Source organism: Cetorhinus maximus, chromosome 4 (assembly GCF_964194155.1).
Source record: "Cetorhinus maximus chromosome 4, sCetMax3.hap1.1, whole genome shotgun sequence".
Lineage (NCBI taxonomy): Eukaryota > Metazoa > Chordata > Chondrichthyes > Lamniformes > Cetorhinidae > Cetorhinus > Cetorhinus maximus.
This window is the reverse complement of record NC_135882.1, coordinates 135879940-136024118: the sequence shown is the minus strand read 5'-3', so window position 1 is coordinate 136024118 and position 144179 is coordinate 135879940.

Sequence of the window (144179 nt, the reverse complement as noted above, 5' to 3'; positions counted from 1 at the left end):
TGCGGGTAAGAACCTGGTCATCAGGTGTGAGGCACTCTCGCTGTTGCTGTACGTGATGCAGGTCTGGCCCATTCCACACTCCTGCGTGGTGGCGATCACTCGAGCCATCTTCCGCTTTATCTGGAGGTCAAAAATGGATCGTGTCTGCAGGGACGCGATGTACAAGCCTCTAGATAAAGGGGGAAAAAACGTGCCCAACATCGCCCTCATACTGATGGCCACCTTTGTGTGTGGCTGCATCAAGCGGTGCGTAGACCCTCAGTACGCAAACACCAAGTGTCACTACGTGCTGAGGTTCTACCTGTCCCCGGTGTTGCGAAGGATGGGTCTGGCCGCGGAAGACCAACAAGTTTCGGGCAGACGCGGAACGCTCCAAGTAGTTGGACCGGGCCGTACCACCTGTCCCTCGTGGAAAAATTTATGCAGAAAAACACCTTTGACCACAAGTCCATCAGGCAGTGGTCAGCACGTAATGTCTTAGAGGCCCTGAGGGAAAAGGAGAGGGTGGATCCTGTGGGATGGTTCCCCGAGCAGACTGTCAAAGTCATTTGGCAGAATGCCTCATCGCCAGAACTTCCCAACAAGCACCAAGACGTGGCTTGGCTGGTGGTGAGAAAGGCCCTCCCCGTCAGATCCTTCCTACACGCCAGGAGTCTCACCCCCTCGGCACATTGCCCTCGAGGTGGCTGTGGTGGGGAAGAGACCGTTGTTCACCTCTTTGTGGATTGTGCCTTTGCAAAGAAGGTCTGGAGAGAGATGCAGTGGTTGCTGTCGAGGTTCATCCCGAGCAGTTCTGTGACACAGGACTCTGTGCTCTACGGGCTGTTCCCAGGGACACACACCGAGACAAACATCAACTGCAGCTGGAGGTCATCAACTCGGTGAAAGACGCGCTTTGGTCTGCCCGAAACTTGTTGGTCTTCCAGCACAAAGAGTTGTCCCCGACCGAGTGTTGCAGACTGGCACATTCCAAAGTCCAGGACTACGTGCTGAGACGCACTAAAGCTTGGGGCAGCCGCCGCAAAGGCGCAATGGGGAAGGGTCGCTGTCTAAGACCTTTCTGCCACAGTGCACCGAGGGACTGGGAACTGTTTAAATGCCCTCGGGCTGTACAGCTCAAAATGAAAGGCTTTAAATGATTGTAATATTGTTTGTACTGATGCACCTGGTGATACATTTTGTAAAAGTTGAACCTGATTGTACCCTTGTGATGGTGTTTTTGAAATGGTTTGGAATGTGGTTGAAGATATTTTATGAATAAAGTATATTTTTGCAAAAAAAAAAGCTGGTCCAAGCCAGCAGGGCCGACAGCAGACTGGATGCCACGTCCAGACTCCTGGTGGAAACAGTAAAGGATGCTAAGCTGCACGATGTCTTCAGCAACCCTGCAGATGGAGTGCAGCGTAGATATACCTGGTCACAGCCAGACGGGTCCAGCCATTTCAGAATAGACTTCTTGTTTGTGTCCCGTGCATTTACAGTCAGATTCACTGATGTCAAGCCAGTATCCTTCTCTGACCACTGCCTCCTACTGGCTGACTGTCACTTATAGGAAGACCAGAGGGTTGGCAGGGGACAGGGAAGCTGAACGTGCAACTGCTGACCCCAGAGAACATTGAGGAACTCAAGAGGCATTACAAAGGTTGGAGAACCGTAAAACCCCTCTTTGAGTTGCTGACACACTGGTGGGAAGTGATCAAGGAGAACATCAAGAGGTATTTCATCCTCAAAGGTGTCCAGAAAGCTAGAAAGGAACAGAGGGAAATGTCCCAACTCCATAAAAACATGCAGAACCTGCTCCAGCTGCAATCGATGGGATTTGAGGTCAAGGAGAACCTCCAAGAGGTGAAGAGCCAGCAAGCCTCACCCCTTGCCTCGGAGGTCTCCAAGATCATCTTCCGTTCCAGACTCCGCTCCGTGAAGCAGGATGAGATGTGCTCATGTTTCTTCTTCCAAAAGGTACACAGAGAGAGCTCTGTGATCAGCAGCCTGAAGGAAGAAGACGGCTCAGTAAAGTCATCGCAGTCCGACATTTTGAGGATCAGCAAATCCTTTTATGCCGGATTGTATGATGTGAAGCCCACGGACAGCACGGCCTCCCAGTCCTTCCTGTCCTCTATCACGGAGGTCTTAGATGACAGTACTCGGGAGAGTCTGAACAAACTGCTAACTCCTGACGAACTGACTAAGGCCATTGAGTCCTTCAAGAAGAGTAAAACTCCCAGAAGTAATGGATTGCCAGCTGAGTTGTATTCGGCTCTGTGGGACGGGATCGGCCCAGACCTGCTAGAAGTGTACGAGAGTATGCTTCTGGCCGGCAGCTTGTCAGAATCCATGAGGAAAGGCATCATCACCCTTATCTACAAGCGGAAGGGGGGAAGGGAGGAAATCAGAAATTGGCGACCCATCTCACTGTTGAATGTGGACTATAAGAGTCTGTCCAAGGTCATCGCCAGTCGGATCAGGTCTGCTCTGGAGTTGGCGATCCACCCTGACCAGACCTGCACTGTGCCGGGCAGGAAGATCTCTGACAGTGTCGCGCTACTCAGGGATACAATTGCCTATGTGCAGGACAGGGGTGTGGATACCTGCCTCATCAGCCTGGACCAAGAGAAGGCCTTTGACAGGGTATCGCACACCTACATGGTAGATGTGGTCTCCAAAATGGGGTTTGGGGAGGTAATCCGTATCTGGATCCAACTGCTCTACACAAACATCTGTAGTACAGCTTCAATCAATGGGTGGGAATCAGAAAGCCTTCCAATTAAATCTGGAGTCAGGTAGGGCTGCCCTCTCTCCACTTTCCTGTTTGTGTATTGCATAGAACCCTTTGCTGAGTCCATCAGGAAGGATCCGGGCATAAGAGGAGTGACGATCCCAGGCAGTGGAGGCACTCAGGTCAAAGCCTCCCTGTACATGGACGATGTCACCGTCTTCTGCTTGGATCTACTGTCGATGCGCAGACTGATCCACATCTGCGACCAGTTCGAACTGGCCTCGGGGCCAAGGTAAATCATGGCAAGAGAGAGACCATGTTCTTTGGGAACTGGGCTGACTGATCCTTTGCCCCCTTCTCCATCAGGTCAGACAGCCTGAAGGTGCTGGGGATATGGTTCAGAGGGACCAGGGCAAGCGTTAGAAACTGGAAGAAGCGAGTGGCTATGGTGGAAAGAAAACTGGGCATGTGGGAATGATGCTCCCTCTCCATTGCGGGTAAGAACCTAGTCATCAGGCATGAGGCACTCTCAGTGTTGCAGGTCTGGCCCATTCCTCACTCCTGCGCGATGGCAATCACCCGAGCCATCTTTCACTTAATCTGGAGGTCAAAAATGGATCGTGTTCACAGGTACACAATGTACAAGCCCCTAGATAAAAGGGGAAAAAAACATGCCCAACATCGCCCTCATACTGATGGCCACCTTCATGTGCAGCTGCATCAAGCTGTGCGTAGACCTTCGGTACGCAAACACCAACAAGTGTCACTACGTGCTGAGGTTCTACCTGTCCCCGGTGTTGCGAAGGATGGGTCTGGCCACGCTGCCGCGGAACGCTCCAAGTAGTTGGACCGTGCCGTACCACCTGTCCCTTGTGGGAAAATTTATGCAGAGAAACACCTTTGACCACAAGTCCATCAGGCAGTGGTCGGCATGTAACGTCCTAGAGGCCCTGAGAGAAAAGGAGATGGTGGATCCAGTCGAATGGTTCCCCAAGCAGACTGTCAAAGTCATTTGGCAGAATGCTTCACCGCCAGGTGAGAAAGGCCCTTCCCGTCAGATCATTCTTACACGCCAGGAGTCTCACCCCCTCGGCACATTGCCCTCAAGGTGGTTGTGGTGGGGAAGGGACGTTGTTCACTTCCTTGTGGAATGTGCCTTTGCAAAGAAGGTCTGGAGAGAGATGCAGTGGTTTTTGTCGAGGTTCATCCCAAGCAGTTCCGTGACACAGGACTCTGTGCTCTACAGGCTGTTCCCAAGGACACACACCGAGACAAACATCAACTGCAGCTGGAGGATCATCGACTCCATGAAAGATGCTCTTTGGTCTGCCTGAAACTTGTTGGTCTTCCAGTGCAAAGCGTTGTCCCTGACCGAGTGTTGCAGACTGGCACATTCCAAAGTCGAGGACTACGTGCTGAGGGACACACTAAAGCTTGAGGCAGCCACCACAAAGGCGCAATGGGGAAAGGTCGCTGTCTAAGGCCTTTGTGCCATAGTGCACCAAGGGGCTGGGAATTGTATAGACCCCTCGGGCTATACGACTCACAATGAATGTATGCATTGAATACTAAATGTATCATAATTGTATTGCAGCACCTCAGAGTGCAACACGATGTATGTCGATAACTCCAATCCCATTGCACTGTCTGACTGTCTGTAATGACCATACTGAAATGACTGTAATATTCATTGATTGTATTGAAGCACCTCGTGACCCATATGGAAAAGTCGAAGATGATTGCACTTTTTGTGATGGCCATTTTGAAATGTTTTGTAATGTTCTTTCAGATATTTTATGAATAAAGTATATTTTTCCAAAAAAAAAGAAGGTTGCTGGTCCAAGTCCCAATCCAAAGGCACAAAATCAAGATTGGCACTCCATTGCAATACTGAGGGAGTGCTGCACTGTCAGAGGCATCTTACTTTAGATGAGATGTTAAATCGAAGCCTCGTCTGCTCTCTCAGGTGGATGTAAAAGATCCAATGGCACTATTGCAGGACTTTGCTTGCATCAATTGCTGCGTTTCCTACGTTACAGCTGTAAGTAAACTTCAAATAATTATTTGTAAAAGGCTTTGGGACACCTTGAAGTTGTGAAAGACTCTATATAAGGATTTCCCTTGTTTGCTTGTGGATGACACAACGCCTAAGCCTAACCTGATCATGGGAACATTGGGACAGGAGGAGCTATTCAGCTTCTCGAGCCTATTCCATCATTCTATTGGACACTGACTAATTTGTACTCCAACTCTGTTTGAAAACAAGGATGAGCATTTAAGACAAAATTTTTTTTTAAATCCTTAGCATGATTTAAGAGAAGCAGAGGAGTTAGCCTGGTGTTCTGAGCCACATTATCCCCAACAAACACAAGCAATGAACTGGGTTTTCACCTCATTGTAGCTTGTAGAATCAAACGATATACATAAAGTTTGCCACATTTGCCTAAATAGCAGCAATTGCCGCAAATAATTAATTTAATGTGAATGCTTTGATATGTTTCTAAGAGATATGATCAATTCCTATATTAATCATAGGATCATGGAATGGTCCAGTCTGTGCTGGTGGATTTTTCCACATGAGCCAACTACTTTAATCTCACTCTCTTGCTCACTCTGCATACCCTTTAATGTTCTACCTAGTCTAATGCTCCTGTTCTAATCATAGAACATTGGAGCATAGGACTTAGGGGCCCCTAGAGCCTGCTCCACCATTTGATAAGATCATGCTGGTCTGGTTGTGGTCTGAACTCCACTTTCTTGCCTGCCCTACATAACTCTTGGTTCCCTTGTCTATCTATTTAGCTGAACCTTGAATAAATTCAATATCCCAACCTCCAATGCCTTCTGCAGTGTAGAATTCTATAGACTCATGACCCTCTGAGAGAAAAAAATTCTCTTCATTTCTGTCTTAAAAGAGAGACCGCTTATTCTTAAACTATGCCCCCTGGTTCTAGTTTCTCCCACAAGAGGAAACATTCTCCCATTATCCACCCTATCAAGTCCCCTCAGCTCTAATATGTTTCAAAAATATCACCCCTCATTCGTCTAAACTCAAAAGGATATAGGCCCAACCTGTTCAACATTTCTTCATAAAATAATCCAACTATTGGCCACGTAAGGGCCGTTTCCCACCCAGCCTCAAATGTTAGGCTGGCGGGAGGATTGAACTGGCTTGGGGGAAGGCCAAAAATCTACAGAGTTACATCTTGGGCGGGAAGGGAGCAGGGTGGGGTGGGTGCGCCTCCATCGGAAGCCCCCTTCTGACTGGAGGCCAGCAGCTCTCTCAGGCAGGACTTCATCCCGAGTGAGGGGCGGAGATCCTGCCTGCAGCCATTGATGCCCTCAGCCAGAAGCCCCCTTCTGACTGGGGGTGTCTCCTTAGGGTCTGGTGGCCTCCGGACCTCTCCCCTACCCTCTGGCCTCTCTCCCGAGACCCCGACCACCTCCTTCATGCTATCCACAGGCCTTCCCGACCCTCCCCACCCTGGGATCCCTTGAACTCTGCTCTCCAGACTTAGGCTCCAACATCCTCCTGAACTTCCTCTTCTGTCCACTGCAGCGCTGTTGCTACAGGAACTGGCGAGCTGCCGGCCAATCAGATTGCCAAAAAGCTCTCTAAGGCAGGTCTTCCTCCCAAGTGAGGGGCGGAAGTCCCACCTGCAGCCACTTAACACTTATTCGAGCATGAAATGGCTGTGGGGCGCTTGGTGTTGGTGGGGTTGTGTTCCCCGCTGACTCTTCGGATGGTGGGAAGCGAGACCCTGCCAACCAAAAAATTCAGACCATGGGAACACCACCACCTGCAAGTTCCCCTCCAAACCACCCACCACCCTGACTTGGAAATATATTGCTGTTCCTTCACTGTCGCTGGGTCAAAATCCTGGAATTCTCTCCCTAACAGCACTGTGGGTGCACCTACACCACATGGACTGCAGCGGTTCAAAAAGGCAGCTCACTACCACCTTCTCAAGGGCAATTAGTGATGGGCAATAAATGCTGGCCTAGCCAGCGACGCCCACATCCCATGGATGAATAAAAAAAATTACATGTGCACATAGAATTATACCCCAGTGTGTGCTGATGCCTTCAGGAAATTTAAAAAAGTGTTAGGAGGGAGAAAATACTTATAGGTGTCTATTGAAACCAGAAAAGCATTGTTAATGTTCTCACAGTGCAGGGGAGCTCCCCACTGAGACAGCATCAAAAATAATTAAGAAGTGGGAAGAAGGAATGTTTCCATACATGTCTGTTCTGCAGATGCATGAGTTGTTCTCAGACAAGATTGGGTTCTATTTGCTTTGGCTTTGAAATTCGACTATTAGATCTTATATGATTCTAGACAACTGGTGAGAAAAAGAACATGTAAAGCCTTATTATCAAATTGAAGTCCTAATTTTGTATTTTTAAAACTTCTTACTGAACGTATTAATCCAGAGGCCTGGGCTAATAATCCCCAGGATGTGTTCAAAATCTGCTTTGGCAGTATGCGCGTTTGAATTCAGTAAAAAAAAAAATCTGGAAATATGTTTTAAAAATTGCCAGATTGTTGTAAATGCCCAACTGGTTCACTAATGTTATTTAGAGAAGGAAACCTGCCATCATTATCCACTCTGGCCTAGAGGTGACTCCTGTCTCTTGTCAATATAACTGATTCGCAATTACCCTCTGAAGTGCCCTAGCCAGCCGCTCAGGTGTAGCAGTTCAAGAAGAACCACCACCACTTTCTCAGGTCACCCATGGCTGAGCAATTACTGCTGGGCTTGCCAGTGACGACCATCTCCCCAGGATGATGATGAAAAAAATAATCTTCCCAACACATCATGAAGGAAGGTCTCAACTCGTGCCCCTCACCCTGAAATGTGGAAAGCTCCACATAATAATGTTAGATAATAACTGGTAGAAAGTCCATGTCCTGCCACTTCCTAGCACCTGAAAACCAATTTTTGATTTATAAAATCTACTTTTAGTGCCTGGCTCTCTGACAGTAATTCTTGTTTTTGGTGATTGTTCATGGCGGGGGGGGGGGTGGGGGTGAGGGGTTTGGGGTGCGAGCAGGGTTGAATGGAACAAATTTCAGTTTCTCTCTCTCTGGGATAAATGAAAGCCCTGAGTCTAATATTGAAATACAAAAATAAAAAATGATAAATAGCATGGGATGCTGTCCAGTAAGTGTTCCACAATATGTTACTATTCCTGAGTCAGTTGTTATTTGCATTGAAACTTTGACATACTATCTTTAGTTCCAAGCCAAAGCCCATTCCTAAAACGACTGAAAAATTGAAGGACGAAGGTACAGCTCATTGCCAAGGTTGAAAAGAGTGAGAGGCAAGGGGAGACTGATCACAGAGCAATGACTGATTACTCAACAAGCTTGGCTTTTAAAGACCTTCAGATTGTAAGAAGGAGGAAAGACTAAGGGATACAGAGAGTCACGTAGTTCTGAGGTGCTGAGAAAGGAGGCAGCCTTGAACTTTCACGGTCCTCATTCAGAATAACATAATCAGATTAATCCCCACCGCAGGACCCCTCAATAATGAGGCCACTCAGCCCATTAGGCCTATGCTGGCACTTCACCTTCAACTGGACCATCTACTCTAATCCTACATAGGAATATAGGACTTAGGAGCAGAAGTAAGCTATTTGGCCGTCCAAGCTTTCTCCACCATTCAATAAGGTCATGGCTGATCTGATTATGTTCTCAGCTCCACTTTCGTGTCTGAGCCCCCCATAACCTTTTACTCCCTTGTTTATCAAAACTCTATCTAACTCTGCCTTGAATAAATTCAATGTCCCAGCCTCCACTGCTTTCTGAGGGAGAGGATTCCACATTCTACACACTCTCTGAGAGAAAAAAAATTCTCCTCATCTCTGTCTTAAAAGAGAGACTTCTGATTCTTAAACTGTGTCTCCTAGTTCAAGTCTCCCCCACAAGAGGAAACATCCTCCCAATATCCACCATATCAAGTGCCCTCAGGATCTTATATGTTTCAATAAGTCACCTCTCATTCTTCTCAATCCCAATGGGTATAGGCCCAACTTGTTCAACCGTTCTTCAAGAGATAAGCTCTTCATCCTAGGAATGAGTTGAGTGAACCTTCTCTGAACTGCTTCTAATGCAATTATAGCTTTCTTTTCAAATGGGGAGAGCAAATCGGTGCACAAAACTCTGCAGAATGGTCTCATCAAGGACCTGTACAGCTGTAGTAAAACTTCCCTACTTTTATATTCCATTCTACTTGCAATAAATGGCAACATTGCTTTCCTAATCACTAGCTGTTACTGCATACTAACTTTTTATGATTCATGTACCAGGACAGCCAGGTCCCTCTATTTACTGAGTTCTGCAATCTCTATCTATTTATAGTATACTGCTTTTTAACTCTTTCTACCAAAGTGGGCAAGTTCACATTTTCCCATATATATTCCATCTGCCAAATTTTTGCCCACTCACTTAACCTGCCTTTGTCCCTTTGCAGACTCTACCTCCTCTTGACAACTTACTTTCTGACCTATCTTGGCATCATCGGCAAATTTAACTACCATACATTTGGTTCCTTCATCCAAGTCACTGATATAGATTGTAAATGGTTGGGCCCCAGCACCGATCCCTGTGGCACTCCTCTAGTTACAGCTTGCCAACCTGAAAGCACCCTTTTATCCTTACTCTCTGTTACATGTTAGCTAACCAATTCTTTATCCATGCTAATACATTACCCCAATATCATGTACTCTTATCTTGTAATAACCTTTAATGTGGCAGCTCATCAAACCCCTTTTGGAAATCCAGTACACCACAGGTTTCACTTTGTCCACCTTGCTTTATACTTCCTCAAAAGCTCTATAAAGATTAGCCAAACATGATTTCCCTTTCACAGAGTCATGTTGAACCTGTCTGATCCCATTATGGTTTTGTAAGTATCCTGCTATGACCTCCTTAACAATGGATTCTAGCAATTTCCTTATGACAGATGTTAGGCTAACTGGCCTGTAGTTTCCAGCTTTCTGCCTCCCTCCTTTCTTGAATAAAACTGTTACATTAGCTACTTTCCAATCCATTGGGGCCCTTCCAGAATCTAGGGAATTTTGTAAGATTATAGCCAATACATTTACCATCTCTGCAGGCACTTTGTCTAAGACTCTAGGATGCAGGTCTCCAGGTCCTGGGAGCTTATCAGCTTTTAAGTCTAATAGTTTTCCCTACACCTTTTCCCTGGTGATGGTGATTGTTTCAAGTTCCTCCCTCTCTTTCATCTCTTAGTTTTGAAGTATCTTTGGGAAGTTTTCTAAGTCTTCTACAGTGAAGACAGACTCAAAATATCTGTTCAACGCCTGCACCATTTCCTTTTTATTCCAATATCAATTCCCCAGACTCTCTCTATAGAGGGCCAACACTAGCTTTAGCTACTCTTATCCTATTTAAATACTGGGAGAAACTAGCTAGCTTTCTCCCATACATTATTGCCTGTCTCTTTATTTCTTTTAGTCATTCCTTGCTGGTTCTCAAAATCTTACAATCTCCTAACCTACCACTAATCTTTGCAGATTTGTAAAGTGTTTCTTTCAATTTGATATTATCCTTAACTTCCTTATTTCTCACGGATAATGCATCCTTCTCAAGGAGTCTTTCTTTCTCATTGGGATAAATCTTTGCTGAGAGTTATTAAAAATCTCCTTAAAAATCTGCCACTGCATCTCTACTGTCTTACCTTTTAACCTAGCTTCCCAGCTCACTTTAGCCAGCTCTGCCTTCATACTTTTATACTTACCTTTATCCAGCTTTATAACACTAGTGTTAGACCCACACTTCTCCCTTTCAAACTGAACATGAAATTCTATTATATTATGATCGCTGTCAGCCAGAGGCTCCTTTACAATGAGGCTTTGATTAATCCTGTCTCATTGCCCATTACCAGATCTGGAACAGCCTGCTCCCTGGTTGGCTCTAGAATGTATTGCCCTAAGAAATTGTCCCAAATACATCAAAGGGCGGGATTTTCCCCCCATCAGGGGTGAAGTTGAAGGCCAGGCACGCACAGGCACGCTTCCAACCGGCACCATTTTATGTGGGTACGCCAATTAAGGCCCACCCAGCGCGACGTCCAGACAGAAGCGCTATGTGATTCTGTGCTCCGTGTGCGGGCAGGGGGGGAATCCCAAAATCGAGATTGCGCTCTTTCACACATGCACACAAAAGAGCGTACTCATCCCCCTGAGGCTAAGTGCAGCCTCAGGGAGATCGGCTGTTCTGTGACAAATATTAAAAATAGGAAAAGTAAATTCTTGGCATGTCCCCTCATGTGACAATGTCACATGAGTTGGGACATGTTCAAATTTTTACAAAAACTTTATTAAAATTTTTTAAAACCTATATGAAACGTCATCCCGCCCATGGATGAGGTTTCATGCTTTTTCTAATTCCCGCTGGGGCTCCTGGCCTGCCCGCCAGCCTTAAGCTTGGATGGGCAGGTCCATTAATTAGTTTAATGACTCTGTCAATGTCCTCAATTGGCCATTGACAGGTCGGCGGGCACACAGCTGATTTTGCTGCGCCCCTGCCTACCGGAAAATTTAAATGGGGCGCGGTGATGTCGGGAGTTCCACCCAACGTCACCACGTGTCATTTTACACGTTGGCGGGCATGGGCCCTGCCCCCCCCCCCCGCTTGCCTAATGGGAAAATCCTGCCCTAAGAACTCATTTTCCAAGCTACCTTTGCCAATCTGATTTGCCCAATCTACATGATTAAAATCACCCATGATTTTTAAGGCACCTTTCTTACACTCCCCCTTTATTCCTTCCTTTATAATCTGTCATACAGTGTAACTATTATTAGGTTACTGTTTACTATTCCCTGACTTTCTGCAGTATTCTTTTATGTTCTTTTACAATGTCATTTTGAATGATGTTGTAATCGTGACCTCAATAGCTAATTATGCTAAAGCATTCAATAATCTGGTAACCACTAGTTTTGGTCCTGAAAAGTGCCCAGTCTACCTCAGATTACTTTGGAAGGGTAAGGTACCTTAAAAATTTGAGCAATGGGTGAAGCTGGCCATTTCATGCTGCTACTAAGTAGAAGCAACATAAGTGGTATTTTCCACTAACAGTCTAGTTCAATTTCCAGTCAATAGTGACCCCCAGGATGTTGATAGTGGGGATTCAGTGATGATAATGCCATTGAATGTCAAAGGGTGATGATTAGATTCTCCCTTGTTAGAGATGGTCATTGCCTGGCACTTATGGGCTACAATGTAACATTCACGCCACACAGGTGTCAGGTAATGACCATCTCCAACAAGAGAGAATCTAACCATGCCCCTTAACATTCAATGGCACTACCATTACTGAATCCCCCACTATCAACATCCTGGGGGTTACCATTGACCAGAAACTGAACTGGGCTAGCCATATAAATATTGTGGCTACAAGAGCAGGTCAGAGGCTAGGAATCCTTCAGCGAGTAACTCACCTCCTGACTCCCCAAAGCCTGCCCACCATCTACAGGGCACAAGTCAAGAGTTTGATGGAATATCCTCCACTTTCCTGGATGAGTGCAATTCCAACAACACTGAAGAAGCTTGACACCATCCAGGACAAAGCAGCCCGCCTGATTGGCACCACATCCACCAACATTCACTCCCTCCACCATCGCTGAACAGTGGCAGCAGTGTGTACCATCTACAGGATGCACTGCATAAACTCAGCAAGTCTCCTTAGGCAGAGCCTTCCAAACCCACGATTGCTAACATCTAGAAGGACAAGGGCAGCAGAGAACACCACCACCTGGAAATTCCCCTCCAAGCCACTCACCATTCTGACTTGGAAATATATCTCTGTTCCCTCACTGTCGCTGGGTCAAAATCCTGGAACTCCCTTCCTAACAGCACTGTGGGTGTACCTACACAATATGGACCACAGAGGTTCAAGAAGGCAGCTCACCACCACCTTCTCAGGAGCAATTAGGGATGGGCCATAAATGATGGCCTAGCCAGAAATGGCCATATCCCGTGAACGAAAAAAAAGGATGTTGCCATCAAGCCAAAAAGACGTTCTGCCTATCATGGAAATGAGTAATGTGATAAATGAATTTCAGTGCTAGTGTGATGCCAGGCATGTGGACCATAAGTCCCAATGACTGGCAGATCATATCCATCAGCATGTCTCTCGTGCTTTCAAAACTCTAAAGCAGAATGTTTCCCTCATCGGGCGGGCGTGGTGGGCGGGCCCGGAAGCGGCTTCGAAACTGACCACTGCCCGTGATCGTGCCCCAACCGTAATTTCATGCTGATGGGCCAATTAAGGCCTGTCCATCGTGAAACGCAGTTCTGCGCTGGCCGGGAATCATAAAATCACAAGCAAGGTAAAATCACAGGAAAATTCAGTAATGGTCAATTTGACTGATAAGGGCCTTAAGTGGCCTGTTAATTAATGGCAGGCGCCGCTCTAGCACTCACACATGCCCACTGAGCAAAACATCGCACAAGTGTGCGATGATGTCGGGACGCTCACCCGATGTCATCGCGCACAATTTCACTCCCATTTGGGTCGGCACCTGCGTGATGAGGGAAAAATTCCGCCCATATTGCCCATTATTCAAAGTGTGATTCCACAATTGGACAGCACTTGCTAAACAACCCTGACTGTGCTAAGAATTATACTGACAACCAATTTAAGATCATCAGTTGGGCTCGCATTGAGGCTCACCTATGCATGCTAGAAACTGCATATATTTACACACAGGGCCCTAAACAAAGCTTGGGGACAGCCATTCCCTGGTTCATTCCCCATAGCAATGCCTTAACTAATCAGAGTCGACCTGCCTGATTTGAATTTAAACAAAAGCTTGGCAGTTAACTGTTCCCTGGCGCATTCTCCATGGCAACACCTCTACCAAGTCCACTTGCCAACAAATCAGCACTCTCTCCTCATGCAGTATAAATTGTTGTTTCCTTTACAATTGTTATTCTTGTGAGTCTGTCCTGATGAGTGCAAGATGAAAAATTTCGACTGTATGTCTCTTTTTCAGCAATACTCAAGTTCTGTGCTACCAAATCTCTATTCTGGTAACCCTTTGGATGAGAAACAACTTCTGACTGTCTGCTGAGGTAGACATAAAAGAATTCATGCCACTTTTTAAGGGGAGCAGGGAGTTCTTTTGGTGTTCTGGCGAACAATTTTCTCTCAACCAAGACCACCAAAAATTTCCAGATGAACTGGATTGCTGCTCATGAGACTGTGGTGTGCTCAAGTGGTTGTTATATTTGTTTACAAAACAAGTGAATGCAATTCAAAGGCAATGTATTGGCTGTGATGTGCTTTTGAGATATTCTGGGGAATCACAGAATCACAGAATCACACAGTGTAGAAGAGGTCCTTCGGCCCATCGAGTCTGCACTGACACGTGAGACACGTGAGAATGTGACAATGTGTATTTAAATGCAAGTTCTTTCACTCTTCTGTCCAGCTGTGTGCCCTACATTCCCCTAATGGCAATTCCAAATTTACATTCCCTAGGTGTGAATTTGCCAACGGCTCCAGAATGACCCTGAATTTCCTGCAAGGCCAAACACCATGGGTCCGATTTTAACTCAATGTAACTATCTGGGTTTTGAGTGAGTTAAAATTCACCCTTGCAAGTTTGATTGCCATGCACCCCGGTTCCCAGTGGCGAGTTTATGCCAATATTTCCTGGTTTTCTAAGCAAGCATAATGATGAATCAGAAATCTTGCAGCCACTGGCTACAAAATCTTATATCGTGATCCCCTCTCGAATTTGATTTGTTTTCTTTTTAAAATCAATTATTACAAAGTTAAGAACAATGATAGGGTTTGTATCGTAATGTCATTTTCTCATTGGAAGCCTTGAAAGTATGATGGTAAAGTGATTATGCTAATATATGGACTATTGCGATATGTAACTTTATACAGCATGGTTTTAAAAAAGGCATTTTATCTTCTGGTGCAGGTTTTCATGTGTTGCCATATCCTGCTGGGAGTGCAAGTACCACTTATATTACAGGACCCTCATAGTTTCAAAACTGTTCTGGAAATATCCGTGAAATATTTGGAATTATAATGATACTAATCAAAACATTTTAGTGAGTAAGTGGCCAATCTAAGGAAACAAGGTCACTGAAAAGATGGTGGAAGCATTAGTATTGATCCATTCAAATGAAAACCATGTAGATTTCTGTTATAAAATAACATTTTGGGCTAAAGTGTATGAGTAATCCAAGATTTGAAAAAGCTCCTTTTTCCCACAGGGATTAAATTGAAAGAATGGGGAAGGTGATCAATAATCTGGAGGAGTTATTACCGCTTGCCTAATTAACTATCATCTCCTATTGACTCTCTAAATGTGATGAAATGCAATCTACCCTCTACCCCTAAGCAAAGCTACCTCTGTCAGTTCCCAAACTGAACTGCTTCCTTCTGTCGGCAAATATTCAGGTAACACTCAACAGAACCTTCTAACCAAGGCTCCACCCTGAATCACTATCTCTATGACAATGTGGCATGCTTTGGGATGGTTCAAACAGAAGTGCAAATTACCCTCCACGCTACTCTTTGATTCTGCAACCTATTTGAATAATTTATATATTGATAATGGAGACTTAATGTCCTTTCTCTAGATTCCTTCGGTTCATGAAGAAACCCCATGTTTACAAAGCTGATTTCAACTTCCTTTCATCTGGAAACTGCATCCATAATTTAAATATTTTATTGAAGTAGGTGGAGACCCTCTGGCTCTACCACAAGCTTAATGATAGGTCGTCTATTGGTCAAGTGTTCCCACTGTCATCCCCGACCTTGTTGAATAAACAAAGGCTCCTTTTAAATGTAATAAACCCAGGTTTGTTTGAGTTGCTTTTACATCAGAGTTGTTTTTGCTATTTTCTCAACCAGATGCCCCCATTTATCTACAGTCAAAATTTTAGTTCACAAAATTAAAAGCTATGTTCTAAAACATATGAATTGTGAACTCTATTTTTGCAACAATGGAGAGGTAAAGCCTTCAATAATGAGGAAGCAGTAAAGTTTCTCTTTGATGCCCAGAGGCTATCAAGTAAAAAACGGTGAGGGTGGAATTTTCTGTGCCTGCTGGCATCAGGCATCATAGCGGGTGTGAGCAGACATTATGGCGGGAAGGCCAAAAATCAGTTTCATGACGTTGTGAAACGAGCTTGCGATCATCCACTCCGCCCGTCAATGGCAGTCCGTGTTTCCTGCCGCTGCACGTTGGGAACTTCATTGTAATACGTCTGTATATCATTATAAGCCCTGCTCACTGGAATCACCTCCCAATGTCAAACTTACCACCCAAGTCAGCAGGAAAACACGCCGGTGCAGAACACATCTTGACAAGTGTGACATGCAGAGATCGGGACTTACCGTTAGGGCCTTACTCACATTGCAGACATCCAAGGAGCAGAAGATGCTGGAACTCTACATCAACCGGTCCCTAGAGGAACATGTGCATCGCATGGTGGGTGGATTCTCATGGACATGGTCCTGCCACAAAGAAGCTCACGGAAGGTGGAAGGTCACAGTTGAAGGTCTGCTCCCAGACATCAGTGTCTTGGCCATGGTCTGCTACGGATGATTGTCAAGGCAGTGGAGAGGAAGGTGTACCGGGAAGGAGTGAGCTTGGGGTGGGGGCCGGGGGGGGAAGATGTCAGGGGCAAGGCGGCTGAGGTTGGGAGGGACTATGGAGGGAGGAGGTGTAACTGCAGAGATTATGACAACTGGTGATATAGGTGTAAGTGGGGAGGAAGGTGCAAAGGAAAGAGTTTGGAGGGAGGAAGGAGTTCAGACGGGGAAGGACTTTGGATGGAGGAAGGAGTCCGGAGGGGGGAAGAAGTCCAGGGGGAGGAAGGAGTTTTCAGGGGGAAAAGAATCTGGGCAGAGGAAGGAGTAAGGGTGGAGGAAGGAGTAAGGGGGGCGGTATGTCCAGATGAGTTTGCAAGGGACTGTGGAATCGATGATTGCCTCCTGGGGAGCGAAATGAAATGGACGTGGTAGGAGAGAATGGTGAGTATGAGAAGGTGCAGAGAGAGAGCTGGAAGGGTGGGAGGAGAAGGGTGTAACTATAGCGGTAGAAGGTACGGCAAGGGTGGTTGGTGGGGTCTTGGAGGCAGACACAGACCATAGAGGTGGGCAGGAGGAGGTTAATTTGGATGGGGGTGGGATTCTCGGGGAGATAGGAACATGCACGATACCTGGACAGCCCTAAAAGAAGCAGGGGGAGGAATCCTGAAACTTGTAAATGAAGCTGAAAGACACCATTACACATTATTCCATGTAAGTCAATATAATGTCAGATTATAAAGTGATAAAATGTGTTCACGTGTGCAACCACTTGTGATCAGAAATTCTTAACTTTTCTAGGCCTAACACGTCTAGGTTCTGCCTTGATACCTGCAGCAGGGGTGGAGACAGCCTGTGCAATGGTTGGCCCTGTTGCCTCTGATGATTTTGGTGTGTGTCCTCTGGAGAACCAAGGCTTTTAGAGCCCCAGCTTGCTTTGGTTGTCCTCCTGTGGGCCAGCTACTCCCTCTGCAGTGACAGAGGTCAAGGTTGAGGAGGTTACAGGCAAAGGGGATTCAAAGGGAGAGGACAGCCTTTGAGATTCCTGAGTGGATGACCCAGGGGTGTCCAGCTGCCATTCCTCCTCCCTTCGGGTGCCTAAGGGCCCCAGCCTGACATCTTGAGGAGAAGGAGCACCAGGAGTGATGTCGAGGTGCCCCATTTCCTTCTCGTGTTGCCACTGCAGGAACTCACCCATGGCTACCGCGGTGGAGAACAGACCTGTGCACATCTCCATGTTCTGCTGGACCAGGATCTCAATGGCATCCACCATCCTTCCCATGGAGAACCCCATACACACACATGTGGGCACCACTTCATCAGAGAGCAGGCGGATAAACTTCTCCAACTCGCGTGCCACTCTGTTGAGGGCTTTCAACAGCTCTGCGTGATGTTCCCCTGCCCTTTGCTGACGCTCCAGGATGAGTTGGAAGGCCAAACACAGAGGCTTGTCATCTGACTCAGCCCTCACAGGTGTCTCTTCCTCAGCTTCCTCCAAGTGCCGAGGATCTCGGCTGAATGTGCCTCCTTCTGCTGCGGACACATGTCCGCATTGTGAATCCAAGCCTGCTCTAGATCTTGGTCCCACCGAGGTGTGTGTCACTGTGTTGGTGGTTTTTTTTTTAATTCATTCATGGGATGTGGGCATCACTGGCTAGACCAGCATTTATTGCTCATCCCTCATTAACCTTGAGAAGGTGGTGGTGAGCTGCCTTCTTGAACCGCTGCACTCCATGTGGTGTAGGTACACCCACAATGCAATTAGGAAGGGAGCTCCAGGATTTTGACCCAGCGAGAGTGAAGGAACAGTGATATATTGCCAAGTCAAGATGGTGAGTGACTTGGAGGGAAACTTCCAGCTGGTGGTGTTCCCATCTATTTTCTGCCCTTGTACTTCTAAATGGTAATGGCCATGGGTTTGGAAGGTGCTATCAAAGGAGCCTTGGTGAATTCCTGCAGTGCATCTTGTAGATGGTACACACTGCTGCTACTGTGTGTCGGTGGTGGAGGGAGTGAATGTTTGTGGATGTGGTGCCAATCAAGTGGGCTGCTTTCTCTTGGACAGTGTCAAGGTTCTTGAGTGTTGTGGGAGCTGCACTCATCCAGGCAAGTGGGGAATATTCCATCACACTCCTGACTTGTGCCTTGTAGATGGTGGACAGGCTTTGGGGAGTCAGGAGGTGAGTTGCTCGTCACACGATTCCTAGCCTCTGGCCTGCTCTTGTAGCCACAGTATTTATATGGCTCATCCAGTTCAGCTTCTGGTCAATGATAACCCCCAGGGCATTGATAATGGGGGATTCAGTGATGGTAATGCCATTGAACATCAAGGGGTGATGGTTGGATTCTCTCTTGTTGGAGATGGTCATTGCCTGACACTTGTGTGGCACGAATGTTACTTGCCACTTGTCAGCCCAAGCCTGGGTATTGTCCAGGTCTTTCTGCATTTGGGCATGGACTGCTTCAGTATCTGAGGAATCACACATGGTGCTGAACATTGTGCAATAATCAGCAAACATCCCACTTCTGACCTTATGATGGAAGGAAGGTAATTGATGAAGCAGCTGAAGGTGGTTAGGCCAAGGACACTACCCTGAGGATGTGTGTAAGTGCTGTGACTGGTCTCCCAGGCTGCTTATTTCCAGCTCTTCAACGGAGGAGGTGTCCTCTTGGTTTGAGGTGAGGATGTGGATGGAGCTGAGGGACAGGCTGGCTGAGAGTGTCGGTCGCTTCACAGAGATCCCTGTGAACCAAAGTAGAGATAATTAGTGTATGGCCTACACAAACGACAGCCTTCCTCTCTGGCCCCAATGGAGCAGGATACCATTGTGTCCTTTGGAATAAATAAAGAACATGGATTTATAGAGTAACTTATCATTACCTCAAGACTTCCAAAGTACTTTGCAGCCAGAAATTTATTTTGTAAGTAAACATGGCAGCCAATTTACACTCAACAAAATCGCTAAAACATTTAAATAGTTCAATAAGGTAAATCATTGAGAATTTTGGCCAATACAGCTCCTTCCTCTTGTTCCAGTAGTGTCACAGGATATTTTTGGACCCACTTGAGAAGACATCCAGGGTCTCAATTTAACATCTCATCTAAAATACAATACCTTTAATAAGCAGTTTGTGCTCAGTGAAGCAGTAGTCTCAAATCTCTGCTCAAGACCTTGAGGATAAATTTAATTTTCGGTGATGGCACAAATTGGCCAGTATCAAGTTTACAGGCCATTTACAACCAGCCCAATTTCCCTCTCCATTAAAATCATACAATAAGATCATGGATGGTCTGTATCTCAACTCCATTTATTTAACTTTGTCAAAAATCCATTGATAATGTTACCCAATAAAAGTCTATTAAAGTCAGTATTGAAAACTTTGCTTGACCGTCTGGAGTGAGGTTTGAACTTCACAACGTTCTGAGTCAGAGGGATAAGTGCTGCCTGCTGTATATTTGATTGGTTCATTAAATCTCTGGTTTCAAAGTCTCCAATTCTGTTCTCAGATGCTTATCTATCTGCTTTTTGAAGGGGGTCATGGCATTTTATAGAATGCTTGATTATCTTCCTGCCCCTCTGAAGTCTTTACTGGGCTGCAGACCAAGTCTGGAATTGTCCTGCAGAGATATATCAGAATAATGGCAATGATGAAGGACTTCAGTTCTGTGGAGAGAATGGAGAACCTGTGATTGATTTCATTAAAGCAGAGAAGGTTAAGGGAATAATTGATAGAGGTATTCAAGATTATGAAGGGTTTTGCAGAGTAGGTAGGCAGCAGAGTCAGTAACCAGAAGTCAGAGGTTTAATATAATTGCCAAAAGAAGCAGAGGGGAGATGAAGAGAAATATTTTTATGTAGCAAGTTGTTCTGATCTAAAATGTACTGCCTGAAGGACTGGTGAAAGCAAGTTCAAATGTAACTTTCAAATGGGAATTGAATACATACATGGAAATAAAATATTTTCAAGATTATTGGGAATTAACACAAGAATAGGATAATTGGATACTGAAAGCAAATTATTGACCCGTTTAGAGAATTGACTGAGTGGAAGGAGACAGAGAGTAGGGATAATGAGTTGGTACTTGAATTGGCAGGATGAGATTAGTGATGTCCTGCAAGGATCTGTGTTAAGGCCACTATTCATTGTATTTATTAATGACTTAGATGATCGGATAGAAAGCCACATATCCAAATTTGTCAATTACACAAAAATAGAATCACAGAATTGTTGCGGTGCAGAAAGGAGGCCATTCGGCCCATTGTGGCTGCATCGGTTCTCTGAGCATTTTAACTTAGTGCCAGTCTCCTACCTATTCCCCGTAACCCTGCACATTGTTTCTATTTAAATAATCATTAATGCCCTCTTGAATGCCTCAATTGAACCTGCTTCCGCCACACTTCCAGGCAGTGCATTCCAAAGCCTAACTACTCGCTGTGTGAAAAAGTTTTTCTCTCCTTGCATTTGCTTCTTTTGCAAAACACTTTAAAACTGTGCCCTCTGGTTCTCGATCTGTTTAGAAGGTGGGGGCAGTTTCTCCCTATCTACTCTGTCCAGACCCCTCATAATTTTGAAAACTTCTATCAAGTCTCCTCTTAGGCTTCTCCTCTCCAAGGAGAACAGTCCCAACTTCTCCAATTTTTCCTCATGACTGAATTGTCTCATCACTGGAACCATTCTTGTAAACTTCGTCTGCACTGTCTCCAATGTGTTCACATCCTTCCTATAATGTGGCGCCCAGAGCTGTACACAATGCTCCAGCTGAGGCCTAATCAGGTTCCTATATAAGTTCATCATAACCTCCCTGCTCTTATACTCTATGCCCCTATTAATGAAGGCTAGAATACTGTATGCTTTAGAAACAGCTCTCTCTACCTGTCCTGCCACCTTTAATGACTTATGTACATATACACCCAGGTCTCTCTACTCCTGCCACACCCTTTGGAATAGTATCCTTTATTTTGTACTGTCTCTCCATGTTCTTTGTACCGAAGCATATCACCTCACACTTCTCCACATTGAACCTCATCTGCCACCCATCTGCCCATTCACCAATGTGTCAATGTCCTTTTAAAGTTCTACACTGTCCTCTTCACAGTTTACAATTCTCCCAAGTTTTGTGTGTTCCGCAAACTTTAAAATTGTTCCCTGCACACCAAGATCTAGATCATTTATATGTATCAGGAAAAGTAAGTGTTCCAATACCAATCCCTGGGGCACTCCACTGCAAACCTTCTTCCAACTCGAAAAATACCCATTAACCATTACTCTCTGTTTTCTATCCCTCAGCCAATTTTATATCCATGTTGCTACTGTCTCTTTTATTCCATGACCTATAACTTTCCTCACAAGTCTGTTGTGTGGCATTGTATCGAACGCTTTTTGGAAGTCCATATACACCACATCAACGGCCTTGCCCTCATCAACTATCACTGTTACCACTTCAAAAAACTCCAGCAAGTTAGTTAGACATGATTTTTCTTTAACAAATCCATGCTGACTTTTCCGAATCATTCCATATTTTTCCATGTGACTTAATTCTATCCCGGATAATTGTTTCTGGAAGTTTCCCCACCACCGAAGGTAAACTGACTGGTCTGTAATTGCCGGGTAGATCTATACAACCTTTTTTGAACAAGGGAGTAATGTTTGCAATTCTCCAGTCCTCTGGCACCTCCCCTGAATCCAGGGAACATTGAAAGATTATTGCCAATGCCTCTGCAATTTCCACTCTCATTTCCTTCAATATTCTTGGATGCATCTGTTCCGGTCCCGGTGCCTTATCAACTTTAAGTACCGACAACTTATCCAATACCTCCTTTTTATCAATTTTAAACCCTTCTAGTGACTGAGTTTCCTCCTCTGTCACCATGGCCTGGGCAGCATCTACCTCATAGGTAAGGATACAAAGTATTCATTTAACACCTCAGCCATGCCTCTTACCTCTATGTGTAAATCCCCTTTTTGGTCCCTAATCGGTCCTACTCCTCCTTTTACCACCCCTTTACTATTGATGCGCTTATAGAATACTTTGGGATTTCCTTTTATGTTAGCTGCCAGTCTTTCTTCATGAGCCCTCTTTGCATCTCGTATTCGCTTTATCACATCCTTTCTGAACCTTCTGTATTCATCTTGGTTCTCAATTGTATTTGCTACCTGACACCTATCCTAAGCACACTTTTCTTCTTTAGCTTAATTTCTATCTCCTTTGGCATCCAGGGAGCTCTGGATTTCTTTGTCCTACCCTTCACTTCTGAAGGAACATACCTTGACTGTGCCCAAACCATCTCCTCTTTGAAGGTAGCCCAACTAGTTCAGCTACTGGTTTTCCCACCAACCTTTGGTTCCAGGCTATCTGGCCCAGTTCTGTTCTTGCCCCATTGAAGTCTGCTCTCTGCCAGTTGATTATTCTTACTCTGGATTGACCAATATCCTTTTTCACCGTCATCCTAAACCTTATAATACAATGATCACTGTCCCCTAAATGTTCCTCCACTGTCACTTGATCTACTTGGCCCACCTCATTCCCAAGAACCAGGTCTAGCAGTGCCTCCTTTCTTGTTGGACTGGACACATAATGCTGTAAGAAATTCTCCTGAATATAATTTAGGAACGCTTGTCCCTCACTGCCTCTTACACTACCACTATCCCTGTCTATATACGGGTAATTAAAGTCCCCCATTATTGCTACTCTACGCTGTTTACACCTCTCTGTAATTTCCTTGCAGATTTGTTCCTCTATACCCTTCCTACTAGCTTGTGGTCTATATATTATACCATGCAATTGTAATTGCACCCTTCTTATTCCTTAGCTCTAGCCAAATCGATTCTGTCCTTGAACCCTCTAACACATCCTCTTTCTCTCCATGCTCTCCTTAACCAAAAACACCATCCCTCTTCCTCTTTTCCCTTTCCTAGCTTTTCTGAACACTTAGTAACCAGGAATATTTAGCACCCAGATCTGCCCTTCCTTAAGCCAGGTCTCCGTTATTGCCACAACACCATAATCCCAAAAGGCAATCTTTTTTTTTATTCATTCATGGGATGTGCGCTTCGCTGGCTGGGCCAACATTTATTGCCCATCCCTAATTCCCCTTGAGAAGGTGGTGGTGAGCTGCCTTCTTGAACCGCTGCAGTTCATGAGGTGTAGGTACACCCACAGTGCTGTTAAGAAGGAAGTTCCAGGATATTGACCCAGCAACAGTGAAGGAACGGCAATATATTTCCAAGTCAGGATGGTGAGTGACTTGGAGGGGAACTTGCAGGTGGTGGTGTTCCCATCTATCTGCTGCCCTTGTTCTTCTAGATGGTAGTTGCTGTGAGTTTGGAAGGTGCTGTCGAAGGAGACTTGGTGAATTCCTGTAGTGCATCTTGTAGATGGTACACACTGCTGCTATTGTGCGTCGGTGGTGGAGGGAGTCAATGTTTGTGGATGGGGTGACGATCAAGCGGGCTACTTTGTCCTGGACGGTGTCAAAATTCTTGAGTGTTGTGGGAGCTGCACTCATCCAGGCAAGTGGGGAATATTCCATCACACTCCTGACTTGTGCATTGTAGATGGTGGTCAGGCTTTGGGGAGTCAGGAGGTGAGTTACTCGTCACACGATTCCTAGCCTCCCACCAGCTCTTGTAGCCACAGTATTTATATGGCTAGTCCAGTTCAGTTTCTGGTCAATGGTAACCCCCAGGATTTCGATGGTGGGAGATTCAGTGATGGTAATACCATTGAACATCAAGGGGCAATGGGTGGATTCCTTCTGGTTGCAGATGTTCATTGCCTGACACTTGTGCAACGCGAATGTTACTTGCCACTTGTCAGCCTAAGCCTGGATATTGTCCAGGTCTTGCTGCATTTGGACATGGACTGCTTCAGTATCGGAGGAGTCATGAATGGTGCTGAACATTGTGCAATCATCAGCGGACATCCGCACCTCTGACCTTATGATGGAAGGAAGGTCATTGATGAAGCATCTGAAGATGGTTGGGCTTAGGATACTATCCTGAAAAATTCCTGCAGTAATGCCCTGGAGCTGAGATAGTTGATCTCCAACAACCACAAACACCCTCCTTTGTGCTAGGCATGACTCCAACCAGTGAAGAGTTTTCCCCCTGATTCCTATTGAATCCAGTTTTGCTAGGGCTCCTCAGTGGGAAGAATGTTTCCTACAGCGGGCGGGCTGGGCCGGAGCAGGTGGGAGTGGGTGCGAAGCTGATCGACGCCCGCAATCGGCTGCACGCTGCCATTTTATGCGGGTGGGCCAATTAAGGCCTGCCCAGCTTAATGTGCGGCCGGTAGCACTCAACGCTACTTGTGCAGGTGAGGGGGAGGAGGGAGAGTTGGCACGGAGCTGCCTTAGGGAGATTGAACAGCTTTTTAATAAATGAAGTAAAAATTTATTTCAACATGTCCCCATGAGTTGGAACATGTTGGTGAAGTTTGGAAAATGCATTTATTTTTTTTTTCAAAACTTCAGGAAACCTCATCCCACCCGTGGATGAGGTTTCCTGAAAAACATGAAGGCCGCTTGGATTCTTCACCTGCCCACCAACCTTAAGGTTGGATGGGCGACGTTCTTAACTAGTTCAATTACTTTCTTAATGGCCTTAATAGGCCGTTGACATTTCGGCGGGCGCGCAGCTGCCTCCTGCACGTGCCTGCTGAATGAAATATCAAGATGACGTGCGATGACGTCAGGATGCACACCCGACATCATAGTGCGTCATTTTATGAGTTGGCATGTCGGGCCCGCCCCCGCACGCCAACCGGAAAATTCAGCCCAGTATCTGAGCAGTCGCGAATGGTGCTGAACATTGTGCACCATCAGCGAACATCCCCACTATTGACCTTATGGAAGGAAGGTCACTGATGAAGCAGCTGAAGATAGCTGGGCCTGTAACTCCCCAATTTTATTAACTATGCTCCCTGCATTCACATACTTGCAGTATAATCCTGATTTGGACTTCATTACTTGCTCCCTTATTCCGAATCAATCTATTAACTTACTATTCTCTATTTTAGGGCGATCTGCCTCTCCCAACATTCCGTGCAGCCTGGTATTACTTTCTCATATCCTGGTTCCCACACCCCTGCTGAGTTAGATAAGGCAACATTGAAAACAGTGTCATTAAAAGCATTAATTTACAAAGAGGTATTGATAGATTGAATGACTCAGTATAAAAGTGGCAAATAGATTTCAATGTAGATAAATGTGAGGTCATTCAGTTTGACTAAAAAGGATAGCAATGACTACTTTCTAAATGGTGTAAAGCTAGAAGCAGTGGAGATCCAAAGAGACATGGGGGCCCAGAAACACAGATTATTAAAATGTTATAAAGAGGTGCAGAAAATAATCAAAAAGGCTAATGGAATGCTGGTCTTTATACCCAGAATGTAGACTAGAAATAGGGGCTAGAAATATAACCCTGGTCAGACAACATTTGGAACAGTTCTGTGCACCACACCTCAGGAAGGATATATTGCCCCTGGAGGGAGTGCAGTACAAATTTACTAGAAGATACCTGCACTCCAAGGGTTAAATTACCAGGAGAGAATACACACTCGCTCGGGGCTGGATTTAATGGAGGCAATGGGGGTCTCTCCCGCAAGCTGTAGAGCTGGTGGGAGCCCTGCTTCCTCTTTCAGGGAAGGCCTGCCGAATTAAGTGCCACTCAGTCTCTTAACTGACAGCAGCAGGGTTTCCCTGGGATTAGGGACCCCAGGGCTGGCATCCCATCCGCCTAAAGCTGCTGGTCAATCAGGGGCTGGCAGCTCTCTTGAGTGGCAATGCCACCATGGAGGAGGTAGCTGCTGCTGATAGGACACCTACCTGAGGCCTCGATTTGTCATCAAATCTCAGGCCACAGGTAAGTGAAGGCAAGAGGGTGGTCCTTGGGTGAGGGAAACGGGTGGGGATGGGGGTGCAGGGCGATCGGCAACAATTATACAATGCCTTGGTGAGACCACACCTGGAATATTGTGGGCAGTTTTGGTCTCCTTATTTGAGGAAGGATGTTCTTGCTATAGAGGGAGTGCAGCGAAGGTTTATCAGCATGATTGCTGGGATGGCAGGACTGACATATGAGGAGAGATTGAGTCGGTTATGATTATATTTGCTGGAGTTCAGAAGAATGAGGGGGGATCTCATAGAAACCTATAAAATTCTAACAGGACTAGACAGGGTAGATGCTGGAAGGATGTTCCCGATGGTGGGGGAGTTCAGAACCAGGGGTCACAGTCTGAGGATACGGGATAGACTATTTAGGACTGAGATGAGGAGAAATTTCTTCACTTGAACCTGTGGAATTCGCTACCACAGAAAGTAGTTGAGGCCAAAACATTGTATGTTTTCAAGAAGGAGTTAGATATAACTCTTGGGGGTGAAAGGGATCAAAGGATATGGGGAGAAAGCGGGAGCAGGCTATTGAGTTGGATGATCAGCCATGATCATAATGAATGGTGGAGCAGGCCCGAAGGGCTGAATGGCCTACTCCTGCTCCTATTTTCTATGTTTCTAAAGGTGGTGGATGGGTGATGTTCAGTGAGCCACTGAATGCCTTTGAATGAGCGACCCTCCGAGAGCCTGCAAACAACGTCATATGAGTTTGCTTGTCATGCACCCCGTAAGGTGAGCGCCCACCTGCTGCTGGGCTAATACCTGTAGCAGCAGGTGATGCCCTTAAGTGGGCATTATTTGGCAGCAGGGTGAGGATTGGAGGAAGGTTCATGGGTGTTCCCACCAAGGACTTAATGGGGGAGAGTGTTAAATTCTTAATGTCCCCACCTGCCACCAAACTCACTACTGGGAAGGACATTAAATTCTGCCCTATGGTTGTATTCCCTGGAATTTAGAAGATTAAGGGGAGAACCGATCAGAGTTTTCAAGGTATGAAGGGTAACATATAGAGTAGACAGAGAGAAACAATTTCCATATTGGGGAGTCTAGGACTAGGGGACATAACCTAAAACTTAGAGCTAGACATGATATTTCAGGAGTGAAAACAGGAAACACTCCTAACACATAGAACATGGTAAATTTTGGAATTCTCTTCCATAAATGGAAATTGATGCTAGATCAATTATTAATTTTAAAACTGAGATTGATAAACTTTTGTTAACAAAAACATTAAGGGATTATGGGGCAAAGGCCCACATGGAGTTAGGTCACAGCTCATTGAATGGTGGAATAGCTTGAGGGGTTAAATGGCCTACTCCTGATCCTATGTTCTTTAGGATAGATCTTTTAAAGAGCCAGGACAATGGTGATAGGCCTAATGGCCTCCTTCTATGCTATAAGAATCGACCATTCCATAATAAGTTTGTATGGGCAACCTTTTCAGGTTACTCATTGAGCCAGTTACCAGCTTATATTTCACCCCTTTCCTAATTTTACTTAGTTCTGTTGAAGGGTCATGAGGACTCGAAACGTCAACTGTACTCTTCTCCGCCGATGCTGCCAGACCTGCTGAGTTTTTCCAGGTATTTCTGTTTCTGTTTTTGTTCTGAGTCAACACATGGCTGGATCACTCTTGAATTCATTTTATTTCTTTGTGCAGAATTTTCTTTGTACCTTCAGCCAAAGTACTGTTGCAAACAGCTGGTTAGATAAAGCTCCTTTGACTATAAATGGACTTCAAAATAGCCTGAGAGACTTCATGGGTGGATGGGGAAATCAGATGCCAGCAGCAGCTGAGCAGAAGAGCATAGTGACTATAGGCGTAGTTGAAGAGACTTTGAACAAGTTTCGATGTTGGGAAAGGAGGTTAATAAGAAGAACAGATTAAGGAAGGGGATCATAGGATGTAAGTATTGATGGAAAGGTCTGCTCCAGGTGCTGGAGCAGAGGGCAAGTACAGTACGGGTGGATATCTGGAGATTGCATGATAGACCAGAGGGGCTTTTGGAAATATGATTTGACATCACATTTGCTTAAGCCTTGTGAAGTTATCCGTTTAATAGAAAGTAATCACAAGTGGAGTAATTCCATAATCCTGAAATGCCGTCACAGGGTTAGAGGTAGGGTAAGAACATTGAAGCCCCAAATTGCTGATTTCTGCTCGTTATCTATGCAACTCCCCACTGGGAGCATTGGATCTCAGAATCATTCCAAAGATTATAAGATAAAATGGAAGAGAAAGGCCATTTGCCTCATCTTCCTTCATCCAGCTAGAAAAACACTCAGATCCTCCCATCAGAGCACCCAGCTGTCTCCCAAACGACTCCAAAGTATTTTGTCTCCCCTTCCCTGTCCAGAGATTCATTCCAAGTGTTAATCGCTCTGTATGAACTTCCTTACATCAGTGCAGAATTTGCCAAAATTAAATTAATTGTTTTAAGTCGTTTAGAAAAATAATATATTTCCTTTATATCCAAAAATGCCTCAGAGATTCCATCATAGTAAATGCTAATTCACCCCAGTACTGGAAAAATGGTAACAAATTACTATGTGGCACAGAATATATGGGATATCAGCGACTAATCATTAAACTGACTTCAAATGTGCCTTTTAACCTACATAGAATGTGCAAACACCAGCTCTGCTTATTTTAACCAAGTCTGTGCTTAATTAATGGCTTAATTGCTCTTTTACCCATTGTCCGATAATCTGTTACAGCTGGATTTGATTCAATTTGGAAAAATGCGGTCTGGCGCAAATGTCGTGGAGGTGGTATTAAAGAGCAAGCAGCTGTGCTGCTAAATGTACGATTACAATTTTACATTCAGGATGTTTCAGCTTAACACAGGGCAGAGCCAGCAAAGTGGCCTTATAGTCAAGATACAGGGAACAATCTGGAGAGCACAAGGCTTAAATATCTGCCATAGAAGAGAACTGGTCAAGGATACAAATGTCTGGACAGGAAAAGACCCCTTGGACTATTCAGCATGTTCCACAAAACTATGATACCTTGTGCATCACAATATGCACACATCCTCCCACCCCCATCCTTCGCAGCACCCCCATCCCCCTCTCCCACCAATCCCAAAAGTTATGTAATCTCCTGGAAGAGAGAAAATACAGATTAAAACGCAGGCCAATTAGGGAGGAAGGAATCTGTAAAATTCTTCTTTGACTCCTCAATTGAAACTTGGCCAGGAGGCTACTTTGGCCTTAATGAATATCCTACAGTCCCTATCTTTTGTACAAGACTATCTCCATCTCAGTCAGAGAACTAAATCCAAATTCTCAAACTGTCATGGTGGAATTTGAAAATCCACATTCTCTGTGATTATTAGTCCAGGTATCTGAGTTACTGGTTACTAAACAAACATTACACTACACTACACTGACATACCCCTAGCCTCTATATTATAATGTGGGTGTGCAGCTCTGAGTTCCCTACTCTAACACTCACAGAGCAGTCAGAGATTGCCACCCAAGAGGTCCATTTTTTACTTACCTCATTAGGGAGAAAGGAGGATGTACCAAGTGGCACGAGAATGCTGAATTCAGAGATGTGGTGGTATTCCCCTGTCAAAGAGGAGTAAGGGGCATTAGGTTGTGTATACAAATTGCTGTTAGGGAAGGTGGGGAGTAATACTATAAAATCTACAGCAACTTCCCAGAATGCATTGTGAAGGGTTATTTGTACAACTGTTACTATTATTGAATGGATTATGCTGGCTTCCAGGATGACCAAGGAAGAAAAAGGGGAATAGCCCTTGTATTAACTTGCCTACCATAGTCAGATCATTGAACTTTTTGCACCACTGCTCTACCAACATGGGGGCGAGAGAGTCGGCACTCAGTGCCAGAGCAACCTACCTCCACTTGAGATGAATGATCTGTTCTGGCAGGTTTCTTGATGCAGATGCTCAGTGCTCTCTTTTCACTCTGTTCCATTACATCCATCAGGGATTACAGGTCAGAATCACTGAAACTATTGCATTTTCTTCTCAGTTTGTTTCAGTCATGTTCCCTTATTTGGCTACCTCTGTAAGGTTTTCCTGTGTTAGACATCATCGGAATGTGCACAAACATTTTATGAGACATTCAGTTAGGCTCCTTACCTATACTATATCAGCCATGACTTAATTGGTAGCACTATTGCCTGAGTCACAGGTTTTGGGTCCAAGTTGCACCCCAGGACTTGAACACAAAAATTAAGGCTGACATTCTGATGCAGTACTGAGGAAGAGCTGCACTGTAGGAGGCATTTATTTTTGAATGAGATGTTAAACCAAGGCCTTATCTTCCTGCTCAGATGGACTTAAAAGTTCCTATGGCATTGGAAGAATAGCAGAGGAGTTATCTCTGGCGCTCTAGCCATTGTTTATCATTCAATCAGTATCACAAAAACAGATTGTCTGGTCATTGCTGCTTGTGCGAGCTTACTTTGGGCAAATTGGCTGCTACATTTCCTACATTACAACCGAGACTACACTTCAAAAGTACTTCTTTGGCTGTAAAGTATTTTGAGACATCTAGTGGTCTTGAAAAGTGCTATATAAATACAAATTTTTATTTGTTTTTAGTGGTTGCTCCCTCAACCTGTTACTGCTATTTTCGGCCAGAACCGTATTTTTAAAGGGTGCTTTCTAATTCCTAAGAATTCCTATATATTTGAGACTTGGTGCTCTTCTAATCTTTGGTCAGACTGACCTATGGTGCCAATACCTAATAAACCTAGATGGACAAGATTCTTCTCTGACATACTGCTCTTGTATGTATTGACCTGGGCAGCTTCATTTGAAGGCAGAGCTGTTGGTCACCACACTCCCACGACACTCTCACCATATTCTCAGCACTGGGATTTCTGCCCTTTACACTCTGGCCCCCTGACTGTTCTATTAGTGTCTCTCAACTGCCAGCTGTGGTGCAGTATCTCTGAGTCAGAAGGTTGGATGTTCACGCCGAATTCTAAAAACCTGAGCACAAAATTCTAGGCTGAAAAGAAAGGTGGTAATATCTTTTGGATGAGGGATAAAACAGCAGTCCATCCTCCCCGCTGCATGTAAGAAATCCCAGGGCATGATTTTGAAGAAGAGTAGAGATCTCCCTGCTGTCCAGACCAATATTTATCCTCAATCAACATCACCAGACTAAATTGTCCTGTCATTTATTTCAGTACTGTTTTTCTGACTTCACTGTGTGCAAATTGACTGCCACATTTTGTACATTACAGCAGTGACTTGAAGAGTGCTTCATCTGCTTTGAAACACTTTGTGGAGTCCTGAGGGTGTGAAAGGTGCAATATAAATACAAGTTCTTCCTTTCTCTGGAGCTTCTATACAGGCGCAGACAACACAAATATGTCGAAATAATGAGACAAAGTCAAGGGAGCACTCGAATTCTTTCAGACATCACCTGATGCAAAAACATACTGTGGTTAAACATAAGAGGTCAAGTTGACTTTTAAAACATATTATTAAAAAATAATTGGCTCACGCACACACATGCATTTATTTGAAACACGCATCGCTGGAAGGGCGCATTCCCGCCTGAGAAATAGAGAAATCAATTTTCCTCGTCTGTCAGGACGTGTGATAATGTGTGAATGACAGAGTGTGCAGTCATTCTGAGCCTTAAGTTATAGGCTGGACACAAAACTGAACAGCAGAGTGACTATCTCCGCACCCTGTCCTTTTTTTTGGAGAACTGAATTAACAGACCATGCCCCTAGTGTAGATGGTTGTAGCTGTTTGTTCTGGAAGGCCAGCAGACTGACTGTAGGACTTAAAGTGAGGAGATGATTGGGCAAAATGATAGTGAGACTGGTCATTAATCCGGATTGAATAGGTAGAGAAAATTTAAAGGCATTATTGAATGTTCATTAATTAAATGCTGGAGGAGGTATTGAGATAAAAGCAACATGAAAAGAAAAATCTTTAGAGGTTATAAAAACAGAAAATGTCAAGGTTGGAGGGCCATCTAGTCCATATTTCTGCTGTTCTAGTAACTGTAACTGAGGTTGTGCTTAATTTCAACATTCTTGTCCAATTTTATCTTGAAGCGATCTTGGCTGCTAAAATTCAATTCCGTAGCATGACTAGAATCAACTCAGTGGCTCATGCTTGGGAGGACACATGCTCTAGCTCAGGCATGTGCTGGAAGGTTGCAGATTTAGCAGATCATGATGTCAAACAGTCTGTCAGCTAGGTTTGATCCACACTCTGCAAATTTGGACAGCACAGGTCCAGTTTCTGCCCTCTCCCAATCACTTGCAACATGTATTCAAATGCCCCAGGGAGACCCACATGAGCATTATTTAAAATGTCAGCCTTTCAACTTGCTATTGAGGTGCTTTTGACTTACTTTTGCTCTTGCAAAGTTTGTGGCAGTACCTGGAGGAGTTTTGATGACTTGCTAGTTCTTTAAGAGAGTGCTGCTGCAGCCTGACAGAGAGGTCAGAAGAGATTGATGACCTATGGTAGTAATTATAGTTTTATTTAGTGTGTAATGTACCTTTAAGAATAATACATGTTAAGGAAGATCACATGATCCAATAGGAGAGTAGTGCAGACTACCTCAGCAGTCAGTGTAGAGATAGAGTTAGAGTTGAAAGCACACATGTAGTTGCTGCTGAGTGTATTGTAAATCAACTTAAAGCTTCCACCCAAGAAGTGTCTGCAGATCAACTCTATCATTGATAGCACAGTTTGGCTACCCTAAAACAAAACAAACAAGCGGTGAGGATAAAACAAGATTGAATAGAAGAAGTCAAGTTGGAAAGAAATCGGCACTGTACATCGCCCAGTGATTGTAAGTAGCAAGCTACGTTAGAATTGAAGAAGCTACCTCCTCTTAAAATGCCACAACTTTAGAGAATTGATCCTTTTGAACCTGCCACAGACGATTCTTATGTTCTTTTTTCAAGTGAACAAGATTACAGGGGAAGAGAAGAGGTGAGCGATCCTCCTGAGTATTTGTGGGAGCAAAACCTACAACTTGATTTGAAGTTTGATGGCACCCAGTGCACCAGATTCGAAGAAGTAGTTAAGGTAGACAGCCATCCATTCCAAAAATCGAAGACCTGTATGCCAAACTGGCAGGGGGGGCAACATAAACAAAGTGTCTAGCATTTCACCTGCATTTCCCCTAACTTAGTCTACTGCATTCGTTGCTCCCAATGCGGTCTCCTCTACATTGGAGAGACCAAACGCAAACTGGGCGACCGCTTTGCAGAACACCTGCGGTCTGTCCGCAAGAATGACCCAAACCTCCCTGTCGCTTGCCATTTTAACACTCCACCCTGTTCTCTTGCCCACATGTCTGTCCTTGGCTTGCTGCATTGTTCCAGTGAAGCCCAACGCAAACTGGAGGAACAGCACCTCATCTTCCGACTAGGCACTTTACAGCCTTCCGGGCTGAATATTGAATTCAACAACTTTAGATCTTAAACTCACCCCCCCCCCACCTCCCCCCATCCCCACCCCGTTTCTCCCCCCTCCCTTTTTTTTTCCAATAATTTATATAGATTCTTCTTTTCCCACCTATTTCCATTATTTTTAAATCTAAAACTAAAACTTTGTTAGTCTTTCCACCCCACCCCACAGGAGCTGTGCCTTGAGTGCCCTGTCTTCCATTCTTAATTAGCACCTTTCTTAGACAATATCACCACCTTCAACACCTCTTTGATCCTTTTGTCTGTAACATATTTTGATTATCTGCTCATCTCCACAATCACCACACCCTCAATGTCTCTCTCCCCCCCACCCACCTTAAACCAGCTTATATTTCATCTTTCTCCTAACTATGCTTCAGTTCTGCCGAAGGGTCATGAAGACTCGAAACGTTGACTGATTTCTTCTCCACCGATGCTGCCAGACCTGCTGAGTTTTTCCAGGTAATTCTGTTTTTGTTTTGGATTTCCAGCATCCGCAGTAGCTTTTAGCTTTTTGTTTTTAAGCTTGACATGAGTTGTGCTTATCAACAATTAGAGTTGTATAATGCCTCCTGGGAATTTTTCACAATTAATACCCACAAAGGGTTGTACCAATAAATGTGATTGCCTTTCAGTTTCTCCTCTGCTTGTACCATCTTTCAGAGACCAATGGAAAGCTTACTGCAGGGACTGCCCTAGGTGTTAGTCTATTTAGACGATGTGTTGGTGACAGGATTCACTGAGGAAGAACATTTGGCAAACTTAGAAGAAGTCTTAAAATGTTTCTTGCAAGCTGGAGTGCGTTTAAAAAAAGAAAAGTACACGTTCCAAGCGAAGGAGGTAATCCACTCAGGTCACGGGGTAGATTCTCAGAGCCTCCACCTGGTTGAGGAGAAAGTGAGAGCCATAAGAGAGGCACCAGCGCCAAAGAATGCCTCAGAGCTCAAATCATTCCTAGGAATGATCAACTATTATGGGCGGTTCTTACCCAATTTGTCTACAGTGCTGGTCCCCCTACATTCTCTACTCAAAAAGAACCAACGTCAGTCTTGGGAGGCACCACAGGAAGAAGCTTTCATAAAGGTGAAACAATTGTTGCACATGCATAATGACTAGACAAAAGAATTAGTGCTGACATGTGAAGCATCTCCCTATGGAGTGGGAGCAGTGCTCTCTCATCAGATGGACGACGGCACGGAATGGGCAATAGGTTATGTACCAAGAACGATCACCACAGCAGAAAAAGGATACTCGCAGATGGAAAAAGAAGACCTGTCCATCATCTTTGGCATCAGGAACTTTCACCAGTACATACACGGCCATCATTTTACAATTATTTCAGACCACAAACTATTGCTAGGATTGTTTAGTGAGGACAAGGCTATACCACCCATAGCCTCAGCAAAAATACAATGATGGGCCTTAATTCTGGCAGCATATGAATACACTTTCATACATAGGCCTGGCAATCAAATCACAAATGCCCATGCCCTTAGTCGTTTGCCTTTACAAGGAAATGATGAGCATCAGAGACTGGGCAAGTCGGGACCCAGTCCTATCTCAGGTATGAGGACAAGTGCGACATGGTTGGTCACAGGAGCCCATATCTGACAAAATGAAACCATACTTCAACAGAAGACATGAAATAGCCAGCCAGAATGACATCTTATTGTGGGGAGCACGAGTGATAGTTACTCCAAAGGGAAGGGAGCCACTTTTAATTGAACTACACAGTGCCCATCCAGGAATTTCCCGATTGAAGACCATAGCATACAACTATCTATGGTAGCCTGGGATGGATGGCGAAATACAGCCTTTAGTAAAGCACTGTGTGCAATGTCAGCAACTACAAAAGTTGCCAGTGACAACTCCATTACACCCATGGGAGTGACCAAGTAGTCCCTGGGCGCGGTTACACATTGACTGTGTTGGACCTTTCGTGGGAACAATGTTTCTGCTCATTTTTGATGCCCATTCAAAATGAGGTGAAGACACTAACGTTGGCCACACAATTGAGAAACGACGTCAGAGTTTTGCCATTCACGAACTACCAGAAATAGTCATTTCCGATAATGTCACTCCATTTACGAGTGTTGAGTTTCAACGGTTTATCAGCCTCAACAGTATCACTCATGTGATAACTGCATCCTGCCACCCTTCCTCAAATGGCTTGGCTGAAAGGACGGTTCAAACACTCAAGTCAGGCATGAAAAAGCTAACTGGTGATCCTTTGCTAGCACGCTTTTTTTTTCATTACAGGACTACCCCTCATACAAAAGGTGCCTCACCTGTGGAGTTATTGTTGAAACGCTGTCTCAGGATGAGATTGAGCTTAATAATGCTGAATTTAGAGGGGAAGGTGGAAAGGAGTCAGGGGAGCCAGAAAACTAGACATGATTGGCATAGTTGCGAGAGGAAATTTACCGTGGGAGAGCCGGTATGCGTGAAAAACTTCAGGGAAGGACCAAAGTGGTTACTGGGTGAAATAAGTGCTGTGACTGGACCTCTATCTTACCACGTGGAGGAGGAAGGCCCGATCATCCGTAAACATGTGGACCATTTAAGGAAGGGAGAGACAAATCACCAAGGTTTGGTTCGACCAGTGATCATGGCCGGGTCTGCGTTTCCTGTTGAGGATACTCAACCCAGGACTGACATGTTTGATGTTCCTGTAAAAGTTCAGGATACAGAACTGCAAATGGCCACCGAAGCACCTGATATTCAGGCGACTCCGGAAAAGGTTCCTGACAAAGAATCTGAAGCTGTGGATCTGCAACATTCCACACGTACCAGGAAACCACCTGAAAGACTGAACTTGTAAATTCCTAACCCAGCGTAAATATTATATTGTCTTGAAAAATATGTACTTGTAAATATAATATGTATAGCTGAGTTAAAGGGGGAGGAATGTAGTAATTATGGTTTTATTTAGTGTGTAATGTACTTTTAAGAATAATACTTGTTATAGAAGATCACATGATCCGTAGTAACCAATAGGAGAGTAGCGCAGGTTACCTCAGCAGTTAGCCTAGAGATAGAGTTAGAGTTGAAAACACACGTGTAGTTGCCACTGAGTATATTGCAAATCAACTTAGTATTTCCACCCAGAAAGTGTCTGCAGATCAACTCTGTCATTAATAGCACAACTCGGCCACCCTACAACACCTGTCACAAAGGTTGCAACAGGTCTAGATACTGTAGTTGCAGTTCTTCTTGGTCTGAAACATGACAGGGAGCTGGAACTGAGTCGGGAAGCTGTGCACAGAGAGAAGAGGAGGAGGGCTCACCCCAGAAGTCTCTACCCATCAAGTATCTTCAGGGTGCACTTCTCCTACCTTCACCCCAGGCAGGAGCAATGCCTGAGGCACTTATGTTTCCCCAAGGAGTGGTTACAGAACAGTACCACCAAGGAACATAGAAACTCCTTCAACAGGACCTGCAACTTCACATCAATGTGAGCATGGTGCTACCAATGGCCAACAAAGCCAGTGTTGCTGGCTTTGCTCAACTTCCATGTAACTGGACCCTTCCAGGCGGGAGCAGGCAACCTAGCCAATATTTTCCAGCTCGTGGCCCATCACTGCATCCAAATGGCGAGGGAGGCCTTGTACACAAGGAAGGAGACTTCATCATCTTTTCTCTAACCAGCCAGGCACAGGAGGAATGAGCACATGGTTTTGCCAGGGTAGTAGGATTCCAATTGGTACAGGGATTAATTGAATGAACATATGGGGCTCTGTGGGACCCACAGATAAATGAGAAGAGTTACAAGGACCGCAAAGGGTTCCACTCCAGTGCAATTGGAGTTTGACCATGCCCAGGCCACCATCATGTTCAAAGCCCACTATCCTGGCAGCAGACAAGAGGCAGTGTGCCGTTCCCCCATCCTCAGGCCACTTCAGGCTGCTTGGAAACAAAAGATACTCCCTATACACATGATTCATGAATTCCCCCTCCCACCTAACCACATGAGGACAAAACACCTATGAGAGCCATTCTGTCTCCAGGAAAGTTATGGAGCAGAACATTTGCATTCTCAAGCAACAGTTCTGCTGCCTGGACTATGCCAGGGAGCCCTACAATACTTACCATACAGTGCCTCCAAACTCACGGTGGTCTGCTGCAACCTTCAAAACCCTGCTGTAATGAGAATGCAGTCCTTGCCACCTGTCATATAGAGGCTGCCTGGGGAGGAGCAGGAAGAGGAGGTAAGGAGGAGGCATCTGAGAGCTCTTTGCTCAGGATAGGCTGTTCATGAACATCGACTTGGATGTTGGTCCCATTAGGACGTCATCCCATCACCACTATTGCTTCACAATTTCCTACTGTCCCATTCATCTACAACATCCCACCACAGCATCTTCTTCGTCAAAATCCTGCAATAAGAGCCACCAATGTAAACCTTTCTGTGACAACATTATCCAAGAACACATCCACAAGAATACAACCAACAATAAACTAATCACCGTTGTGCATCCCCTTAGTGCATACCTTGTGGGTGTCCCTACCTGGCCTAGTGGTCCTACGCAGTGCTACTCCAGTTGTTGAAGCCTGGCTGGTGGAAGGCTGCTGACTTTCACTGGGGAAGACTGATATGGCCTTGCAGGATGGCCTCGAGCAGCTCTGGGCCTTGAGGGCCCGACTTCAGACTGCAACGCCTTGGTGGGGGCAGCAACTGGCTGGCTGAGGTGACAGCAAAGCCACCGGCGGAGTGGCAATGGTGGGAGTATAATGCTGTCATCTTGAGAAAGGACAGAAGGTTCAAGCACCATGGAATCACTGGCACACCCTGGGGGAAGTGCCTCAGCTATTCCAGTCCTATGTTGGAGGACAAATTGCTGGGCTGATGTGAGGACTTGCAAGTCCCTTTGAATACAGATCGCAGTCATGCTGTCAGCAGTCTAAACCTGCAGCAAGCATGGATCTCATGACCTATGTCTGAGCTTCCACTGCTGCACTGAGATGGAAGGTGACTTCTGCTTGTGCTGCAATAGAAACAGACATTGGTCACCAGATGCTGGGTCGAATTTTTGTCCCCAAGTCAGGAGCATTAGGCGAGGTGATGGCGTAGTGGTATTGTCGCTGGACTAGTAATCCAGTGACCCAGTGACCCAGGGTAATGCTCTGGGGACCCAGTTTCGAATCCCGCCACAGCAGATGGTGGAATTTGAATTCAATAAAAACCTGGAATTAAAAGTCTAATGATGACCATGAAACCATTGTCGATTGTTGTAAAAACCCATCTGTTTCACTAATGTCCTTTAAGGAAGGAAATCTGTCATCCTTACCTGGTCTGGCCTATATGTGACTCTAGACCCACAGCAATGTGGTTGGCTCTTAAACTGAACAAGGGCAATTAGGGATGGGTAATAAATGCTGGCCTAGCCAGCGATGCCCACATCCTATGAATGTAAAAAAAAGGAACGCAGCGCCAGGAAAAATCCCAACTCTGATAACCTGATGCTGGAGATAGGGACCCAAGCAGTTGGATTGTTGTTCCTGGGTGCGGGTGCTAACTGGAGTCTGGCCTGCTGTCCCCCAAAAGAGTTCAGAGGCTGCCACTGGAGCTGTTGGGTACTGAGGAGGGCTGTTTAAAAGGCCTAGCTTGGTGCCCTGAGACTTCATTGTAAAAATAGCATTAAAATTAAAAATGGCCCTTAAGCCCTCATCCCTCAATCACTCCCCATGCCCCATCTATACCAATTCATGCCATCCTTTACCCCCACCTACCCCTTATGGCCCCTCCATGCCAACCTATGCTCCTCCACCCACCCCATGGCTCCTCATACACTCCATGCCAATTTAGTGTCACCTCTTGCCAACACATGTCCCCACCCACCATCCTTTGCCTTTCCACCTTTTGTGCCAACACACCCAGCATCCACCAAAGGCATACCTCAGGAGCCTTGCTGCGATGAAATAAATTAAAGTCCCAGCTGTGTGTTACAGACTTCACTATATTTAAAAGTAACACTCTCATTAATAAAAACCCATTCAATACATTCAAATTCCTTCAAGTACTTAATCCCATATAAAAATAATCATTTGTGTTCATAGCACCACAACAAAGACAGCTAATCTCTTTATAACCACGTAGAGTTGTCAATCAAACTGTGAACTTACAGCCCTCTCTGCCATGATAATGATAGCTTGTGAAAGCAATCAAGCTGAAATTATACTATAATGATAGCACTGATGTCAACTTATGTCAACAAATATCTAGCAAGATTACAAACACTGATTTTTTGAACTACAGACTGGCTTTTCTTTTTCAAAACTTAAAGGGCAGGAGATTTAAATTACTTGGCAGGAGATATAAATCACTTGACAGCTTGACAGTTCCACAGACCTTATCTACCTTTAACACACATTCATGTCTACTCTTAACAATCCCAAAGGGGTACCTGACCTCTCCCAAAGGTACCTTTTCTCTCCAAAAGAGTATTTTATCTCTTCAAAGAACTCCAGTCAGTTCAAATCTTTTCTTCAAATGTCTAAAACCCACAGTTGTGTTTCTGAAATTTCAGTGGCCAAAATTACTTCTGTTTGAAGGCCATTGCCCCCACCTGGTAAAAATGGAAGGGGCCAGGCTTGGGGGTGGGACTTCTGGATTCCAGGCTCCAGTGCCATTTTGATAAATGTGTGGAGCCTTTGTGAAAATACAGGCTTCTGTATCACGTGTTAGTCACAACTTCCGTGCTAGAAAGGATGAACTTCAAGCTCTGCACAAAGCCCTCATGAAAGATTGCAACTGGACTCCTCCATGCTCCTTCACAGTGACAACGGCAGCCCATTTGTGCCCGGTGACTCACCATGTGCAGATCCCGACTCTATACTACCCTCTTTACTTGTGGCAGTGCAAGTATTTGAGTTGGTGGCTTTGAGTGTCAGATCAAGTGACAGTATTTTCTCATCAAAGGTATGGTGCTATTCTCTCTCTTCCTCACAAAGCTGCAGTGGTTGGCCTGGTGGTAGTCCTTGGGTACTTGAAAGCAGAAAATCAGAAGGGAAGGTTTGGGGTGAGGGAATTTGGGGGTGGGGTGATGTGGGAAGGGTGTAAAAGAAGAGGTCCATGGTCACATGACCTGAAGCTTTCACTTCATGCCAGATAGCTTGATGAAGAAAAGGGGGAATTTGAGGATGATGTTAAGGCCGGAACATTCCATCATCCTGAATTATCTTACTGGCGGCAGATGCCATGTACCCTGTTTCAGCTGTCACCAAGATGCTAAGCACAGCCTTTTCAGTGGGTTTACTTAATGCAGGTGTCCCCTCTAGTTCTGCTTTGCTACCTGTAGTTTGCTACCTTGTCCTGCAAGACAGGGGCAAAATGTCAAAGTGTTGCAATACGTTTGGGTGTACATTAATCATGAAAAGAGTAGGCTGCATGAAATTTGCATGCTGCCTGTCTCAACTGTACAAGGGATTGGGCTCATTTAGAATGGCAACCCCTGCACCTGAAAACAATCCCATTTTTAGCTCCTAAGCTCCTTCATAAGCCATTACAAAAACCAACATTATCTCATAGGTCCTCTTTGAATCTATCCCTCATGAGCTCAGATTCATGCACCCGCATCCTGCTGTTTCATACCAATTCAAATATCCCTGACTGAGCTTCACATTCCTGATCCTTATTCATGTTACTACCTCAATAATACCCATTCTCACTCCAATGAGCAGGGTTGCAGTCTTGTGATAAGGTCCTCATTCTCTAGGTCAATAGGAGCATTGTTGCATATTTTTGAGCTCACCTACATCTACCTGCAGTGATGAGTCCAGAACCGCACACAATTCTTCCTGTGTGGCCATTTCAATTGCTCCACATCTTGGCAAAATAACTTGCTTTGATCTCTCTTATACAACTTAACATTCCATGTCATTCACAGTCGGTAGATTATCCCACAGAATCCTCCAGGATGCTGTTAATTTATACTGGAAAATTCCCATATTAAAAAATAGTAATATTCTTGGCTGATGTTGTTGGAGTTCCTTTTTTCATGTTGTGAAGCTGTGTCCCAGACTGAATCAGACCTTGTCCATGGGCTGCATGAGGCCTTTGTCCTAATTGCATGAGACTGTGAACCTAGATTGTATGAGGCTCTGTCCCGACGCTGCGAAGCTCTGTGTGAGGCTCTGTCCCTGGACTCTGAGGCTGTGACCTTCAATTGCAGTGGTTAACATCCCTTGTTTGCAGGGCTCAGTATCCCTGAGCCACAGTGGTCAGTGACCCTGAGTTGTAGTGGTCAGTGCCCTTGGGTTGTAGTGGTCAATACCCCTGGGTTGCTGTGGTCAGCATTGCTGAGCTGCAGTGGTCAGTGCCTTTGGGTTGTAGAGGTCAGTGTCCCTGAGCTGTAGTAGTCACTGATCCTGGGTTGCAGTGCTCAGTGACCCTGGGTTGCAGGGGTCAGCGACTCTCATGTGTAGGGACCAGTGTCCCTCAGCTGCAGGGATTAGTGTCCCTGAACTCTAGCAGTCAGTGTTCCTGGGCTGCAGTGGTCAGTGTCTCTGGGCTGCTGTGATCAGTGTCTCTGGGTTTCAGTGGTCAGTGCCTCTGGACTGTAGTGGCCAGTGTCCCTGAACTTCAGTGGTCAGTGTCTCTAGGCTGCATTGGCTATTGTCTCTGGGTTGCAGTGGCCAGTATTCCTGGGTTGTAGTGGCCAGTATTCCTGGATTGTAATGACCAGTATCCCTGGATTACACTGGTCAGTGTCCCTGGGTTGCAATGGTCAGTATCCCTGGGTTTTTTTACTCATTTACAGGGTGTGGGCATCACTGACTAGGTCAGCATTTTATTGCCCATCCCTAATTGTCCTTGAGAAGGTACAGGTGGGCTGACTTCTTGGACCGCTGCAGTCCGTAGAGTGTAGATGCACCCACAGTACTGTTAGGGAGGGAGTTCCAGGATTTTGACCCAGTGACAGTGAAGGAATGACAGTGACAGTGAATGCAATTCCTGGGTTACTATGGTCATTGTCCTTGGCTGCAGTGTCTCTAGGTTGCAGGGGCCAGTGCCTCTGTGCTGCCGCAGTCAGTAACCCTGGGTTGCAGTGTATATGTTAAAGCGAAGCTGCCTCAGTCAGATCTCATTTGTGCTAGTGGGATGTCCAAAGCACAACTTATGCACTTTGGACCTGATAGCAGTAGGTCTAAACTTAGTGGAGATCTTTGGAGAAGTAGGGTACCTTTTTGGGAGAGGTAAGGCATCCTTTGGGAGAGGACAAGTGCCCTTTGGGATTTCAAAATAAGACACGAATGTGTGTAAAAAGTGCATAAACCCATTGGAACTGTCAAATTCATTGGAATGTGAAGAGAACTGTCAAAGGAAGCTGAATAAGGGAGATGTCAAGCTATTTAAATCTTCTGCCCTTTGAATATTTGAAAAAAACCTGTCTGCAGAGCTAAAAACATCAGTGCTTGCTATTTCACTCGTCTGAAATAAGCCTGAAGGCTACCATTATAAGATTAGTGTTGCATGACTGATCTCACAACCTATCATTATCATAGTGATGTGCCTGTCAGTTCACAGTTTTATTTACAGCTCCAAGTGCTGATAAAGTATTTGAAGTGGGACTATGAATACAAATGCTTGTTTTTATAAGGAATTAAAGGAAGTTAAATGCAGTGAATGAGTTTTTATCAATGGGAATATTTTTTGAAATATTGAATTCATCACTAGACACATAAGAACTTTATTTAATATCAGCATGGCTCCTGAGGTCTGCCCATGGTGGATACTGGGTGAGTTGGCATAGAGGGTGTAAAGGCAAAGAGTGGTGGGTGGGGTTGCATGTGTTGATATGAGTTGGTACTTGTTGGCATTGGGGCTATAAAGTGCTGTGGGGATGAAAGGGGGGGCGGATGTGTTGGCATGAAAGAATGCAGGGCCATGGGGGTGAGAAGAGGGACATGGGTTGGCATGGAGGGTATGAGGGGCCATGGGTGTGGGTGGAGGGCAGGAGGTGGGATGGATGAGGCATGGGAAGTGTGTGGGCAGTGAAAGGTGTGAGGGGTGAGGGTTGGAGGGCTGTTTTTTATTTTATCCCTTTTCTTCATAGCTTCAACAAAGTGCTGGAGCACCAAGGCTGGCCTTTCACCCGGCCCGCTTCTGCACCCAGAAGCCTCTGAACTCTTTCTGGGGACGGTGACCATGACTCTCATTTTCACTTGCATGCGCCCACCGTTGCCCTGCTCCCTACTGAAAATCTGAACTTCCAAGGCACTTTCTCCCAGGAAATGTCCCGACTCTGCGCCTCTGGGAGCAAAAATTCAGGCCTCAGTCTATGAGGAATATGGCCCCAAAATAGAACCATAGAACCATAGAAAAGTTACAGCACAGAATGAGGCCATTCGGCCCATCTTGTCCATGCCAGCCCGAGGACACCCAGGTGCCCTTTCTAATCCCACCTTCCTGCACCCGGCCCATAGCTCTGCAGCTTACAGCACTTTAGGTGCAGATCCAGGTACTTTGTAAAAGAGTTTAGAGTTTCTGCCTCTACCACCAACTTGGGCAGCGAATTCCAGACACCCACTACTCTCTGTGTAAAAAAGTTCTTCCTCATGTCCCCCCTACACCTTCTGCCACTTATCTTGAATCTATGTCCCCTGGTTCTAGAATTCTCCATCAAGGGAAACAATTTTATCCTGTCTAATCTATCTATTCCCCTCATAATTTTGTACACCTTCCTTCCTATAAAGCAAAAAACAGACAGAGCTTGGTTTGGAGCTGCGATAAAATTTCAGTAAATGTGTGACTTCATAATACATGGTGCTCCACCATGACTCATCATTCTGATTTGGTACCTGGAGGAGAAGAAACTTTCTGCCTGATTGGACTAGAGCTTATTATTTTATCAATGATGTAAATCAATGTCTGCAAGTGCAGGAACTCAGGCATGCAAACCCCAAGGTCTTTGATCCCTGGCTTGGATCATCTGAACAATCAAGGGGAGATTCCTTATTTTAACTTGTCCTGCTGTATACCTTTATCACTCTAGGCCCATTTCAAGCCTCTACTATGGTGGGTGAAAAGGTCAAGGCCAATGGCGACACTGACATAGACAATATTTTACTGGCTCAGCAACACGTATCCTTGGAGTTTTATTAGTTGTAAAGAAAATATCATTTTTTCCAATACTGTTGTGGAATACTGTGAAGCAGGCTTGTGGGGGCTGCATGCATTGCGTGTGTGTCTGTGTCCGTGTGTGTGTGTGTATGTGGCCAATTTAATTAGATTGAAGACAGTCAGGCTGCAAAGTTTAAATCATCAAAGGGCTAGGTAGCAGGCATTTTTGAAGTAGAAATGAACAAGCTAAGATGGGATACCAGTTGATACAGCATGAATAGAAATTTGTACTAGGAGATAAATGAGGAGTGAATTTTTAGTTATTGAATTTCAAAGAGAGGAGAAAAGGAAGTTTTACAACTGACAAAGATCATAAATAAATAAAGCAAAGTTATTAAATTTATTTTTCCCGAAACTGGTGACCATAAAGACAACATGAAAGATTTTTAGATTCTGGGAAAGGTAACTTTCAAACAAAAGTTAAGAACAATGGGTTAGGATGAAAGGGGAAAAATATATTTAAGGAAAAATTAAAAGCTTTATGAGGTGTGTGGCCATGTGATCTTGAAGAGTGCGCTATGAAAGCACAGCCCTGTGAAGGAAGCAGCTTCTAGCTACCACAGAGAAGCGTTTGTCTGTTACAGAAAGCAAGGTTTTGTTACAAGCCTAGGATTTCCATTGTCGAGTGAGAGGGAGAGAGGAGCTTGTAAAATACCTCCCTTATAGCAACAGTGGGTGCCTTGCAGTAATATTACTGAATGTTTTATAGATTAATAACCTATAGGGACTGCTGCCTGGAAAAGGGTGTTTATTTGTGAGTCTAGCTAAGTAGAAATCTTTTGGAAATACTATAAGACTAAATTTAACCATGTAACTGTAATCTTGTGTGTTTAAGTTTTCTTTTCTTTTGTTAATAAATGATTTAATTTAATATTTAAAATTTCCAAAAGTAGTAGTGGAATCTTTACTTCTGACTTCAGTACACATGCCTTCTCATAATAAATATAAATCGCAAAATCGTTGTGATAGCCTGACCAAGCTTCCCTTTGGGATTTGGTCAGCCTGGCAATTACCAACCACCTGCCATATCATAACATATTATTATTCTTCCTTGATGTCCTATGGGCGATCCTCACAAGCACTACACAAGTTTGTGTGCACTCACCTCTGGATTCCTCCCAAAGTTCAGCTCGCCAGGTGCATGTCTTTTAAAGGCAGTCATAAATCTCACTTCTGAAATCACGCCGACGTGGGAGGTAAATTTGACGTGGGGAGATGATTCCGGCGTGTGGAGGCAATGATAGATGCAAATGCATTAAAATTAAGTTCCCGACATTGGACGGCGGGACACACAGCCCATCAATGACGGCTGGAGCGGATGATCGCAAACTGGTTTCACAACGGCACAAAACCGATTTTTGGCCTTCGCAGCATATTGCTCTCTCACACTACCAAACAGGCCCGCCACCAACAGGAACAGAAAATTCCAGCCAAAGTCCCATCTTCATACTGAGGATATCTTCCTCTGTGTTGTGCAGCATTTCTACTATGCCCAATGAGATGGATTCAGAATAGAACTAGCAGCTCAAAACTCTCCAGCCATGAGGCACTGTGGCGCAGGGACTGCGGTCCAAGAAGGCAGCTCACCCCCACCTTCTCAAGGACAATTAGGATGGGCAATAAAAATGTTGGCATTTCTCACACTCTACCATTACCATCAAGCCAAGGAATCGACCCTGGTTCAATGAAGAATGCGGGAAAGCAACACCGGGCATCCCTAAGAATGAGGTGTCAACCAAGTGAAACAACAAAACAGGGCTACATACATGCCAAACAGTAGAAGCTGCACACAACAGACAGAGCTAAGCTAATCCACAACCAACAGATCAGATCAAAGCTCTGCAGTCTGTCACATCCAGTCATGAATGGTGGAGGAGGCTCCACAAATATGCCCATCTTCACTGGGGGTCGGGGGGGGGCTGGTGGGGGGAATTGGGGGTAGCACTCCAGCATGTCAGTGCTAAAGATAAGGTTGAAACATTTGCAAACATCTTCAGCCAGAATTGCTAAGTGGATGATCCATCTTGGCCTTTTCCTGAAGTCTCTAGCATCACAGATGTCAGTCTTCAGCCAATTCGATTCGCTCCATTTGATATCAAGAAACAACTGGACACTGCAAAGGCTATGGGCCTTGACACCATTCTGGCAATAGCACTGAAGACTTGTGCTCCAGAACTAACTGTGCCCTTAGCCAAGCTGTTCATTACAGCTACAACACTGGCAGCTGCCCAGCAATGTGGAAAATTGCCATGGTATGTTCTGTCCACAAAAAACAGGACAAATCCAATCTGGCCAGTTATCACCCCATCAATCTACTCTCGATCATCAGTAAAGTGATGGAAGGGACCATTGATACTGCTATTAAGCAGCACTTACTCAGCTCACTGACACTCAGTTTGGGTTCCACCAGTGCCACTCAGCTCCTGACCTAATTACAGCCTTGGTCCAAATATGGACATAAGAGCTGAACTCAAGAGGTGAGGAGAGAGTGACTGCCTTTGACCTCAAGGCAGCATTTGACCAAGTGTGGTATCAAAGAGCCCTGGAAAAATTGAAGTCAATGGGAATCAGGGGAAAACTCTCCACTGGTTGGAGTCATACCTAACATAAAGGAAGATAGTTGTGGTTGTTGGGGGTCAATCATCTCAGTCCCAGGACATCACTGCAGGAGTTCCTCAGGGTAGTGTCCTAGGCCCAACCATCTTCAGCTGCTTCATCAATGCCCCTCCCTACATCATAAGGTCAGAAGTGGGGATGTTTGCTGATGATTGCACAATGTTCAGGGCCATTCGTGTCTCCTCAGATACTGAAGCAGTCCATGTCCAAATGCAGCAAAACCTGGACATTATCCAGGCTTGGGCTGACAAGTGACAAGTAATATTCATGCCATAAAAGAGCCAGACAATGACCATCTCCAAAAAGAGGGAATCTAACCATCTCCCCTTGACAGTCAACATTACCATCACTAAATCTCTCATCAACACCCTGGTATTTGCCATTGACCAAGAACTTAGCTGGATCAGCATACATATACTGTGGCTTCAAGAGTAGGTCAAAGCTTGGGAATTCTGTGGCAAATAATTCACACCCTGACACCTCATAGTCTGTCCACCATCAATGAGGCACAAGTCAGGAGCATAATGGAATACTTTCCACTTACCTGGATGAGTGCATATCCAACAACATTTAAGAAGCTCATCGCCATCCAGGACAATGCAGTCTGCTTGATCGGCATTCCATCCAGAAACTTAAACTTTCACTCCCTCCACCCACCAATGCTCAGTGGCAGCAGTGTGTACCAACTACACGATGCACTGCAGCAACTTAGCAAGGCTCCTTCGATAGCACCTTCCAAACTTGCGACCACTGCCACCTAAAAGGACAAAGGCAGCAGATGCATGCGAACACTACAACCTACAAGTTCCCTGCCAAACCACTCACCATCCTGACTTGGACCTATATCTCCATTTTATCACTGTTGCTGAATCAATATCCTGGAACTCCCTTCCGAAAAGCATGGTGGATATACCTATACCAGATAAGCAGCAGTGGTTCAAGAAAGAAGCTCATCATCACCTTCACAAAGGCAATTAGGAATTGGGCAACAAATGCTGGCCTTATCACTGGTGCACACATTCTGTGAAAGAATGAAAAATATCCTTTTAACCATGAAGGGAATTGGCGATGGGAGGCTATGCATTACATCACAATGTAGTGTTACAAACAGGGATGAGAGAGAACTGAAATTCCTGTTCCATTCCTTTACTGTCCATAATCAGTATATTTTTGAAAAGGGAGATTTGCCTGTTTCTTAACCCAGAGTGTATGGTCAATTTGAATAGCCAGCAGCAAGCTTTTACTGGGTTTAAATAAAGTGGGTTATTTATTCACGAGTTCACACTGAAAATTTAAGGCTACATCACTCAAACACACATGGAAAATATTGTTATAGAGAATAGTGTATTTTTACAAGTTATTAACAAAAGAATAGTGCATAATTGACATGTTTGGCTCATCTTGAAAGAAAGCATGCACTGCAGGCCTGATGAAGAAGACATTTTCACTCCTGAAGTGTAGTCTAGGTGGATTCAATAGCTGGAGTCATTTATCAGAATTGTTGCAGGATGCCTTCGAAGAGTTGGATTTTCAGCAGATCACAAAGTTAGTTATTTGTACTCTCGATACCGGGAGGCCGGCTTTCTGTTTTGGTGAACTTCAAAAGGGACAGCCTTGGAGACCTAACGATGTCGCTATCGCAAGACATAGATGTTGTTGCCTTTTGTGCTGTTGCTGCTTCTGTAGTTGTTCTGAGTAGTTCTGCCAACAGCACTTACAGCCATTTTTTAAATAAGACACCTAACATGGTAGCCTTATCATGTAGCCCTTCACAGCTCTCTTCCAAATAAGTTGTTGGGCTTTAGTTAATTAGCTACAACCTGGGTCTTTACGTTTGAAGACATCCACCCTGGGGTTTGAGACAATCATTCTCTTGAATGACCCTTTCAAGTCAGCAATGCAGTTTGGATGGTCTCCGGACATGGGTATTTACACCTCTTTAGTCTGGAATGCACTTTGTCCTTTGGAGCAGTTTTTTGGAATCCACAGACCGAGAGTCAGGTGACCCCCTTGGCGACCATCTTGTGCAGCCCATCAGTATCCATTTTAAAAGGAAAGTTACTTCCGGAAGATTCCAAACTGGTTGCAGTTCATGCTTTCAAAATTATGGTAGGGCATGCCCCTACTGGGACTCAGGCCTCACCCAATATCTACATAGCTGCATTTCCAGCAGTGGTCAGGGGTTTGACTTTCTCCATCGCTGAACTAGCAACCTTGAAGTCAATGTCAGTGAGCTAGCACCACGGATGAGATCGAATTACTCAGCACAGCTCATTGGCTGATGCTGCATGGTGCCTTCTCATTCTTTCCAGCTAAATTACTCACATTACCTACCTGGCTGAGCCATTTTGGTGGCTTTAGTTTCTGTCCTTAACCTTGTCTTGGTGATAGCGTTTTCTCCTTTGAGTCAGAAGATGCGGGTTCAAGCCCTAAAGCGTGAAAACATAACCCAGGTTGAGTCTTCAGTACAGTTATATCTCAAATGACCGATGCCTATGATATCATATGGCTGTGAAAGGCTCACAAGCCTTTGGGTTCTATTAAAGAAAAGAAAGATTTGAATTTATATAGCACATTTTGCAACATCAGGAAATCCCTAAATGCTTTGCACACAGCAAGGTCTCACAAACAGCAATGTGATAATGACCAGATAATCTGTTTCAGTGGAGTTGGCTGAGGGCTAAATATTGACTAGGACCCTGGGGAGAACCCACCTGCTCTTCTTTGGAATGGTGCCATGGAAACCTTTAATTCTACCTGAACGAGCAGATAAGGCCTCACTTTATCATCTCATCTGAAAGACAGAACTTCGAACAGTGAGGCATTCCCTCAGTATTGCCCTAGAGGTACAGTTTACATGTTGTGCTCAAATCTATAGAATAGGGTTTGATTCCACAAGTCACTATACTCAGCATCAAGAGTGCTACCAGTGATTCACTGCTGACAGGCACAAAAGTAGATGAATTAGCTTCCACAATTCCCTACGATAAGTGACTAAACTATTTTATTGACTGAGAAGTGCTTATGGTAATGAGCTGTGCTGTATAAATACAAGTGCCTTCTATAAGTAAGAAGCAGGAAAAGGGTTAACAATTTCTTCCAGGTGTTCTGTTGAACCGGGTTCAAAATACAGAGACTACCCAAGGGCTGATCTAATTAAGTACCATTGAAATTAATGGGGATTATTCACATTTGTCCATGCTTATTATATGGTGAAGATGTGTCATTAAATGAGAGGAGGTAGTAAAAAGTTCAGTTTAGTGAGAGACAGAGAACAAAACAGATTGTAATATAGAGGCCACAACTGTTACATTCTTTCAGGAATGCAGGTTATCCAAAGGGACCCTTGTGAATAATGACCTTTTGTGAACAACAGGAGGTATAACTGAAGTATTTTAAACACACACTGCTCTCCTGAGTTTCACTGGTGTGCGTCTGTATGCTGAATGATGAACAGTTGGGAGGGAGTTACAGGACAGCAGTTTAACTGAAATACTCAAATGGCATTGTGAACTTTGACACAGGAGTAGTTGAGGAGTCTGTTGACCTCACATGAACTGTGAGATTGATTTACCCTTCCCCTGCACATTTTGTAAATTAAGAAGGCCGATTTGTTAAGCACCTTCACACAGCTCAAAGGGTTTCACATACAATGAAGGACCTTCAATAGCAATTTTACTCCAATCTCTCACATTTTACCTCTATAACTTCAGCAGCAACCCAGTGCTGTGTGTAACTCCACCCCAACCCCTATCAACAGCTAGGTGAGAGGAGTTTTGAAGAAATTTGCTCATGCTTGAAGCACAGTCAGTGTTGGTATGTAAGCATACGTGGCAGCCATCTTGCGCACAGCTAGATCCCATTGACTGCAGTTTGATGAATGTACAACTAATTTGTCTGTGGTCTTGTTAATTGAGGGATGAATGTTGGCCAGGTCATTGAGAGAACTGCCTATAATCCAGAGGGTCAACTTTTCAGAGAGGGTTATCAGGTAGTGAGAGGATGACAATTCAGGAGAGAGCTCCCTTTTGTGCTTGTCAGCTGTGGCTCAGTAGTAACACTGTCTGAGTGTGCAGCTCCAACAACACTCAAGAAGCTGGACACCATCCAAAACAAAGCAGCCCGCTTGATTGGCACCCCTTCCACAAACATTCACTCCCTACACCACCAACGCACAGTGTCAGCAGTGTGCACCATCTACAAGATGCACTGCAGAAACTCACCAAGGCTCCTCAGGCAGCACCTTCCTAACCCATGACCACTACCATCTAGAAGGACAAGAGCAGCAGATACATGGGAACAGCACCACCTGGAAGTTCCGCTCCAAGCCACTCACCATCCAACCTGACTTGGAAATATATTGCCATCCCTTCACTGTCGCTGGGTCAAAATCCTGGAACTCCCTCCCTAACAGCACTGTGGGTGTACCTACACCACAGGGACTGCAGCAGTTCAAGAAGACAGCTCACCACCTTCTCAAGGGCAATTAGGATGGGCAATAAATGCTGGCCTAGCCAGTGATGCCCACATCCCATGAATGAATTTTAAAAACTCTTGCCTCTGAGTCTGCACTGGAGTGCTGCTTTGGGTGCATTAGAGAGCTTAATTTGGAGTTTGGTGAGGGGAAGGAGGCCCTGCTTTATTTTTCTACCTTTCCTCAGCCTCTAGTAGCTGACTCTTACTTTGCCACAGAGGAAGAAGCTGATTGAATGTCATAGGAGCCCATAAAACAGTGGAGAGAGAGACAGAGCTGGGAGTTTACAGATAAAGTCTATAAATGACATCACATGAATCCCGTAAATTGATTGGTTGGTAAGTATAGGTCTTTCTGCACTAGGCACATAGGAGATGATTGGTAAATGACCGGTGAGTTATTATGTTATGCTATACTGTAGTAAACACTTTATATAAAGTTTAAGGTATGTCAGTGCAGCTCGGCCATGTGGAATGTGCATCCTGCGGGGTGTGAGAAGTCATGCAGTGCCCTCAATGACTACATCTGCAGGAAGTGTCATCAGCTGCAGAAACTTGAGCATCGGTTTGTGGAACTCGAGTGGCAGCTGGAGTCACTGTGGCGCATTCGCAAGGCTGAGAATTACATGGATAGCACGTTTAGAGAGGTGGTCATGCCACAGCTAAGAAGTACACAGACAAAGAGGGGATGGGTGACCGCCAGAATATTTAAGAGAAACAGGCACGTAGTGCAGGAATCCCTTGAGCCTATCTCTCTCTCTAAACGCTTTTCCATTTTGGATGCTGGTGAGCAAGATGGTTCCTCAGAGGACTGTAGCAAGAGCCAAGTTCATGTCACTACAGGTGGCTCAGCTGCGCAGGAGGGGAGGAGGAAGTGTGGAAGAATGGAAGCTATAATGTCAGGAGATTCCATAGTTAGGGGACCAGACAGGCATTTCCTGTGGCCGTAGACATGACTCCAGGATGGTATGTTGCCTCCCTGGTGACAGAATGTCACAGAGCAGCTGCAGGATATTCTTTTGAGGGAGGATGAACAACTAGAGGTCATGGTCCACATTGGGACCAATGACATATGCAGGAAAATGGATGAAGCCCTGAAAATAGATTTTAGGGGGTTAGGAAGGGAATTAAAAAGCAGGAGCTCAAGAGCAGTAATCTCAGGATTACTCCCGGTCCCACGTGCTAGTGAGCATAAGAATAGGAAGATTGAGCAGTTCAACACGTGGCTGGAGAAATGGAGTGGGAGGGAGGGCTTTAGATTTCTGAGACTTTAGGACCAGTTCTGAGGCAGGTGGGACCTGTACAAGAAGGATGGGTTACACCTTAACAGGACTAATATCCTCGCGGGAAGGTTTGCTATTGTTGTTGGGGAGGGTTTAAACGAGACTAGATGGGAACCTGAGGGGAAATTCAGAGTGAAGAAAAAGTGGCAGTGGGAAGTTGAGAAGTATTAACTGATAAGGAGGATATATCAGAGAGTAGTATCAAGGTAAATAGAATACTTGGAGAGTTTGATAGAATTAGAATAGGCAATAGGAAGTCATTAGATGGGGTTAGAGTGAGAGGGAAAATAAAAAAGCCGAAATCAGGGTTAATGTGCGTGTATGTGAATGCATGGAGTGTAGTTAATAAGATTGGTGAACCGTATGCACAGGTTGACCAATGGAATTATGATATTTTTGTTATAACAGAGACCTGGCACAAAGAAAGGCAGGATTGGGTGTTGAATATTCCTGGATAAGAACTTGGTTGTGTGACAACATGTAAATTGTTGTTTTTTCAGATTGGAGTAAAGTTTTTAGTGGAGTTCCTCAGGGGCCAGTGTGGGGGCCCTCGCTCTTCCTGATATACATTAATGACCTAAACTGTGGTGTGCAGGGCATGATTTCAAAATTTGTAGATGATATTAAGATTGGAAATGTTGTCAAATGTGATGAGGATTGTCTCGAACTTCAAAAGGACATAGGCATGTTAGTGGATTGGGAAGACAAGTGGCAGATGAAGTTCAATGCAAGAAAGTGTGAGGTGATTCATTTTAGCAGGAAGAATATGGAGGTCTGTATAATATAAAAGAAGAAACTCAAAAGGAGGTGCAGGAACAGAGGGACCTTGGTGTATATGTACATAGGTCATTAAAGGTGGCAGGGCAAGTTGAGAGAGAGCAGTTAATAAACCATTTAGTATCTTAGGCTTTATTTATAGGGGCATTGAGTCCAAGAGTAAGGAGGTCATGTTGAACTTGTATAAGACACTAGTTAGGCCCCATCTGGAGTACTGCGTCCAGTTCTGGGCGCCTTACTTGAGGAAGGATTTGAAGGCATTTGAGCATGTAGATGGGACAGTCACAAGAATGACTCCCATGATGGAGAACTGTAGATATGAGAATAGATTGGAGAAGTTGGGACTCTTTTCCTCAGAGAAAAGAAGGCTGAGAGGAGACTTGGTAGAGGTATTCAAGAACCTGAGGGGTATGGACAGGGTAAAGAGTGAGAACCTGTTCCCACTCAAGAGACCATCAAGAGCTAGAGGGCACAGGTTCAAAATAATTGGCAAAAGGAGTAAGAGTGATGTGAAGAAAAGTTTTTTCACCCAGAGGGTGGTTGGAGTCTGGAACAAACTTCCTGAGAGAGTGCTGGAGGTAGTTCAATCGAGATATTCAGAAGGGAATGCAATTTCTATCTGAAAAGAAAGAATGTGCAAGGTTACGGGGATAAGGCAGGGGAGTGGGACTAGGTAGAATGCTGTCTCAAAGAGCCAGTGCAGACTCGATGGGCCAAATGGCCTCCTTCTGCATGTAAAGATTCTGTGATTCTTCCTGAGACACTTACTCCTACCTCCTCCGGACCATGACCCCACCACCGAAAATCAAGCCATTGTTTCCAGTATTGTCACTGACCTTATCTCCTCTAGAGATCTTCCCTCCACAGCTTCCAACATCATAGTATCCCAACCCCGGACAGCCCGCTTCTACCTTCTTCCCAAAATCCACAAACAAGACTGTCCCAGTAGACTCATCATGTCATCCTGTTCCTGCCCCATGGAACTCATTTCTTCTTATCTTGACTCCGTTCTCTCTCCCCTTGTCCAGTCTTTTCCCACCTACATCTGTGATTCCTCTGATGCCCTATATCATATCAACAATTTCCAGTTCCCTAGCCCCAACCGCTTCCCCTTCACCATGGACGTCCTACCCCTCTACACCTCCATCCCCCACCAGGATGGTCTGAGGGCTCTCCGCTTCTTCATTGAACAAAGGCCCAAACAATCCACATGCACCATCATTCTCCTCCGTCTGGCTGAACTTGTTCTCTCACTGAACAATTTCTCATTAAACTCGTCTCACTTCCTCCAAATAAAAGGTGTGGCTATGGGTACCCGCAAGGGCCCCAGTAATGCCTTTCTCTTTGTGGGGTATGTGGAACATTCCTTGTTCCAGTCCTACTCAGGCCCCCTCCCACAACTCTTTCTCCAGTACATCGATGACTGTTTTGGTGCCGCTTCATACTCTCGCCTAGAGCTGGAAAAATTTATTAATTATGCTTCCAATTTCCACCCCTCCATCACTTTCACATAGTCCATCACGAACAATTCCCTTCCCTTCCTTGATCTCTCTGTCTCAATTTCTGGTGATAGACTGTCCACCAATATTCATTACAAACCCACCGACTCCCACAGCTACCTCGATTACAACTCCTCTCACCCTGCTTCCTGTAAAGACTCTACCCCATTCTCTCAGTTCCTTCGCCTCCGTTGCATCTGTTCTGAAGATCATAAGACCATAAGACATAGGAGCAGAAATTAGGCCATTCGGCCCATCGAGTCTGCTCCGTCATTCAATCATGACTGATAAGTTTCTCAACCCCATTCTCACGCCTTCTCCCCATAACCTGTGATCCCCTTACCAATCAAGAACATATCTATCTCAGTCTTAAATACACTCAATGACCTGGCCTCCACAGCCTTCTGTGGCAATGAATTCCATAGATTCACCACTCTCTGGCTAAAGAAGTTTCTCCTCATCTCTGTTCTAAAAGGTCTTCCCTTTACTCTGAGGCTGTGCCCTGGGGTCCTAGTCTCTCCTACTAATGGAAACATCTTCCCCACGTCCACTCTATCCAGGCCTTTCAGTATTCTGTAAGTTTCAATCAGATCCCCCCTCATCCTTCTAAACTCCATCGAGTATAGACCCAGAGTCCTCAAACGTTCCTCATATGTTAAGCCTTTCATTCCTGCGATCGTTCTTGTGAACCTCCTCTTGATCCTCTCCAGGGCCAGAACATCCTTCCTGAGATACGGGGCCCAAAATTGCTCACAATATTCTAAATGTGGTCTGACCAGAGCCTTATAAAGCCTTAGCAACACATCCCTGCTTTTAGATTCTAGTCCTCTCGAAATAAATGCCAACATTGCATTTGCCTTCCTAACTACCGACTCAACCTGCAAGTTCACCTTAAGAGAATCCTAGACTAGGATTCCCAAGTCCCTTTGCACTCCAGATTTCTGAATTCTCTCCCCATTTAGAAAATAGTCTATGCCTCTATTCTTCCTACCAAAGTGCATGACCTCACACTTCCCCACGTTGTATTCCATCTGCCACTTCTTTGCCCATTCTCTTAACCTGTCCAAATCCTTCTGCAGCCTCCCCACCTCCTCAACACTACCTGTCCCTCCACCTATCTTTGTATCATCTGCAAAATTAGCCAGGATGCCCTCAGTTCCTTCATCTAGATCATTAATGTATAAAGTGAAAAGTTGTGGTCCCAACACTGACCCCTGCGGAACTCCACTAGTCACCAGCCGCCATCCTGAGAAGGACCCCCTTATCCCCACTCTCTGCCTCCTGCCAGACAGCCAATCTTCTATCCATGTTAGTACTTTGCGCTAACACCATGGGCTCTTATCTTACTGAGCAGCCTCCTGTGTGGCACCTTGTCAAAGGCCTTCTGGAAGTCCAAGTAGATAACATCCATTGGCTCTCCTTTGTCTAACCTACTCGTTACCTCCTCAAAGAATTCTAACAGATTTGTCAGGCATGACCTCCCCTTGATGAAACCATGCTGACTTTGCCCTATTTTACCATGCACTTCCAAGTATTCTGAAATCTCATCCTTAATAATGGACTCTAAAATCTTATCAATGACCGGGGTCAGGCTAATTGGCCTCTAATTTCCCGTCTTTTGCCTCACTCCCTTCTTAAACAGGGGGGTTACATTAGTGATTTTCCAGTCCTCTGGGACCCTCCCTGACTCCAGTGATTCCTGAAAGATCACTACTAACGCCTCCACTATCTCTTCAGCTATCACCTTCAGAACTCTGGGGTGTAATCCATCTGGTCCAGGTGATTTATCCACCTTCAGACCTTTCAGTTTTCCTAGCACCTTCTCCTTGGTAATGGCCACCATACTCACCTCTGCCCCCCGACTCTCTTGAACTTTGGGGATGTTACTCATGTCTTCCACCATGAAGACTGATGCAAAGTACCTATTCAGTTCCTCCGCCATTTCTTTGTTCCCCACTACTACTTCTCCAGCTTCATTTTCCAGCAGCCCAATGTCCACTTTTGCCTCTCTCTTACCCTTTATATATCTAAAAAAAACTCTTGCAATCTTCTTTTATATTACTGGCTAGTTTACCCTCATATTTAATCTTCTCCCCCTTTTTCTTTTTTAGTTGTCCTCTGTTGGTCTTTGTAGGCTTCCCAATCCCCTGGTTTCCCATTGCTCTTCGCCGCATTGTATGCTTTCTCTTTAGCTTTTATGCTGTCCCTGACTTCCGTTGTCAGCCATGGTTGCCTCGTCCTCCCTTTAGCATGCTTCTTCTTCCAAGGGATGAATTTTTGCTGTGTCTCCCCAGTTACTCCCAGAAACTCCTGCCATTGCTGTTCCACTGTCTTTCCTGCTAGACTCATCTCCCAGTCAATTCTGGCCAGCTCCTCCCTCATGCCTCATACCTTTATTCAACTGTAATACCGTTACATCTGATTCCAGCTTTTTCCTCTCAAATTGCAGGGTAAATTCTATCATATTATGGTCACTTCCTCCTAAGGGTTCCTTCAACTTAAGCTCCCTTATCAAATCTGCCTCATTACACATCACTAAAGCTAGAATTGCATGTTCCCTAGTGGGCTCCACCACAAGCTGCTCCAAAAAGCCATCTCATAGACATTCCACAAATTCCTTTGATGCCACTTTCCTAAACAGTGCTTCTGACATGTCTTTCTTCTTCCTTAACCGATGTTTCCCGGCCACAGTGGTTGACAGGGTCCTCAACCGTGTCCGACCCATCTCCCACGCATCCACCCTCACACCTTCCTCTCTCTCCCAGAAACATCATAGTGTCCCCCTTGTCCTCACTTATCACCTCACCAGCCTCCGCATTCAAAGGATCATCCTCCGCCATTTCCGCCAACTCCAGCATGACGCCACCACCAAACACATCTTCCCTTCACCCACCCTGTCAGCATTCCATAGGGACCATTCCCTCCGGGACACCCTGGTCCACTCCTCCATCACCCCCTACAGCTCAACCCCCTCCCACGGCACCTTCCCATGCAATCGCACAAGGTGCCCCTTTACTTCCCCCCTCCTCACCGTCCAAGGGCCCAAACACTCCTTTCAAGTGAAGCAGCACTTCACTTGCACTTTCCTCAGTTTAATCTACTGCATTCGCTGCTCCCAATGCGGTCTCCTCTACATTGGAGAGACCAAATGCAGACTTGGTGACTGCTTTGCGGAACACCTTCGGTCTGTCCGCAAGCATGACCCAGACCTTCCTGTCGCTTGCCATTTCAACACACCACCCTGCTCTCATGCCTGCATGTCCATCCTTGGCCTGCTGCAATGTTCCACTGATGCTCAATGCAAACTGGAGGAAGAGCACCTCATCTTCCGATTAGGCACTTTACAGCCTTCCGGACTTAACATTGAGTTCAACAACTTCAGATCATGAACTCTCTCCTCCATCCTCACCCCTTTTTGATCCCCTTTTTGCAAATATTTATTTTTAAATTTTTATATATATATTTTTTCCCACCTATTTCTATTATTATTTTAAAAATTTATTTCCATTCATTGTTTTCTCCCCACCTTTTAGCCTATTTTGATCCTTGCTCCCACAACGTCCCCTCCCCCCACCATGCCCCACTAGGACCATCTGTCACTGGCTCATCCTGCTTTCTACTCTTAATGTCACCATTAGCACATCCTTTAGCCAGTATCACCACCATCAACACCCCTTCGACCTCTTGTTTATGACCTCTTTTGCAATCTCTCCTTTGCCTCCACCTATCACTGGTCTTCTATCCAGCTTCACCTGTCCCACCCCCCCTTATACCGTATATATTTCACTACATTACTAATTCTCTCTAGTTCTGATGAAGAGTCATTTGGGCTTGAAACGTTAGCCCTTTCTCTCCACAGATGCTGTCAGACCTGCTGAGTTTTTCCAGCAGTTTTTGTTTTTATGTCTGTCATTCTGTGAGTCAAACAGCGGTAACCACAGAAGGAGGCCATATGGCCCATCGAGTCTGCATTGGCTCTCTGAAAGTGCATTCTCCCCTGCCGTGTCCCCGTAACCCTGCACATTCTATCTTTTCAGGTAGCAGTCCAGTTCCCTTTCGAATATGTCGATCAAACCTGCCTCCACCGCCCTCTCAGGAAGTTCGTTCCAGACTCCAACCACCTCCTGGGTGAAAATTTTTTTCCTGGTGTTTCTAAATTCTCCCTGGAAGATGACAACCATCAAATCTTCATGGTGCAGTCTGCAATCATCTCAAAAAAGGTTAATCCTGAGTTGACTTCCAAGAAACACTCTGCCCTGGTAGGAAAATCAGAATGTTTTGTTGGAACACACAAACACTGTCATAGTGCTATAGCTGTGCGACCATCTGCTAATCTTTATCAAAGCAACTTCTAGCAAATAATATGGAAATGTTCCAACTGATGGAGCACTCTAGGCTGAGTGTAGAGTTCGCAGTAGAGAAAGAATGCTACAATGATAGAACAGCTATAAGAAAGCTTTAGAGAGAGACATTCAGGTAAAGGATTGTGAGAAAAGTGTGCTTCTGTGCAAATAAAAACAAATCTATGAGTTGGAGATTGTGCCTGTGGTCCATTGAGGGAATTTGTTAGTAATTGAGTGTGAGGGAGTGTGAATGAGTGTGATGGTGAGGAAGTATGTGAGTGAGAGAGTGTGCCAGTGAGGGACTGTGTGAGTGAGGGAGTCTGTGAGTGAGAGAGTGTGCCAGTGAGGGATTGTGCCAGTGAAGGAGTGTGCCAGTGAGGGATTGTGCCAGTGAAGGAGTGTGTCAGTGAGGGAATGTGTCAGAGAGGGAGTGTGCTAATAGAGGAGTGTGATGCTTTGGGAATATGATAGTGGAGGAGTGAGATAATGAGTGAGTGTGTGAGTGAGGGAGTGTGTTAATAAGGGAATGTGTTAGTGAGGGAGTGAGCTGGTGTGGAATTTGTCAGCGTGAGATTGTGCTAGTAAAGGAGTGTGATACTTGGGGAATATGATAGTAAGGGAGTGTAGTAGTGAGGGAGTGTGAAACAGTATTCTACCAAGGAACTGTGAGAAATTGTGTTAGTCAGGATGTCTTCCTATAATGGAAAGTGAAAGTGAAAGAATATTTCAGTGAGGGATTATAAAGAAAATGTGAAGAGTGTGAGATTCTAAGGGTCTCTGAGGTGGTGTAGCAAGAATGTGAGGACATTTGTTTAGTGTAAGGGTGATGAAGTGGCAGGATTGTTACAGGAGTGTGAGAAATGCTGAGGGTGAGTGGGTGTAAGGGAGTATGAGAGAATGAGAGGAGTGTGAAGTATACGTGCTTGTGATAAGGGTGAGAGATTGAGGAAGTGTTGAGAGTGTTGGGGTATGGAAGTGTGTGAGTGAGTATAGTGAGATTCAGAGAGAGTGATAAGGATGTGAAGGTATGAGAGGAAGTGTGACAGATAATCTTCTTGAAGATGAGGCAATCTACAGATACAAGCTCTTTCTGTCCATAATGGACCTTGTTCAAGTGCTGCACCACTACCGGAGCCATTCATTATAATGTCAAATAAATATTTAAATATTGTATTTTACACACTTTCCATTTTCCATCTTAAGTGGCTTAAAGCTTTGGAGACAGTCCATAATGTAACCAACATTTTGTAAATGATAGTTTAAACACTTGTTCTGGGTTTGTTTGTAGAGCTTGCTGTTAGTGCTGATCCCCCACCTCCAGTCTGCTGCCCGGCTGGTTAAATTAATGAGGCACCATTATTTTAAAGGCAAATATTTAGACACCTCATTTATCAGAGACTGGCTCGAGGTGTGTGTTGGCCCTACTGGCATCTTGACAGATGGCATCTATAAATGTAATCAGGCAAAATGTAAGCGTCAATGCAAAAAAAAAATGGTTTGCATGACTTTTAAATGTTTCATTAATTAAGAAGCTTTGTTGCTTGAAAATGAAAGCTATATAGAAAATGCTGGAAATGCTCAATGAGTCAGGCAGCATCTGTGGAGAAAGAAAGAGTTAAAATTTCAGGTCAATGACCTTCCATCAGAGCTAGAAAGTGCACAGCTGTAGCTGCAGGTTTTAAGCAAGTGCAGAGGCTGTGAAAGGCAGGGTGAGAGGAAAAAACAGAAGAGGAAGTCTGTGATAGGGTGGAAAGCAGGAGTGAGGGAGTTGAAATTTTTTATGGCCCTATATTTCTGGTTGCATAGCCATGGCAGCCATTAGCCCGTGCCTAAACTGAGAGTTCCAAGGCTGATCAAATGTCAGGCCTTGTGCCTCACTTGAGCAAATTGGTTCCTGGTAGCCTCCAGAGGGTTAAAATTTGGAACTTAAAATAACCCACCACTTGTTACCAGCCCCAGTTTAGGAAATTAGGAAGAAATCTGAAACTTTCCCATGCAGAAGGCTAGGAATGCTGGGACAATACAAATTTTCAGGACTAAGGTCAATAGATTTTATTTGTTAGGTGTGCGTAACAAGTGATTTGGAGCTAAGGTGAGTGCAAGGATTTGAGGTACAGATTAGCCATTGTAACGCAGGATAAAGCATACGGTATGCACAAAAGTTCCAGCACAAGTGACCCTTCATTCCATTGGCATCAAACTTATAAGTACATTCATGAAAAAGCTTAACTTAAAGAAATTAATTTTTTACAATGGATGACTGTGGACCTATGCTCCAGACATACAAGAAAACCATTGAGAGCGCAATTCTTGATCTCAAATCAGCCGAGTGGCAGAGTTGGTTGTAGAATAATGGGAGCAGGAATGCCTTGTGTCCAACAGAGTGACGATTAGTGATCACAGAAAAGAAACAAGGTTGGAAACCACCACGCTCATGGCATTCCTATTGCTAATTCCCCTCGACCAGTGAGCCATATTAGTTTGCCATCCAGACCATGAAGGGTACCTTCCTCACCTCGGGGCTTCTCAGAGTCAGGGCGATTCTGTACTGACCAGGTGGTCCTCCTTGGTCTCAAGCATCTGCATGCCTGCTCCAATTCCCCTGTTCAGTCTCCAGACACGGACAGAGGCTTCGGGCTGCTCCATTTGTGGCTCTTGCTCCTACCAAGATGCAGCTCACCATTCGAGGGTTCCAGCTTTTTCTGCTTGCTGCTGCTCTTTCTCTTTCTCTACTTGTGGTTTCTGCCACCGTCCCCATTTCAGCCTGTGCTCAGGGCTTCTAGCTCCACACCCCCCCAAGGACGTTGCACTTTCCCTTTGCCACCTGCCAGCAGAGGCCTGGCTGACAGAACTCCTTGGCAGCCGCAGAGAATGTCCCTCAGAGAACGTCTCATAGAAGGCGGGCTGCAGCATCCAGTGACTCGGTGTCAAATTTTGTTTTATAACGCTCTTGCAAAACACCTTCAGATGTTTCAAAGGTGTTATATAAATATAAGCGTTGTTGTTTTGGTTTACATATGGCCGCCTGAAACCATAATGGTCGAACCCAATATAGTGTGTACTTTGGCCATTGGGAAGTTGATCTCTAAATTGGATGTCCGGTTTTTACCGCATGATCTATTTAGCTACTTACCCAGAGAACTAAGGACAGTGGAGCAAAAGTCACAGTATCACAGTATCTTTACACTGCAGAAGGAGGCCATTCAGCCCATCGAGTCTGCACTGGCTCTTTGAAAGAGCATTCCACCGAGTCCCACTCCCCTGCCTTATCCACATAACTTTGTACATTCTCTCTTTTCAAGTAGCAATCCAATTCCCTTTTGAATACCTCAATCAAACCTGCCTCTACCACCCTTTCAGGAAGTTTGTTCCAGACTCCAACCACCCTCTGGGTGAAAAAACCTTTCCTCACATCATATTTACTCCTTTTGCTAATTATTTTGAATCTGTGCCCTCTAGTTCTTGATGGTTTCTTGAGTGGGAACGATTTCTCACTATTTACCCTGTCCATGCCCACCCCTCAGGATCTTGAAGTCCTCTATCAAGTCTCCTCTCAGCTTTCTTTTCTTCAAGGAAAAGAGTCCTAACCTCTCCAACCTATCCTCATAACTAAAGTTCTTTATCCCTGGAATCATTCTTGTGAATTTCTTCTGTACTCACTCCAATGCCTTCACATCTTTCCTCAAGTATGGCGCCCAGAACTGGAAGCAATACTCCAGATGAGGCCTAATGTCTTATACAAGTTCAACATGACCTCCTTATCCTTGTACTCAATGCCCCTATTAATAAAGCCTAAGATACTATATGCTTTATTAACTGGTCGCAACATGCCCTGCCATCTTCAATGACCTATGTACATATACATCAAGATCCCTCTGTTCCTGCACCTCCTTTAGAGTCTCTCAATTTATTTTATACTGTCTCACCATATTTTTCCTGCCAAAATGAATCACCTCACACTTCCTTGCATGAACTTCATCTGCCACTTCTCTGCCCAATCCACCAATTGTCATTTTGAAGTTCAAGGCTATCCCCATCACAGTTCACAAAATTTCCAATCTTTGTATCAACTGCAAATTTTGAAATCATGCCCTGCACACCACAGTCTAGGTCATTACTATATATCAAGAAGGACAAGGGCCCCAACACTGACCCCTGGGGAGCTCCATTACAAACTTTCCTCCAATCTGAAAAACAACCATTTATCACTACTCTCTGTTTCATGTCACTCAGGCAATTTCTTATCCAAGTGCTGATTTTCCCTTTTATTCCATGACCTAGAACTTTGCTCACAAGTCTGTTGTGTGGCACTGTATCAAATACCTTTTGAAAATCCATATACACCACATCAACAGACTCTCCCTTATCAACCTTCTCTGTTAGCTCCTCAAAATACTCCAGCAAGTCAAATAAACATGATTTTCCCTTAATGAATCCATACTGTCTTTTCTTAATAATCCTGCACTTGTCTAAGTGACTATTAATTTTATTCCAGAAGTTTCCCAACCACTGAGGTCAAACTGACTGGCCTGTAGTTGCCAGCTTTATCTTTGCATCCCTTTTTGAACAAGGGTGTAACATTTGCAATTCTCCAGCCCTCTGACACTACCCCTGTGTCTAAGGAAGACTGGATGATTATCACTAGTGCTTCTGCAATTTCCACTGTCACTTCCCTCAGTACCATTGGATGCATCTCATCTGGTCCTGGTACCTTATCTATTTTAAGTAAAGTTAGCCTTTCCAGTGCCTCCTTTCTCTCAATTGTAAGTTCTTCTAGTGCACCAGTTCCCTCCTCTCTCACCTTGGCCTGAGTAGCATCTTCTTCCTTTGTAAAGACAGATGCAAAGTACTCGTTCAACACCTCTGCTATTTCTCCAGCCTCCGCATGCAAGCCCCCTTTTTGTCCCTAATCAGTCCTACTCTTTCTTTTATCATCCTTTTATTATTTAGCTGCTTGCAGAAGAACTTAGGATTCTCTTTTATGTTCGCTACCAGCCTCTTTTCATGCTCTTTCCTTGCTTTTCTTATTAGGTTCCTCACTTACCCACTGATCCTTCTATATTCAGCCTGATTCTCAATTATATTTTCTACCTGACATCTGTTGTACACGTACTTCTTTCTTTTCATGTTTATCGCTATCTCTCTTGTCATCTAGGGCGTTCTGGATGTGTTTGTCCTAACTTTTCCCCTTCAAGGGAATATACCTTGACATTGCCTGCAATAATCTTTCTTTGAAGGTGGCCCATTGTTCAGCCATCGTCTTTGCTGCCAACATTTGATTCCAACTCACTTGACTCAAATGCATTCTCATCCCATCGAAATTGGTTTTCCCCAATTAATTATCCCTGTTCTGGATTATTCCCTGTCCTTTTCCATGATTAACCTAAACCTTATGATAAAATGGTCACATACAAACATACGAACAAGGAACAGGAGTAGGCCATTCAGCCCCTCAAGCCTGCTCCTACATTTAATAAGATCATGGCTGATCTGATAGTAACCTCAAATCTGCATCCTGCCTACCCCTGATAACCTATCACCCCCTTGCTTACCAAGGATCTATCCACCCCTGCCTTAAAAATATTCAAAGACTCTGCTTCCACTGCCTTTTCAGGAAGAGAGTTCCAAAGACTCACGACCCTTTGAGAGCCTGTCCAACCTTTCCTCTTAAGACAACCTGCCCATTCAAGGTACTATTCTGTTAAGCCTTTTTTGAGCTGTTTCCAACGCATTTACATCCTTCCTTAAATGAGGTGACCAATACTGCACACACTGCCTCACGAATGCACTGTATAACTGAAGCATAACTTCCCTACTTTTGTATTCAATTCCCCTTACAATATATGATAACATTCTATTTGCTTTCCTAATTACTTGCTGTACCTGCATATTAGCCTTTTGAGACCCATGCACGAAGACACCCAGATCCCTCTGTATCTCAGAGCTCTGCAATCTCTCACCAGCTAGATAATATGCTTCTCTTTTATTCTTCCTGCCAAAATGGACAGTGTCACATTGTCCCACATTATACTGTATTTGCCAGATCTTTGCCCACTCACTTAACCTATCTATACCTTTCTGTAACTTCTTTATGTCTTCTTCACAAATTACTTTCCTACCTATCTTTATGTCATCGGTAAATTTGGCAACCATCCCATCCATCCCTTCATCCAAGTCATTTATATAAATTGTAAACAGTTGAGGTCCCAGCACTGATCCTGTGGCACACCACTTGTTACATCTTGGCAACCTGAAAAAGACGCATTTATGCCTACCCTCTACTTCCTGTTAGCAGCCAATCTTCTGTCCATGCCAATATGTTCCCCCCACACCATGAGTTTTTATTTTCTGCAATAACCTTTGATGTGGCACTTTATCAAATGCCTTCTGGAAATCTAAGTACAGTACATCCACCAGTTCCGCTTTATCCACCGCACATGTTACTTACTCAAAGAACTCCAATATGTTGGTTAAACATGATTTCCCCTTCACAGAACCATGTTGACTCTGCTTGTTTACCTTGAACTTATCCAAGTGCCCTGCTATAGCTTCTTTAATAATAGCTTTTAACATATTTCCTATGATAGATGTTAAACTAACTGTGGTTTCCCGCTTTCTGTCTCCCTCTCTTTTTGAAAGCTGGAGTTACATCTGCCATCTTTCAATCTAATGAAACCTTTCCCGAATCTAGGGAGCTTTAGAAAATTAAAACTAATGCATCGACTATCTCACTAGCCACCTCTTTTAAGACCCTAGGATGAAGTCCATCAAGACCCGGGCACTTGTCAGCCCGCAGCTCCAACAATTTACTCAGTACTGCTTCTCTGGTGATTGTAATTTTCCTGAGTTCCTCCCTCTCTTCCATTTCCTGATTTATAGCTGCTTCTGGGATGCTACTTGTATCTTCTATAGTGAACACTGATGCAAAATACCTGTTCAATTCATCTGCCATTTCCTTGTTTTCCATTATCAATTCTCCAGACTCACTTCCTATAGGACCAACATTCACTTTGTTAACTTGTTTCCTTTTAAAATATTTATAGAAACCCTCACTATCTGTTTTTATATTTCTGCCTGGTTTCCTCTTGTATTCTAATTTTTCCCTCCTTATTAATCTTTTAGTTATCCTTTGCTGTTCCTTATATTCTGTCCAACCTTCTGGCCTTCCACCTATCTTTGCACATTTATATGCTTTTTCTTTAAGTTTGATACTATCTTTAACTTTTCTGGTTAACCACGGATGGTGGGGTCCTTCCTTTGGGCTGTTTCTTACCCATTGGAATGTATCTATTCACTGTATTCTGAAATGTCCCCTTAAATGTTTGCCACTGCATCTCTATTGACCTACTCCTTAACCTAATTTGCCAATTCACTTTAGCCAGCTCCGCTTTCATGCCCTCATAATTGTCTTTTGGACGGGATTTTCTGCACCCGCCAGCCGCTGCGATCTTCCGGTGCCGCCGCAAGTCAATGGATTTCTGGCTGGGGCACCGCATCGCCCGCGGTGGGTCCAGAAAATCACAGCCGTAGTCTTGGACCCACTCCTCTCTCCCTCAAACTGAATGTAAAATTCAAGCATATTAGGGTTGTTACTACCTAGGGGCGCCTTCACTATGAGATCATTAATTAATCCCATCTCATTGCACAATACCAGGTCTAGTACAGCCTGCTCTCTGGCTGGCTCCAGAACGACCTGTTCTAAGAAACTATCCCAGAAACATTCTATGAACCCCTCATCTAGGCTACCTTTGCCCATCTGACTTTTCCAGCAGATTAAAAGCTCCCATGATTATCGCCATGTCTTTCTGACAAGCTGCCCCTAGAGGCCCACCCACTGATATTTGATGCACTTGGGCCAAATCATTCCCCAGAACCAGGTCCAAAAGTGCATATCTGCTCATTGGGCTGGAAACATACTGCTGCAGAAAATTATTTTGAACACATTCCAGAAACTCTCGCCCCTCTTCTTCCTTTGTATTATTCCTATTCCACTCTATATTTGGATAATTGTAGTCCCCCATTATGATTACTCTATAATTCATGCACCTCTTCGTAATTTCTTTGCAAATTTGTTTCTCCACATCCTTTCCACTGGTTGGTGGTCTATATACTACACCGATCAATGTTATTGCACCTTTTTCATTCTTTGCCTCTAGCCAGAGAGATTCCATCCTTGACCCCTCTGGAACATCCTCTCTCTCCAGTACTGTAATGCCATCTTTAATCAATACTGCCACTCCCCCTAACCTTTGTTCCTTTCCTGTTTCTCCTAAACATGTTGCATGCATGAAAATTGAATGCCCAGTCCTGCCCTTCTTTGAGCCAGGTCTCTGTTATAGCAATAATATCATAATTCCATTTGGCAACTTGTACCTATAGTTCACCAACCTTATTAACCGCACTCTGTGCATTCACATACATGAACATTAGCACTGATTTAGGCTTTTTTACTTTCCCCCTTATTCTGACCACATCTTATGACTTACTATTACCTAGTCTAATTCTAACAAACTCTCCAAGTATTCTATTTACCTTGATACTAGTCTCTGATACATCCTCATTATTAATTGATACTTCAATACTTCCCACTGGCACTTTTTCTCCTCTGCATTCTGAATTTCCCCTCAGGTTCCCATCCCCTGCCAATCTAGTTTAAACCCTCCCCAACAACAATAGCAAACTTCCCTGCAAGGACATTCATCCCAGTCCTGTTAAGGTGTAACCTGTCCTTCTTGTACAGGTCCCACCTGTCCCAGAACCGATCTCAAAACCTCAGAAATTTAAAGCCCTCCCTCCTACTCCATTTCTCCAGCTATGTGTTGAACTGCTTAATCTTCCTATTCTTATGCTCATTAGAATGTGGCACTGGGAGTAATCCTGAGATTACTGCTTTTTAATTCCCTTCCTAACTCCCTAAAACCTGCTTTCAGGACCTCATCCCTTTTCCTGCATATGTCATTGGTCCCAGTGTGGACCATGACCTCTAGCTGTTCACCCTCCCTCAAAAGAATATCCTTCAGCTGCTCTGTGACATCCTTGACCCTGTCACCAGGGAGACAACATATCATCCTGGAGTCATGTCTACGGCCACAGAAACCTCTGTCTGATCCCCTAACTATGGAAGCCCCTGACACTATAGCGCTTCCACTCTTCCTCCTCCCCCCCTGTGCCCCTGAGCCACCTGTGTACTACGAATTTGGCTTTTGCTACAGTCCTCTGAGGAACCATCTCGCTCACCAAAATGGAAAAGCGGTTAGACAGCAAGATAGCCTCGGGGGAATCCTGCACTACCTGCCTGTTTCCCTTAGATACTCTGGTGGTCAACCATTCCCTCTCTGCCTGCGTGCTTTTTAGCTGCAGTGTGACCACCTCTCTAAACATGCTATCCACGTAATCCTCAGTCTTGCGGATGCTCCACAGGTGACTCTAGCTGCCGCTCAAGTTCTGCAGCCTGGAGAGTAAGTTTCTGCAGCTGGTGACACTTCCGGCAGATGTAGTCATCAAGGGCACTTGGTGCCTACACAGAAGGCCATAAGATGTAGGAGCAGAAACAGGCCATTCGGCCCATTGCATCTCTTCGCTATTCAATGAGATCATGGCTGATCTGATAATCCTCAACTCAACTTCCCGCCTTTTCCCCATAACCCTTGATTCCCTTACTGATTAAATATCTGTCTATCTCAGCCTTGAATATACTTAACGACCCAACCTCTACAGCCCTCTGCGGTAAAGAATTCCACAGATTCACTACCTTTCCTCATTTCTGTCCTAAATGGGCGACCCTTTACTCTGAAATTATACCCTCTAGTCCTAGACTCTCCCACAAGGGGAACAACCTCTCAAAGTCTACCCTGTCAAGCCCCCTAAGAATCTTACATGTTTCAATAAGATCACCTCTCATTCTTCTAAACTCCAATAAGTACAGGCCCAACCTACTCAACCTCTTCTTATAAGAAAATCCCTCCATCCCTGGGATCAGCCTAGTGATGACTTCCCCCACCCCGCAAGATGCACATTCCACATGGCCGAGCTGCACTGACATACCTCAATCTTTATAGAAGTGTGTACTCACCCGTCACTCACCAATCATCTCCTCCTCTCCCTCTCATGCTCTTTATGAGGTCCCCAAAGCCGGGACTAAATGTGTGCACATGCAGATTCTTATGCAGTTTCACCAGCTAAAACTGCACATTTCCTGTTGTTCACCAGGCTGCAATCAACATATATCCAATAGGCCATTGCCTTGCATGGTTATTGGCAGTGGATAGGAAGAATCCCAGACCCCAACTCACAGGTCTGAGGCTTAAAGCAATGAGGGTATGGGGTGTAAATTTTCTCAGAGCTCCATCCACTCTGCTGCTGTATCTTCGGCAGTGTTTCCACTGAACCTCCAGCAAAGTTACAATGGGGGAGCCAGATAACCTCCAAGGAAATTCATCCACTCCTGGACAGTTCATGTGGAGTCATACTCACGATAGATCCCATTTTGCTGCTTCAAAGAAGGAACCCTGAGAAGCACACTCAAAATCCTCACTACAAACTAATGATCTGGTCACATGATTCATTACTGTCACTGGAACCACTGTGCATTAAGTAACTGCTGCATTCTCCTCCATAACAATCATAGAATGGTTGCAGCACAAAAGGAGGCCACTTACCCATTGTGCTCATGCTGGCTCTTTATAAGAGCAGCTCAGCTAGTCTGAATATCCCGCTCTTTCCACATATCCCTCTAATTTTTTTTCTCTTCAGGTGCTTATCCAATTCCCTTTTGAAAGCCATGATTGAACCTACCTCCTCCACACTCTCAGTGCATCGCAGATCCTAGCCACTTGCTGTGTAATAAAGCTTTTCCTCACGTTGCCTTTAGTCCTTTTGCCGATCACCTTAAATTCTCTGTTCCTCAACATTTCCATCAATAGAAACAGTTTCTCTCTACCTACTCTGTCAAGAATCCTTGTGATTTTGAACACATCTATCAAACCCCTTCTCAATCTTCTCTAAGCAGAACAGTTCCAGTTTCTCCAATCTATTCACGTAACTGAAGTCCCTCATTCATGGAAATTTCTTGTGAAATTTTTCTGCACTCTCTCTAATGCCATCACATCCTTCCTAAAATGTGGTGCTCAGAATTAGACAAAATCCCAGGTGGTGATGTTCCCATGTGTCTGCTGCTCTTGTCCTTCTGGATGGTAGCAGTCGTGGTTTTGGAAGGTGTTGTTTACAGAGGCTTGGTGAGTTCCTGCAGTGTATCTTGTAGATGATACACACTGTTGCCAATGTTCCGTGGTGGTGGAGACAGTGAATGCTTGTGGATCTGGTGCCAACCAAATAAGTTGCTTTGTCCTGGATGGTGTTCAGCTTCTTGAGCGTTTTTGGAGCTGCACTCATCCAGGTAAGTGGAGAGGATTCCATCACACTCCTGACTTGTGCCTTGTAGATGGTGGACAGGCTTTGAGGAGTCAGGAAGTGAGTTACCCGCCATAGGACTCCTAGCCCCTGACCTGCTCCTGTGGCCGTAGTATTTATATATAGCTAGTCCAGTTCAGTTTTGGGGCAATTTTCCACATTGCCAGATAGGTGCCAGTGTTGTAGCTGTACTGGAACAACATGGCTAGAAGTGTGGATAGTTCTGGAGCACAAGTCCTCAGTATTACTGCTGGAACATTATCAGGGCCCTTGCCTTTGCAGTCTCCAGTGCCTTCAGCTGTTTCTTGATATCATGTGGATCGAATTGGCTGAAGACTGACATCTGTGATCTGGGGACCTTAGGAGGAGGCCGGGATGCATCATTCACTCAATATCTCCAGCTGAAGATGGTTGCAAATGCTTTAGCCTTGTATTTTACTTTGTTGTGCTGGGCTCCCTCATCACTGAGACTAGGAATATTGTGGAGCCTCATGCTCCAATTAGTTGTTAAATGTCCATCACCATTCTCAGCTGATGTGGCAGGACGGCGGAGCTTAGATCTAATCCATTGGTTGTGGAATTGCTTAGCCCTGTTTATCACATGTTGCTTCCTACTGTGTTTTATTCATTCAAGGGATGTGGGCATTGCTGGATAGGTCAGTATTTATTGCCCATCTCAATTGCCCTTAAGCAGATGGTGGTGAGCAGCCTTCTTGAGCTGCTGCAGTCCATGTGGTGTAGGTACACCCACAGGGCTGTTAGGGAGGGAGTTCCAGGATTTTGACCTCGTGACAGTGAAGGAACAGCAATATATTTCCAAGCAAGAATGGTGAGTGGCCTGGAGGGGAACTCCCAGCTGGTGGTGTTCCCATGTGTTTGCTACCCTTGTCCTTCTAGATGGTAGTGGTTGTGGGTTTGGAAGGTGCTGTCTAAGGATCCTTGGTGAATTCCTGCAGTGCATCTTGTAGATGGTCCACACAGCTGCCACTGCTGAGCAGTGGTGGAGGGAGTGAATGTTTGTGGATGTGGTGCCAATCAAGCAGGCTGCTTGATGGTGCTGAGCTTCTTGAGTGTTGTTGGAGTTCATTCAGGCAAGTAAAGAGTATTCCATCACACACCTGATTTGTGCCGTGTAGATGGTGAACAGGCTTTGGGGAGTCAGGGGGTGAGTTACTCATCACAGTATTCCTAGCCTCTGACCTGCTCTTGTAACCATAGTATTTACATGGCTGTCCAGTTCAGTTTCTGGTCAATGGTAACCCTCAGGATGTTGATAGTAGGGGATTCAGCAATGGTAATGCCATTGAATATCAAGGGGTGATGGTTAGATTCTCTCTTGTTGGAGTTGGTAATTGCCTGGCACTTGTGTGGCATGAATGTTACTTGCCATTTGTCAGCCCAAGCCTGGACATGGTCCAGGTCTTGCTGCATTTGGACATGGACTGTTTCAGTATATGAGGAGTCGTAAATGGTGCTGAACATTGTGCAATCATCAGCGGACATCCGCACTTCTGACCTTATGATGGAAGGAGGGTCATTGATGAAGTATCTGAAGATGGTTGGGCCTAGGATATTATCCTGAAAAATTCCTGCAGTAATGCCCTGGAGCTGAGATAATTGATCTCCAACAACCACAAACACCTTCCTTTGTGCTAGGTATGACTCCAACTAGTGGAGAGTTTTCCCCCTGATTCCTATTGAATCCAGTTTTGCTAGGGCTCCTTGATGGCATACTTGGTCAAATGCTGCCTTGATGTCAAGGGCAGTCACTCTCACCTCACCTCTGGAGTTCAACTCTTTTGTCCATGTTTGGACCATGTAATGAGGCCAGGAGCTGAGTGGCCCTGGCAAAACCCAAACTGAGCGTAATCAGCAGGTTATTGTTAAACAAGTGCCGTTTGATAGCACTGTTGATGTTCCTTTCCGTTACTTTATTGATGATTGAGAGTAGACTGATTGTGTGGTAATTGGCTGGATTTGCCCTGATTTTTGTGTACAGGATATACCTGGGCAACTTTCCACATTTCCGGGTAGATGCCAGTGTTGTAGCTGTACTGGAACAGCTATGTTTAGTATACGTGTAACCCTGTGTTGTGGCTTCATCAGTTTGGCAACTTATTTTTAGGTATGCCTGGTACTGCTCCAAGGGTGACCAACAGTCCTGTATTTTCAGGGATTGTCCTTCACTTTGACTGTTTGTCCTGTGTTCCTTAGGGGAACCTTTTGACCTCCCATCAGAACATAGGAACAGGAGTAAGCTATTTGGCCTGTCAAGGCTGGTCTGCCATGCAATTAGATCATGTTGATCATCTACCTCAATGCCACTTTCCCGCACTATCTTTATATCCCTTGATGTCATTGGTCTCCAGAAATCTATTGATTTCTGTCTTGAACATGCTCAATGATTGAGCTTCCACAGCCCTCTGGGATAAAGAATTTCAAAGATTCGCCACCCTCTGCGTGAAGAAATTCCTCCTCATCTCAGCCTTAAATGGCCTACTCCTTATCCTGAGATTATGTCCCCTGGTTCCAGACTCGCCAGGGGAAACATCTTATCTACATCCACCCCTGTCACATCCTGTAAGAATTTTGTAAGTTTCAATAAGGTCACCACTCATTCTTCGAAACTCCTGAGAATATAGACCCAGTCTCCTCAATCTCCCCTCATAAGACAATCCCGCTATGCCAAGAATTAATCTGGTAAACCTCCGTTGCTCTCCCTCTATGGCAAGTATATCCTTCCTTAGATAATGGGATGAAAACTGCATGCAATACTCCAAGTGAGGTCTCAACAAGGCTCTGTATAACTGCAGCAAGACATCTTTACTTTGTACTCAAATCCCCTGCCGTTGAAGGCCAACATGCCATTTGTCTCCCTCATTGCTTGCTGCACCTGCATGCTAACTTTTAGTAACTCATGAACAAGGACAACCAGGTCCCTTTGCTAACCTGTACTTCCCAACCTCTTACCATTTAAGAAATATTCTGCCTTCTTGTTTTTTTTCTACCAAAGTGAATGACTTCACACTTATTCACATTATATTCCATCTGCCATGTTCTAGCCCATTCACTTAGCCTGTCCAAGTCCTCTTGAAGCCTCTTTGCATCCTCCTCACAACTTACATTCCCACCTATTTTGGTGTCATTTGGAAATATTACAATTGGCCCCCACATCCAAATCATTTATATAGATTGTGAACAGCTGTGGACCTAGCACTGATCCTTGCTGTACCCTGCTAGTAACAGCCTTCCATCCTGAGAATGATCCATTTATTCCTATTCTCTGCTTTCTGTCTGTTCACCAATTCTCAATCCATACTAATATGTTTCCCCCAATCTCACGTGCTCTAATTTTATTTACTAACCTCTTGTGTGGGACTTTATCAAAAGCCTTCTGAAAATCCAAATACGCCACATCCACTGGTTCTCTTTATCAATGCTACAAGTAACATCCTCAAAGGACTCCAACAAGTTTATCAAACATGTTTCCCCTTTCATCAGTCCATGTTGACTCTGCCCAATTTTACCATTCCTTTCTAAATGTTCGGTTATCACATCCTTATTGATAGATTCTCGCATTTTCCCTACTACTGACATCAAACTAACAAGTTTGTAGTTCTCCATTCTCCCTGTTCCTCCCTTCTTAAATAGTCGGGTTACATTTGCTACTTTTCAGTCAGCAGGAACCTTTCCAGAATCTATGGAATTTAGAACGATAACCACCAATGCATCCACCAACTCTCCAGCCACCTCTTTCAACACTCTGGGATGAAACTCATCTGGTCCAGGGGCTTTATCCACCTTCAATCCAGTTACCTTTCAAGTACTACCTCTTTACTAATACTAATTTCTTTTAGTTCCTCTGTTTCACAAGTCACTTGGTTGCCTAGAATTTCTGGGAGCTTTTCTGTATCTTCTTCATTGAAGACAGACGCAAAGTAACTATTTAGTTTCTGCACCACATCCCTGTTCTTCACTATAAGTTCTCCTGTGCCCACCTATAATAGGCCAACATTTATCCTAGCTAATCTTTTCCTTTTCACACACCTAAATAAACTTTTACAGTTGCCTTTATGTTCCTTGCTAGTTTGCATTCATATTCTCTGTTCCCTTTCTTAATCAGTTTCTTGGTCCTCCTTTGCTGGGTTCTAAATTGTTCTCAATCCTCAGGGTTATTACATTTTCTGGCATCCTTATAGATCATTTCCTTTAATGTAATACAATCTTTAACTTCTTTTGTTAAACATGATTGATTTACCTTTCTCTTTGGGTGTTTGTGCCTGAGAGGAATATATATATGTAGACTGTGTAGTATTTAAATACTAGCCATTACCTGTCTTCTGTCAAATCTTTTAGTGTATTATCCCAATCCATCATAGCCAACTTGCCCCTCATACCTTCATAGTTTCCTTCCTTCAGATTTAAGACCTTAGTTTCAGAATGAACTACATCTCATTCAAACTTAAGTCAAAATTCTATCATATTATGGTCACTATTCCCCAAAGGCTCCTTTACAGCAAGGTTATTAATTAGCCCTTTCTAATTACACAACACTAAATCCAAAATAACCCAATCCACAGTTGGCTCCTCAATGTACTGCTCCAGAAACCCATCTCGTACACATTCCAATAATTCTTCCTCCAGAGTGCTAATTTGGTTAACCTATGTGTAAATTGAAATCACCCATTATTACTGTATTACCCATGTTACATGCGTCTCTAATTTCATAATTTATACCATGCTCAACATTACCACTATAGTTTGGTGCCCATTAGCAACTCCCACCAATGGTTGCTGCCCCTTGCTGTTTCTTAGCTCCTCCAAAACTGATTCTACATTTTGATCCATCATTCCAAGATCCTGTCTTATCAATATACTGATCTTACCCTTTATTAAGTGTGCTACACCACCCCTTTTTCCTTTTCACCTATGCCTCCTAAATGTTAAGTATCTTTGGATATTTAGCTCCCAATCTTGGTCACCCCATAGCCACGTCCCTGTAATGGCAAATAAATCATACCCATTTACCTCAATTTGTGCATTCAAATCATCAACTTTTTTGTGAATGCTACGTACATTCTGCTGTTTTAACTTTATTCTCTATTCTGATCCTATTTGATGCTTGCCTATGCCTTGCCTAATTCTATTTTTGCTTTCTACTTTTCTACTTCATTTTACCAGTTTTGCTTCCCTTACATCTGAGCTCCATCTCAGGTTCCCATCCCCCTGCCAATCTAGCTTAAACCCTCCCCAACTAGTGAATCTATCCGTGAGGATGTCTCAGTCCTGCTAAGATGCAGCCCATCCATCTTACACAGGCCCCATCTGCCCCAGGACTGGCCCCAGTGCCTCATAAATCTGATGCCCTCCCCCCTACACCAATTCTCCAGCCATGTGTTCAATCGCTTAATTCCCCTATTTCTATTTTCACTAGCATGTGGGGCTGGAAGTAATCCTGATATTACTGATTTAGAGGTCCTGCTTTTCATTCTCCTTTCTAGCTCCCTGAAATCTGCTTTCAGGACCTCATCCCTCTTCCTACCTAAGTTATTGGTACTGACGCGGACCAAACCTCTGACGATTCATCCTTCTCCAGAAGATTGTCCTGCAGCTGCTCCGTGACATCCTTGACCCTGGCACCAAGGAGCAACATACCATCCTGGAGTCATGTCTACAGCCACAGATATGCCTGTCTGTTCCTCTAACTAACGAATCCCCTATCAATACTGCTCTTCCACTCTTCTTCCTCCCCTCCTGTACAGCTGACAGCTGAACCACCTGTGGTGCCACAAGCTTGACTCTGACTGCACTCCTCTGAGGAACCAATGCACTCACCAGCATCCAAGGGCCTCCTGCGCTACCTGCCTGGTTCTCTTGGATTGTCTGCCAGTTACCCATTTCTTTTCTGCTGCTTCTGCCCCTCACCGCTTTTATAGTCTTGAGAACCCACCCCCCCTCATGTTTAAAATCCACCCCCCCTCATGTTTAAAATCCACCCCCTGCCCTCACAGTCACCAGCAGCACCATCGCCCCTTCCCTCCCTCCCCGGTCCCATAGTTGAAGTGTCCCTTATTTTATTTTATAAGAGTTGGTCACCCTGGCTGCTCATGGCATGCTCACCTCATTGAGCCAGGGTTGATATTCTGGCTTGATGGCAATGGAAGAGTGAGGGCTATGCTGGGTCATGAGGTTACAGAATGTAGCTGAATACAATTCTGTTGCTGCTCATGGATGCCCAGTTTTGCACTGCTCTGACCTGCTCCTCACCTGTCCTCTCCTTTTGTTTTGACCTTCTCCCAATTTCGCCTTTTGTGCTTGTTAGGGGAAAATTAAAAATGCTAAAAGAGAATGCTGTAAGAATTTACTGAAGAACACTTCAAATCTCCAAGCAGCCATGGATGTTAAACCTATTGACAGCTGAGGGTAAGCAGATGGACATTGCGCACAAATGAGCTTTGAGTTTGTGTGATTTACACAGTTTCAAGAGATGAGCTAATGTCGATTCACAGGCAGAACCATTCAAGTGGTGCAACGATGTGGTGAAGCCTTGGGAGCTGGACTGGAGATAAAACATAACGTAAAGTTAGTTTAGGTATACCCTTCACTCAGGTAGGGACAGGGCAGATGGGTTAGCTTAGATATGGGAGGACCTACAAAGACAAGAGAGGTCTTTGATGAAACACAAGCAGTCTTGAGTTGTGAGAACCAAGATCTTTGTGTATGTGTTTTAATTTTGATTGGATAATATAATTATGTTATACACCCTTTAGAATAATTGGTTAGCAAAATCACATGTTTATGTACTCAATAGGATAATTTTAACATGGTATCTATGTGTAGGTTACCGATTGGATATATTCAAATTTACTCAAATGTATTATGATAAGAAAAAATACGAAAGTAATGAAATGTAATTAATCAGGGAGCTGGGTCTTCATTCTTAGGAATGTTTGCGGCTCCCTTGCATACGCTTAAATAAAACCGGTAAAGGAAGCCTGAGTCTCTCTGGTCGCTATGTGGTCAGGGATTGTAGTTTCTCCTCTTCAACTGGCCTATGTGGTAGTTGCAGGATTGGAGGGAATACCCTCTTCAGTGCTGCTCTGCTGCACTGCCAGCCTTGTCCTTCACACTCCCAGCCTTGCATTTTACTTTGCTTTGCTCCGCTCCACTCCTGCCCTCTCCATTTTTGCTGTTCACACATAATAATAGACAAATGGCTTTTATACGCTTGAGTATAGATGGTTGTGGCGGGGGATGGTGGGGGAGTGGGGGGTGCAGGGGGTGGGGTAATCTCATTGAGCTGTTTAAAATGATAAAAGTATTCAATTAGTTTGGTAACAAAAAATTATTTCCTCTGGTGGAGGAATCTTCAACAAGTGAGCTAAAGTCTTGAAATTAGAAGTAGGCTGTTCAAGAGTGAAACCATGAAGCATTTTTCTTAAAAAAAGGATGGTATAACTCTGGAACTCTTTACCCAAAAGACTATGAACGTTAGGACAATTGGAGCTTTCAAAACTGAGATCAATGGATTTTTGTTGGATATGGGTATAAAGGGATATGGGTGAAAGGTAGAAAAATAGAGTTAAGGTATGGATAAATCATGATAAATCATGAGGGAGTGCAGCGAAGGTTTACCAGACTGATTCCTGGGATGGCGGGACTGACATATGAGGAGAGATTGAGTCAATTAAAATTATATTCGCTGGAGTTTTGAAGAATGAGGGGGGATCTCATAGAAACCTATAAAATTCTAACAGGACTAGACAGGGTAGATGCAGGAAGGATGTTCCCGATGGTGGGGGAGTCCAGAACCAGGGGTCACAGTCTGAGGATATAGGGTAGACCATTTATGACTGAGATGAGGAGAAATTTCTTCATCCAAAGAGTGGTGAGCCTGTGGAATTTGTTACCACAGAAAGTAGTTGAGACCAAAACATTGTATGTTTTCAAGAAGGAGTTAGATTTAGCTCCTGGGGCGAAAGGGATCAAAGGGTATGGGGAGAAAGCGGGAGCAGGCTATTGAGTTGGATGATCAGCCATGATTGTAATGAATAGCGGAGCAGGCTCGAAGGGCCGAATGGCCTACTCCTGCTCCTAGTTTCTATGATTGAATTGCAGGGTAGGACAGGCTCAAGGGGCTGAAATACCGACTCCTGTTCCAATATTCTTAATAGTCACTACACCTCAGAAATAATTAGTGAAGTGTCGGGAAGGCTTTGAAGATAGGAGAAACTCTATCAATGCACGAGCTTCCAGGAAAATTTTAGCAGAAGCAGGTTCATCCTATTCAGGCTTGTGGTGGATGCAATACTGTCTGGAGTCAAAAGCAAAATACTGCAGATGTCAGAAATCTGTTTTTATGACTGTCTGGAGCCTCTGTGTCTCGAATATGTATTTTATATAGCTGTCTTTTAGGCCTCAGCATTGGGTCAATGTTAACACCCTTGCCTCTGACTCAGAATTATATTGCATCAAACCAATCTAGGAGACGGAGTGCAAATCAAGGCTGGTATCTCAGTGCAGGACTGAATGAGTGCTGTACTGTCAGCAGTGTTGTCTTTTGGTTGAGGTATCTTTTCTCTCAGCTGGATGTGAAAGATGATGTGGCATTGGGCTGAATTTTCCCAGAATTGCACTAAATGCGGTGGCAGGTGGGTAAAATGAAGTCCTACCCGCCGATGAAAATGGCGGGTTTTCACACTGTATCTTCCCGAGCCTGCCTCATTATATATTCACTCTCGTTTCCATGGCGGGTGGGCTCTCATTCGGCCGCTCGCCATCAACCCGCTGTTGCATCACGCCGGCCGCCATCTTTAAAAGGCCAACAAAGCGCTCATCACCACCAGCTCACCACCGCTGCCTGGGAGACATGGCCTGCAAAGGCAAAAAGACTGCAGCCCCCGGCTTCAATGACAGGTCCCTCAAGAGACTGCTGGATGCCGTGGAGGCCCGCGGGATGTGCTCTATCCCTGCTCTGGCCGCAGGATGGGTAGCAATGTCACCAACCTGACTTGAGAGGCGGTGGCAGCAGTGGTCACCGCCAACGCCCTTCAGAAGAGGACAGCTACCCAGTGCCGCAAAAGGATGAATGATCTCCTCCATTCCGCCAGGATAAGTCACTTTTTTCATCACTCCCAACTCACACACTCACAAACCCATCACACACTCACAGGGCCTTCACTCACTGCCAGTTCATTCTTTCACACACACAGTCATTGCCCTCATCCCATCCATGGGACCACTCACCACCCACACAGGCCAGGCATACTTAACATCTGGCCCGGCAGGCATCCTGATACACTCTCCCCATCTTATCCATGCAGGACAAACTGTCTCACAACAGGAGGGAAAGGTCGCAGACAGGTGGAGGGATGCCAGAATTCAAAGTTCTAACAGAATTTGAAAACAGAGCTATCCAGCTGGCCGGCGATGACCGGGACTGATCCTGTCCTGACAGTGAGGCTGGCACTGCTCTGCCAAGTGAAGATCCAGCAGTGCAACATCCATCAGACAACCATGCTGTAAGTGATGTGTCTTGTTTCATAGGCCACTGCCAGGCACTGATTATCTCCCCTTGCTTTCACAGGCACATCTGGGAAGCAGTCGACGGAGTCCACGACCCAGGGCCTTCAATCGAGCTCCGAAGAAACCTCTGAAGAGGAATCTGAAGGCACCCTCCCTGAAATCCTGTCACAGTGCTCACCCACACCCTCCACCAGCGCAGAAACACACACCTCGGTGGAACCTAGCTTTAGAGCAGCTTCAGGACCACAATCTAGTGAGCATTTCGCACTCTCTGATCCACAGCAGGCAGCGGCAGGGACTTCCCAGGTCCCCGGCACTTGGAAGACTGCTGGAGACCAGAACGTTGCTGAGTCCGAGTGAAATGATGAGCCCCTGGACTCAGTCATGGCACAGTTGCTGGAGCTCCAAAGGCAAGCTCGGGAACAACTGAAAGGGATGTCCGCTGCACTCCTCAGATTGCAAGGCACGATGGAGGAGTCTGTCCATTTTCAGGCTGAGGTGATAGCACCGGCATTGCAATATACCGAGGTCAACACTGGCAGGATGGCGGCCGCCATGGAGACCTTGGTCCAGGACATCGCTCCTGCACTGCTGCATGGGCTTAACTCCATCGCTGATGCCATAGTTGGCCTCCAACAGTGTGTACATGAGAGGGGTGCTGGGCAGCTCGATCTCACTCCAGCTACCCCTTCCGCTCATGGAGCCAGCCAGTGGACCTCAGGCACCCATAGGGAGGAGGATCAGCAGGTGCACGCTCCAGGGCCATCCACCCAGGTGACTCTGGGAGTGACCGGCCCATCCAAATCCCCTCTTCCTGTGACCTCCGCAGATCCAGCTTCACAGGCAGAGGAGGGTGCCACTGCCACACAGCAGGACCCCGAAAGCAGGCCGGGGCCCTCCAAGTCTCAGAACTCCATAGGACGCATGCCAAAGTCATCACAGACAGGGCATCATAGTCAGCAGGCTACCTCCACCTCCGCTGTGGATGTCCAGGGAGGGTTAGGGCAGTTAAGGAGAATTAGTTGCACAGCCTGGGCACGGTTGTTAATCACTTGTACATAATGTTCACTATTGTCAATAAACTCCCAAGAATGTCTCCCTGCCCATGGCTCCTTGTTCTGATGAGCAGTGTTCATATCACTCAGATGTGAAACCTTTCTGCACAAGATAAAAGGCAGGTGTCTCAGTCCAGGGCCTCTTCCCTGTGCTCTGTGCAACCTTCAGACCACAGTGATGGTCCAGCCTCACATTCCCTGGAAACATTACTGATGCCTGCACCTTGGTAGTGCTGGTCATTGCTGCCAGAATGTAGTGGACAGGCACCTCAGAGTTCTCTCATACCCTGTGTGCTCTCAGCACCTTTAACGTGGGGCTGGCCCCCATCACACCAGTATCTGCGACCAGTAATGCTGTGCACCAGCTCCTGAAGGGCTGAGGTGCTGAAGGTGGACACAACAGCAGATGCATTTAAAGTTTTGTGGCTGCGTCTCTGAGATGTCCCTGATCATGAAGCGCAAGCAAGCTGCCCTCAGTCAGACGGGAGTCAGACATTCTCAGAGGCCATGTGAAGATCTATGGACTGTCCTCACTGCAAGTTGCCATCATCCTCCTGCAATCAAGCAACTATTAGGGCCTCCACTGCATCTCCATGACAGGAGCATTCTCACAGAGAGTCTTGTGCTGCGATAAGCCAGACTGGAGTCAAACATTCACAACTGCGATGTGAGAATCTATGGGGACACCTCATTGCATGTCGTCATCATCCTCCACAAATCTGGCAGCTATGAGGGCCTCCCGAATATGCCTGCCTCGTCTAACCAGTGCGCGAGCCTCAACCCCCTCGTCTTCACTACCGAAAACCCCCTCACCCTCATCCCTGTCAGCATCCTCTTCATCGGAGGAAACATGCAGCTCCCCCATCTCCTCCTCAGCCAGTTCCTCACCCCATTGCAGTGTCAGGTTGTAAAGGCCGTAGCAGACGATGATGCGTGATACCCTCTGCGGACTGTATTGCAAGGCTCCACCAGACCGGTCCAGGCACAGGAACTGCATCTTCAGCATTCGGATGGTCTGCTCCACCAAGGAACTGCTGCATGAGCCTCATTATAGCGTCGCTCTGCTGTAGTCTGAGGTTGCCGCACGGGTGTCATCAGTCATGGACCCTGCAGGTAGCCCTTGTCCTGAAGGAGCCATCCCTGCAGCCTCTGTGGACCCTGGAAGACTCTAGGGACCTGCGAGCGACTCAGGACGTAGGTGTCGTGCACACTCCCTGGAAACTACGTATACCTTCAGGATGCGTTTCTGGTGGTCGCATACTAGCTGCACGTTCAGTGAGTGGAAGTCCTTGCAGTTGATGAAGTCCACTGAGTGTAGCGACGGAGACCTGAGTGCCACATGAGTGCAGTCAATTGCACCCTGCACCTCTGCAAATCCTGAGATCTGGGCGAATCCAATGGCCCTTGCATCCTGGCTGTCCCGGTCCCGGGCGAAATGCACAAAGTTGTGTGTCATGGAGAAGATGGCATCTCATGGATACATTTATGGGTGGCGGATTGTGAAACCCCACAGAGGTCACCTGTGGAGCCCTGAAAGGAGCCACTGGCATAGAAATTGAGCGCCGCAGTCACTTTCACAGCCACTGGCTGATCTGTCTTAGTTACAGAGGCATGGTCAGTTTATACAGGTGTCCCTAATGCATGGCCATTTCCTTCGGTTACCCTGCCCCCCACCTCGATTGCGTATGCGTGGGACGCAGCGCCAAGGCAGCACTTGACTCCCTCTCCCCTCCTCAGCACTCGCCTCCGAGGCTGGCCAGCACTTAGCCCCCAGACACCCCCCCACCCCTCAGCAGTCTCCTCCGAGGCTGGCCAGCACTTGCCCCCAGACTCACCTCCACCCCTCAGCAGTCACCTTCGAGGCTGGCCAGCACTTGTCCCCAGACATTCCCCACCCCTCAGCAGTTGCCTCTGAGGCTGGCCAGCACTTGTCCCCAGGCATCCCCCACCCCTCAGCAGTTGCCTGCGGGACCGGGCATCAGTTTCCCCCACCCTCCGGTGCCCCTGAGGCCTGTAAACAACAGGCGAGCTGCTCTCACTCACCTCAGTTCCACCAATGTGAAGGCCACCAAGTTCACGTCGCCTGCGTGCTGTTGTGAAATACGTCAACGAGATTTCCCACTGACGCGGACGGACGATATGGTGGGGTTCCAAGAGCCTGGCAGGATGGCCTTTTAATTATATGCTAATACATTACAATGAGCTCCCCGCCGACCAATGGTGGGAAACACGGGCTGCCAGCGGGCTCGGAAAATCCCGCCCATTATTTGGAGAAAAACAGCAGAGTTCCCTTGACATCCTGGCCAATATTTATCTCTCAGCCAACATCATTGAAACAGATTATGTGCATCTTGTTGCTGTTTGTGCCCTAAATGTGTACATATTGGTTGCTGTATTCCTTTGCATTACAACAGCATCTATGCTTCAAAAAAAAGGAATTCACTGGCTGTAAAGCATTTTGGGATGTCCTGAGATTGTGAAAGGTGCTATATAAATATAAGTCCTTGAATACTGCTGAAAAGAGAGACATGTTGCTGAAGCTTTTTGTCTTGCACTCATCAGGACAAATGCAAGAATGCCAAATTTCAAATGATCACAACAATTTATCCTACAGGAGAAAAGGGTGCTGATTGCTGGAAAATTGACTCTGATTGGCCGAGGCATTGCTATGGAGAAAGCAAGGGGGAATTATAGGCTCACCAAGCTCCCGGGTAATTCAAAAAAGGTGCAAAACTTGATCATATTCCTTTTGTTTGCAGAGAATGCATATAAATGTATGCCACTCCTAGCAAGCATTAATGAGCCATGTTATGAGCTCAACTGGTTACCTTAAATTGGTTGTTAGTTTAGCTATTAGCACATTCAGAATTGTTCAGCAAGTGCTATCCAATCATAGAATCACATCTAACAGTAGACATTTTGTTTTGGGTTTTGCAAGTGTGGGCTGGTTGCATATAGTCTGCACTCTGATATTACAAATAACATGTCTTTTACTTTCTATTTCTTTGATTTCTCTTGTTATGTATCTTTTCATTTCCTGTAATATTATGACACACATTTCATCATCTCATGTTGACGACCCAAGCATTTCACAGGGTCATTCACGTTTTTCTTCTTCCCCTCCTCCTTTTTCTTGTGATGTTCCTTTTCAAATGCTGTTCATCTGTAATAACTCCTAGTCCCAAGGAAGACCTGTCAGTGTAAAACAGATTTTTATTTTCCCACAAATGCTGCTTGACCCACTGAGTATCTCCAGCTTTTTCTGTTTTTGCTTCCACACTGTCATCCCCCATTACAACTAGTCCTCAAGTAGTTTTGATCCAATGCTGGTATTAGATTAATACCAGCATGTTTCCTATTAGCAAAGACACTTCTTCCCAGCTTGGAAGTAGTCCACTGACAGTTATATAAGGTGCTATATAAATGCAAGTTCTTTCTTTCTCCCAAAGGCTGGCCAGCCGGGATTTGGAATCCTGAATACAAATTCTTATTCTGGCACAAACCTGTCCTTTGTCACTCTCACCCTCTTCCATATATCACTGGATTGCACTGATGGATATTTTGTTACATTAGAAGAGGAATGGAAGGAAAATCCCATGTAAGTTTTACATCCATATACCAAACGTGTTGGAGAGGATGACCTAAGACCTGACCTCTGCTAAACCTACTCTGAGCAGTCATGGGAGGGATGAGAGTGTGAGAATGCTCTTGGTCCGACTTTCCCATCTGCAATCAAAGAGGACACCAAGAAGAAACTCAGCAAAGGGGCTGGGTTGTATTTCTCACAGCATGAAACCACTCCAGGACAGTAGCACCCTTCCTGTGAGGTCACCAGAGGTTCAGTGCATTTTGAATCAGGATAGATTTAAGGCCTTCTCCTCCCCATTGTTCTGATGCAACAGAAGTCATCCTGTAGCCAACTTCTTGCAGAGGCTGATGTGAAGGCACCCTGATGCATTGTTATCATCTAGAACTTGGTGAGAACAGAAGGGATGAAAGGCTTGCCTGATAACCATGTTTTCACTGATTAACAATGGGTTGATAGCACCATGCCTGGTTGAAGCAAATGAAATCTGAAAGATTACAACAGACGTCTGTCAGAGGGATGGCTTTGAGAAAAGGCATATGCTTAAACTGGTGGCCAGATTTTAGCTCAAAATCATAGAATGAGGTAATACAAGTTAACTCTCTGTTAATGTCTTATTTAATGTGTGTATCTTGAGCAAGGTAATTGCTGAATATCCAGATTTCCATCATGGAACAGGTATCAAAATGGGCGTGCAACTAAATTATGGAGAGAAGATGTTATACAAATCTAGAAGTTGTTTTTAATGATTTTAAACTATAAATTTTCAAATGATCTTGTCATCTATTAAAGGGTCCTCCAGGGCACTTAACATGGCCAGGGTAGAGTAATGTAATGGTAATATTACTAACTAGTGATCAAGAGAACTTGAGTTCAAATTCTACCATGGCTGTTTGATAATTTAAATTTGGTTTTGAAAAGAAATCTGAAAATAAAGGTTGGTTTCAGTAAAAGTGACAATAAAGCTGTCAGATTGTTGCTAAAAGCTCAATCACTACTATACTTCCATTTGGAAAGAAACCTTCAGCCATTATCTGGTCTGGCCTATATGTAATTTATAAGTCAACCATATTGGTGCTGCCTTCTGAAGTGTGCAGTCTAACTAGAGATGGGCAATAATTGTCAGCTTTGCCAGAAATACCCACAGCCTGAGGATGGATTTTTTTTAAAAAAAGCATTGGAGCTACAAAAGGGAAACAGTTCCTTTGGCTTCAATATGCCAGTGTTTACCTGCCATGCAACCAACCATCCAATCACATTACCCCACCCTATTTCCATATTCCTGCTTCCAATCTAATTTGATATCTTTTCTTCCTCCACCGCTAACCTTGTAAGTGTATTCCACATTTCTGTGTAAAGTTTTTCTTACCCACTGTTCTAAACCTAATCATATAGCTATCGTCCTAGACTTTACCATAGAACAACATAGCACATAACCAGACCATTCGGCCCATCAAGTCTGCACTAGGTCTCTTGAAGGGCAATCTAGTTAGTCCGGCTCTTTGCTCTTTTTGCAAATTTCAGCAACCTTTTCTCCTTTAAGCATTTATCCAATTCCCTCTTGAAAGCTGCTATTGAATCTGTTCTCACCACACTAGGCAGGCAGCGTACTTCAGATCCTAAACACTCATTTATGTGGAGAACCATGCATATTGATATTGTCAGATGAGATGATAGTGGGCAGTTGGATGGTTGTAACAATAACAAACTGAACCATAACACCAATGCTGACCCATGATTGTGGATCACGATTTTAGCCTGCACACCATGGAAGCAGGTGCCAAGCAAATAATGCAAAATTCCAACTGTGGAATCAAAAGAGGAGAGCTATCCCAAGGAATAGAGGTGAACTGACAGACAGCTTAGTATCAGCTCATACACTTTGCATTTGACATAGGATGATCTGGAAGAAAAGAGGTGGGGAAAGCAATCAAAGGAAAAAATATATGCATCAGTCAGGATGGTGGTGTTTAAAGTGAACCATGAGAAATCTCCACTATACAACAGCATTGCTGTGCGTAAAATTGCTTGTAAACCATTAAAAGCACTGGATATAAAAAAATAATGGGTACAGGTCTACTAGCTTGGAGCCACTGGAGGATTCACTGGAAATTTGGTCACACACTTGATCCTTCGGTATGCACTGTGGGTGAGGTAATAGGCTTTCATAAAATTGCTGTCATCGTTTTTTCCTTCAACTATAATGTGAGATAAAGGAGAGTCACATAGCTGATTCCTAGTGTAAGAGAACTGAGTTATAAGGAAAGATTGGAGAAACTTGGGCTATACTGAGGGCGGCCACCAAGAGATGAATATGTTAGGTTTTTTACCCCTTATTCGTTGTTAGGGTATGGGCATCACTGTCAACACCAGTGTTCATTTTCTGCTCTTGCTTGCCCAGAGAAGATGGTTGTGGATCTTCTTCTTGAACTACAACAGTTCATGTGGTATTCTTTGTAGTAATTTGATACAACTGAATGGCTTTCTAGGCTGCCTCAGCAGACAGTTAAGGGTCAATTGCACTGATGTGGGGCTGGAGTCACATATAAGGAGGATGGAAATTATAGCAACAGTAAAGTTTGGGCTTAATTGGCACTAATGCCACATCTCACCACCCAGGAGGTAAATGCTGTGTTGTTTTGATGCAAAGTTGCAGCATCAGATTACTAGTCCAATGACATAACTATTACAATCAAAGAACCGGCACAGGCATAATATGCTGATTTGCTTCTGAGCTGTTCAATTCTTTAGTTCTAAGCCATTGAAATGGATGGGTGATGATGGAGAACCTTGCTTCACCTTTTGTGGAGAGATAAGGTTCAGTCTATCTTTTGTCTATCAAACATCTTGGATCTGGAGGACACATTCAAGGTCAAATCCCAAGAGTTAGCATTGTACTCCCATAACATTCAGCTTCTTTGTGAGGACTGCGCAAGATAACAGAACAAAAGGCGGCCCCAGCCTATGGAAGCCACGATGACAGGGACAAAGTTTCTCTTTTTTCTCAAACAAATGTCTAATTTCCAAGCATTAATATCATGTTGTGTTTATTTAAAAAAAAGTACATGAGGTTGTTCTCAGCTCTCAGAGAGTTAAAGTAGGACAGAATCAATGTCAGGATGATGAAATCACTCTATGTTTCAAGCACTCAAAAACAGCCTTTTATCTGGGTTTCCTCGGCCATTAATGTTATTGAAGAGAGCTGTATTCTGATGAATCCATTAACCGGTGCTGCCAAAATAACTATCCTTGGATCATAATTATGCATGGGGGTCAGGTTTTCTAGTCTGTGCACTGAAAGAAAGAAGAAAAATAAACATTACTAATGAACTGGGTGTGTAGCAATATTATATAACTATCATACATCACCAATATCTGTCTCCTCTGTCCCTTTATAACCGTTGTCTGTAATTCTTCATATCTTTTGCTATCTCTACCTCTTTCTCCCTGTCAATCTATCTGCTGCTCCTTCCATTTTCCTCTCTTTTTTGCCTCTTGCTCTGTTTATCCATCTTTATCTCCTTCTGCCCATCTCTGCCTCTATCTGTCTTTATGAATGTGCCTATTTCTATCTTTGTTCTTTTTCCTTCTTTGTTTCTTCTCTCTACCTCAGTTAGTAGGGCTTTATCTTCCAAGTTAGAGGGTCATGGGTTCAAGCCCTCCTCCTGGACTTAACATATAGGCTAAGATTTAAGTGCTGTATTGTGGGAGATCTGAAAGATATGCTAAATTTCAAATGATATGTTAGACGAAGCTTGTTGTGGGATAGAAAAATAATCTTCTGGCATTATTCAAAGAAGACCAGAGAATTTTCCCAGTGTATTGGCCAGTATTCACCACCAACATGTTATCTTGCCATTTATCCAACTTACTTTTTGTGAACACATGAGATGTTGGCCATCTCTTGTACCTAGCTGTATGGCTATTCTTCATGTGTAAGGCTAGACAGTAAACCACAGAAGGCTACTTGACTTATGTTCACACATGTGGCTATGTAGCAGGTGTCATAGGAGATCAGGAGCATGAACGTTGGCTGAGTTTCTTCTTTGCTAGTCTAGGAAGTTCTGAGCCAAACTATGGTATCTTATCAGTGCCTTTGCAGGGGACACATGTTGATCTGTGCAAGTGGACTCAAGAGGGTGAGGGCTGAGGAGGCAGTCTCCATAGGAGATGAACACAGATGGAGATGTGAGGGTGTGTGTGAGACAGTGAAAGGTGATGACCCATGAGTTGGCAGTGAGTGAGATGCCAGTGAACATGCGATGGGCTTGTGAGTGTGTGAGTTTAGAGTGATGAGATGGTTGCCTTACCCCAGCAGCATAGATGAGATCGTTCATCCTCTTTCTGCACTGGAACCTCTTCTGTGCAGTGTTAGCACTGACTACCACTGCCATCGCCTTCCAAGACGGACTGGTGACACTGGTGATGGGCCTCCTGCGGCCAGAGCAGGGGTAGAAGACATCGCGGGTGGCTCCATTGGTGTCCAAAAGGAGTTCCGGGGATGTGTCACTGAGTCGGGGGATTGCAGTCTTCTTGCCTTTTGGGGCCATGTCTTCTGTACAGCAGTTCTGTGCTGGAAGCACTGAGAAGTGTGCGCACAGCTGTGTTTAAAATCTGGTGCCCAGCATGCTGGATGAATTGGAGACTGCCTGCCAGTGAAAAGCCGTACTTCCCAGGAATGCATGATTAATGAAGTGGGATGGTACGGTGCGAAAATCTGCCATTGCAGCCAGCAGGAAAAATGTCCCTTTTCCCACCTGCTACTGCACTTAGTGCAAATCTGGGACGATTCTGCACTAACAGTATAATTAAACCCAAAATCAAAATCAAAGCCCAATTCAAATCATTTAAATTGAGCCACACATTAATTTAATTGGCGTAATATAGTGCGGCAGAAAGAACCAGGTTTCATCCAAATCTCCTAAGAAAGAAATGAAAGAAAGACTTGCATTTATATAGCTCCATTCACAGTCTCAGGATGTCCCTAGGCATTGTACAATCAACGAAGTAGTTTTGAAGTATGGCCACTAATATAATGTTGGAAACACAACAGGCAATTTGTGTTTAGCAGGATCCTATAACACAGCAATGTGATGTGACCAGATGATCTAGGTTTTTTTAAGTGTTGTTAAGTGAACAAATGTTTTCCAGGACAGTGGGAAGGACAAACCTATTGTTTATGCTCAAATCTCTGGATTGGGACTTGAACCGACAACTTAATAAACAAGATGTGAAAGTTATTGGAAATGATGCCTGAAAATCATTGCACTAATGGCAGGTTTGTCATTGCTGTTATTAATCGTTATTGTTGGTTGCACAATATCCTTATTGCCCATTTTGTGTGTCCTCCCGCATTGAAGGCTGGTTGGGGCTGTACATCTAACTCTTCCTGATCTGGCTCTGAGAAACAGAGAGTCAAAGAAAGTCTGCCTCCCTAACCACAAACTGGCTTCAATATTCAGATGTTAGACTTATACTGCTACAAGCCAAATTTCAAACCCAAGCAACAGCTAAAAATCATCAGCTAAAATCTCAGCTCAAAAGTTACATGCCATTTCCTAGTCCAGGTCTAACATTACAACAGATTCAATCCCCATTTGAGACACCATTACAGTATTGGTTACTACACCATAGGATAATTACTGCTGTTAGGAGATTGCAATACAGGACAATGAAGATGATAGCCAGGCATCAAGAATCTAATGATGTTTATATGCAGTATGACTTAAGTTGCTATCTTATGCCCAGGAAATAGCTGCATGCTATGTTCACAAAACACCTTCTTTACCAGGGAATGGAAGAGTGCCCATATTGCTCAAAAATTAAACAAATTCCGAATAAGTTGAAAAAGTAACCAGCAAATCCAAGGGCTAAACACTTTTGAAATCACGTCACCTCCTCCTTAGGCTCAGTGTCAATTTATATCCGACTGCACTCCTGTGAAGTGCCTTGGGCCATTTTACCATGTCAAAGGCAGCATAAATTCAAGTTTTACATGCTTACTTACAAGGTCAAACTCAAGTGAAAAGAAACAACCTCTGCTAAAGATGTCACACCATCTCTCTTGAGTCCAGTGCGGTAATGCTTCTGTGATGCTGATGTTGGAATATAAATAAACCTTACTTCACGGAGAAAGGTTCAGTTGCACTTGTGTCATTGGAAACGAGGGGCCTTTGATAGTTAACAAATCAAAGTTTTCAGAATGGTAAAGGAGGTTGATGCACCTGATGCATAATTTTACAATTAGGAGTATGATAAGAATTTCAGCCCAAAGCATTTTGTATAAAGGGTGATAGATGCCTGTGATGAGTTACCATGGATGGTGTCAGAAGCAAATAGGTGCCCTCAGGACGCAATGAGATGTATTTCTGAAGAAAGAGTCAATGAAGGAGAAGGTGGGAAGGTTGCATTGAAATCAAACGAAAAAACATAAGCTTCATAGGATGAATTGCTTCTTCCTCTTACTAAATATCCTCTGCATTTCATCCTGCCAAATACTTACCATAAGGAGATATTTAATAAAAGGAAAAGCTCATTAGTCCAACAAGTGATCCTTTTTTGATAGATCACCTCCGATTTACCCATCTTCTCCCGATGTCCTGCAATCCTTCTTCCTCCAGGTTCAATTTTTTACTGAAGTTCTCAATTGAGACCAAGGTCTCCAAAGTGAGATCCTGAAGAAGTAAAGAGGGAGGATACTGTTATTGGCCTCTTTCTCCATCCAGGGACTTAGGGCCTTTCTTGCTGCTACCCCAAGGATGACCACCAGGCTTCATCTGTTGCTCCTGACAACTGGTAGCAAGAGAGGTGGATGGGAGGGAAATTAATCCTGCCCCAATAGCATTTACATGTACTTAGCAAGTGCAGCATAGCCAGTGGCAGTACAGGTGCAGGCGAGAAGAAGGAAATTATATTCAGGCCTGCAGGGAGCAAGAGAGCCTAACCACTCAATTTTCCCTGTTCTTTCCACTGCTACATCTGACTTGGGGCAGGAATCCAGGCCCTAAGCTGCTTAGGCAAAAAGTTTCTACCTGAAATGTTGTTCTGTGTTTTCTCAGAGGGGCCTTTATATATTTCTGGCACTTTCTGTTTTTATTTCAGATATTCAGCACTTGTCATTTTCCTTATTTTAAACTCGATAAATTAAATGAGCAGTGGAAGTATCAAATGTTTATATGCAGAGTTGTGGAGAGATACCATAGTGTGCAGTGATTAGCTTTGAACATTGGCAGTTTCAATTGCGTTCTCAGAATGTGTTGGGATTTTAGAAGATGTAGGCCTGTGGCCTGGAGCTATAGTTCAGCTATTTCAGCTGCTCTGGTGCTGGCAGCCACTCTGGATTCAACTGTGAATGCAAAACTGGAGAACATGAGTAATGCTAACAAGCCCTGAGCAAAATTGAGATCAGAAGAAATTTATTTTTCTGCACAGTGCAAGGAACAGGCTCCTGGCAAATGTAGTCAAAGGTTCGTGATTGCTTAACTCTTTCTGTGACAGCTTGCACTTGTATAGCCCCTTTCATGGAAAAGAATCTCAGACCAATTTATACGATATTACACACAGCGTAGGATCACAGTGGGTGAAGAACTGCTTCCAATGGTGAAGTAGTGGAGCAGGAGGACAAACAGCAATCTAGAGTCGACAGAGCTGAGTGTCATGGTCAGATTCCATCTGGAGTACGGAGTTCAGTTATGGCCACTGCACTGCAGGAAGGCCCTAAACATCGACTACCGCACCTGGGAGTCACGAGCTGGCAAAAGAAGGAAATGACGTCACCTCCTGTGCACTACCACAAAGCCCCGTGGCTACAGCAGCTTGGCAGCGGGCACCAATGCCGAAAACCCACAACACCATTTTGAAGTTTCGTGTGCGACAATTATGGCAGAACCTGCTCTCAAGGATTGGCCTTCAGAGTCATTAGCGATGGTGCACCAAATGAAGATATCCCACCGAAATGGATTGTTTGCTGTGTGCCCATCATCTCTTGAAGATGGAAGGATGCCAACTCAACCTAACTGCAGGAAGGATATATTGGCCCTGAAGCATGGGTAGTGGAGGGGGAAAGATGCCATAAACTTGGCTTGTATTGTCTTAAGTACAGGAAGTTGAGGGTTGATCTAATTGTGGTAGTGAAAATGATAAAAGGATTTGATCAAGAGAAACTATTTCCTCTTGTAGGTGGATCCAGGATAAGGGGCCAGAAGATTAAAAAATTGAGCTAGGCCATTTAGGAGTGGAATCTTCATACAAAGAGTAATGGAAATTTGGAACTGTTTCCCCAAAATTGCTGTGAATGCTGGGTCATATGAAAATTTTAAGACTGAAGTTGTTAGATTTTTGTTAGGTAGAGTTTTTAAAGGACATGTATTAAAGACAGATAAATGGAGTTGAGGTACAGATGAGCCATGCTCTAATTGAATGGCAGAGCAATGAGGGGCTGAATGGTCCACTCCTGTTCTTCTGAGTGGGTGACTGGTAGATCAAACAAGATTGATGAGGCTTGGTTGAACAAGAATACAAAAAGATTTAAAAACAAGTACCAGTAGAAGCAAAGATTTGGAAGTCAATATGGGAAGGAAACTCTGCCACTAGAAGGGTTCAAAATTGATAAGGACGAGGTATTGGATAAACTGTCGGTAGTTAAAGTTGACAAGTCACCAGGACCGGATGAGGTGCATCCAAGGATATTGAAGGAAGTGAGAGTGGAAATTGCAGGGGCAATTTTCAGTTTTCCTTAGACTCGGGGGAGGTGCCAGAGGTCTGGAGAATTGCAAACATTACGCCCTTGTTCAAAAAAGGTTGTAAGGATAAGCCCAGCAATTACAGACCAGTCAGTTTAACTTCAGTGGTGGGGAAGCTTATAGAAACAACTATTTGGGAGAGAATTAATAGTAACATGGAAAAATATGGGTTGATTAGGAAGGGCCAGCATGGATTTCTAAAGGGGAAATCAAGTTTAACTAACTTTCTGGAGTTTTTGAAGAGGCAATAGAGAGGGATGATACAGATAATGCTGTTGATGTGGAGTACATGGACTTCCAAAAAGCATTTGATACAGTGCTGCACAACAGGCTTGTGAGAAAAGTTGCAGCTCATGGAATAAAAGGAACAATAGCAACATGAATACAAAATTGGCTGAGTAATAGGAAACAGCGAGTAATGGTTAATTGATATTTTTCAGGCTGGTGGAAGGTTTGTAGTGGAGTTCCCCAGGGGTCGGTATTGGGATCCTTGCTTTTTCTGATATATATATTAATGATCTAGATCTTGGTGTGCAGGGGACAATTTCAAATATTGCGGAACACACAAAACTTGGAAACATTGCAAACTGTGAGGAGGACAGTGTAGAACTTCAAAAGGACGTGGACAAGTTGGTGGAGTGAGCAGTTTGGTGGCAGATGACGTTCAATGCAAAGAAGTGTGAAGTGATTAATTTTGATAGAAAGAACATGGAGAGACAATATAAAATAATGAGTACAATTTTAAAGGGTGTGCAGGAGCAGAGGGACCTGGCTGTATATGTGCATAAGTCATAAAATGTGGCAGGACGGGTGGAGAGAGCAGTTAATAAAGCATGCAGTATCCCAGGCTTTATTAATAGGGGCAGAGAGTACAAGAGCAAGGAGGTTTTGCTGAACTTGTATAGGATGCTACATTAGACCTCATCTGGAGTGGTGTGTACAGTTCTGGCCGCCACACTTTAGGAAGGATGTGAACACAGTAAAGGTTTACAAAAATGGTTCCAGAGATGAGAAACTTCAGTTATGAAGATAGATTGAAGAGGTTGGGGCTGTTCACCTTGGAGAGAAGAAGGCTAAGAGGAGATTTAATAAAGTCAGCCCAAATTCTTGCCTTAAAGAGGGAAAAACTGAGTGAATCAAGCAAAAATGAGATGCCTTCCGCCTAAGTAATGAATGCACAGCTCCAGCTCAGGATGAATTGTGAGGCTGATGATGTTGCAGAAGCATTTGATAAGTTTAAACAGAAGTGTAGATGGACATATGGTAGATTCCTAAAAGGCAGGTATGAGGAGGAAATGGTCAGCTACATCCTTTTGTGGGAAGGAGAGAAAGGATTAGGTCTGTTTAATAACTGGAAGATCAGTGAGGATGACAGTAAAATCCCTGACAAAATTTTTATGAAATGCAGCACACATCTCCAGCCGTCAAAACCATCAAATCCAACGATATCAATTTCTAAGCCTCAGACAGGAACCAATTGAGCCCGTTGATAATTTCTTAAGAAAGCTGATAAATGTAGCAAGTAAATGTAAATTCAAATAAACAGATGAAAGGCTGGTGGATCAGCTCATTAAGGACTCTGAACACCTTGATGTGCAAAAACTCTGATTGGCCAGGGCAAGCTCACAATACATTCAGGACTGTAGTGGTAATTCGTGTGTGGAGCCAGAAGGCGTCGGTGGGGTTCTAAATGAATACTTTGTGTCGGTGTTCACAAGTGAGAGGGAAGATGTGGGTATGGAAATCAGGCAGAAGGACTGTGATATAATTAAAGAAATTAGCATAGAAAGGGAAAAGGTTCTAAGTGGTCTGGCAGGCTTAAAAGTAAATAAATCTCCAGGCCCGGATGAAATGTATCCTAAGCTGTTGAGTGAAGCAAGGGAGGAGATAACCGGGGCGCTGGCAATAATTTTCAATACCTCTCTGGCCACAGGAGTGGTGCCAGAGAACTGGAGAACAGCCAATGTGGTACCGTTATTCAAGAAGGGAGGAAGGGATAAACCAGGGAACTACAGGCCAGTCAGTCTAACCTCAGTGGTGGGGAAACTATTGGAAACTATTGGAAACTGAGGGACAGAATTAATCTACACTTGGAGAGGCAGAGATTAATCAAGGACAGTCAGCATGAATTTGTTAAGGGGAGGTCATGTCTGACCAATTTGATTGAATTTTTCAAAGAGGTGACCAGGTATGTAGATGAGAGCAATGCATTTGACGTAGTTTACTTGGACTTCAACAAGGTTTTTGATAAGGTCCCGCATGGGAGACTGATAACGAAGGTAAGAGCCCATGGGATCCAAGGCAATTTGGCAAATTGGATCCAGAATTGGCTGAGTGGCAGGAAGCAGAGGGTGATGGTCGAGGGGTGTTATTGTGACTGGGTGCCTGTCTCCAGTGGGGTTCCACAGGGATCGGTGTTGGGTCCCTTGCTGTTTGTGGTATGTATAAACGATTTAGACTTGAACGTAGGAGGGTTGATCAGTAAGTTTGCGGATGACATTGATGGGGTGGTAAATAGTGAGGAGGATAGCCTTAGATTACAGGAGGATATAGACGGGCTGGTCAGATGGGCTGATCAGTGGCAAATGGAATTTAATCCAGATAAGCATGAGGTGATGCACTTGGGCAGGACAAACAAGGTACGGGAATACACAATGAATGGTAGGACCTTGGGAAGTACCGAGGATCAGCGGGACCTTGGTGTGCATGTCCACCGGTCCCTTAAGGTAGTGGGACAGGTAGATAAGGTGGTTAAGAAGGCATATGGGATACTTGCCTTTATTAGCCAAGGCATAGAATATAAGAGCAGGGGGGTTATGCTGGAACTGTATAAAACGCTGGTTAGGCCACAGCTAGAGTATTGCGTTCTGAAATCCGCATTATAGGAAAGATGTGATTGCTCTAGAGAGAGTGCTACGGAGATTTACCAGGATATTGTCTGGGCTGGAGAGTTTTAGTTATGAGGAGAGATTGGATAGACTGGGGTTATTTTCCCTGGAGCAGAGGGAATTGAGGGGGGACATGATTGAAGTGTATAAAATTATGAGGGGCATATATTGGGTAGACAGGAAGGAACTTTTCCCCTTGGTGGAGGGATCAGTAACCAGGGGGCATAGATTTAAGGTGGGACAGGAGGTTTAGAGGGGATTTGGAGAAGAATTTTTTCACCCAGAGGGTGGTGGGAATCTGGAACTCACTGTCTGAAAGGGTGGTAGAGGCAGATACTCTCAAAACATTTAAGAAGTATTTGGATGTGCACTTGTGATGCCATGGCATACAAGGCTATGGGACCTAGTGCTGGAAAATGGGATTAGAATAGGTAGGTACTTGTTCGACTGGCGCAGACTCGATGGGCCGAAGGGCCTTTTTCTGTGCTGTCGACCCCTATGACTCTATAATATCGCAGGACTTCCAGGCCACATGAAGCCATGAGTAGGTTAATAAAGACACTTATTTCTCATCTTCTTCCTGACCTGAATGGTTGTGTGAATTTCTTTTCTCTGGGAACTGTTGCATCCTGACATTTCATGCAGTTGTATGGTTTGCATGTCTACTGTATCCTCAAACTCACTGTCTACCTTTTGGTTTTAAAATGAACCAATATGTGTTCTAGCAGAAAATGGATGAGATATACAAGGGATACAAAGGAGCATTCATCATAGCTGATGATATCCAGCTCCATGGTGCAGATGAAAAAGATCATGACTACCATCTACATGAAGCTATGGAAAGAACCAGGAAAGCTGAGAGCAAGCTAAATGCATTGGGAAGGTGACAGAATGGCAGTTCTTCAGAATGGTACACATACCTGACTGTGTCAAGTTAAGTCCTGAGAAAGTCACATTTATCTTTGAAATAGAAGCCTGGATTTTCATTCTCAATGTGGGTAGCGGGAGTTAGGAAAATTCCCGGCTCAGCCCGCCTGCCTTGGGAGGAAATGCCCTCAAGAATGGGATTTTCAATGTGAGGGGGCAGATGTGGGCTGGAGTCGTGCCAGCTGACCTGGGAAAAAGGTTAGGGGCAGACAGAGGCACTGCCAGGTGCTGAGACAAGCTGTTATAAAGGCCTAGTTCATCCCAGTTAAAATAATAACAGCCCTGCAGGCCCTCACCCTTCACCACCCCCCCCCACACTTCTCATGCCCCATCCTTGCCACCTCACGCCTCCCACCCAACCCTTTTGGCCCCTCATTCCCTGCATGCAATGTATGCCCCCCAAACAACCTTCATGGCCCCTCATGCCCCCATGCCAAGGTATGCCCCCCAAACAACTCCCATGGTCCCTCATACTCCCCCATGTCAAGCTATGCACCTCCACCCGCCCCCCATGGTCCCTCATGCTCCTATGCCAAGCTGTGGCACTTTCTTATCCATTGATCCACTACACACTGTATTAAACCGATGAAGCCTATAATGTCAATAATATGTGTAAAAAAGCTTTAAAAAGAGTAATTCGTTCATAACTTTCCACTATGTTAAAAGAAGACTTTTTTATTACAGGGCAATAAAAGTGTCAATCACCCAGACCCTTTAAACTTTCAATAGCTGAAACTGTGAACACTTTAAACCTCTCAACCTTATGTAAATAAACATTGTGCAATTGACAGCACAGATCAGAGAGCCAGAGATGTCAATCAAGCAAAGTTTTCCCTGGGCTCATGTGTTTCAACAGACTAATAGCTTTCTGGGCTCTCAGCCAAGCCTCATTATATATTCTTGGCAGAGAGCCCAGACATCTGTTAGAGTACTTAAACACCATTCTGTTTGAAGATGATAAATGTGGGTTAAAGTTTATTGTGTTAAACCTAAATAAAAGTAATTATAAGGATATGAAGGTAGAGTTGGCTAAAATGAACTGGTAAATTAGAATAAACGTGGCGATGCAGTGGTAGATTTTTAAGGAGATGTTTAATAGCTCTTAGCAATGATTCATCCCAGTGAACAGGAAAGGCTCTTTGAGAAGGATGGCTAAATAAAGAAGTTAAAAGTTATTATCAAATTGAAAGAAACACTGTACAATCCTTCAAAGGTTAACAGTAGGTCAGAAGATTGGACATATTTTAAGAAGCAGCAAAGAGTAACTTATAAAAAGAAAGAAAAATAGAGCGTGAGAGAAAGTTGGCTAGAAATATTAAAACAGATAGTAAGAATTTCCATGAATATTTTAAAAGGAAAAGAGTAACTAAAATGTTGGTCCTCTAGAGGGCGCTCCCTGGGAATTAATAATGGAAAACAAGGAAATGGTCGAAGTGTTGAACAGGTATTTTGTGCCCATCTTTACTGTAGAAGACTTAGAAAACTTCCAAAAGATATTTCAAACTCAAAAGGTGAAAGGCAGGGAAAAACTTAAAACAATCACCATCACCAGGGAAAATGTACTGGGAAAAGCTGACAAGTCCCCAGGACCTGATGGCTTGCACCCTAGGGTCTTAAAGGGAGTGGCTGTAGCGATGGTGGAGGCATTGAGTATAATCTTCCTAAATTCCTTAGATTTTATAAGGACCCCAGTGGATTGGAAAATTGCAAATAGGGAGGCAGAAAGCAGGAAACTATAGGCCAGTTAGTCTATCATCTGTCATGGGGAAATTGCAAGAATCCATTATTAAGGAGGTCATAGCAAGGTACTTAGAAAATCATAATGGGATCAGGCAGAGTCAACATGCTTTGTGAAAAGATTTTTAACTAACTTATTAGAATTCTTTGAGGAAGTAACAAGCAAGGTGGATAAAGGGAAACTAGATATGGTGGACTTGGATTTACAAAAGGCATTTGATAAGGTGCCACATCAAAGGTTGTTACAAAAAAAAAGAGCTCATGATGTAGATGGTAACATATTATCATGGATAGGGGATTGGTTAGCTAACAGGAAGCAGAGAGTAACAATAAATTTGTCATTTTTGGGTTGGCAAACTAACCATTAGAATGCCACAGGAATTAGTGTTGGGGCCTCAACTATTTACAATAAATATCAATGACTTGGATGAAGGGACAGAATGTAAGGTTGCTAAATTTGTTGCTGACACAAAGATAGGTAGGAAAGTAAGTTGTCAAGAGGAGGTAATGCAAAGTGATTTAGATAGTTAAGTGATTGGGGTAAAAGTTGGCAGATGGAGTATAATGTGGGAATATTTGAACTTGTCCACTTTGGCAAGAAAATAGAAAAGCAGTACATTATTAAATGGATTTCTTGGTACGTGAATCATAAAAAGTTAGTATGTAGGCACAGCAAGTGATTAGGAAGGCAAATGGAATGTTGTCGTTTACTGCAAGAATATAAAAGTAGGGAAGCTTTACTGCAGCTGTACAGGGCCTTGGTGAGAACGCATCTGGAGTACTGTGTACAGTTTTGTCTCCTTATTTGAAAAAGGATATAAATGCGTTAGAAGCAGGTCAGAGAAGATTCACTCGATTCATTCCTAGAATGATGGGCTTATCTTATGAAGAAAGGTTGAATAAGTTGGGCCTATACCCATTGGAGTTTAGAAGAATGAGAGGTGATCTTATTGAAAAATATAACATATGAACATACAAGTTAGGCCCCTCGAGCTTTTTCCGCCAATCAATGCTGGTCTGATTGTAACCTCAACCATACATTCCTGCCCACCTCTGATAAGCTTTCACCCGCTTGTTAATGAAGAACCTATCTAGCTCTGCCTTAAAAATATTCAAAGAATTTGCTTCCACCGCCTTTTGAGGAAGAGAGTTCCAAACACTGACTTCCCTCTGAGAGAAAACAATTCTCCTCATCTCCCTCTTAAGTGAGCAACCCCTTTTTTTTAAAACAGTGACCCCTAGTTCTAGATTCAGGACCTTAAAGGTTTCAATCAAGTAATATCCTGGGGGCACTTGATAGAGTGGATATCAGGAGGATGTTTCCTCTTGTGGGGAAGACTAGAAATAGAGGGCAAGGTTTAAAAATAAGAGGTCTCCCTTTTCAGATGAAGATGAGGTGATTTTTTTTTCCTCAGAGATACATAAGTCTGTGGGATTCTCTTCCCTCGAAAGCAGTGGAGGCTGGGTCATTGAATTTATTCAAGGCTGAATTAGATAGAATTTTGATAGACAAGGGAATCAAGGGTCATGAGGGCAAACAGGAAAGAGGAGGTGAGACCATAATCAGATAAGCCATGATCTTATTGAATGGCGGAGCAGGTTTGAGGGGCCAAGTGGCCTACTCCTGCTCCTAATTCATACGTTCCTATGATTTCCCAGCCTCAAAATGTATCCTTTCTGAGAACAGTAAAACTGTGGAATTCTTCAATTCTATCAGCATCATTCGCGACTCCTCAGATACTGAAGCAGTCCATGTCCAAATGTAGCAAGACCTGGACAATATCCAGGCTTGGGCTGACAAGTGGCAAGTAACATTCACACCACACAAGTGTCAGGCAATGACCATCTCCAACGGGAGAATCCAACCATCGCCCCTTGATGTTCAATAGCATTACCATCACTGAATCCCCCACTATCAACATCCTGGGGGTTACCATTGACCAGAAACTGAACTGGACTAGCCAGATAAATAGTCCGGCTACACAAGCAGGTCAGAGGCTAGGAATCATGCGACAAGTAACCCACTTCCTGACTCCCCAAAGCCAGTCCACGATCTACAAGGCTCAAGTCAGGAGTGTGATGGAATACTCCTCACTTGCCTGGATGAGTGCAGCTCCCACAACACTCAAGAAGCTTGACAACATCCAGGACAAAGCAGCCGGCTTGATTGGCACCACATCCACAAACATTCACTCCCTCCACCACCGACGCACAGTAGCAGCATTGTGTACCATCTACAAGATGCACTTCAGAAATTCACCAAGGCTCCTTCAACAGCACCTTCCAAATCCACGACTACTACCATCTAGAAGGACAAGGGCAGCAGATAGATGGGAACACCACCACCTGGAAGTTCCCCTCCAAGTCACTCACCATCCTGACTTGGAAATATATCGCCGTTCCTTCACTGTCGCTGGGTCAACATCCTGGAAATCCCTCCCTAACAGCACTTGGACTGCAGCAGTTCAAGAAGGCAGCTCACACCACCTTCTCAAGGGCAATTAGGGATGGGTAATAAATACGGGCCTAGCCAGCGAAGCACACATCCCGTGAATGAATAAGAAAAAAAAAATTATTTCCTTCCTCTTATAATCAATATACTTTCAAAATCCCAAACTTGGTGTTGTCTGTGCACAACATCTTGATTTACTCTGTCTTTGCTCCTAATCTTTTCAAACTTGTTGGTGCATTGGCTCTACGCCTGGGATTCCCAATGAAAAAGAATATGCTCTGTCAACCTATGTCATCTTTAATCTTAATTTCTTATTGAGAAGAAATAAAACATGAAGAATAAAGTCACTTTGATTAAGATTTGGAAGACAGTGAATGTCAGTGAATGTGGAACTGCAATCCAGAGCAACTCAGAATTTAGGAATTGGGAAATATCATGGGTTTGGCATTTGTCTTTCAGTGCTGGGACCTCGGTTCAAACTTCTTCTGTCAGCTGGCTGAAATGAGCTTGGGTATCATCCGTCTCATTCCTCGTGGGCATGGACTGATGGTATACAATTGCCTCTTACTTGGCAATAATTGGCGATATCACTCAATGAGGCCACAAGATGGCTGGTGTTGGAAAGTGAATAAAAACCACATTGTGCAGCTGCTCTAAGTTTAGGATGGAGGCATTTTATTATGGCCGTGTAAAGGGAGCTAAGTAGGAAAAGGCTAGTCAAACATCATCTGCCAATATTAATATCTTGTATATATGCAACACATTTGTCAATGAAATCTGAAAAGGTGATAGATTGACAGGGATAAAAAACAGGAAATGCTGGAAATACTCAGCAGGTCAGGCAGAATTGTAGAAAGGGAAACAGAATTAACATTCCAGGTGGATCATTGCCCAGAAATAGTAACTCTGTTTCTCTCCGTATAGATGCTGTGTGACATGAGCGTTTCTTTTATTGCCTGTGTTTATTTCATATTTCCAGCGCCTGCAGTATTTTGCTTCTGTAATACAGATTGACAGGGTGTTGAACAGTGCAAGCAGGAATAACTGAGGTAAAGTTACAGCTTTAGCTTATAACTGCATGATTGCAAAGGCAATGTCATAAATCCTGCATAATGGGAGTGAAAGTGAAGTGATTTGATAGAATGGGGTAACATGCTTGGGCCCCCTTGTATGTTTGTGTCAGGCCTGTGCTAGTGTTAGACTTGGCTTGATTTATTTACTGCTAGTTTGGGCTAATAGGTTATTTAATACATAATAGATACAAATTCCTTTGTTGTTGGATAGTATAAATCATTATTTTTAGATTAGCAATAGAAACATATTTACAATCTTACAGTTGGGGTCCAGTCTATCCCATACAGTGTTTTAAAGTGGGTCCTTATATGTTATTTGAAAATATTATAGTGATAATTACCTAGTAATTTCAAGGAAAAATACACTCTGGTGTGATACCGAATTTTACAGACCAGGTAAGTTTTATGTTTGATCCTCAATCCATACTGCTGCTAGCTAGAATTAGCTGGGGATGTAACGGTCATTACAATTGACCTCAGCAAACCTTGGTTAGGAATGGGAGGACAAAATAATCAGGAGCGGACTTTAATGGTCATGGCAGAGGGCCTGTCCACTGGCAAGAAAAGTAGTAGCAACACCGCTACAGCCTTTTTCAGGAGGCCTGATAGACTTAAGCCCAAATCAAGCACTTAGCTGCCTGCTTCCCAATCCCTGAGAGGGGAATTACCCTCTGGAAATAATGGTAGGGGGCAGATATCCACGCCAATCAGAGGCCAGCAGCTCTCCAGTGCCAGCAGCGCCACTAGGAGCAGTGGTCACTGCCAGTACTGCAGTGCGGCCTACGTCAGGGATTGACGATGGAACCCAAGGGAAAAGATACGTGGGGCGTGTTGTGTTTTTCTTCTCCTTGTGCTTACTTAGTAAATAATCATCATGGCACCAACCATACATAGGAAATTGGTTAACACAAAAATATATAGGTTCATTTATCAAGGGTTTGAGAGGTTGGGAGCAGTATTACAAAGCTGGAGAACTTGCACACATGTCTGAGTTGGTAGCTTCTGCAGAACAAACATTGACTAAGTCTGAATCACATGAATCATTGCATCATTTCCCCTCTAGTGATGTATACAGAAAACATAACCGCACCCACTTAAAGGTGTACCACAACAAGGTGGGTTCGCTGGGGCCAGGAAGGAAGGCCCCAGCGGGCAGCAGAGAAGTTTGATTTGAAAGTCAGAGGGAGGGTCTTATTCTTGGTCCCTCTGTTCCCTCCGGCAGCTGTGACCATCGGGCATGGCACGTCCAGCAAGGAGGGACCTCCTCTGCCAGCCCCCTAGCAGTAGACCCTCATGGCATGACCCCTGCAGCCACTGGTTAAATCCTGATAAACATGGTCCCCCAGCTATCTCTGAACCCACCCCTTGGTGTGGGGGGAATTAAATTTTTCCTCAGGTCTCAGGTCAGGCAGGATCAAAACCTAGAATGAGAATAAATTTGGGGCATTGAGGCTTACCACCTCACCACCAGCCTTATTGGAATTTCTCTCATCACGTATTACCAACAGTGAGACAATCATTGGGTTTCCCTTCATTATCCATGCATGCAAATGATGACAGGAATGGTTTGGGCCTTGATTCCCAAAGGATTTTCATCCCATCCATTCCTATGGCTGCTATGGGGAAGGTGGGCGGTTCCCAGGAGAAGATTGTGTCTGTTTGGACCAATGATTGAATAATGAAGTTTCGTTGTCATTTTTGGTTGTGCGGTTGTGAAAAAATGTTGGTCAGAACACCAGGAGGATTTCAGCTCTTGAGCTATTCTATAGTCCAGAAAGGGACATAAATGCTCTGGAGTCACTGAAGATGTAATATGCTGCATTGTGTGAAGTGATGCGGGAGTCTATGGAAGACTATGGTAGATGGCCTGCACCATCTCAATTTCTTGATCTTTAATATCCACGTCAACAGCATAGAATTACATAGAAATTACAATATGGAAACTGGCTATCGGGTTAACTAGCCCTTGCTGATATTTATCCTCTGCACAAACATTTGTCCTAATCCCTATTCCCATATCCCTTTATCCAATCTAATCTTGAATATTGACATAGTTTATGTCTGAACCACTAATCCTGGAAGTCAATTCCACAGCCTCATAACCCTCTATGTGAAGAAGTTTCTCCTACACGCTACATTCTAAACTCTTACATTTAGTCTTGTTGATTGTGGGAAGATTCTGATAACGTGACATTCACTTCTAGGATTAATGGTTATCTAGTCCAGGACACTGGGAGAATTCTCAATGCAAAGGACTTTCAAATGCAGCACTGTCTCAGTCCAATATTTCAGTTACAACCTATCTCATGTGCTTGAGTGTGGGAATGGAACTTAAGCCCACCACCTCCTGAGAGGTGAGAGAGTGCTTGAAACTCATGCAATCCTAACCAACAGCACAAGGTGTCGCTAGTGTCCTCTCCTTCGCAACCTAACGTTTTAATTACAGAGACAGTGCCCTGCATCATGGTGGCATAAAGTACAGCATCAGACAACCCAGACACATATGAATCTTGTTTTTGCAGCTCTGTACTATCATCGCTGTAGCACAGTCTGTCAGTGACCTTTCCGACTGTCCACAGCACTAATTAAGGGTGGGGCTCTCCCTTCCACACAATGCACTGAAGCCAGATATTGTGTTTTGAGTCTCTCAACTTGCTTCTTGTTTCAAAGCAAAATATTAGAATCCAGATTTCCCACAACCTTTGCCTTTCATTAAACCAGATGCAGGGATTTAAACAAAACATCAGATTGTTCTGGATTTTTGCAAGGCCAGTGATTATAGGATCTAATTATTTTTTCCCAGTAAGTAAAAGACAATTTATAATTTAGAAAGCCCCGATACCTAATCTTTTGTGCCTGACTATAATTATGCGTCTGATGCACAGACTTTCTAATTTTCTTGGTTCAGTTCAAATTAAGAGAGGTTAAACTCAGTAACATGTTACCCCCAACTCAGAGGTGCATCATATGCTTGTTTTACAACCCCTCTTTTCAACTAGCAGTTCTCCTCTCCTGAAAGGTCTGACCTGTCAGCCAGTCATACCTGTCCTTCCAGCCCCCTCAGAACCTGTCTTGAGAGGTCAGCCTTTGTGTGTGAGGAGCAACAATGAACATTGACAGGCTATCTGACCATCTATTCAACCCAAGCATTCAGCAACCAGCAAGGATCACTGGCTAGAAATCAGAGACATGAAGCTTAGTACGCTATTTTCCCCTCTCAATCAAGGGCAGCGGAAACTTCTTGGTCCATAAGATTCAGTATTGCATTGCACACTGACATTAACAATTCACAACTTGAATTTATATAGCTCCTTTAATGCAGAGAATAGCAGAGAGTCATAGGAGCACCAGCAGAGAATAATAGATGCTAAGCCAAAGAGTGAGACATTAGGACAGGTGAGCAAAAGCTTGCTCAAAGATGTTGGTTTGAAGGAAAATCTTAGACGATGAAAGAGAGATGGAGAGGTGGTAAGGCGATGAGGGGAATTCTAAAGCTTAAGACCTGAAAAGCTGCAGTCATGGCCACCAATAGTGGGGTAAAAGAGGTTGGGGGATGTACAAAATTTTAGAATTTAAAAAAATTAATTTATGGGATGTGGGTATCGCCGGCTGGGCCAGCATTTATTGCCCATCCCTAATTGCCCCTGAGAAGATGGTGGTGAGCTGCCTTTTTGAACCGCTGCAGCCCACATGGTGTTGATACACCCACAGTGCAGTTAGGCAGGCAGTTTCAGGATCTTGACCTGGTGACAGTGAAGGAACAGTGGTATAGTTCCAAGTCATGATGGTGTGTGGCTTGGAGATGAATTTGCAGGTGATGGTGTTCCCATGCATCTGCTGCCCTTGTCCTTCGAAGTAGTAGAGAAATGGAGAAATGCAACATATACAGGCCTTCCCTGTTCTGTCAACCTTACTTCTCCTAACTTTATCATTTTTAACTTGTGTCCCTAAGATGTAAACCCCTTGCCATAGTGGAACATTTAAATTCAAGGTGGGAGAGAACTGAAGAGTATCAACCCCAATGCTGCTTCCTCTGCTCCTGGACAGCAACAATAATATTTGTATAACACCTTAAATGTACCAAAACATCTCAAGACAGAAAGAAAACTGACAGCTGAGTAAGTGCTAGGAGAAGAGTTACGGGAGGTGTTGAATGTATAATCAAAGAGATTGGATTTGTAGAGGCTTTCCAAGGTGTGCAGAGAAGGCAGAGGTTTTAGGAAGACAATTCCAGAGTGCACGCTGGCTGAAGGCTCCATGTGTAATGAAGGAGTGAAGGTAAGATTGTACCCTTCTAGTAGAAAAGTATTTGTTGGGATGGAAGGTATGAGGGAAGAGCAAACCATGGGCCTGAGTTTTCCCCTCGTCAGGCGTGTGCGATCGGCAGGCCTGGGAGCACTTGGGAAACGGGCCCCCTGACCACGATTGGCCCCTGACCATGATTTCACACTGGATTACCAATTAGCAGCCAGGCAGTATGAAACGTGTGCTGGAAAGCTCAGCGTTGCCGGGGTAGCAGCGGGAAGAGAGTGGGCAACGACGTCACTGTGGGCGCCGGTGAGCATTTCAAGAGAGCTCCCTGAAGGCAGGCAGCTGCCTCAGGGGCCTGCAGACCTGCAAATAATGAAATGAAGCACTAAAAAGCTGCAAAAAAATGTCCATGCATCACAATCAAGCACCAGAAAGCATACCTCATAGAAATGCTGTACCCAGATATTCCTTTTTATTTCATTTCCTAACGAAAATTTCATCCTGCCCTTGGATGAGGTTTCATGAAAAATGTAAAGACTACCTGGCCGATTCATCCATCCGCCAACCGTAAGGTTGGATGGGCCACAAAAAAATCACAGACAATTACGTCTTAATTGCCCATTTAATTGTCGGTGGCCACATTTCTAACTTTTGCGCGCGCTCGCCGAGTGAAATATCGCGCGAATGTGCGATGATGTCGGGACAATCGCCCAACGTCATCTCGCACGATTTAACACCCGATCGGTTCGGACAGGCACCCGCTCGCAGGACGTAAAATTCTCCCCATGGAAGTATTTACAGATGAGCCCGAGCAGATTCAAATTGGTCCATTAGGAGGTGAGTGGACAGTAAATCTCAATGACGAGATGCGCGATGGGTGACTAGTTTTTAATAAAGGATCGATTGTGGGGATCTGTTCGCAGATTAGCCTGGGAAACAATGGTAAATATATGTTCAATGAATCTGTGTACAATGATGGTCTGAAATATTCTATTTCCTTGTCCCTCAGCTTCATGGGAACAAAGAGGAAACTCAACAAATCCCCTTGTTTTCTTTTTGCTTTTGTTCTGAAGAGATATCCAGAGCAGTAACATCTCATGTGCCCTTCCTTTCGAGCCCCTCCCCCAATCCAGCCCATTGCGGTGTCCTAACCCAAAGACAGCTGTCACCTTCCTGACATAAACGTCTGCTTCCTCCTTCTTCCTTAATCACTATGTGCCTCCTGAAGGCAGAATTGCTTCTATATCTGCTGCTGCCTCTTGCGTTTAACTGCAGTCTGAGCACAATTTTATTTTCTTTGCCTTACTTTCAACAAGTTGGCAAATAAAGTCAGTGAGCTTTTCAAGATTCTGTCTAAGCAATGCAGCTAAACTGAAATCTAGCAGACAGTCTGACAAAATCTCAGCCTGTAACCGGTGATATGGTGCTGAGCTCAGAAAATAAAAGGGAAACCAATAATTTGGGTTATTGTGCCAATAAGCACATGATGGTGGGGGTGCTGGGGTGAAACTGGAAGATGCTACATCCGTTTTTAGTGCAGAAAGTAGGCACAACATGTACCAATTTCTAGGCGTGAGGTCCTGTATCTGCTTTGCATGGGTGGCTGGCCACTGTCAGATTGGTCCTCGCATTCCTTGAAGCTGCCTGAAAGCAGCATTAACCTAATTTAAATAAGCAAAGAAGGGTCCTGCATCTGTTTCGGAACCCTCACGCAATAGTTGTAACAAAGCAGCTGGAAACACCAAGCAACATGCTTATGCTTCTTAATTCTTCCAGCTTGAAAGTGATCTAACCAGTTAGGTTCCTGCAGCTTGCTGCTATTAGTACAAGTTCTCATGATCCTCAAGCTCCTGTCTTTGGATGCAGAGATTGCCCTCTCCCGAAAACTCGCCTAAACCAATGCTTGCCAATGTTTGCCCATTCTCTCCACCAGCGCTATATCATTGCTGAGCAGTTGGATCAAAGGCATGTATCTGGAAACTGACTTCCTGGTCTGAAAGACAGAAATTTTTAAAGCTGCAGAGGAGATTTACTTGAATGATGATTGACTTCAGTTATGTGGAGAGGCTAGAGAAGCTGGGATTGTTCTACTTAGAGCAGAGAAGGTTAAGGGAGATTTAACACATGTGTTCAATATTATGAAGGGTTTTGATAGAGTAAATAAAAAGAAACTATTTCCACTGGCAGGACGGTCAGTATCCAGGGGACACAGATTTAAGATAATTGGTAAAAGAACAGAGGGGAAATGAGAATTAAGAAATGGTGTTGTGATCTGCAATGTACTGCCTGAACCAATTGGTGAAGGCAGATTCAATAGTAACTTTCCAAAGGGAATGGGAAATGTATTTGAAAAAGAGCTATGGGGAAAGAATTGTGGTGGTGGCAGGGGTTGGTGGGAGTGGGGTGTGTTGGTTTGCGGCTGGGGTGAGTAGTGGGAGGAGAATGGGACTAATTGCAGAGCTCTTTCAAACAGCCATCATAGCTATGACGGGCTGAATGGCATCCCTCTGTGCTTTAAGATTTTCTGGAAAAAGTGGAGTTGTTTGCAGTATGAAGAAGAAAAGACACTTTCACCTGCCTCTGGGCAATGAAGCAGAACCAGTAGGAAGCATTGAAGGTCAGGGGACATTGTAGAAATAGTGTCGGTGGAAGAAAAATGAAAAGTTGAGGAGAGGACACTTGATTGGAAAGAAACATTAATTATAAAGAGATGGAAAGGAACTTTGGCCAGGTTAAATGGAAGAAAAAAATGACAAATGGAACTGTAGTTCAGCACTTAGAATTATTTAAGTAGGAGCTGAAATGAGGAGTTTTCCAGTAAGTAATAAATGGACTGGAGTTCCATGAGTGACCAGGATGGTTAGATCAAATTTTGTCTTTTCAAATACATTTCCCTATGTGAGCCATCTTAATTTTCTTTTGTTATTTTATTGTTCTTTATTTCCCACTAAAATGTTATTTTCTGCAATCCAGCTCGTTCCTGCTTTTGTATTATTTTGCATGTCATTCACCCATTAACCTTTTCCTTGTGATAAGTGGATCCCCCATTTGTTTTTCCAGCTGGGTTGCCAGTGCCTCGCAGTGATACAACGTTTAATGGCACCTCCTCTGAAGGTACTTCCTCCTCTTCTTCTGTAGACTGCAGCAGGTGAGAAGAATCTAGAAGAAAGGGAAAAAGGACAAGGGTTAGGCTGACACTGAAGCGGGACAGTAGCAGATGCCAAGCATCATAGTGCAGCATGATGTAGCGAGCTATTTTATTGTTTATTATTCTGAGGTTCATGAAGGGGTCTCACAAAATAAGAGTCAGAGTCCCTGTTTAGAGAAGCCCCTGGCCTTAAAATGTCCCGTACAAGCTGCTCTGGAGAGGCCACTGGTTTCCAGTGCTTGCTGCTCAAACTACAACATCACCATGGGTTTGGCTCATCTGACCAGGGTGGACAATCATTCCCACAGCCAACAGCTGACTGTGGTTGAAGTGTGTGCCATGAACACAGGGTGCATTGCAGCAACTTGTTAAGTCTTGCTTGGCAGCTTCTCCAAAACCCACAACCTTCACCACCTAAAAGGACAAAGGTAATAGATGCATTGGAAAATCATCACTGCCAAGCACCGCACTGAGTCAAACACAATCCCGATTTGGAGGCATAGGACTAAAAATTGGTTTGCCTCATTTTTTTGGTTTGCCATGTGCCCATGCTTGTTCTGTTTGTGGTGGACAGTGTGCAAATTTGGCATTCCCACCACATCACCACAATAGTAATGTTGGACTGAGCAACTGCCCCACTGCTGGCCAAGTCTTTGCATTGCTGGCTGCTTCTGTGTTCAGCAGAGGGCCAATCAGCTTTGTGATGAGAACACATGGTGCAGGCAGCCTTCTGCTCTTAAAAACAGTCTGTCCCTCTTCAAGAGAAGTGGCATTGAATAATATTGCTGCAATTTGAAACATGGAAAATGGAATTCCAGGGCAGAGTTCCAGGGTGATGAATGCAGCACTGGAGGAATTAGTGTTGGAGGTGGACAGGAGATGAGATTTCATGGTTCTTTGGATTCACTCTTATGGACCATGCTTAGAAAGGAGTGGGAGCAGCTGGCCAGGGAGGTCAATCCTTGGTGTGTGGACCTGAGGACCTGGCGTCAGTGCCACAAGAAGTCTACTGACCTTACATGAGTGATGAAGGTCAGTGACTGCACCTTCACATGACATCTCCTACTCACGGTGCTACCAGCCACTCACACTACTCAATGCAACACACCCCCATCATTCACCCAGGAGCATTCTCAGCACTCAGGGCTGGTGCCTAACATTCAGATACTTCACCTCACCCTCACTCACTTACTAATCCTGCAAGTATCACAATACTATCATTGTCTCTACATACTTCCAGCTATTCAGCTATGGCAGGTGCAGCACTCAAACACACATAATACCATATAATCAATGACATTGTGCCCTCCCTTTTTCAGGATAAGTTGGTACATATAAGGGAGCAGAGCAGAACCAACTGGAGGGGGTAATGCTCAGCATCATGCGGCTGGCTGAAACAGAGTCAGTGGCATCTAGGGTCACATAGAAGATTGAAGCTACCTTTTGCCTCTTCCCAAATCCCAGCACACCCTTATCCCCCTGTTTGGCATGTTGAGCAAGCTGCTGATGATGTGGCCCCACTTTCCCCAAGCCAACCCTCCCCTTCTGCTTTCAGACCCCGAACAACTTCCATTTGCCCAATTACAGCAACCCCAGGAGAAAAAGAGAAAGCAACAGCACAGCACTGATGAAGACACCCTATTGTTTGCAGCCATCAGCTCAGAAATTTGTTCCCGAAGAAGAGTCATATTGGACTCAAAACATGAACTCTGTTTCAATCTCCACAAATGCTGCCAGGCCTGCTGGGTTTTTGCAGCACTTTTTGTTTTTATTGCAGATCTCCAGCATCTGCACTATTTTGCTTTTAGCTCAGAAACTGGCACTGCACGTATCTTGGAGGCAAGTATAGAGTTGGCATCAGCACCTGGTGAGTCACTAGGCACAAGTGGGCCAGATTCAGGCCAGAGGTAAAGGATGGTAGGTAGCAGACAAGATCTGCTACAGGAGTCTCATATGAGGACCCCGATGGTATGACATATAGGAGAGTGCTGATGGCATGTACAGTGAGGTGCTGGATGTGTTGGCTGGCCTGCCAGAGGTGGTCCTCCAATTTGGAAGAGGCCATCATGCAGATCTAGCCTTTGCTCTACCTTCCTGTCATGCTGTAAACCCACAGGCACAGTGTCTGCTATCCCCATATCTGTAACAGCCTTTATCTGGACAGGTCACCAGCTGATCTGTCATCCCTGTGAGGGTGCAGCAACACTCTGGAAAATCCCAGGCCTCACCACAGTACGTCGTAAAACTCGAGAGTACTTCCTGACACTTTGCAGTAGCAGAAGTTCTTCAAAATCACCTTACCTGCAAGTTAAGTGCCTGAGTCTTTAAATAATATTAGTGCAGGGCCCACGTTGCAGCTCAGTGCTAGCTCTTTGTAGAGTGACCTGCGAATTTGTTGCCTGGACCTGCGCAGTCCAGTTTAGGTATTCTGGCATCAAATCATTGGTAGGGCCATTTGACATCAGGATAGCACTCCTTCTGAGATTTCTACTGTATGCTGGGGATGCCTACAGAGATGCCCTTCTCAAGAGGGCTTGCCACATCGGAAGCAACTGATGACGCATCACGCCCCAACGAAAGGACACTAAGCTTCAACAGAGTTGAAATTCTTGCCCATGTTGTTCACTCCTTCACTCTTGTTGGGTTCAAAATCCTGGAACTCCTTTCTGTTACGGGAAAACCTTGACCACAGGGCCTGCAACTTTTCAGGAAGACTCATGACCACCATCTCAAGAGCAACTAGGGAAGGACGACAAAAGAGTATCCTTGCAGCAAAACCCACATTCTTAGAATTACGTAAGGTCTTGCTGCTGTCCCTTCCGGCTTGTTTGGCAGAGTAAGAGGAGCAAGAGTTAGTGAGTGTCTCCTACAAAGCAAAGTGCAGATGTGTGGCGCTTTTGCCTGATGAGCAGATGCTGAAAGGAAGAACAAGCAAAAGGCAATTAGGATGAAGAGGAATGAATGGAAAGCACATGTTTGTAGGAAGGTGCCATGAGCGAAGTTGGTGAAATATTATTTTTAATTCATTCACAGGATGTGGGCTCCGCTGGCTAGGCCAGCAGTTGTTGCCCATCCCTAGCTGCGCTTGGGAAGGTAATGGTGAGCTGCCTTGTTGAACTGCTGCAGTCCATGTGGTGTAGGTACACCCACAGTGCTGTTAGGAAGGGGGTTCCAGGATTTTGACCCAGTGACAGTGAAGGAACGGCAATATATTTCCAAGTCAGGATGGTGTGTGACTTGGAGGAGAACTTCCAGGTGGTGGTGTTCCCATCTATTGGCTGCCGTTGCCCTTCCAGAGGTAGTGGGCATGGGTTTGGAAAGTACTGTCAAAGGAGCCTTGGTGAATTCCTGCAGTGCATCTTGTAGATGGTACACAATGCTGCTACTGTGCGTCGATAGTGGAGAGAGTGAATGTTTGTGGATGTGGTGCCAATCAAGTGGGCTGCTTTGTCCTGCATGGTGTCCAGCTTCCTGAGTGTTGTGGGTGCCGCACTCATCCAGGCAAGTGGAGGGCATTCCATCATGCTCCTGACTTGTGCCTTGTAGATGGTGGACAGGCTTTTGGAAGTCAGGAGGTACGTTACTCATCGCATGATTCCTAGCCTCTGACCTGCTCTTGTAGCCTCAGTATTTATATGGCTAGTCCATTTCAATTTCTGGTCAATGGTAACCCCCAGGATGTTGACAGTGGGGGATTCGGTGATGGTAATGCCATTGAATGTCAAGGGGCAATGGTTGGATTCTCTCTTGTTGGAGATGGTCATTGCCTGACATTTGTGTGGCGTAAATGTTACTTGCCACTTGTTCTCCGAAGCCTGGATATTGTCCAGGTTTTGCTGCATTTGGACATGGGCTGCTTCAGTATCTGAGGAATCGTGAATGATGCTGAACATTGTGCAATCATCAACGAGCATCCCCACATCTGACCTTATGATGGAAGGAAGGTCATTGATGAAGCAGCTGAAGACGGTTGGGACTAGGACACTATCCTGATGAACTCATGCAGTGATACTCTGGAGCTGAGATGACTGACCTCCAACACCCACAACCATCTTCCTTTGTGCTAGGTATCACTCCAACCAGTCGAGTGTTTTCCCCCCGATTCCCACTGGCTCCAGTTTTGCTAGGGCTCCTTGATGCCACACTCAGTCAAATGCGGTCTTGATGTCAAGGGCAGTCACTCTCACCTCATCTCAGGAGTTCAGCTCTTTTTTCCATGTTGGAACCAAGGCTGTAATAAGGTCAAGAGCTGAGTGGCCCTGGCGGAACCCAAACTAAGCATTATTGAGCAGGTTATTGCTAAGCAAGTGTCGCTTGATAGCAGTGTTGATGATCCCCTCCCATTACTTTTCTGATGATTGAGAGTAGACTGATGGGGCGGTAATTGGCTGGGTTCAATTTGTCCTGCTGTTTGTGTATAGGACATACCTGGGCAATTTTCCACATAGCCGAGTAGATGCCAGTTGTAGCTGTACTGGAACAGTTTGGCTAGGTGCGCGGCAAGCCCTGGAGCACAAGTCTTCTGTGCTACTGCCAGAATATTGTCAGGCCCAAAGCCACTATTCAGTTCTTTCAGCTGTTTCTTGATATCATGTGGAGTGAATCAAATTGGCTGAGGACTGGCATCTGTAATACTGGGGACCTCCGGAGGAGGCTGAGATGAGTCATCCACTGGCACTTCTGGCTGAAGATTGTTGCAAATCTTCAGCCTTATCTTTTACATTGATGTGCTGGACTCCCCCACCATTAAGAATGGGGATATTTGTAGACCCTCCTCCTCCAGTGAGTTGTTTAATTGTCCACCACCATTCACAACTGGATGAGGTAGGACTGCAGAGCTTAGATCTGATCCGTTGGTTGTGGGATTGCTTAGCTCTGTCTATCACTTGCTGTTTATGCTGTTTGGCATGCAAGTAGTCCTGTGTTGTGGCTTCACCAGGTCGACACTTCATTTTTAGGTATGCCTGGTGATGCTCCTGGCATGCCCTCCTGCATTCTTCATTGAACCAGGGTTGATCCCCTGGCTTGATGGTAATGGTAGAGAATGATGTCCCCCACCCAGAGTACATTCTGCACCCTTGCTACCCTCAGTGCTTCCTCCAAGTGATGTTCAACATGGAGGAGCACTGATTCATCAGCTGTGGGAGGGCAGTACGTGGTAATCAGCAGGAGGTTTCCTTGCCCATGTTTGACCTGATACCATGAGATTTCATGGGGTCCCGAGTCGATGTTGAGGACTCCCAGGGCAGATCCCTCCTGACTGTATACCACTGTGTTGCCACCTCTGCTGTTGGTGGGACAGGGCATACACAGGGATGGCAATGTCTGGGACATTATCAAGTATGATTCCGTGAGGATGACTATGTCAGGCTGTCACTTGACTAGTCTGTGAGACAGCTCTCCTAATTTTGGCACTAGCCCCCAGATGTTAGTAAGGAGGACTTTGCAGGGTCAACAGGACTGTGATTGCCATTGTCATTTTCATGCCTAGGTCATTGCTGGGTGGTCCATCTGGTTTCATTCCTTTTTTGAGGCTTTGTAGTGGTTTGATACAACTGTGTGACTTTCTAGACCATTTCAGAGGGCATTTAAGGGTCTAGAGCCACATGTAGGCCAGACCAGGTGAGGACAGCACATTTCCTTCCCTAAAGGGCATTGGTGAACCAGGTAGGTTTTTTGTCGCAAAAAGCGACAATCATGGTTATCATTAGATTTTTAATTCCAGATTTTTATTGAATGTCATGGCAAGTTTTGAACCTGGGTCCCCAGGGCATTACTCTGGGTCTCTGGATTACTAGTGCAGTGATGATACCACTACAGCATCACCTCCCTGCCAAAGTTACCATGTAAGATGTGAATGCAGCTGGTCTGAAGTGAGCAAGGAAGAGGTGCTTGTGTGTTTAGAATGAGTGAGAAGTGGTCTAGCATGCTTTTATGCTGGTTGCTGAAGGTTGTGAAAGAGAGATTTATTGAGTGGCTGGGGAGAGAGGAAAGGAATGTTATCATGCAATCTTGGATAGCTGTACATCCTTCATGGGATGTGGGCATCTCTGCCTCGGCCAGCATTTATTACCCATCCCTAATTGCCCTTGAGAAGGTGGTAGTGAGATTCCTTCCTGAACCACTGCAGTCTGTGTGTTGTAAGAATGCCCACAGTGCTATTAGGAAGGGAGTTCCAGGATTTTGACCCAGCGACAGTGAAGGAACGGCAATATAGTTCCAAGTCAGGATGGTGTGCAGCTGGGAGAGGAACTTGCAGATGGTGGTGTTCCCATGCATTTGCTGCCCTTGTCCTTCTAGGTGGTAGAGGTCTTGGGTTCGGAAGGTGCCGTTGAAGGAGCCTTGGTGAGTTGCTGTAGTGCGTCTTGTAGATGGTATACCTGCTGCAACTGTGCAGAGGGAGTGAATGTTTGTGGGTGGGGTACCAGTCAAGCAGGCTGCTTTGTCCTGGATGGTGTTGAGCTTCTTGAGTGTTGTTGGAGCTGCACTCATCCAGACAAGTTGAACTTGAACCTGATTAAACCTGCAGTGAAGATAGTCTTCTTAAACTCTGCAAATCTTGAAGATTGATACTCAGGGTTATTTTGCTTTTTGAAACCCTTATGTCTTGAATTGCTTATTGCACTGAATCCAGGCCCTGGGCTCACTGCTCCTAGAGCTGACCATTTCTGCCATGTCTCTCTATGCCTGATGACTTGGCTTTTAGTGTTTCTCTTGTAACCAGCTAGAAAGTGAGCTTCTTTCTTGTTCTGACCCCTTCCAGCAAGAACTCCAGTGAGGCCTCAGAAAATCTGGGGTCTAGCCATCGACTCACTCTGAATCAGCTTCTACCACCATTGCTCGCAGCAAGTTCAATCAGAAGGAAAAGCAACCTGGCTTGAGATTTGCACATTACAAGATCCTGCACACAGCAATGAAATAATGAGAGGATCAGTCTTGTTCCGTCATGTTCAGGATCTAGGTGAGGTTTTTTGGGGTTTGTCCACTTTGCTTAAGTAAGCTACTCAATACTGCAGTCTGCAAAAACCATTATCATTTATTTATAGCTCTATATACATCTCAGGAATTCTGCACAAAGTTGGACTTCTCCTTCCAGATCTCTGTTACTTGGTCATGTGACATTGTGTCAGAGTTACATAAACATCAGGCGCTTCTGATGTTAACATTTTATAAATCTCACTTTGGTTATGTTGGCTAAGAGACACTGAGGCACCAGAAAATCTTCCTTGCCCTTCTTTAAGTATATCCTTGTGTTCACCTGACCAAACAGACATGGCCTCAGTTTAGCACCTCATCCAAAAGATGGAACTGGTAATGGTCAACACTTCCACAGTACAACACTGTAGTGCCAATCTTAATTATGTGGTCAAAATCCTTAAGTGGGGCGTGAGCCCACAGTCTTCTTATTCAGTGAGAGTGCCATCACTGAGCCAAGGCTGGGGCAAGACAGTTAAACTCTGCAGCTAACCTGTGCCACAACCAGATCTAGGAGTGCTTGCTGAGGTAGTGTCGTGAGATGTTTAATCTGAATCTAACCCCGGCTGTATCTGGGATGGGAGTATGTGGTGGGACAGTGTCGAGTGAGGTTTGGGATTGAAGAGAGCTTTGTGCCTTTTTCCTCATGACGGAGTGATTTGAACCACAACACAGTCTAGAAAAAAGATTTGCCAACCTATTTCTCATGAACATGTTGCCCCTTTAAGAGAAGCAGTTTGTTGAATGCATAATAATGTTGCTTTAATATTAGTTTCCCTTTTTCCAAAGCTTGATACCCAACCTGATAGAACATGTTTCTTTTTGAGATTTTCTTTTTCCCACCCTTTGACTTTCAATCCCCTTCAGTTACCACAGATCATAAAACACTCTTGCCACGACCAGGCAGTCTGTGAGCTCAGAGCCTTTCAGGAAAACTCTCTCTCTCTCTCTCTCTCTCTGCTCTCAGGCATTGTTCCTCAGGGGCCAGTAATTGTACAAGGGGGAAACCCACCCACTTCCTCTCCATACCCTTCCCAGGCACGTCAAAACCAACACAACCAGAGTCCGGCTGACTTCAGAGGAAACCATTGATTATAGCGTTAATATAATTTGATACCCTCCGTGCCCATCCTTACCAGGCTTTCCCAGTTCAGCTACAGGAAGAAAAACAACTACATTAATTCTGGGAAAGTGACGTGACTCAAAATCAGGACAGGTTTCTGCACAAGGCTGTGGGCCCACTTTTCTCCCTGTTTTGCTGGCAGTCTCTTCCTGCATTTTTGATAGAACAAAGAATGTGGCCCAGGTCCAATAGGCATTAAACATTTGAGGTTCTCCCCATCTCTGTACCCTCATGCAGCCCTATAACCCCTTGAGAACACTGTGTTCCTCCAACTTTGGCCTCTTGAACACCCCCTCACCCAGCCCCTCCCTCAATTCTCCAATTGACAGTTATGCTTATAACCATCCTGGCACAAAGCTCTGGAATTCCCTCCCTCTCAGACTCTTCACCATTCTCTCCTGCTTTAAGACCCTAAAACCTACTTTTTTTGACCCATCCTAATGTCTCCTTTTTAGGCTTTGTGACAATTTTTGCCCGAATCCATTCTTCTAATGCTCCTTGGCACGTTTTACTGTGTTAAGGATGCTATACAAATATAAGTTGTTGTTATGCCATAGCCAACTGGTGGGAAACTTGATCTCCATTCTCCAACTTAATATGCAGCAGTTGTGTTTACAGTGCTGTCACATAATATAAAATGTTGCTGACCACAATGGGGAACAAAATGAGAATTAGACCAGTTTGGACCAAGAAGGCCAATTGGAACATTTTACTCTCCACCAGGTGAGGCAGGCAAAGCCTCTTGTGGTGATACAGTGGGTTGAATCTTGTGGAGGTGATGGCCGCTGGCTGGACAGTCGGCGAGAACCCCTGTCTCCTATTTTTGGGAAGGCTCATTGCATCTTCTTCCACGCTGGCACTTGGCAGGCCATCACTGCTGACCAATCAAGGTCTAGTATTGTTGATGGATCGGAAGCCAGAGGTGAGTGATGGTGGGAGGGAGGTTATAAGGTGGGGTCACGTGAGGGGAGGTGATGGCAGCAAGGACAGGGGAGTGGCTTTCAGCACTCCCCCACTTTCTGATGCTGGGTTCCTTGATTAGGTGTTGAGAGACCCCTCCCCTCCTACCCCCAAGAGTCTGCTTCTCGTGTTCCCAACATGGAGAGTCTTCCCACTCATCGCTGGGTTAATACCAGTGGTGGTGGGCATTAATTGCTCACTTAAGGGCCTCAATTGGTGGCAGGGCATTTGGCCTTCCTGCCAAGGACTTAATCTGGTTGGAGGCAGGAAGGTGGTGGGGTCCCACATTCCCACCCAATTAAATGACCCCCACCACAAACCTTGCCATAGGGGAGGGCACAAGATTGTGCCCAGTGGGTCAGTTGTGGCATCTAGTGAAATGGGTCTGACCAAGTTTAAAAGGACTAAAGGTTTTTAAAATGTGCCAGGTCCAAATTTATCTTTGAATCTATATGAGCTCAGCTGCACGTAACCAGCACACAGAGAATGTTGGGAGAAGATGGGGCGGATCGTTTACAGTGGATCTATTCTTGTCCATTCCTCTGCTCTACCATCCAAGTTGCTCCACTGCCTCTCCATTTAAGGTGGTACCAAAGGCGGGGCTGGAGGGATATCTGGCAAATACATAAGCATCACACCTGGGCTAACATTTACACTTGGCATGGCCAAGAGTGGGTGGGAATTGTAAGCAGAGTGAGTAGAGGAAAACCTCTGTAGCCAGCCAGATTTGGCAGGAAGCTTCAACACTTTTGAGATCCTGTGAAGAAGAGTGAGCAGGACACCTTTGCAATGAGTCTTCCTCTCCAACATGATGATGATGATGAGGATGATGATGATGATGCAAGAAGGAGGAAGACCATTGGGACAGACTTGTTTGGGACACAGAGGAACACGAGGGTCATGATCAAAGCAGTGCTGATAAGGTAAACATTGGGCATAATTGGGCATTAAAAATGGTAAAGAGTTCTATTCCCCAGCACTTAGATCTCACACTTCCAATGAACATAAAAATTCACCACAAAAGTATAAATGAAACTAATCAAAAATATTGAGAAGCTGCAACCTGCATCTTATAGCTGCCATTGACTGGAAGGAATCTGATTCCAGACTGGTTTCAATTGACATTTTAAGTTTTCTCATAAAATATGCTGAAATATTGGCCTGATTTCTCTGGGAATTTAATTCCCAGTCTCTCTTATTCGTTGCATTGAGAGGAAACACCTTATTAAAGGACAAACAGACTATGCTCTGCCAAGATTGGTCCTGCACGAACGTGGTCAACTGGTGTTTCTTCCACATCTGCGTAAGCTGAGCAGCTGCCCAACCCCCCTGCTGGGTAATTATATACGGAACATTGCCTACAGCATCCTGCAAGCTTGGGCTTCAGCCACTGCACTGAAACTAGGTACTGTTAAAAAAACGTCAGCTAAAATACTCACTCCAAGGGAAGGTGGTCTGGGAGTTTTGTTAACTCTTTCATCCAAAGCAACACAAGTGGAGGTTTAATGAAGAGTTGCACTGGAGGCGTTGCCATAGGAAACCTGGAACCTATTTGTCACCTGGAAGTGCTGTGTGCTGAGAAGTCAAGATTCAGAGTAAACCTTCGCTGGTTAAACCAGGGTTACTGCAGTTTGCTTTAGGATGTGGGAAACCTGAACTATGTCAGTTGGCATCCACCTCAAATTCTCCAACCACAACATGTTCTTCCTCGCGCCGTTTTATTTTCTCCACGTGCTTCTTTGCCTCCCACTTGCACAGCACCTCCCAGCCTCTCTCTCTTATGCCTTCCCAGCTCCACTCCTAAAGCAGCGGCTCCTGGTAGGGCACAGCTCTATGAGCAGCAAAACAAATAATCCCTAGTGTCTCACCCATTGTGGAAGAAGTATCTGTGGAATTCTTTACCGCAGAGGGCTGCAGAGGCTGGGTCGTTAAGTATATTCAAGGCTGAGCTAGATAGATTTTTAATCAGTCAGGGAATCAAGGATTATGGGGAAATGGCAGGAAAGTGGAGTTGAGAATTATCAGGTCAGCAATGATCCCATTGAATGGCGGAGCAGACTCAATGGGCCGAAAGGCCTATTACTACTCCTATGTCTAATGGTCCTATGGTCTTAAGTGGTTTATGTATGAATGAAGGCATTGAGTGCTGGTAGGCTATTGAACCATGGTGGCGGCGGGCTGCGGTGGTGGGGGTGGGGTGGGGTTCCAGGGCAGTGTGGCAGCACCAGCTGAGTTTTCTTCTTCCCCTTGTGCAAGAAGAAGATGAAAAACTTGCCTTTTCATGACCTCCGGATGTCTAAAAGGGCTTTACAGCCAATGAACTACTTATGTAGCGAAGTCAGTGTTCTTAGGTAGCAAAACATGGTAGATAATTTATGCCCAGCAAAGTCCCACAAATACCATAAGATAGCGATCAGATAATTTGTTTTAATGAAGTTGATTGGGGGATAATTATCAGCCAAAACACTGGGGAGAAGTCCCCTGTTTGTCAATTAGTACCAGGGATCTGTTATGCCTGTTTAAGGTAAATTTAATTGATTTTTTTGATACAACAACAGAGAAGGATGATGAAGGAAAAGCAATGGATGTTGCCTATATGGATTTTTAAGGAAGTGTTTGACAAAGTACCACATAAAAGGTTGGTTAACAAAATTGAGGCTCATGGAATAGAAGGGTTAGTGTCAGCTTGAGTAAAAAAATTGGCTTAAGGACAGAAAACAGCGAATTTTTGTAAATGGTTGTTTGTCAGATTGGTGGATGGTAGATAGTAGTGTTCCCTAAGGGTCATTGCTGGACCATTGCATTTTTGATATATATAAATGACTTAGATATTGGAATTCAGAGTAAAATTTCAAACTTTGCTGATGATCACCAAACTTGGAGGTGTGGCAAACAGAAAGGATGATATCCACTGACTGCAGCTGCACATACATAGGCTAGCAAAATAGGGAGACAAATGGCCAATGGAATTTAATATAGAGGAGTGTGAGGTGATGCATTTTGGCAGAAGGGATATAAAGAGGATATATAGACTTAATGGCACAGTCCTAAAGAGTGTGCAGATTCATGGGCTACATGTGCATAAATTTTTGAAGGTAACAGGACATATTGCGAGAACAGTTAGCAAAACACATGGAATCTTGGGCTTTATGAATAAAGGTATTGAGTACAAAAGCAGGGAAGTTATGCTGAACCCTTATAAAGCTCTGGTTAGGCCACCAATGAGTATTGCATCCAGTTCTAGTCACCATGGTTTGGGAAAGATGTGAAAGTCCTTGACAGTATGCAGAGGCGATTTACCAGAATGGTTCCAGGAATTTAGGATTTAATTACAAGGTTAGGTTGATGAAGCTGGCATTATTCTCCTTGGAGAAAAGGAGGCTGGGGAGAGATTTGACAGAGGTGTACAAGATTATGAAAGGTTTAAACAAGATAGACAAAAAAAAGCTGTACTCAGTAGCTGATGGTATAAGGACTAGAGGCATGGTTTAATGTTTTGGGCAAGAGATACAGGGGAATGTGTGGAAGGAGTATTTTTACACAAGGAGTGGTAATGACTTAAACTCTTTGGAAGCGGAGATGATCAATGATTTCCAAAGGAAATTGGATGTGCATTTGAAGGAAATAAATTTGCAGGGCTATGGGGATAGGCTGTGAATATGGGACTGACTGAAATACTCTACAGAGAGCTGGCATGGATTTGATGGGCTGAATGGATTCCTCTTGTGCTGTAATGATCCAGTGACCAGAATTTTAGGACCCTCCTTGGAGTGGGCTGACAGGTGGAGGGGTGAGGGGTGCATAACATTGGGTGGCATGGTGGGGAAGAACACATAAAATTCTAGGCTCTGACCCACGATGGAGCCTTGGTAGCCATCTGACTTATCTAGGAATCTGAATCATTGCTTAGGAACTCCACAGGTCTGCTTCAAAAGAGTTCTGTTTGAACCATAATTATTACGGATGTCTGTTGAGCTGGTCCTGCAAAAGATTTCCCTTGTCCTCAGCCTTTGACTTGTTGGGTGGGGTCAAACAGGTGAATTGTTGCCTAATGCAATAAAAGAAAACATGGCAGCTGCAATGGTGAATAGCCAGCCGAACATCACATACAACACTCCAAGGATCAGACTTAAATTGACACTAAGCCAAGGAAGGAGCTATTAAGGCATGAGATCAAAATCTTCATCAAGGAGGTAGGTTTCAAAGATCGTCTTAAAGGAGGAGAGGGTGAAGCAGAGAAATTTAGGGAGGGAATTCCACAGTTTAAGACTATGATGGCTGAAGGGCCAGCCCCCAGTGGTAGGGTAATGAAGTGGGGGATGCGCAAAAGGCAGGAGTTAGAGAAACACAAACTCACAACAGCAATGAAATGTCAGAGTTCTCAGAGGATTGGGTCTGAGGAGGTTACAGAGATAAGTAAGGCCAGAGATAAGAAAGGCCAGATCAGGTCAACATATTAAGAATCTTAAGTGCCATTAATAAAGAAAAATGCCACAAAAGTTTTCACAGCATAATAGTCAAAAAAAGGACACTAACCTAAACCAGGAAACAATGGAACTGGTGACCAAAACTTGATTAAAGAGATGGGTTTTAAGGAGGATCTTAATGGAGGGAAGAGAGAGGTGAAGATTTGGGGAAGGTGGGATTTAAAAGGGAATTGCATTGCGTGGAGTCTGGGCAGCTAAAGGGATGAAAGAAAGGGTTTGCAGCAGAAACTAGAATTGGAGGAGCAGAGGGTTCAGACGTGTTGCCAGGTTGAAGGAGGTTCCAGAGATAGGGAGAGTTGGGGCTATGGAGAGATTTAAACACAAGGATGAGAATTTTAAGTCAGACACAATGGGGACGAGAAGCTAATGGAAGCCAATGTGAGCAGGGGTGATACATGGTCATGACAGGGTGTGGGTTAAGATACAGTAACAGAATTTTGGAGGTCAAGCTTATGAAGAGTGGGATTTGGAAGGCTGGCCAAGTGAGCATATTCCTGAGATTCTCAACTGTTTCAGAGGGGAAACTTGGTTGATAGAAATTTCCTGTCTCACCAGCTACCTCCTCTAGAAAATAGGATCATGACTGGATCCAGGGATAACTGGAAGGGACCAAACCATATGCTATTTTGTCACCAGCTATCAACCTACTTGTGACTGAAAATGGATCAGTAATGAAATAAAAACAGCGCCATGTGTTTGTAATGTTTCAGATCTCAAGCATCTGCATTATTTTGCTTTTCCTCCAGGCCAATGATGCTTCATTTTGTCACAGCCCCCTTAATTTTCATAAATCTCATATTGTGAATCTAACTCCCACTATTACAGTGATCAATGATATAACAAGAAGCATCTTTCTGTGTAGACCTTTTACCCAGTCATTTCCACTCCACTTTGACCTGCAGCTTTATTTAAACTGCAGTCAGTGGTTAGCACAAACTGTAACCCCACACTACTTAGAAGGGCTTAAGTACACAAAAGGTAATTGAACATTAATAAGGTGTTGTTTACTTATTTACTTACTTATGTTTGTTCTTGGATTCAGTGCGCTTTAACGAGCTGTGATCGAGTAAGCCCAGCTGTTTCTGACTAAAATAAATGGATCACTTAAAACGCTATAACTGGCAACTTAAATTGACACTAATGTAAGTGGTTATTGGTGATCACTGGCTATCATGTTCTGCATTGTACAAATGTCCGTGCATTTTAAATATTGATGTTTTAAGTGGTGGGGACGGCAGATTGAGGGTTTACGGTTTTGGACAGAGGAAGAGGTTAGCAGCTGATGGAAGATGAAAATAAAAGAACAATACTCAGAGAAACTCTCAGCATCCCAACAGAGTTGGATGTAAATTATCCTATAGCACTATTCAAAACAGAGTTGTCTCTAATGTCCTGGTCAATATCTATCCCTTAACCAAATGAAGATTCTCGCATCAATTATCTTATTGTGGTACCCTGTTGAGCCTAAAATTGGATGTTGTATTTCCCAACATTACAACAGTGTCTACATTTCTATAAGGACTTCATTGTTTCTGAATACTTTAGGATGTTGTAAGTTTGTGGCAGTTGCTTGTAAATTACATAAGAATCTCGGAATTGCTAGACAACAAAACATCACCAAGATCACTACCAGCCTGAGTTGTTGACTAAACATAATGGAGAAGTGTAGTGGTGCACTTTGGGAAGATTAGTATGGAAATATAGTATACTATAAATGGCATGATTTTAAAAAGTTTAGATGAGCAGAGAGACCTTAGTGCCCACATACACAAATGCTTAAAGATAGCAGGGCAAGTTGCTAATGTGGCAAGTTGATGACTTTGGCTCATTAATTGAGGAATGGGATCTAAAGTGAAGAGGCCATGTTAGGTATTTATAACTCATTGGTTCGGCTTCAACTGGAGTATTGCGAACAATTCTTGGAACCTCATTTCAGGAAATATGTGATTGACATCCTTCCATCTGCGAGGAATGATGGGAATGCAGCCTCAGAACTTTGACGAGGTCAGAGGAGAGTCTATTGTACTTCTTTTGATGGTTGAACAAGCCAATTCAGAAAAGGCAAAGCCTTCCACAAATACCACACATGAAGTTGTTCATTGCCGGTGGTGCTGGATGATCTCTTCTAATGCCACGGTTGCAGGGCTGGCATCTGCTTTGGAGCTTTTGAAATCACATATCATCGTGGCAATGAACTCCTGCCTACAGCTGGTGTTGGTTGCCATTTGCATCGATCATCAGCTAGAGTTTCCCACTTGTTGTGATTTGTGTTGAGAGCTTTAATGTCACTTTTGACACAATCCTTGAATCGGAGCTTTGGGCACCCTGCTGGCCTCTTGGCACGGGCTACATCACCGTATAACATATCCATGGCCATCTTCCATCCTATGTGCATTCCCAGGACAGCGAAGCCTTCTTTGCTTGATTAATGCTAGCATACGTGGCATGTTTGCCCTAGAAAGGATCATTTCATTGGTGGTTTTGTCTTTCCATATGGTGCTGAGGATGCATCATAGACACCAGAGATGGAAGCTGCTGAGCCTTTTTTCTGGGTAGGTGTAGGTTGTCCAGGCTTTGCTGCCATACAGCAATATGCTGTGGATATGGGCCTTGTAGATAAACATTTTGGCATTGCAGGTCAGTTTATTGTTTTTCCATGCCCATTATGTTAGTTGGTGGCTGCTTTCCAATGCGTGTGCTGAGATTTTCCGCAATAGACAAGTTGTCTGTCACCATGGATCCAAGGTAGCAGAATTTGTTGACGGCTTCCAGTGGTGTGTTGTTGTGTCTGATCACAGGTGGAGACATAACACCCTATCTCATAACTACAGTTTTTGTGATACTGATGGTGAAGGAGAACATGACGCAGGCATGGGACTCATGATCAATGAGCCTTTGGAGCTGGTCTTCTTTCTGGGCATCTAATGCAGCATCATCAGCATTCAGAGGTTCTCTGATCAGGACATACTGCACTTTTATCCCGGCTTGCAGTCTTAATAGGCTGAAAAGTTTCCTGTCTGATCATGTATGGAGGCACAAGTTCCATGTCGGCAGGGAAAGCATAGGTCAGGAGAACAGGGAAAAAGGTATAAAACAGAGTAGGGGCTAAGACCAAGCCCTGTTTCACACCATTCTTGATTTCAAAACTGTCAGAGATGAAGCTGTTGAACTGAATGGTGCCGTGTCTGTTATCATGAAAGGAGCATATGAGACTGTAAAGCTTGGGAGGATAGCCAATTTTCTCTCATATCTGGTAGAGCCCCATCCTGTTCACAGTGTCAAATCCACAAAAGTGGTGTTTACTCTTCTCTTCACTTCTCTTGAAGCTGACGTAGGGAGAAGAGCATATCTACCGTGGATCTGCCTGCTCAGAAGCCACATTGTGCCTCTGGGTATATTTTGTTGGCTAGTTGATGGAGCCATGTTAGAATGATTCTGGCAAAGGAAAGATGGAAAGGTATTAGAAAAGGTACAGAGGAGGTTTACCAGGATGGTATCCCTGATGGAAATTTCAGTCATGAGGAAAGATTGGAAAAGTTAGGACTGTTTTCCTTGGAACAGAGAAGGTTAGGCAATGATTTAATAGAGACTTTAAAGAGGTGAGAGGTTTAGAAAGAGTAGATAAAGAAAAAGTCTTCCCTCTGGTGAGTGGGCCATCGAGGTCATGAATTGAAAATAATGGCGAAAGATCTCTTGGGGAGATGAGAAGAAATAGTTTTCACTCAGGAAGCTGTCAAATTCTGGCATGCCTTACTTGAAAAGGCACTGGAAGCTAAGTTCCAAAAATAATTTTAAAAGGGAGTTTGACAGGTACTTGAGAATAGAGAATTAACAGGGCTATGGACAAACTGCAGGGATGAAGGACTACATATGACAGCTCTTTTAAAGAACCAGTACAAACACGATGCGAAAAATAGCCTCCTTCTGTGCTGTAGGTTTCTATGTGTCTTTGATAACAATTAATCTCTGTCAATTAATCCACAACAGACTCAGTCATGATCGAAGGAAAAATCCACATTTAAATCTATTAAATTTAGGACTTCCCTGCATCCTTTGGTTTCTGGACTCCTACCTCTTTCCTGTTTGTATACTGGGTCTGTACTTGTTACTGGAACAGGCACAAGCCCAGTAATGGTGAATTGGGGAAGCCCCTAGAATCTTAGGCCAAGGGGATGGGAAGGATGGGGAGAACTGACACAAATGATCTCTGCCTCCGTTTCCAGTTCATGGTGCATGGGATCTGCCGTTCCTCTATCGGGAAAAGTCTGCCCTCTGCTGTTCACCCCTTTCTCTAGGGTAAGGTCTGTCCTCTGCTCCTTGACTCCTCAGGTGATTCAGCTGAAATTTGGAGTTGAGTATGCAGGAGATGATGAGTCCTACATTCTCTGATTGCAGTGTGCTAAATACCAGCATGGTGTGCTGCCAGGCTGCCCGTAGAGCAAGCTGAAACAAAAAATAATGAATTCCAGAGCTGGCAAGCAGCCAAACCCAGAGCTTGTGTAACATTACAAAACCTCTGGAGATCAAGATCATTATCTTGAAACTTCTGGCATAATTTAGACCTGATTGCCGTCCTCATGAGTTGCACAATGATGTATTTTCAATGCAGGCATCGGGCTATGTAAAATGTAAAGGCAAACATTGCACGCAATGAACAGCAGAATTGGGCATTCCCTGTGCCCAAGTTGAAAATCAAAAGTTTTATCTACCTGATATTTGATAGTAACAATGCTTATTGAGGAATTGAACTCTACAGATATGCATGCATTATTGCAATCCATCTGATTTCTTCCAACTGCTGTAATTCATGCAACAAAGGTGGTTTTATTGAGGCTAGGCAAACACTCCTTGCAAGGACACCTGACCAAGAATCAGGAAAGATTGGACAGTTTATTTATCAGAAAATGCAATACTTTTCAATCGCCCATTCCCCCAAATATCCAATTCTCGAAGCACCATACAAATGATACTAATTTAGAATGTAAGGAACATAAATTTTTATTTCTGTTGGACTGCTGTAAAGAATATATCTTTTTATTTCCCATTGGACTGTGGTGAAATTACAATGACTGCAGTAGAAAGACATGCCCACTGGAACAGGGTGAGAGATATACACAATGTAGCAGTCCTGAAACAGAGTGTGCCATGAAAGACAGGATAGTGCCAGAAAGGAGTCCTGGACCAAGGGAGCTGCCTGACAACAGCATTTTAATTGGCTTCTGACCAGGTGTCCAGGTTTTGTGTGAGTGCAGCAGAATAGCTCCTAACCTGAAAGGAACAAAACCTAAAACCTCTTTCTCCTGTGTGTGGATGATTCCAGAAATTCAAGAACAATGGCTAGTTAGCTTTTCTCCTCATATCTCTATAACCTGCTCTCTCTCTGAAAACTCCTGTCAAGAGGCAAAGGGGAAAACCACTATTAGAGACATTGGAAGGCAAGTGCTCAACCAGTAAACTAAATACTGAAAGTGCGGGAAGACCAGCTCATGTCATCAACAAGAACTGAAAGGAATTTGGAAGACATCGATCAAAATTAACCCATCCAATCTTGTACTCTGAATTGGTGCAATTGAACTGTTTTACCCCACCCTTAAAATCCATGTTTTGTGTGTCTTATGTGTTGTGTGTGTGTATGTGTGTGTGAATGTGCATACAGGGATTTAAGAAGGGGGTAGAGTTTAAGTTGTAGTGTTAGAAGTTAGCAGTTCATATTTTTTTCTTTTGCCACTAGTTAAAGACAATTTTTTCAATAAACAGTTATTTACTTATTAAGTTTACAAGTCTGGTGCTCATATTCTGTAAACTTAAGTTAAACAGTTAGGTAGAATTGGGGCAATTTAGTGATTTGATCAAACTTTTCACATTTGTTGCAACTCAGGGAACATTGGGACTTGATAATACAGCACACAAACCCCAGTGAGTTGTGACAAAGTTTGGGGGCTTGGGTCCAGCATATTTTAGAACAATAGACAATGACGATTTGGGTGTAGATTTAGTAAGTCATAAAAGCTAAAAGGAAACACCAGGTTTGTACTGTCAAGAATAAGATGGCACTGAAAACTGCTAAAGCTTTGCTGCAAGATGTCCTGCCGATTTTAGAAGGGATCCCAAAAGCCAAGTTAATCGAATTGGCAAGTAAATTAAGAGTATGATTGCCTGCCAAAGCTAGGAAAGCAGAGATAATTGAAGAGATAGCACAGCATTTAAAACTGGAAGGAATACCCGAGAGACTGAGTTCTTCAAGGGGTGGTTCATTGGAATGGGCTCAAATTCAGTTGAAAATAAAAAAAATGGAACTAGAGGCAGCAGAAAAGGAAAGAGAAAGGGTATTCCGAAGGGACCAGACAGAAAGGGCAGAGAAAGACAAAGAAAAGGAAAAAGAGAGAGCATTTCAAAGGGACCAGGCAGAAAAGCAGGAGAGATAAAGAAAACAAGAAAAGGAATTAGAAATGGTGAAGATAGGTAAGGAGGAAAGAGAAAAAGAGAGAGACAGAGAGAGTCTCAGCTTAGAATGCTGGCAGTTAAAAAAGAGACACTAGTAGGTGAGGCAGATCAGAGCCCAGTGGGGAGATGTTTAAATTTGTGCAAGCTCTTCCAAAATTTAAGGAAAGGGATGTTGAAGCATTCTTTATTACATTTGAGAAGATAGCTAAATGGATAAACTAGCCAAAGGAAAACTGGAAATTGCCCATGCAGAGCAAATTGACAGATAGAGTACAAAAAATTTATGCTTCACTGTCAGAGGAGGTTTCTAGGGATTATGATGTGATGAAAAAGGCCACTTTGAGTGCATATGAGTTGGTCCCTGAAGCATATAGATAAAAGTTTTGAAATTTAAGGAAACAACCTGGGCAAACCTACATTCAATTTGAAAGGATTAAGCAAAATAATTTTAACAGGTGGATACGAGCATTAGGAGTTGAACCTGCCTATGAAGTTCTCAGTGAGACCATTCTCTTGGAAGAATTTAAAAACTCCCTACCTTCTGTGATAAGAACTCACGTTGAAGACCAAAGAGTTGCAACTGCTAGACAGGCAGCAGTAATGGCTGACAATTATAAGCTGATCCATAAAACTAAACCTTTTTCCATCACCCCCATAAATTTGAAAAGGCTAGAAAGTGGGAGACTGAAAGGAAGGCAAGTATTATGTGTCTTATGTGTTTGTCTGTTTGTGTGTGTTGGTGTGTGTATTGGTGTGTGTATATAGGGATTTAAGGAGGGGGTAGAGTTTAAGTTGCAGTGTTAGAAGTTAGCATTCATATTTCTTTCTTTTGCCACTAGTTAAAGACAATTTGTTCAATAAACAGTTATTTACTTATTAAGTTTATAAACCTGGTGCTCGTATTCTTTTAACCTAAATTAAACAGTAGGTAGAATTGGGGCAATCTGGTAGTTTGACCAAACTTTTCACATTTGTGGTGGCTTAGGGAACAGAGGGGCTTGATATTACAGCGCACTATCCCCAGTGACTTGTTACAAGAATATAAGGCCCAGAAACAGGTCATTTGACCCAACTAGTTTATGCTGGTGCTAATGTTCCACAAAGTCTCCTCCCATTTCATCTACCTAATCTCAACCTTCTAACGTATCATTCTATAACCTTTACTGTCATGTACTCATGTAGTTTCCATTTGAAAGGATCTAAGCTATTTTCCTCAGCCTCTTCCACATTATAACCACTCCCTGAGTAAATAAATGTTTCCTTAATTCCCTATTGGATTTATTATTAGCTATCTTTTATTTATGACCTCTAATGTTGGATTCTCCCACAAGTGGAAACATTGGGTGGCATTTAATACCACCCTCCCATGATGAGTTTGGTGGCAGGGGCCAGGGAGGAAGGACACCCCCAGAAGCCTGCGAACAATCCTTTCAGGGTTTACTTTTTGGGATTCCTGCATAGCATTTCCCCTGCCTGTCGCTGGGATGAGGCCTTTATAGGGGAATTAATTGCCCCGTTAAGGGCCTGAATTGGCAGTTTTGGGAGGTGGGGAGGGGTTGTCATTCAGAAGTACTCAGTGTCTGATCGAAGGACCTGGCATTGGGTAGATGGGGACTTGCTGAGAGCCACCCCATTGCCTTTGCTGCTGACCCCCCTTCTCCGTGTCTCCTACCCCAGAATCCTCCTACCAACATCACCCTGGGCCACTCGATGATCCTCGGCCTCAGGTGAGTGCCATACCGGCAGCAGCCACTGCCTCCCCAGTGGCGCTCATGAGCAATGAAGAGCTGCTGGTCTCTGATTGGCTGGCAGCTCTCAGTGGGTGGGTCTTCTGTGTCCTGGGATCCTTAATCCCAGGAAGGCTCGTCCCTGTCCAGCTAAGTGCCTGATTGGCCTCCCTGAAAGACCCCACTTCATCTACATGAAATGCTGCCCATTGTCCCCAGATGAGGGTAATGTCAGCTGGGCAGATCAGCAAACTGACCATGGCACCGTGGTACAGGAGGCCATTCAAGTGGGAGAATCTGATCATAGTTAATTATGTAGGGTGAATTGGCTAGGTTAGATTGGGAAACTAGATAGTGGATAAGCAATGACAAAAATTGAAAGATTTAATTCATAATTCACAACGAATATACATTCCTTTAATGAATAAGCACCTCACGTGGAAAGTGGTTCAACCGTGGCTATCAAGAGAAGATAAAGGTGGATTAAAGGAAGAGGCTTATAATTTTATCAAAAAGAATATTGAGTCTGAGGATTGGGGAATTCTAGAATTGAACAAAGGATGACCAAGAAATTAATAAAGAAAGAGAAAAGAGAATATGAGTAAACTAGAAGGAGACCTAGAAACGGATTTTAAAAGCTTCTATAGGTATGTAAATAGGAAAGATTTATTGAAAATGAGCATGACTGATTAGAAGCAGATACAGGAAACATTACAATGGGGAATAAGCAAATAGTGGAGACATGGAACAAATATTTTGTATCTTCCTTCATGGTAGAAGGTGCAGAAAACATCTTAGAAATAGTAGAGAATGAAGGGTCTAGTGAGAATGTGGAACTTAAAGAAATTAGTATTAACATAGAAATTAATGTATTAAGTCCTTGAGAAATTAATAGAACTAAAAGTTGACAAATTGACTCGACCTGATAGACTACATTCTCGAGTTTTAAAAGAGTTAGCGATAGAGATGGTGAACACGCTGGTTTTGATTTTACAGAATTTTCTAGATGCTCAAACAGTCCTGTGGATTAACAAATGTAACCCCCGATTCCAAAAAGGAGAGAAAAAGAAAACAGGAAGCTATAGTCCACTTAACCTAACATCAGTGGTAGAGAAAATGCTAGAGTCTATTACAAAGAAAGTGGTATCAGGACACTTAGAGAATCATAATATGATTGGGCAGAGCCAACATGGAATTGAGAGGGAAATCATGTTTGACATATTTGTTAGAGTTCTTTGAAGTTGTAATTATCAGGTTAGATAAGAGAGAACCACTGGATGTAGTATATGTGGATTTTCAAAAAGCATTCCATAAGGTGCTATTGAAAAGGATGTTACACAAAATTCGGGCTCATGGGTTTGGGGGTACTATTTTAGCATGGATTGAGGATTGGTTAACAGACAAAAAACAGCAGGAATAAATGGGTCCTTTTCAGATTGTCAGGCTGTAACTAGTAGAGTACCGTAAGGATCAGTGCTTGGACTTCAAATATTTACAATCTATAGCTATACTTAGATGAGGGGATGCAAGTGTAATGTAACCAAGCTTGCTGACAATACAAAGTTAGATGGGAAAGTAAGCTGTGAAGAGGACACCAAGAGGCTGCAAAAGGATATGTTAACTAACTGGGCAAGAACATGGCAAATGGAATGTAATGTGGAGAATTGTGAAGTTATCCACTTTAGAAGAGAAAGTAGAAAAGCAGAACACCTTTTAGATTGTTGGAGACTGGAAAACTCAGTGGGATCCGGGTGAATTGTACACGACTCACAGAAAGTTAACATGCAGGTATAGCAAGCAATCGGGAAATCAAGTGGTATGTTCGTTTTTATTGCAAAGGGATTGGAGTTTAAGATTAATGTAGAATAAAATTCATCTATTCCAGCAACATGAAACAGCTTCATGCTGAATGGTTAGTCTAGCTTTCACTGCATCCCATCTTCTTTACACTTAAGTTCACAGAACAATAATTCTCCTAGCTCTGAAGAAGTCATATGGACTCGAAATGTTAACTCTGTTTCTCTCTCCACAGATGCTGCCAGACCTGCTGAGTTTTCCCAGCATTTTCTGTTTTTATTGTTAAAATAGTTCAAACTCTTTTTGGAGTCTTGTTTCCTAGGACTGAATTATGCGAGGAGATACCCCAACCCTCTGACTGACTACAAAGTCAGGTGGGAAGCCTGCCAAGAAAAACACTGACTGTCCTGCGTCTTGGCCATGAACAGGCTGGAGGTGAGAATTTTGCCCTTCTGGATCAGAAAGACCCACCTCAGAGATCTGCCGGCCAATTAGAGACCGTCAGCTCTCCAGCACTTCAGGAAAGTGGCATGCAGCACTGGATCAGAATTTGAGTAAGTGTTTGGGGGTCTCCCTGGGTGCTAAACTGGCAGGCTCTGGGAAGAGGGCAAATGGGTGGGGACTGGGGTTTGAGAGGCCATGGTGGGAGAGCAACCAGGTCAGGGATAAAACCAGGGGTGGGCACCATCAAATGGGCCCAGGATGCCCATTAAGGAGGGACCACTGCCCTGCCAACCACCAGCCTGCGCAGAGAAGCTGCTCAGCTGGGTGCTTGGCGTGGGTCTTGCTGGTTAATTCCTGGCAACAGTAGGGTGACGCCTACTGGGCATCAATTGGCCCAAAGGGGTGTGGGCGGCATAACTCCAGGCCTGACACTGGTATAATTTAAATGGGGGCAGGGCAGGCGGGTAGGCCAAGGGCAGGCTGACTGCTGGATTTAACGATCCCACCTGACTTCAAAACCATAGGCGGGGCTGTGTTAAATCCTGCTTCTAATCTCACTGTCACTTTTGCTTTGTTTCAAATTAAAATCTTGGTGATATTTTCCAAATAAATGGAACATAAAAACTGGCACAATGAAAAATTGGCTGTTGATTTGCTCCGAGTTGATTTTGCGCTGCTGGAATAGATTAGTGTCAACCCCAAGAAGTCTTACTTCAAATGTACAAGGCCTTAGCAAGACCACAACTGGAGTATTTTGTACCGTTTGGCCTCTTTATCTAAGGTATATTTGATGTTTGTTCGATGGCTTTGCCATTGAATCCGAAGGACGTGCTGGAGGCGTTGCTGATGGAATCTCTCTTATGTGTCATTGGTACATAGTCCAGCGCTGGGATTTTCCATGCCTGCTGGCGTCGGGCATGATTGTGGTGTGAGCAGACAGTATGACAAGAAGACCAAAAATCAGCTTCATGAAGTCATGAAACCGGTTTGCGATCATCCACTCCGCCAGCGGGCTGCGTTCCCTGGCATCAGATGTCAGGAACCTCATTGTAATACATCAACATACTATTATGAGGCCAGGCTGCCAGACTCATACCCCCCCACTGGATCATTCACCCACACTGACGGGAAAACATGCCATTGTGTTTCACAACAACATATAGAAGGCGTGCACCTGGCGGGCTGCACTTCGCTCAGGACTTGGAGGTTTGTTTGCCAACCTTGCTTTGGTCAGCACTCACAGTCATCAGTGCCAGGCTTCACAGACAGCTCCACGTCACTTTTATAGAGGCTCACAGCAGGTCTCTACCTACCAGATCAGCCATGTGTGGGTGGCTTTTCAACAGCTGCAGAGCAAAGTCTTACTTGGGGAAGGGGGAGAAGTGGCCTCAGGCACGGGAAGAGGCTGCAGGGTGAGGAGTGTACGGGGGAAGGAGAATATTCCAGGGTGTGTGTGGGGACACATGTTGATCTGTGCAAGTGGCCTCAAGATGGTGAGGGCTGAGGAGGCAGTCTCCAGAGGAGATGAGGCTAGATGCTCATTGAGGGTATGTGTGTGAGAATGGGTGCTGATGTCCCTTGAGCTGGCAGTGACTGAGATGCCTGTAAATGTGCGATGGGCTTGAGTGTGTGAGTTTAAAGTGATGAGATGGTTGCCATACCCTGGCTGCATGGATGAGGTCATTCATCCTCTATCTGCATTGGATGGCCAACCTCTTCTGTGCAACGTTGGCACTGATCGCCACTGCCATCACCTACCAAGCTGGAGTTGTAACGTAGCTGCTCCTCCTGCAGCCAGAGTGGGGATAGAGGACATCACAGCGGACCTCCCCAGCGTCCAAAAGGTATTCGAGGTCTACAGTCTTCTTGCCTTTTGGGGCCATGTCTTTTTTGCTGCAGTCTTGGGCTGGAAGCACTGAGCATGGCTGTCCTTTAAATGCGGTGCCTGGAGCAGTGAAGTGACGCCGTGGCAGGCGAATTGGACCCCGCCCATCGTCAAAATGGCATGTATCCTGGGAATGCATAATTAACGTGGCGGGTTTGGGATGATGCGGTGTAAACAGCGCCATTGTGGTCGGCGGGTAAAATGTAGTTTTAGCCGTCCACTACTGCACTTAGTGCAAATTTGGGACGATTCCGCCCCTGGTCTCACTGCAGTACAGGGGTGTGGTGATGACAACTGCTCTGTACACTAGGACTTCTGTTGACTTGCAGAGATCTTTGTTGTCAAACACTCATTGCCGTAGTTTGTAGAAGGCTAAGCTGCCGCAGCTGATCTGATGTTGGATCTCCTCATCAGTGGTGGCCTTTTGAGAGAGGTGGCTGCCAAATTATGGGAAGTGCTCAACATATCCTAGAGTCTCTCCTTCAACATATATAGGTGGAATATTTGGCTGACCAGGTGTGGGTTGATATATGAATTTTGATTTGGTAACATTCAAGTACATGCCGAGTTTCTTGTATATAGAATTGAAGAGATCGAGAGTGGCTTGTAAAACTGGTGCAGGGTGGGCAATGACACTGCAGTCATCTGCAAACTGTGGATCGTGTATGCCTATGGCAGTCAGTTTAGCTTTGCATGGAAGTTAAAGCGTTTTCACAGCGGGCAGCTGTCTGAGCTGGGACTTCCCCATCCAGAAGGGCAGAAGTCTTGCTTCCAGCCTATTAATGGCCAAGCTGCAGGATAGCTGGTGTTTCCCTCAACAGGCTTTCCACCTGTGTTTTTAGCCAGGGAGGGTGGGGAATTCAGGTTGTGTTTAATACTAACACCAGAGGACATTTAATTTTTGATCAGGTGGATAGCCACTGTCATTTAGTTTGCAAAGGGGGCTAACACACAGTCTTACTCGCTACTTATCTGGATTTTGAAGGACCTCCCAATCAAGACAATTGCATCTTTCTTGGCCATGAATAGGCTGGAGGTGAGAATTCTGCCCTTCTGGATCAGGAAACTCTTTCGAGTTATCAACAGTCACAGATTGCAACTCTTTTGAGTACAATCACAGTTCTTGGTTTCCGGGAGTGGGACATGAACCCACAACCCTCTGATTTAAAGGCGAGGGTGCTAAGAACTGAGCCACAGCTGACACCTCCAAAATGCAACGTTCAACTCTTTTGAGTACAATCACAGTTCTTGGTTTCCGGGAGTGGGACATGAACCCACAACCCTCTGATTCAAAGGCAAGGGTGCTATGAACTGAGCCACAGAAAGACCCACCTCAGAGAGCTGCCAGCTAATCAGAGGTCGTCAGCTCTCCAACACTTCAGGACAGTGGTGTGCAGCATTGGATCAGAACTTGAGTAAGTGTTTGGGGGTCTCTCTGTGTGCTAAACTAGCAGGCCCTGGGAAGAGGGCAAAGGGGTGGAGGCTGCGATTTGAGAGGCCATGGTGGGAGGGCAACCAGGTTGGGGATATAACCAGGGATGGGGGCCTTCCAGTATGTCCAGAGGGAAGTCAGCTCCACAAACATTCAGACAAAACCTCTGCAAATTCAACTACGATGGACTGGACACTGTATCCAGATGGTTGAAAGCATCCTGTCCCAAGTGTCCAAAGATCTCAGGGTCAAGATTGACCTATTCAGTCACATGAAGACGCACGGCAGAAACTCATGACCCTGATTAGACATCATCCTTGAATCAAAGGACAGCCAATGTACGTAAGGTATCAATACTTGCCTTAGAGAGAATGCAGCAAATGTTCCTGGGATGAGGAGATAGTCCTACAAGGAGAGATTGAGTAGATTAGCCCTATAAACACTAGAGTTTAGGAGAAAACGAGTTGATCTTATTGAAATATTAAATTCTTCAGGGGCTTCACAGGATAGATGCTGAGAGGAAGTTTGCCCTGGCTGTGGAGTCTAGACAGGGGGTTCTGAGTCTCAGATTAAGGGTTCAGCCACTTAGCACTGAGATGAGGAAAGATTTCTTCACTTTAAAAGCAGTGAATCTTTGGAATTTTCTACTTCAGCGAGCTGTGCATGCTCAATGGTTGAGCATATTTAACACACATCTTTCTCTATTCAACTCCATATTCATACCTACCCCTGATAACCTTTCACCCCCTTGCTCATCAAGAATCTATCTAGCTCAGCCTTAAAAATATTCGAAGACTACTTCCATTGCCTTTTAAGGAAGAGAGTTCCAAAGACTCACGACCCTCTGAGAGAAAAAAATTCTTCTCATCTCTGTCTTAAATGAGTGATCCCTAATTTTTAAACAGTGACTCCTAGTTATAGATTCTCCCACAAGAGGAAACATCCTCTCCACATCCACCCTGTCAAGCCCCTCAGGATCATATATGTTTCAATCAAGTCGTCTCTTCCTCTTCTAAGCCCCAGTGGATACTGTCCAACCTTTCCTCATAAGACAACCCGCCCATTCCAGGTATTAGTCTAATATTAGCCTTGATGCGTTAAAGTAGTTACAGGAAAAGAAAGAAGGAACTGATATTTATATAGTGCCTTGCACAATTTCAGGACATCCCAAAGTGCTCTGCAGTCAATTAAGTACTTCCTGAAATGTAGGGTGGAACCTTGTGCTTCCCCTGAGTGGATAATTCAAGTCGTGCAGGAGAACTTAGTTGTGCGGGAGACCAAAAATCAGCGTCTCAATGGCGCTGTAACTGAGGTATTAGGCTCTCAGAGGTTTGAAGGCAGGCTCAGCACCCTGGCAAGTGTCAGAAAGTCCTTTTACATGCTTCTGCGTGCATCATTAAAAGGCAATCTCACCGGTATTAATTGCACCTTTCCAATTAAATTATTGGCAAGTGAGAAATACATGCCTTCGGATTTACAACTGCATACAAGTGGTGTGTAGCAGGCTAGGGAATGGACTTAGACCATAAGACATAGGAGCAGAAATTAGGCCATTCAGCCCATCGAGTCTGCTCCGCCATTCAATCATGGCTGATAAGTTTCTCAACCCCATTCTGCCTTCTCCCCATAACCTTTGATCCCCTTATCAATCAAGAACCTATCTATCTCCATCTTAAATACACTCAATGACCTGGCCTCCACAGCCTTCTGTGGCAATGAATTCCATAGGTTCACCACTCTCTGGCTAACGAAGTTTCTCAAGACTTGCTGGAGTTGGAGTGAGTAGCTGCTGGTTCTTCCACTTTGGGGAGTGTTGTTACATGACAGGTGATGACTGAGGTCAGGGGGATGCTGCAGTCAAAAGATAACGAGGCAGGGAGGGAGAAAGGGAGGGAGGGAGGAAGGCTGCAGTCTAAGGGGTATGGGGCAGAGCTGTCCAAGGTAGAGAGGAAGGGATGGAGACTGCAGTCTAAGGGGCGTGGGGCAGAACTGTCCAAGACAGGGAGGGATGCTGTCCGAGGCAGGGAGAGAGGGAGGGAGGGAGGGAAGGTGATGGTCTAGGGACGTGTGAAGGATGAAAGGGTCTAGCGTCAAAGGTGTGATCACGCTTTTGTGACGGGTATGTGTCTGGGCAGGGCTGGTCTACGATTGATGGTCCTAAAGGGATTGCCAACAGTGGGTCCTGGGGGTTGAACTTCTTTTATTCATTCACGGGATGTGGGTTTTGCTGGCTGGGCCAGCATTTATTGCCCCTCCCTAATTGACCTTGAGAAGGAGGTGGTGAGCTGCCTTCTTGAACCGCTACAGTCCCTGTGGTGAAGGTACACCCACAGTGCTGTTAGGGAGGGAGTTCCAGGACTAAGGATGCTGGATAGAGGAAGGAACAGTCACAGTCAGAGAGGGAGGGGAATGTGGTATGATGGCAGGTCCAATGCCATGGTCAAGTGCAATCCTTCGAAGTAGGAGGATGGTCACTTTGGGTGGGTGGAGTTAATGGTGAGCACAATTGGCTGACTAAAGGGACACTGTAATAATCATGAGTTAAAGGGATTAGAACTATGGTCAGGTATGTTCCCATCCCTATGGTCAATTTCCAAACATAGTAGCCTTACTGCCTGACCCATGGGTCTCATTTAACCAAAATCCCAGCAAGGTCAGGAGAAGGAGGAGAGGACGAACTGAAGGACAACTCCTACTGACTGAGGAAGGGGGGAAGGGAGGGAAGGAGGTAGGTAGCAGTCCTACGATCACTCGTGGGAGACAGGGGAGCATTGCTGTCAGAAGATCGTAGATCCAGAATGATTGTGGAGAGCAAGGATCATATGAGGAAGGTTATTTCCAAGGTCCTGAGACCCGAGGGTAACTTTGGGAAGTTGAATGATGATGTTACATGCCAGTGTGACGTCAAGCATTGGCACGTAACCGAATATACTGCAGGCGATGCAGATGTTGGAGAGGCAATGTCGGAGGTGGCTGAGGGTGTCGCAGGACGGTGTCACTCACACATGCCAGCTCCTCCAGGGAGACCTGTGTCCTTGAGGACTGGGAGGAAACCTAACGCTGGTAGCATCACTGCGGCATTGAAATTCTGCACCAGTGGGTCTTTCCAGGGCTCTACAGGGGAACATGTGTGTAATATCACAGCCAGCCACTCACAAATGCATGAAAGAAGTCACCAATGTCCTGTTCAGAAGAGAAAATGAATTTATTAGATTTGTAACGGACACTGAGAGCCAGGCAGCCAGAGCTGTGGGATTTGGTGCCATTGCTGGATTTCCACATGTCCAAGGGACAATTGGCTGCACACACGTGGCGCTGAGAGTTCCCTCGGAACAGCCAGCAGCCTTCGTAAACTGAAAGGGTTGTCACTCTCTCAATGTGCAGCTGGTTTGTGATTACCGGAAACAAATCCTTCAGGCATGCATGCTATTCAGGGAGCCCTCATGATTTGTACATCCTCACTAACTCACAGCTGCCAAAAGTGTTTGCTTCCCCTCATCAATTGCATTGATGGCTCTTGGGTGACAGGGGATATCCTCCAAAGACCTGACGCTAGTGCAGAACCAGCAAAATGCAGCGGAGGAGAGGCACAATGCCACCCATACCTCAACAAAGGCAACAATAGGGCAAACTATTGGATTGCTAAAGATGAGGTTCTGCTGCTTGGACTGCTCAGGTGGAGCGCTGCAATGTGTGCCAGAACAAGTTTCCAGGATTACTGTGGTCTGCTGTGCTTTGCACAACCTCACTTGGCAAAGGGGGGAGGAATTTTCAGAAGGGGAGCTGGAGGATCCAGATGTCTCTTCTGACGAGGAGGAAGGGGATGCGGCCGATGAGGGAGTGGATTGTGCGGATGCAGTGGAAGATGGCAGAGTGATGTTGCGATGCAGCAGGCAGGTCCGTGACAATCTTATTGCCACCAGATTTCAGTCTGAATGAGGCAATGCAACATCTCTATGCCACTCTGGGTTATCAACCTCTGATGGCTGGGAGCCTAGGGTTCTCTCGAGGGCTCGGACATCCTTGTTTCATTGTATTGTACTTTTGGTGGATGCATTAAAATTGATGTTTTCACCTGAACACTGTTGGTATTGCAATTCTCTGTATGTGCCAGCCTGAAATAAAACACATCCGACTGGCGCTTGATATACTGCTCAGACAAAACCACAGCATCAGTGCCAGCAGTATCAGAACACCAAGATATAACAGTGCACATTCCTGCCATCTCTGGCACCTGGAAGGGAAAATGCTGCAGGCCCTTGGCACATGCAGGCCCATATGCATGATATATTGGAGCCACATGCACTTGTAATTTGGCAGGGAGTCACACATGTCTCACTGACACGTTCTCCAAATGGGGACAATGAATTACAAAGAACTCTGTCATGTGGACACAGCAAGGCATGCAATAACTTGGCAGCAGACACTGCTCAGACAGATTGACGATTTGACACAATAAATGTTATATCCACAGGCCCACATCATCTAAGACTGATCAGGAATAAAGTGCAAACCCTCAGATGCATGTAACCATTAAACAACCAGCAACATAAAGAAAATACAACATACGTGAATAAAGTGAAATTAAACATATATTTACAAGTGTATTTCATATATACTGTGATCAGACACCTGTGTCACCTTTGTGCCATTATAATTGCTTAATCTTTTTTTTTTCTATTGCTATGTCTAGGTACAGCTCTGACATTGAAAGCTGAGGTGGAGGCAGCCTGCTGACTGCTATGCCCTGTTGACTCTAATGATGTTGGTGGGTGTCCTCTCCTGGCCTGAGGCCTAAAGGGCTCTGGCCTGCTGAGGGTCTTTTGGACAGGTGCAGGTGTACGCTCCTCGACCTGACCTGGTGGAGATGATGGGGTAACTAACAGAGGGGAGGTGGGCGGCAAGGCTCTCTTCGAGTGTCCTGGGATGAAGCCTCCCCACAACTTTCTGGTGCTCCTCCTCCCTGTGGGTGCACAATGGCACCTCTCTGACTCCTTGAGGAGAAAGAGCGCCTGGAGGGAGGTCAAGCTGCCCCAGCCCCCCTTGCCTCTCGCCTACCCATGACTATACTGCATGCATGGCTAGAGTGCTGGAATGCAGCTGCAAGCGCATATCTGGCTGCCACTGCATGTTCTGTTTGCTGGCTCTCCAAGGTGGTTGCCACCCTTTCCACGGAGGCAACCAAGTGCTCGCATGCCGGAGCCACAACAGCATATAGAACTTGGACAGGCTCCTCCATCTTTCATTCATGCCTGCACATGCCAGATGTTCTCCTGCCTGTCTCTTATCATCTACATGGGGCTCAGTATAGGCCTGGTCTCCAGCAGTCCTCCGAGTGTCAGAGACCTCAGCTATCACAGCCTCGATCAGCTGTAAATGTCTGGACAAGTATACTGAGCATAAACAACAGCATTTTCATTCATATATTACCTTTAACATAAGAAAATGTCGCACGGTGCTTTAAAGGAGCTGGTAAATGATTGTCACTCAGTTAAAAAAAAAACTGTTTATATAACAAACCTTCAGTTTATTTTAATTATTACTCATTATTACAATATAGGCATTGTTTGCAAGCCAAACCCTATTGTTCTGACATCTTTCGTGCTTTCCAATGCCACTTTAGTTGGCAGTTAAGAGTCAATGACATTGGTGTGGGACTGACCAGATAAGGACTGCTGGTTTCTTTTCTAAAGGGCATTAGCAAACCAGTTCTGTTTTTTTACAACAATTACTAATCTCGAAATGTCAGAAGCAACAAAGGTACAGCTCCAGCACTAACCCCCAACATAAAACACGGATTCTTTAGTTCAGACATAACCATCTGTTTCCATGGAATCCTCTGACTAACCCCATGACTCTGCTGGCTTCAGACCATCTACAATTCAGACAAGTTATAGCTCCAATTCCTTTGAAGATGGACTAGAACAAAGGATATGAAAAACGGCATTTCTAATAACCATATTTAGATGACCAGACACTCAGGTTCTAGTAATTAAATGGAATGATATCTGCTTCAAGCTACTTTGATCAAACTCAGGTTAACAGTTATCTGGTCAACTATCGGGCAATTGCTGGACACAATGACATGAGGAGCTTTGAGCTCCTTAGAACATCAGCAAATCAAACTATCTTTTCTGCAGCAGGAACAAGCTGTAGACACACACAATTATGCCTTCAACATATGTTATACTCTATGCAATTTGCAGAAATAACTGGCAGCAATCAAATTTTACCGTGTGCGTGCTATGATCAGTAATAAAGGATCTAATATGCCAGAGATAGACATGCTTCTTTCCTGTCACAATTTGCTCATTTCTCTATTATTTGCACTCCCTCCCTCCCAATTTGGTGTCATATGCAAACAAAAGCTAAATTCTTT